At 45.7% G+C, this 142,780-nt stretch overlaps 5 protein-coding genes and 1 long non-coding RNA gene across 37 annotated transcripts in view; 3 read left to right on the forward strand and 3 right to left on the reverse strand.

The window, feature by feature from the left end:
• Nucleotides 1-4,518: 4,518 nt before the first annotated feature.
• LOC128330354 (germ cell-specific gene 1-like protein) lies at nt 4,519-54,715 on the reverse strand. Of its 19 annotated transcripts, XM_053263078.1 has the most exons (9): nt 32,484-32,597; nt 32,081-32,268; nt 22,343-22,482; nt 21,979-22,159; nt 13,427-18,591; nt 9,780-9,827; nt 8,125-8,277; nt 6,596-6,707; nt 4,519-5,736 (listed from the first exon to the last, which is right to left on the reverse strand). In XM_053263078.1, exons 5-9 carry the CDS (start codon nt 13,734-13,736, stop codon nt 5,388-5,390), a joined length of 972 nt encoding a protein of 323 aa, XP_053119053.1. In that variant the 5' UTR covers nt 13,737-18,591; nt 21,979-22,159; nt 22,343-22,482; nt 32,081-32,268; nt 32,484-32,597; the 3' UTR covers nt 4,519-5,387. The 19 variants fall into 19 exon arrangements, with proteins under 19 accessions (XP_053119053.1, XP_053119054.1, XP_053119046.1 ...); XM_053263079.1 differs by lacking the exons at nt 32,081-32,268; nt 32,484-32,597 and adding an exon at nt 54,551-54,715; XM_053263071.1 differs by having other exon boundaries at nt 32,081-32,487.
• On the forward strand, nt 32,619-37,934 carry RPL28 (ribosomal protein L28). Of its 2 annotated transcripts, none has more exons than XM_053263092.1 (5): nt 32,619-32,742; nt 34,322-34,415; nt 34,646-34,769; nt 35,926-36,044; nt 37,806-37,934. In XM_053263092.1, the coding sequence occupies exons 2-5, from the start codon at nt 34,335-34,337 to the stop codon at nt 37,893-37,895; spliced, it is 414 nt and encodes a 137-aa protein (XP_053119067.1). In that variant the 5' UTR covers nt 32,619-32,742; nt 34,322-34,334; the 3' UTR covers nt 37,896-37,934. The 2 variants fall into 2 exon arrangements, with proteins under 2 accessions (XP_053119067.1, XP_053119066.1); XM_053263091.1 differs by lacking the exon at nt 32,619-32,742 and adding an exon at nt 32,952-33,057.
• Nucleotides 54,716-61,899: 7,184 nt separating the features above from the next.
• On the forward strand, nt 61,900-76,093 carry RCVRN (recoverin). 4 transcript variants are annotated; one of them, XM_053258832.1, is made up of 3 exons: nt 61,900-62,280; nt 70,833-70,944; nt 73,318-76,093. In XM_053258832.1, exons 1-3 carry the CDS (start codon nt 61,900-61,902, stop codon nt 73,404-73,406), a joined length of 582 nt encoding a protein of 193 aa, XP_053114807.1. In that variant the 3' UTR covers nt 73,407-76,093. The 4 variants fall into 4 exon arrangements, 1 of the variants encoding a protein (XP_053114807.1); XR_008309383.1 differs by lacking the exon at nt 61,900-62,280 and adding an exon at nt 69,052-69,230; XR_008309384.1 differs by lacking the exon at nt 61,900-62,280 and adding an exon at nt 69,052-69,225.
• A 5,441-nt stretch (nt 76,094-81,534) lies between these two features.
• UBE2S (ubiquitin conjugating enzyme E2 S) lies at nt 81,535-97,872 on the reverse strand. Its single transcript, XM_053266450.1, has 4 exons — nt 97,418-97,872; nt 89,822-89,969; nt 85,284-85,474; nt 81,535-82,052 (listed from the first exon to the last, which is right to left on the reverse strand). Exons 1-4 carry the CDS (start codon nt 97,418-97,420, stop codon nt 81,762-81,764), a joined length of 633 nt encoding a protein of 210 aa, XP_053122425.1. The 5' UTR covers nt 97,421-97,872; the 3' UTR covers nt 81,535-81,761.
• A 146-nt stretch (nt 97,873-98,018) lies between these two features.
• On the forward strand, nt 98,019-116,899 carry LOC128332118 (uncharacterized). Its single transcript, XR_008310559.1, has 3 exons — nt 98,019-98,207; nt 111,039-111,849; nt 116,591-116,899. It is a non-coding gene; the product is annotated as an uncharacterized LOC128332118 (long non-coding RNA).
• SHISA7 (shisa family member 7) overlaps nt 111,536-142,780 on the reverse strand; it is a 110,881-nt gene continuing 79,636 nt past the window's right edge. For 9 of the 10 annotated variants that reach the window (XM_053266444.1, XM_053266440.1, XM_053266443.1 and 6 more), the window contains 5 exons: nt 138,087-138,726; nt 133,745-133,899; nt 126,588-126,653; nt 123,615-123,767; nt 111,536-119,468 (listed from right to left, as the gene is read on the reverse strand). In XM_053266444.1, the coding sequence (XP_053122419.1) occupies nt 118,843-119,468; nt 123,615-123,767; nt 126,588-126,653; nt 133,745-133,899; nt 138,087-138,631 (1,545 nt within the window). In that variant the 5' untranslated portion in view covers nt 138,632-138,726 and the 3' untranslated portion in view covers nt 111,536-118,842. The remainder of the gene's footprint in view (nt 119,469-123,614; nt 123,768-126,587; nt 126,654-133,744; nt 133,900-138,086; nt 138,727-142,780) is intronic. The other variant, XM_053266449.1, reaches the window with a different exon arrangement.

The raw sequence follows: 142,780 nt of genomic DNA on the forward strand, positions 1-142,780 counted from the left end.
CATCAGTTACCCGCTGTGATGTGTTTAAAGAGTTTTTCGCAGATAAAATCTCTTGGATTCGGGCCGACCTAGATGGAGACTCCACAATTAATTTGATGTCTGAGCTGGAGGTGCCCAACGACTCCTCTTGTGTGATTCGACTGGATTGGTTTCAGTTTGTGACTCCTGAGGATGTGGACAAGCTGCTTGGAGCAGTGAGGCCTACTACTTGTTCTCTTGACCCTTGTCCAACATGGCTTGTTCGATCTAGCAGGGAGGCTCTTGTAGACAGCCTGGTGGAAATCATAAATGCTTATCTGAGGGAGGGCAGGATGCCTCCTTGTCTCAAGGAGGCAATTATTAGACCTCTTCTAAAGAAGCCTGCATTAGATCCCTCAGAGTTGAGCAATTATAGGCCTGTTTCCAACCTCCCATGGCTGGGCAAGGTAATTGAGAGGGTAGTGGCATCTCAGCTCCAGGCGGTCTTGGAGGAAACTGATTATCTAGACCCATTTCAAACTGGTTTTCGGGTGGGCTATGGGGTGGAGACTGCTTTGGTCGGCCTGATGGATGATCTCCAATTGGGAATTGACAGAGGAAGTGTGACTCTGTTGGTCCTTTTGGATCTCTCGGCGGCTTTCTATACTATCAACCATAGTATCCTTCTGGAACGTCTGAGGGGATAGTGGGTGGGAGGCACTGTTTTACAGTGGTTCCACTCCTACCTCTCGGATAGATTCCAGATGGTGTTGATTGGAGACTGTTGCTCTTCAAAATCTGAGCTTAACTATGGTGTCCCTCAAGGCTCTGTACTTTCTCCAATGCTTTTTAACATCTACATGAAACCGCTGGGAGAAATCATCAGGGGATTTGGAGCTGGGTGTTACCAGTACGCTGATGACACCGAGATCTACTTCTCCATGTCAACTTCTTCAGGAGCTGGCATATCCTCCCTAAATGCCTGCCTGGAAGCAGTAATGGGCTGGATGAGGGAGAATAAACTGAAGCTGAATCCAGATAAGAGGGAGGTACTTATTGTGCGGGGTCAGAACTCTAGAGATTATTTTGATCTACCTGTTCTAGATGGGGTCACACTTCCCCAAAAGGAACAGGTTTGCGGTCTGGGAGTACTTCTGGATTCATAACTCTCCCTGGTTTCTCAGGTTGAGGTGGTGGCCAGGGGTGCTTTCTATCAGCTCCGGCTGATACGCCAGCTGCGCCCGTTTCTCGAGATCAATGACTTCAAAACTGTGGTACATCTGTTGGTAACCTCCAGACTTGGCTTTTGTAATGCGCTCTATGTGGGGCTGCCTTTGTACATAGTCCGGAAACTTCAGTTGGTTCAGAACATGGCAACCAGGTTGGTCTAGGAACATAGGAACATAGGAAACTGCCATATACTGAGTCAGACCATTGGTCTATCTAGCTCAGTATTGTCTTCACAGACTGGCAGTGGCTTCTCCAAGGTTGCAGGCAGGAATCTCTCTCAGCCCTATCTTGGAGAAGCCAGGGAGGGAACTTGAAACCTTCTGCTCTTCCTAGAGCGGCTTCATCCCCCGAGGGGAATATCTTGCAGTGCTCACACATCAAGTCTCCTATTCAGATGCAACCAGGGCAGACCCTGCTTAACTAAGGGGACAGGTCATCTGAGGAGGTCCGTCTCCAGTTACCACCAACTCATTTGGTGGCTGCACAGAGACGGGCCTTCTCGGTTGCTGCCCCGAGATTATGGAATGCGCTCCCTGCTAAGATACAATCCTCCCCATCTCTGGTAATTTTCAAAAAACACATCTTTTCACCCAAGCTTTCTCAGCTTCCTAAATTTTGAGGGTTTTAATATCTGGTTTATTTTAAAATTCAAAACCTGATTTCAGGGTTTTTAATCACTGTAATTGTTTAATTAGGAACACAGGAAGCTGCCATAACTGAGTCAGACCATTGGTCTATCTCGCTCAGTATTGTCTTCACAGACTGGCAGCAACTTTTCCAAGGTTGCAGGCAGGACTCTCTCTCAGCCCTATCTTGGAGAAGCCAGGGAGGGAACGTTGAAACCTTCTGCTCTTCCCAGAGTGGCTCCATCCCCTGAGGGGAATATCTTGCAGTGCTCACACTTCAAGTCTCCCTTTCATATGCAACCAGGGCGGACCCTGCTTAGCTAAGGGGACAAGTCATGCTTGCTACCACAAGACCAGCTCTCCTCTTGTTGTTGTTTTAAAATGTTTTAAAAATTGTTAATTGTTATATTGTTTTTTAATTTGTTTTAGCTCTTTACTGCTTGAGTGTTTTGTTTTAATTGTAAACCGCCCTGAGTCATTTTGGAAGGGCGGTATTCAAATCAAATCAAATCAAATCAATAAATAATTCAGTCAGGTGACCCTCAAAGGCCAATCCCACTCCATCTGGCACTATAAAGTCCTAGCATCAGGGGTTGCATCTCAGTTTTGGCAATTTGTATCTACCATGAGCTCACTGAAGTGCCTCCTGTCTGGCTTCCGGCCCACCTGCTTCTGGCTCCTCTGAGCCTTGACTGCTCTTCTGGAACTTGAGTCCTGCCAGTTTTGGACGATGCATCTGTTCAGGCCTGGCTCCAGGTTTCAAGACAAATTGCCTGCCATGGGTCCTCTCCCACATGGCTCCTTCTAAGGTTCATGGTGGGGCTAGGGTTGCCATGTTCTGGCTTTCCAAATTGGGGTGCCTAATTTGCATATTATGTCAATTGGCTTGAAAATAATTTTTTAGCAGAATAGTGACTGCACATTTTGCTCCATAACTCCGCTTCTACAAGGGCCAGAATTTAGCTTTTAAAAAGAAAAGAAAGAAAGAAAGAAAGCTGAAATCCAGGCGAATCTGGGTAGGCTATGCAATCTGGGTGAGATGCTTAAAATCTGGGTGAAACCTGGAATTCCAGGGTGCATGATGACTCCAGGTGGATAGGAAATGAGAGGAGAACAGAGTTCATCTCTTGGCCAAAAGAGTCACTTCACCACTGTTGCACAAAAGCTATAGGCACCAAAGTGATGACAGAGATTGGCAGTGGGCCCTCAACAGTTGCTCAACAATGTCAGCCTGTGATCCTGGCCCAGTACCTCCTTCTGGCTGGCTTGAACTGACCGCCACATCCCTGGGTCCCACAGCCTAGCTTCTCAGGACCTGAGCCTTGCTGAGACCTGACAGACACATCTGCACATCTCCTGCTAGAACTAGCTGCTCCAGCCTGCGGTTGAGAAGGCCCTTGTACCTTTGTTTGACTGAAGGGAACATCTTGCCAGCTGTAGCCTTTCCCATCACAGCAAAGCCACACCTGTGTCAATTTCCCCTACTCTGCAACATTTAAAGAGACAGAAGCCCTTTCAGGTTCAGGGTACGGTCACCATCTTGGAATGGGTTTTATGAAAGGCATTATCGAATTTGAACAATAAGTGCATTCTGCTTTGGTTGCCATCATACTGTCCATTCATACATGGTGTTAAAAAAAAATACATGGGCAGCCCTTATTAGCACTATAAGTGACAATATCCAATAGCCAGGTGGCACTCTCATTATAGCTGTTCACGTGCAGTGGCCACCATCTTTTGAGTCTGTGCACTATGAAATCTACCACATTACTTTTCCAGAGAACACCAAACCTGCCTTTTACAGAGTCAGACCACTGGTCTATCTACTGAGTGCTCTATTCTGACCATCAGCCGCTCCCCAGGGCGCCTCAGACCAGGGTCTTTCCCCAGCCATTCAGCACGAGATGCTGGGACTAAATCCTGGGCCCTCCTGCACACAAAGCACATATTCTACCATGCAGTGACAACCTTATCCTTCCCCAGGCCAAACCAGGGTCTCCAATGGGGCAGGCATCTGGGAAGACCATGGTCAGTTCCCAGGGGAAAGGGGTCAGGACCTCAGATAGCTCTGAGAAGGACCCCCCAAAAGAGTCCACAGCTGCTTGGCACAGACTGCCAGTTTTTATGGTCACTGCTCAGGTAGAGTGGATTGGCCCCACCTCTTCCCTGGGGAAGGCTCTTTTGTTTAAAGGGGCCCTGTCCAATTTCCTAGGTGCTGGGGGAACTTCTATCCGGGCTGGCAGGCCCTTGAGAGACTCTTCCAAGTCAAGGCCAAGTCATTGAGTTGTGTTGGAGTGCTGGCTTTTGTTCTCCTGCTGTGAGGAGAGGTCTTGGTGATGTGGGGTTGCCCAGGGTCTGGATTATAGGGTCTTCTTACCCCGTCTCATCCACTAAACTGGCCACCTCGTCCCCCAGTTTGGGGAGGCTTGGTAAAGACAAGCCCTTCAGAAATCCTGGCTCTGTCTCCACTTTCTCTCCTAAGCAATTAGATCCTAAGAAATCCTGGACTGAATTCAATTACAGTTGTCAGTCCCCCCATGGTAAATTAGGAATCTACCATCTGCTTTGGAGTTTAGGCTCCTAGCCTTCCTGTCCACCTTTAGCTCTAGTGGGCCTACAAAACTATAACCAGCTTTTCCTGCCTGTTCAATTACTCTCCCCCACTCCCCTCTCTGCCTTATGCAATGAAGCAGACTGACACTGATTAATTCTTTAATTTCTTTAATCAACCAGAAATTAACAACTCTTGATCTCCTGGTTCCCCACAGATGGGGAAATTATACAAAGCAAAGCAGAACAGATAAATCAGACAGCTGCAGAGGGGATTTGAAGAAGGGAGGAGTGCAAACTGTGAGTGGGAGGCACTGCTGATGGGGCCAGAGCTAAGGGGGCAGAAGTAACTCCCCAAGCCCTGAAAAGGAAAGGAAACAGATAGGGTTGGATGCTTCGATTGCAGCCACACTAGAGCCCTTTAGTGTTGCTGTGGCTGCAATGGACAATGTCACTGCTATGGAAAAACAGGGGAAGGTTATAGCGATGATACTACTCAAACAACCATATATTGTATGCACGACTTGCAAAAAGACACTGGGGCTCACTCACAGGACAGTGGAAAGGGAAATATTGCTAGGATACTTCCACAACAGACAGAAAGCTGAATTTTAACACATGTAACTCTGAGATGTAGGGGCACATGGCCTGCTTGCTGCTTCCTTAGCAAACTCTCTCTCTCTCTCTCTCTCTCTCTCTCTCTCTCACTCACACACACACACACACACAGAGACACACAGACACACACACATGATGTTGTTTGGGGACGGTGGCCCAGATCCATAGATCCAAACTCACCCTTTTATCCAGCCCCAGATCTGCTGAGTTATCAAAGTGTGGTCAAAGAAACATGTTATCTGTGGGTTATGAAATGGCTTTATACTGCCTGAACAGACGAGAAGCGGAGTGTATTTGTGGGGGCAGATGGTGGGGTGGGGTGGATGGAGGAGCAAAGGGAAAGGACAGGAGAGGGATGCAGGGAGGGAGGGAGGTTGGTCTCCTTCCCCACCAAGCATCCTTTCTCTAGCATGGTTCTCCGTCATCCTCATCACCAAAAACCCCACTATGCCCCCCTGCAAGCCCAGCGTAACCCCCTGCATAGGCCTTGCGTCCACTGCCAGGGGCTCTGGGGCCCAGTGGGCCAGGGGAGAAATCTAGAGAGTCACTAACACTGAAGATGTATTTATCCCACAGGAAACGTTCCAGGTCAGGCGCCAGAGCAGGGGAACCAGGGCCTCCACCGCTCACCGCTGACTCTGTGTGCTTCTCAAAAATTCTCCGACGGTACTTGAACTCCAGGATGGTCTTGGTGTAGGTGTTGAGGGTCAGCACTGAGGCTGACATGCAGAGTGTGAAAGAAAGCCAGGCCATGCTGTGAAAGAGAAAACCAGATAAGGGATACAAAGGCAGAGGTGTGTGGGACTCAAGTTCATCCTCCTGTGGCCACATCATTCTTTCATCATGACCAGTACCACCTCCCTTCCTTCTATTTCTCCAGCCACCAGCTAACGCACTTTTCCATTCATTTGTGAACGGACAGGAAGGGTCAGGAATGGACAGGGTCAGTGAAGCCCAAATTGCAAATGATAATATATAGTTTTCAATGCACTCAGTGTTTTTGAAACCTTTCTCTTCTTCATCTTCACAAAATCCTTCATCCTCACAAAAATGGTCACTATTATGCCTTTTTAACAGTTAAGGATGCTGAGGCTGAAAAAATAGTGACTTGTCCCAAAGGCCAGAGCGGAAACAAATTTGCAAGGCTGGGGAGTTCTCAAGCAAATCCTTCTAATTTGTATTTGCTTGCAAAGAGTCAAATCTGATGGATTTAGGGATTTTAGAAAATAAACAATGCATAAATGTATAGAATTTCTCACATCTTTCCAACGATGACTTTAAAATCAAAAGGACATAAACATTCATTTTCCAACCGTACTCCTCAAAGACAAATGTTTAAAATGACATTTGAGGGGAGGAATTTAAATTAAGGAATTAAGATTTGAATAACTGAATTGTTTTCTATGCACAGTCCCTCCCTTATCAACAACTCTTCTCTTATAATTCCCTCATCCATCTTTTCATACCTTTCCTTCGTTCAATCTCTTCCTCCCTCCTTTCCATCTCTCTTCCCCAATCCCTCTTTCCTTGTAGCCCACAGAGCCAGGATACGAGATGGCAAACCCTAAGTAAGACCCACATTCCACTCATCCCCAAGACTCCCACTTACTCACCCAAATGACCACCCATAATACCATGTCTGAGGCCTCCAGTCTTTTGGTCCCAGGTTCACGGCCACCTGAAAGACGGTCATGTACATCATATGTGCTACCATGCCCAGGAGCCCTGTTGGGAAAGTGGAATAACAAAGATACCTGTTTAGCAGACCCAGCTATACTGCTCCTCCTATATCTGGGTCCTTCCATCAAAACCACAATCAGACCATCGATTGGGACCTGAGCTTTGGCAGGATCAGGAACAAAACCTCTGTGGTCCAAAGCACCCAACGTGCTTTGAACTCACAGAATTGGGAGATCTAGATTCAAGAGCATCAACTGTATTTCAAAAAATCTTGCATACTCGGCCAGGGCACAGTATGGCTGGGACCAGGTGGGCAAGCAGACTACAGACCAGTTTATACATTAACCAGAATAAGTAGTACAGGTCTTCCTGGGTATACCACTCCAGGCTGCATGCTTCTTCCTCTTAAACAAAAAAAAGTGGTGTGCATATATAATGAGTCACCTTACAGTAGGTGGCACAGCGGGAAAATGCTTGACTAACAAGCAGAAGGTTGCCAGTTCAAATCCCCGCTGGTATGTTTCCCAGACCATGGGAAAGACCTATATCAGGCAGCAGCCTCACCTACCTAGCCTTCTCCCTGACATGCTGTTTGTCTATGTATAGGGAGTTTTGCCCCAGAGGGAGCATTCAGACTTGTGATCCAATCTGCACCTCCCCCTCATAATCTGAAATTGTACATTCTTGAGCCCTATTTGGACATCATGTACCGTGTGAATAGTACTGTGTGAATAGGATTTAGGATTTTATTTATTTATTTATTTATTTATTTTTACATTTCTATCCCGCTCTTTCTCCAAGGAGCCCAGAGCAGTGTACTACATACTTGAGTTTCTCCTCGCAACAACCCTGTGAAGTAGGTTAGGCTGAGAGAGAAGTGACTGGCCCAGAGTCACCCAGCAAGTATCAAGGCTGAATGGGGATTTGAACTCGGGTCTCCCCGGCCCTAGTCCAGCACTCTAACCACTATACCACGCTGAGCTCAGGCGCCACAGAAGATAAAAGAGAAAGGGGAAAAGGCACCAATTTAAGAATTAAGAGAAAATCCATTAAAAGTGCACTTGAAACAGTTTATCAAAGTCCAACAACATCCAACTAAAAATGCTGAGCCTTAGTAAACTGTTTCAAGTGCACCTTCTGAGGAGTTCTCCTTCTCTTTGTTCCTACCTGGACCAGTTATTTTTTCCTACTCAAAATCTGCTCCCTAGTTGCTTTTCATTTGAAAACAAACAAGCAAACCAGAGGCCATCACTACAATCATTTGCATGAGATGTGCAGTATGAAACTGGAATGGCTGGACAATGAGATCAAAGAAGGTGTGAAGGTTGTGGATGGGGTGGGTGGGTGCATTTATTATTGTTAAATAATTGACCAAACAGATTGGTAGTATCATGCCCATTCAGAGATGCCCACAATAGCTGTTGGGCAGGGTGGAAGGGTGAAGCCGCATACTTTGAGATACCTGAGAGGACGGTGATCACGGCAGCAAAAGCGTTGATCTTGAGTCCGTCAATGAAGTTGGCATAGTAGACGGCATCCAAACACATCAACAAGAATCCCACAGTCAACAGGATGATATAGAGGAATTCTGAGGCAACGGAGAGCCACAGCACTCCTGAAAAAAGAATGGTGAGTTGTGAGCGGGAGGGGGAAAGAGATGGTGAGCCACTGACACACCAGCTATTGCCCCATCAAATACACACACACACACACACACACACACACACACACACCAGGGAGCTGCAGATCTGTAAAGGGAGGGGTGTGTGGGTGTGTGTGTGGTTGTTTTTAACATTAAAAATTCAAGCCTTTGGGAGCATCAGATCAACTCGTAAAACTAAATCATTAGCCATCAGCCTCACTGTTCTAATCTGTAAAATGGGTGTGACTATGACCTGTTTTATAGGGCACATCTATACCACAAATTTTAGCTGGGTTGGAATCATTTTATCTCCACACTCAGCTCTGGGAACGCTGGTTGTTCAAAAGGTGGGGAGATCTCTAACAGAATTCTCAGCATCCTCACCAAACTACAATTTCTTTCTGAGAGGAGCCATGGCAGCTAAAATGGTATGAAACCAATGTAAACTTGGCTGCTAACTTGGCAAAGAGGCACCTTTTAACGTGGTGATTCTCTTTATTTAGCAGGGGGAGAGTAACTGGCCCTCTCCACCCCCAGCACAGTACTTCCAGTGACTGTTGCTGGTGTCTATCTTATGTTTCTTTTTAGATAGTGAGCCTTTGGGGACAGGGAGCCATTTTATTTATCTTATTTATTTGTTGTTTCTCTGTGTAAACCACCCTGAGCCATTTTTGGAAGGGCGGTATAGAAATCAAATAAATAAATAACTAAATAAATAAATTTGTTGCTGAATAAACCAATAGTTAATCTACATAAGATTTCCTTTTGTGTGTGTGTGAGAGAAGCAGCTATAAAATGCAACCCCCTTAAAAGAGAGAGGTTAAATACAGATTATATCTGTATTTATCCAAAAGGAAGAAGACTTTGAATTTACAATTGCTGGTCAATGACCGAATAAACTTATATCTATCTTTACGATGACCCCCACTCCCCGATTTCTAACATCAAAGAACTTGGGAGGGGGACTAGTCTTGGATTCAGGTAAATACAGTATACAGGAAAATAACCTTTTGTGTATGGCAAAGGCAGCACATTTCTATTGAGTGGGGAGCTTTCACTCTATGTGGGTTAACCCAAGCATTCACAAACTTGGATCTCCAGATGTTGCTTGACTACAATTTCCATCATCCTCTGGCCCTAAAGGTCATTGAGGCTGGGGATGATGGGACTTGTAGTCCAACAGCATTTGGGGACCTAAGCCGTAAACCCCTGGGTTAACCCTGTCTGTTTGTGGAGCAGCCACAGCTCAATGACGGTGCAAATGGTTTGCACCCACAAGATCCCAGTTTCGGCCCCAACATCAGTTAAAAATGGACTGTCGGGACAACCTTGGAGCTGCTGCCCGTTGGAGAAGATAATACTGGGCTAGATGGACCAATAGTCTGATTCCATCTAGGACGGCTCTATGTACTCAATAATTTCCCATCTGTTTAGCACAGAAGCAAGTAGGCCTGTTTTGCCCTTCTGAATCTCACCTTTTTCCGACTCCGGAGGCAGCTCAATGAAACTCCGACACTTCTCCTCTGGCAAGGTTGGAACAATGGAAAAATGCAACATGGGTTTAGCCAAAGCTGGTGCTGAATTTGGCAATGACTTAATTCCAACATTTGTCAAGATTCCCCTCCCCTCTCCCGACTAGTGAAGGAGACTGTCCCATTGCTACCACTTGAAAGGCAGTTGTCTCTGGGGTGACAGGTAACTTTGGCTTAATTTGAGCCAGAATGCACCCCCAGGATCTGTGAGATGAGTAGGCCCAGCCCGGTCACATATGGGATGACATATTTTTAAGGGGTGGCCAACCATGAGGGCCTAGGAGAAAGTGGACAAGAGAAACGGTTTCAGAGCATGAGCCCAGAACCTTTTGCAAAGGAAGCTCGTGGCTGTTTTTGTCCTTTGTCCCCTGTAATCGCACATTGTCGGTTGAAAGAGACTTTAAAGCAAGGTCAGCTTCTCCTGATCTCTTATGGGGAGGACACCGTTTATGAACAGCTACACTGGCCCCAGGCTGTTTAAAAGTTTAAGCTCTCTAAGGTAAAGGGTGCAGTTGAGTCAGTGTCGACTCCTGGAGGCTTTACAGACAGGGCTTTTTAATTTGAATCCACTTCAGATTGGAGTGTTCCACTCCACATATTAGTTTTGTTTACCACGGCATCCCTGCGGGCTATCAGGGACGAGTACACACCCGACTCTGCTTTCCCCTGAATCACTGATAAGAATTACTGTGCATTCTTGCTTGGCCCAAATTATGTCCAGGGTAAAAAAAATCCTCTATTTGCAGCAGCTTTTTCCCCCACTGAAAAGCCGAGCTTTCTGGTATTCCCCACCGCTTCTCCTGAGATGTGTGGAGTGGCCATTGGCAGTAATTTGGCTTTTTCCAAAATACAATGAAGAAGGGGAGTTTGACAGCTGTGTTGTCTGCTCTGAGTGATTTGCAATTGTGGGTGCTGGGGGCCGGGAGTGGGGGGAGAGACAGAGTTCAATTCGGGTGCCAGCTATCATTACTTCCCATCTCCCAAGCACCGAGCAAAACGCCATCTGAATCCAACTGAAAGCCAAGTGAGGGGGCTGGAAAGGAGGGGAAACAACCCCTCTCCCTCCTCAGAGGATCTGCTGCCACCGTGGTAGTCTTTGGTAGAATACAGGAGGGGTTTGCCATTGCCTCCTCCCGTGCAGTATGAGATTATGCCTTTCAGCATCTTTCTATATTGCTGCTGCCCGATATAGGTCTTTCCCATCGTCTGGGAAACATACCAGCGGGTATTTGAACCAGCAACACCTGGCTTGCTAGTCAAGTCATTTCCCCACTGCGCCATTAGGTAGCTGCTTAAACTCTCTACTCAGTCTCAAAATATATGACTTGTCACATGTTAGTGTAGTTAGTGCTGGGAAGCAATCCTGAACTGTATAGATGCCAAAGTGGAAGCTGCCATATACTGAGTCAGAGTCAGACCATTGGTCCTTCCAGCTCAGTGTTGTCTACACAGACTGGCAGTGGCTTCTCCAAGGTTACAGGCAGGAATCTTGCACGGAGCGTGAGACGTGCTCCTTGCAGAGTTTGCAGTCTTCAGAATTCTGTAATTCATTACTGGCCTTCAGGAGAGTCCCTCAAAACCTATCTGCTTGGCCTGGCCTTCCAGGGTTTTTAAACTGTTGTAAATGTTTTTAATCTGCTGTAACCTGGTTTTCCAGGGTTTTTAAACTGTGATGAAGGTTTTAATTGTTAATTGTTTTGTGGTGTTTTATAGTCTCTGCTTTTAACTGTTAATTGATTTTAATTGTTTTGTTTCAATGTAAACCACTCTGAGCCATTTTTGGAAGGGTGGTATAGTAATCAAACAAACAAACAAATAATAAGGTGGCATAATAATCAAATAAATAAATAAATAAATAAATAAATAAATAAATAAATAAATAAATAAATAATAAGGTTGCTCCAAGAGCAGTGGCAGGGGGCATCTTGACACCCTGCCCGCACCCCCATAATCTGTTGCCTGAAGTGACTGCATCGTCACCTTGTCTCAAGAAAGGGCCACCTCTGAGTTGGGGATTCTGGGAACAATCATGCCACAGGAATAAAAAGGTAATCAGGCCACCTATGTTTCCTTGTTTCCTTTTTCATGCATCCATCCCTCTGCTCTGCTCTCACCATCCCACACAAACTCCTTTACTCTTGGATCCCCCCCCGCAATTTACTAATTCCATCCTATTATCTGTGCATTCTCTCTCTCCCTCCCTGCAGTCTGTTATCCAGAAAGGACCCTAACATTAGGTGGAGTAGGTAGGCAGCCTCGGGCCATATTTCTGGGTGCTTTTAAGAGTGCCAAACATGCGCAGTGGGGAAATGACTTGACTAGCAAGCCAGAGGTTGCCGGTTCGAATCCCCGCTGGTATGTTTCCCAGACTATGGGAAACACCTATACCAGGCAGCAGCAATATAGGAAGGTGCTGAAAGGCATCATCTCATACTGGGCGGGAGATGGCAACGGTAAACCCCTCCTGTATTCTACCAAAGACAACCACAGGGCTTTGTGGTTGTCAGGAGTCAACACTGACTCCATGGCACACTTTGCCTTTAAACAGGGCAGGGTAAGGTTGGCTCTCCTTTTTTCCTTCACATCTCTTCTCAATCTGGCTTTTTAAAGCAAAACAAAAAACAAAACCCGGATTACCTCAGGGCCAGTTTACACAATATAGCCACCATGTGTGAGTTGCTTGGAAATGGCTCCACATGGGTGCTTGCTACTATCATGCGATAAGGGGTGCGCTGTGAGCAGCACACTTTTCTCTCAGCAAATATAGGAAAAGAAAGGATTGCAGTGGTGTGGAGAAAAATGCTGTATACACTTGGCAACAAGCTCACAAACAGCACACCACGATCAACAGACTCTGGAACACTAACTAACAGCTAGTTAGGCTGGCTTATGTCAAGACCTGCAAGAGGCTGAGACAGACATTTTACTTCAGAAACATGGAAGAGGGAGAAACAGTTGTTATCCAGTAACTTCTAAATAGCAGTTGAAGAATCAAATAGTAAACAGACATTGCCTTATCACAGACATTGCCTTCCCCCAGCCCATTAAAGCAAGGCTTCTAAACTCTGTACTTAAGTAAGCGTCCCTTTTTAAAATAGCCTGAACAGGTCCTCTTAACTGCTTTGAAATGCTCATGTCTGTCCCATGAAGCTCCTCTCCAGCATTTTAAAAGGCCTAGGGCAGGGGTTCTCAAACTGGGGACACAGGAAGCTGCCATATACTGAGTCAGACCATGGGTCTATCTAGCTCAGTATTGTCTACACAGACTGGCAGCGGCTTCTCCAAGGTTGCAGGCAGGAATCTCTCCCAGCCCTATCTTGGAGATGCCAGGGAGGGAACGTGGAACCTTCTGCTCTCCCCAGAGCAGCCCCGTCCCCTACGGGAAGATCTTACAGTGTTCAAACATCAAGTCTCCCATTCATATGCACCCAGGGCAGACCCTGCTTAGTTAAGGGGACAAGTCATGCTGGCTACCACAAGACCAGCTCTCCTCTCCACAACAGGCCATAAGCCTTCTGGCCTGGGACCCAGCATTCAAAATAATAATAGCCACAAAAGCCACTGCTTTATCGTGGACACCAGTTCCATACCTCCATGATGCTCCTCACAGGAGAGCCAGAAGCCTGTGTGGAAATATCGAAAAGCGTACTTGTCTTCGCCCGTCTCCCAGATGTATTGGACCACATGGGGATCCATGGTCACATTCCCGCCCATAGTCTCATTGCTGTTGATGGGCACGCAGTTCCCCTTCTTGACAGCGGAGAGACAAGGGGGCTTCACCACCTTGTGGGTCCCCTCGCACCAGTAGCTGGTGCAGAATGCTGACACCGAAAAGCAAAGTGCGAGAGAGTTGAGGCCCAAGGAGAGCATTGAGCGGGCCCTTCGGCTCAGTTTAATCATCGTCTCCGTTTTCCAAGATGCAAGGATTTGACACTTTTGCTACTGGAAACCACGCCAAATTGGACCCTAGCGTTCTAATGGATAATGATCAGATTTCTGCTTTTTAGCAGATAGAGAGCTATTCTGAACAAGCTTCCATCTACGAACAAGAACACTGCCTCTCCTTTGATCATGATTTTTCTCCTATGGTCCATCCATCAAATATGTCCACAGTTTCTCTAAAGCAATGCCCACAAGACTGCAATTGTATCAGAAATTCAGTTCAGCCTGGGTTCTGTCTTATTAGGGACTAGTTCCTTGTGAGTGCTGGAGGGTGGGAACCAAGAGTTCTCTACAAAAGAAATTAAGTTTAGGACCAGAGGAAAGGGGATGTTGGGGACCAAGACACTTGAGTTCTCTGAGGAAAGAATGAACGTTCGCTAATTAACACAAAGAAAACCAGCTCTTAAACACTTCCAGTTACAACTGAAGGTTTGCAGGGGTCTTTTAAAACACACCCATACACTCTAATTGTTAATCCCCTCCACTTTCACTGTTCCATTAATAACAGCTTGTTTAAAAAGCAATTATAAGCCATTTCTCCAGATTAAACAATCTTTCTAATTACACACTTAAGTTCTTTAAGATCTGAAAAGAGCGACAAGGGTATTTAGTATTTAAAAGTAGATACTAAAAGTCTTTAAAAATCCCCATTTAACCAATCTTTCTGAGTCTTTGCCACATCTTCTCAGCTAACAAAGCCTCTTCTGAATGAGCAGAGCTCCCCCTAACACCCCTGACATGGTGACATATCCCGCCCCGCAACACATGCACCTGTTGTAATCAGAATGCAACACAAATTGCTCTGAAGGGCATTTGTCAGAAACACAAAAGCTGAAATTGTTTCGAAGAGTGGAACACTTTGCTTTAGGGACATGGCATTCACTTAAGAAATGGGTAGCATTCTTCTGGGTTGCCACAAGCATGAGGTGATTTGGGGTTTGCCGGTTCGGTCCTTGTGCTTGTGCGAAGAGGAAGGGTTCAGAGACCCTTCAAAGGACCAAAATCCTACATAGACAGCCCTGGTCAACTGGGTTTGTTTGTTTGTGGAGCAATGATTTGAGAATGGAGGAAAGGGTGGAGGGCCCAGGCTCCATCCAGCCCTTCCTTTCCAAAGCAACTTGCTGCCACACTCACCTCACACCCTACTTTTGCCTCTAGGCAAAAGGAGCCAGTTGCTGGTACCTTTGTAGGCCAAATTTCCACCAAGGGGCTTTCAATTGCTGGTCCTTAATTTACAGCCATCTAACCACCCTCAAAGCTTGTGGCAGACACAGAGTTCTGGGTCAGAATCTAAAAACCACTCCTCCCTCGATCAAATTTCCTCAGTGTGCATTCAAACAACTTTGCCACTCCTGAAAAAGGTTTTTGACTTGAAAGTGCCCTCCCGTTCTATTAGAAAACGTCTTCAGTGTCAGCTCAGCTGCCCTGAACAGGGTTATGCCTTTGCCCCCTACACCCACAGCTGTGTCCCTTTGGGATCAGACAGCTCAGGGAAAGCTGGTTGTTGTCCTCCTTTAAGAATTATATTCTAATCCACTTTCCCTCTGGCACGAAGGAATCCAATCTCGTCCCTTCTGTCCTGAATCCATCACTGTTTCTCTTTGGGGTGTGTGTGTGTATGTGTGAGAAATCGCCTCCAATTCTCTCCCGCAAGTTTGCAGAATTTAAAACATGACACCACAATGACAAGAAGACAGAAGGATGCAGTTTGCCATGGAGAATTTCTTTCGTGGCTTGAGATCTGTTGTGTCAAACAGCTGCCTAGAGAGGAAGGAGAAAACCCAGAGTTCATATACTGTACAGCTAAAGCATAATAGTGCCAAAAGCTTATTTTTAACAAGTAAAAAAGAGTAGAGAAAAAATTCTTACTGGAGGTATGGTTCTTTGCCGGAGTGATTTGAGTGGTGGTCAACCTCAGAAAAAAACAGCAATTAGTATAGATTGGACAGGGCCTTTTGATCTGTTGACTGAGGAAGAGCTAATTCCAAAAGGAGACCAAAAAGCCATTCATTAACAACAGAAGGTGGCAATGTAGCTTTGATGATTTTGCTGAGTGGCAGATAGCTCAACTTGGTCCAAAATTTGACAAACAGAATATGATGTTCACCCAAGAAATTTTAAAGCTCCTTCTTTCCGTGATGAGTTGCTCAGCCAATTAAAAAGAAAGAAGACTTCTCAAACAGATGTTGTTGTCTTGAATCCTTCTGTTGATCTGACGGATGGAGATCACCAATCCCCCAAACATCCAAACTTGGACAATGGCTGGATAGGTGGTGGGCTGGAGGAGTTCTATCCCCAGCAAAGAACTAGTACTTCCAATGTCACCACCAGATGAGTAGGTGCCAGTCCACAGGTTTCAAAGAAGCAGAAAGACCTTTCCGCAGGGTTGCTGCCAAGGGAAGGGCCACTCCCCAAGAGTTAAACGTGTGCACAGTGGAAGTATCCTCCAATTGCTGCTGCACAGTGAGAGGCTCAGGAGGTTCTCTCAAAGCCGGTTGCGCTGAGTGGAGTGGTGGCATAAGCGGCGTGATAAATGAACAGGCAGAGAAGAGCTTCGGCACCCTCCTGAGCAGCACGGTCCCTGGGGGACAGGAATCAGGCAGGAAAGTGCGGTGGCGGCTGATTAAAAAACCTCTTCATTAGTGCCAAGGGGGTACCAGTGCCAAGTGCTGAGGATTAGCATCTAATAAAGGGGACGGGAAGGGGAGGGGGGAGCATCGCAGAGCAAGCTCTGGGCTTCCCTCTGTGCATTCGGCCAGCTCCCAAGAGAGGATGAGAAATTGGATGCTGAGATGAGGGAGCAGCTGGGGTCAGGAGGAGGCAGAGAGAGCGAGAGATGGATGGGCAGAGAGAAAGGCAAATGGTGTGAGATGTATGGATAGATAAACTGGTGGGATAATGGGACATGGATCGATACCTGGTGGGAGGCATGCATGTCAATGGGCGTATTGATCCATGCCTCATATAGATCATTAATTTAGAAGTGAAAGATTTCCTGGAAACCTACATCTTCAGCGTTTAGGGGTCAAAACAATCTTTGCAGACAGGCACGGGAATAGTACCAAAGTAATGCTGGTACGGAAAAACTCTAAGTTGCAAGTGTTTTGCATGTGTTGCTGCTTTCTTTTCTGGGGTCTCCGTTCCCCCACCCTATAATTTCCCCCCAAAAACAAAAATATTTAGTGCTATGAGGGAAGGGGGAAGGCATGAATATAAGGGACAGTAGATTGGCAGCTAGACATACAAATATGGAAATATACTATTTCTTCATGTCTGCCTGCGACATATTTTTCTCCTTGTATGCTTGTCTCTGTGTTTATATGTATTTTACGACTGTACTTGTTATGCTGTCTGGACCCGTTTCCTTTTGGATGCCCCCCACCGCCGCAATCTGGCCCCCCAAGTTCTCAGTCTTCATCTTTGGGGCGTGTGTCTCTTGGGATTAACAACCAGCTGGCAATAAGGAGATTTTTCTGTGTGTCCCTTTCATTAAAATCAACATATCAGAGAATCAAACCACTCTCACTGAAGCCGGCCTCAGCAAAGTAATTAGAACAGAGAGGATCTAGTTGGATGGGCTGGAAGCCAGGACTCCAGGGTTCTCAAAGAAGTATGTTTGCGTGGCTACCACTGGATTACCATAGGCAAATGCGGGGCTACTGGATTCCCGGTGGGAAAGGAGTGGGGTCGAGTCAGAGGATTAAAAGAGTGAGGAGCAGGATGACCAGATACAATGGAGAAAAGGGCTCATTGCCTTCTATACACAATGTATATAAATATTATCCATTTTCATATTAATGCCTTCTATACACAGTGCCTTCCGTGCCTTCTGTACCTTTATCCATGGTATAGAGCAGGGTTTTTTTAAACATTGGGGCCCCAGATGTTGTTGGACTACAATTCCCAGAATCCCCAGCGACAAAGGCCATGTCTGGAGATTCTGGGAGTTGTAGTCCAACAATATCTGGGGGCCCAAGGTTAAGAAACCCTGGTATAGAGTACTTAAAATACCCAACTCCATCCCCCGGCCCATTAATTATTTTAATTTTCAAAATTATCCTTTTGATAATTAAACTCAATCATACTCAGAATCGTTACATATGGAGGTGGAAGCAGCAGAGAACTAGGTGAGGCTAGGCGCTCCCCGCCCCTGCTCTGTGCAGGTGCCTCCTTTCTGAAGAGATGTCATGGAGGAGGGAGGCGACTGATGTGATTCAGGACTCTGAGCAGTTTATTTGGGGCCCATGCCTCATGGCTCACCCCCTAATGATGCCCCTGCCTTTAACAGACTCCTGCCTGCAACCTCGGAGAAGCTGCTGCCAGTCTGGGTAGACAATACTGAGCTAGATGGACCAAGGGTCTGACTCCGTATAAGGCGGCTTCCTATGTTGTGCATTAGAGATACATTCGGCCGATCCAGTCTGGTACATCACAGTGCAGAGATAAGAAAAGCTGCGTTTACAGAATTGCTCCCCTCTGCACAACAGTTAATGGTGCAGTCAATCACCCTCTGATTAGTCTCCCGTTCTGCCTGAGAGTGAGGGCTCCTTGGTTCTTTGGAGAGGGAGGGGCTGACTTCAAAGGGGCTGGGAGCCAGGATGCCTGGATTCTCAGGCAGCTTAATAGCATCTCATGACCACAGAAAAAGGTCACATTATTAACACCAATGCTTGATGTCATGTTTATTGCAACTTCTGGGTTATCATAATTCTTTTTCTCCGTTCTGGCCTTTCTGGGAACAATCAGCCCTGGGGCCTGAGCAGGAAGGAGGCCATGGTGTGGTCAGCAAGGACAAACCGTTCAGGAGCACGTCCTGCGTGATGGAAAAACAAAAAATTGAATGACCCACATTAGCCACACTGTGGTGTTGCCAGCAGCTGGCTTGGCCCCTCCCTTTAGAAGGCACAGTTAGCAATAGTTAGTAATAAATTGTTTCAAGGACAGGGGCAGGGCAGAATGTGGGGGCTACACACACACACACACACACACACCTGTTTATACAGAGAATCAGGGATCTTCTCACTTGCTGCTGAGATGCAGCTGCTTCTGGGGTGAAGCAGCTGTTTATAAAGGGATTCTTCTCTCTCTTTCCCCCCCCCCTTATAAACATCTCTGCATCACTGAGAAGTCAAAAACTCAGCTCCCATACATATAAGAATTGGTTAGGAGCTGTCCTGCAGATCCCCCGTGACTCAGCAGAACTCCCCCTGAAGTATTACCTTTTCATCTCCCATACAAAATGTTTTCCCTCTCCCCAACTGTTAAGCAGTGTTTTTCTCCCCCCCCCACCATGTTAAAGCACTTTGTTGTCCTTCCAACAAAGCGTATTTTCTCAAACATCTTTCCTCTGCCAACCCCACCCACCCAAATTTGTGAGGAGTTGCTCCTCAAGTTTTCCCTTCATCTGCATCCCTGGACTTCTAGCAAGCGCTGCACTGTTTTTGCACTGGCTCTGCTCCTATGCCTACAACGGCAGCCTCATCTGGTAGAAATGTAGCAGGGTGAAGCCTTCCCTCCTGCCACTGCACAATGAGGAAATTGTAGGGGAAAGCTCAAGTTGTTAAACTTAGTTGGGATTCGAGGATCTTGCTCCAAGGATGCCCTACTGACAGGTTTAACAGTTGGCTAATCTGAATGGGGCCTTCTCGGTGGTGGTGCCCATGTACAGAATGTCCTCCGCAGGAAGCCTGCCTAGCATCAACATTGTATGCCTTCCAAAAGCCAAACAAAAACAGACCTCTTCAAGAAGGCCTTTGGAGCTGGTTGGATTTGTGACCTGTTCGTTTTGCCACTTTGAATTGTACTTGTTTATCTTTATCCTTCTTCTGGGCGCTTTCCAGATTAAACCCTACAACAGTCACTGCGGATCTCCTAAGTGTGCTTCCGTACTTCCTGTGATGTGACACTGCAGTCTCTGCTCTGACAGCAAGGTGCCTTTCACATTTCCGATGCTTTCTTTCACATTTTATCTTTGAATTATAGTGCTACAACTTGCAGAAAAATAGCTGTATTTCCATGTCGTAGGAGTTTGAGATTCTGGGGATCGTTTTCAGCACGATCCTGCCAAGCCGAAGCATTTTACCCCTGTTGTAGTGTGTAATCTGGAATGCACCCTGCTGTGGTATTTGTTTGCTGTATTCGATGCTGATGCCGATTTTAAATATTTATGTTGTTAAGAGCTTTGGGTTACTGGGAAGAAAAGCAGAGTATCATTTTTTAAAAAAAAATTCATTGTGAAGCTGCTGTTAAAGACATAAGAGCAGAATGAGGGAAAGTTGGCAACCTTACATTCAAGCAATCTTTGGCATCCCTCCCTCTCTCTTTAAGATCCAGACCAAACTAGACATGACATGGGCTGTGGTGTGGGGAAGGGGGGATCTAGTTCTTTGCCCCAGCATTGATTCTCCAACTGACATGAAACCCCAGATAGCCACAGAGGGGGAAACGCAGAGGTGCAATTTTTTTAAAGTAGTAGCCTTTCCCCCAAATCACCCAGGAATCCTTCCAGAAATGTTGGATTTTTTGTGAAAACCAGAAACAAGCCTACTTTGACTATTCAAGAACATTTTTATATATTCCTTTATGTGCGTTTGTATTATATTGTTGTCTGCACAGGAATGTTTTTATGGTAGGATTTGAAAATGTGTGTAGTTGTTCTATGTAGAACTTGTAAATTATATTAATATACCCATTTTCAGGTACATTCTGAATTTTGGCAGCCTATTAATACATTAGTTTATTGTTCTGGTCTTTTTTTTTTTTTTTTGCATCTATATCCTTTTTTGGATCAGCAATACTGTTTTGTGTTATGTAACACAACACCCTATTTTATGTTGTGTTAGCTTTTTCTCAGCCATATGAGAAGGTACCAAAGTTCCCTCTGCAACACCCAGCTTAAGGAACCAAAACTGGCATCTGTACTGCTTGTTTCGATAGGGTGGAGCTTTTGCAGCATTACCCCCACTTCAATATACATCTTGAGAGTTATCAGAAGCCAGGTGGGTGGTTGACGGAGGGTGGGGAACAGTCTATTAATATGTAATTGTCAATAGCTCTAGCTCTACAGCCCTACTGCCTCCACCAGAACCAGAAATTGCAATAAAGCAAGCAGTGACACTGGATCCCTCTGCTCATTGTGGGGGTCTTCCTCCCCCTTAACAGCATCATTTTTGACAATGTATGGGGATTTGCTTATTCAACCAGCACTCTGAAAAATGCCAAGTATTGTTATTAGTAATGATTTATTGTGAGATAAGATTGCCCAGTATGTCTGTGGGTGTACTGATTTACAAAGATAACCATTCACACTTCACTTTCCAATATCAATACTCTGCAAAGTGCATCCCTGACCAGCATCTATGATTGCTCATGAAAGTCAACATAGACGGTGTATTTGCATATTCAGTTATTCACACGTTGTTGTCCATTGTCTAAAATAAATGGGGGTTTTTAACAAAAAAAATGAATCAGTACCTGAAATGTGGCTGGTTTATAACTGCCCTTAGGACTATACTACTGTCACCCTCGCTTTAGTTTCAGTTCTTTAATGCCTCCTTCTGTGGCTTCTCAGGATATAAACATGCCAAAGTACAGATCTATTCTCCATGAGTTCTTCCAGATGGTTATATATTGCAGCTTGAGGGCAAATTATGACAAAAAATAAAATGGGAAATCCACAAGTTGTACAAGGACATTGCATAATATTTTAAGCGCCATCTGCTGGTGAAACAACTGTGTTTTTTCAAATTCCTTTTATTCTAAGTTGGGGGGGAAACATAGTGGTTTCGCAGATTGCTGCAGATTGCCAGCAGATGGCGCTAAGAATATTACGTAACATCCTTGAAAGTACTGTGGATTTCCCCTTTTATTTTTTGTCTTAATTTGCACTCAAATTGGAATATACCACCATCTGGAAGAGCCCTAAGCTAAAAACAATCCGGAATCAGGAGGCAAGGTGGCATAAGAAGAACTTGAGCATGCAATCCTCTATTGTGAGCGCAAGGGTTGGCGAACTGATCAGAGTCTACTATGTGAGATGAAGAGTAGCAGTGTGTGAGAACGGGAGCCAAATAGGTTTGTATGGATAATTCTGCAGAGGAAGGAAGTTCCTGCCCCTAAAGAGTGGGGCAGGAACTAAAGGAAGCCTCTGAAAACATCAGGGCTCCCTCTGCAGAGGCAGAGGAGTACTACACACAAACACCTGAGTGTCCAATATGCAGGGCTTCAGTCTATGACTTGTGTCAACGTAGCCATCAGGGACATGGCAGCAAGAAGCCATGAGGAAGGTGCAAGGAGATAGGAAGCAGCAGCGTTTCGCTGATGGCCGTCCGGGTGGCAAGACAGGTGCTCACGGAGGAAGTGCTCAGCAGCAGTCTCAGAACCTGAGGGAAAGGACATATTTTGAAAAGAATGGTTATCCGGCCAGATTGGTCTCTGGGGCAACCCGGAGAGACCATATTACGCCTGTTTTAAAACAGATGCACTGGCTGCTGATATGTTTCTAGGCAAAATACAAAGTGCTGGTTATTACTTTTAAAGCCCTGAACAGCTTAGGTCCATGTTACCTTAGAGAGTGCCTTCTTCTGCATGATCTCCACTGCATGTTAAAGTCATCTGAGGAGGTCCATCTCCAGTTACCAACGTCTGGTGGTGATTCAGAGGCGGTCCTTCTCTGTAGCTGCTCCTGGGCTGTGGAATGCATTCCCTGCAGAAATCCGTAATCTGAATTATTACTGGCCAGGAGAGTCCTTAAGACCCATCTGTTTGGCCTGGCCTTCCAGGGTTTTTAAGCTGTTTTTAAATTGTAAATTTTTGGTCTGGTTTTCCAGGGTTTTAAAACAGTTTTAATTGTTAATTGGTTTTATATTGTTTTTATTTTAATGTAAACTGCCCTGAGCCATTTTTGGAAGGGCGGTGTAGAAATCAGATAGATTGGGCATGTGTAAGTAAAGGATTTTGTACTCCATTGCCCCATGTATGAGGGAATATCAGGAATATACCATTCAAAGTGGGCAAGGTTTACTGCCAATTAGAGAGGGCGAAAAACTGCCTGCCATGCAGTCTGCACAAAATGGTAATGAGCCAGGCCAAAGCAGTGGGCTACTTCCATGGATCTATTGGCATTCATGCCCAAAGGATATCTATCTATCTATCTATCTATCTATCTATCTATCTATCTATCTATCTATCTATCTATCGGCATTAATGCCCAAAGGATATCTATCTTTCTCCAGACTTTCCATTCCTCTCTTTTTCAACAACCATGAGTTGCACTTTTTTCTTTAACAAGTTTTAAAATGAAACACACAAAAGTGTCAACTAATCAGACAGTGATCTAATGTAGGGATTTACAACCTTGGGTTTTCAGATGTTGTTGGACTACAATTTCCATCATTCCCACCCACAGTAACTCATTGTGGGTGGGATGATGGGAGTTGTAGTCCAACAACGTCTGGGGATCCAATATTGGGAGCCCCTATCCAATGGATATGAATTTTCAAACATCACTATGGTGATATTATTTCTGGGCACAGATTTTCAAACGAATTGACTTTATTCTAGTAAACAATATAATATTTCCAGTCATCCATTAAAGGCATCACAGTTTTATCACTGACTACCATATTTTATCTCTCTATTGATCTATCATATATGTTATACTGCCCCAAATGTACGTCTCTGGACAGTTTACAAACATAAAACAAAAATTAAAAATTTAATTTAATTAAAACAGTTTAAAACCACAATTCTAATTAAAAAGCTTGGGTGAATACACACATCTTTAAAGACTTTTAAAAAGCTGTCAGAGATGCTGAGGCTCTTATTTCAGCAGGGAGCGCATTCCAAAGTCTCAGGGCAACAAGAGAGAAGTCCCATCCCTGTTGTCACCAGACAGTGACAACTGCAGATGGATGATCTCCCTGGATGATCTCAATGGGTGATATGACAAACGACAACAACAAATATTTATATACCGCTTTTTAAAGTTCCCAAATTGGTTTACAGACATAAATAAATAAATAAAAATGGCTCCCTGTCCCCAAGGGGCTCACAATCTAAACAAGAAACGTAAGATACAACAAGCAGCAACAGCCACTGGAGAGATGCTGTGCTGGGGATCAATAGGGCCAGTTGCTCTCCCCTTCCTAAAAAAAGAAAATCGCCACTTTTAAAAGGTGCTTCTTTGCTCAGTTAGTAGGGGTGATGGGGCTCATAGTGAAGAAGGCACTCTCTTAAATACCCTGGGCCTAAACTGTTTAGGGCTTTATAGGTTACAAGTATTTTTCAGCCCGTTAATTTAACGGGCGCTCGTCTGCGCCCTCAACCGCCGCCTCCTCCCACCCGGGCCCACCGGCTCCTTCAGCCGGGGCCATCCGGGGCCGGCGCCGGCCTCCCCGGCTGGGCCAACCCCCCGGCCACCTCAGGCCTCCCACCTCAAGGCTCCCTTACCCTTTACACGGCTGGTCTGGTTCCGCGGCTGCCGCCTCCGGGCTTCCCGCGGCGGCCGCCACCGCCAGCAGACCCAGTCCTCCCGCCAGTCTCCTTGTGGCCACTGCCGCCACCATCAGGGCCAGTCGCCCCGCGGCGGCGGCTGCCGCCAGCATGGCCCGCCAGCCCGCCACGGCCACCCCCGCCTCACCTGCACTGCTGCCGCCCCGGCCGCCACCATCGGGGTCAGTCGCCCCGCCACGGCCGCCGCCTCTGGCCTTCCTTCCAAAATGGCCGCCTGGTGTCGGCGGTCGTGTCTCCCTCGGACGCAGACCCCAACATTCTAAAGGCACGGACACACACTTAGCCTTTTATTATAGAGGATAACCAACACCTTGTATTTTGCCAAGAAACCTATTAGTAGCAAGTGCAGTTCTTTTAAAACAGGAGTAATATGTTCTCTTTGAGATGACCCGGAGACCAACCTGGCTGCTGCATTTATTTATTTACTTACTTATCATATTTTTATACCACCTGATTTGTACATCTCTAGGTGGTGCACCAATTGCAGTTTCTGGACTATGTACAAAGGCAGCCCCACAGAGAGTGCACTGCAGTAGTCAAGTCTGGAGGTGACCAGCATATGTACTACTGTTTTGAGGTCATTTATCTCACAAAACAGACGCAGCTGGTATCTCAGCTGAAGCTGGTAGAAAACATTTCTGCCATTGCCTCAACCTGAGACACCAGAGAGAGGTTTGGATCAAGAAGCACTTCCAGACTGTGTACCTGTTCCATCTGAGGGAGTGTAACCCCATTCAGAACAGGCAGATCGATGTTGTCTCCCATGTTCCAACTCCACAACTTAATCAGTGCAAACAAAAAAAGCTATATTTTCATATATTTAAATGTGTGCATTTTCATCATCACATACTATGCTGCCCAAATATTACCATGTTCAGCCTCTCCAAACCCTGGTGCCCTCTAGGGATGTGCAGAACATTCCGGCGGTGAAATGTTCCATCTCAAAATGGGCCGTTTCAAGAGTTTCGAGCTCAAAACAAAACACGCTTTAAATAAAGGGCCTGTTTCAAGCTGGGGGCAGAACTCCTATTACAATCAAAACAGTTTCAACATTCCAAGCACCATTTTGGATGCCTGTTTTATACTTGCTGACTGGTTTTCTGGCACTAGCTTCCGATTGGCTTGCAATCTCCTTGCTTCTTGGTTTGCTTGTTATCATACAAATCAAGTCTTGCCATGGGCAACTGTGCCCACATTGGCTGAGGGGAGGGAGGAGGGAGGGGGAACACTTTTGGAGAGAATTTCAAAATGTATTCATATGGGACTGGGAGGCAGAGAGAGCCCTCATAATATCTTGAAGAGGATATATTAGGAGAGGAGGAAGAAATCAAGGAAGGTTTGATTTTGTGGTTTTCTTTTCTCAGCAGTGAGTATAATATGCTGTGCTATTGCTGTTATAACTATCTGGTTTTGCTGGATCTCAGACTGACAAAGACAACTTGGGTGCCAGCCTTCTTGCATTGTGGTTTGTTTTGTTTATGAGAAAGTGTTGTGGTGAGAAATGGACAGTCATGTTATTTCTTGGTGATTGCTGTGATGAGCTCCATGTCTGGCCTTGAGACTAACTTGTGCGTCTTCTCTGCATCTGCATTGCAAGGTGTACCCGTCAAAATGTGGCTGAAGTTGCTCTAGTTGAGCTTATGGCTAAGCTTGCGGCTAAGGCTGCTGCTGTGACAGCTGTTGCAATGATAGGAAGTAAGTGATTGATCGATTGATTGAAGTGCTGTCAATTCGGTGTTGACTCTTAGTGACCAGGACTTAGCTAGGAAGTAAGGAGTCATAACTGTGCATGAGAGAGCAACAACGTTGTTGCTTGTGCCAACGATGTTACTGCAGCACAGGCGCAGTGGATTCTGGTCAGTGGTTCTTTTTTGGCCAGTGTTTGAAATGTGTGTTCTGTGTTGGGAAGGACAGATTCCCTTTCACTGTGTGTGTGCAACAGTGTTTTTCAAGGCAGGGTTGCAAAATGCATGGCACTCTCTAAGTGCAGCTTATTCCAGCCATTGGGAACAATGGGGAAACTTGAAACATCCCATTGTTCCCAGTAGGTAGCTCCTAGGGACACCAAAGTGGGCTGTGTGGTAGGGCATGATGGGTGCTACCTACCACCCAACCCACAAAATAAATGGGCAAACGGGTGATTTTTACAATTTTTTAACCTTTTCCCCAAACCCCATAGGCTCCACAGGACCAGTTGTTTCGACAGAATGTTTTGGCAGTTTTGCATTTCAAGCTTGAAGCAGAATGCAGAATCTGTTTCGTGCATATCCCTAGAGCATTCTATCCTCATTGGCTGTTCTGTTCTCAGTTAGGATGGACAGCCCAAACAGGTAAACATTCTGTACTTCTTACAAAATGACAAAGCATAACAAGAAAATCTGTGTAGCTGCTTAAAGGTAAAGTGTGCCGTTGAGTCAGAGTCGACTCCTGGCGATCACAGAGCCCTGTGGTTGTCTTTGGTAGAATACAGGAGGGGTTTACCATTGCCTCCTCCTGCGCAGTATGAGAGGATGCCTTTCAACATCTTCCGATATTGCTGCTGCCCAATATAGGTGTTTCTCATAATCTGGAAAACATACCAGCCGGAATTCGAACCGGCAACCTCTGGCTTGCTAATCAAGTCATTTCTCTGCTGCGCCATTAGGTGGCTGTGTAGCTGCTTACAGGTACAATAATCAGCAGGACTGTATATAGCCTGTACTAAAATAATGTCCCAAATTCAGCCAAATTCTGCAACACATCTAAAAACATAACAAATATTGATCGCCTTTGTGTGTAGAAAGGAAAGGCTTTTAAAATGATTTTAAAATCATTTTTAAACTATACAATCAATCAGTCAATGTAGTTTTGTTTTTTCTTGCATTTTATTGTAGTTTTAATATGTTTTAACTGTATGTTTTATTTTATTGTTTTATTTTTTGAGCTGTCCAGAAAACAATTGTTATGGGGCAGCCCTACAAATTTATTTTTATTATTATTATTATTATTATTATTACTATGCTATTTACACACAGTCCACCATATGTTACTGGCTGGATTTAATACTTTAATTATCGGGCCCTTTCTAAGGGTCTAGGATAACTAAAGAAGAATTAAAGATATTGTCGTAGTATTCATGCTGTCCCGAGTAGTGTGGCCTTCTGTAGTTGATGTATTGTAATTTTATTGATGCCCAAGGTGTCAAGATGATGGTCAAGTTCTTTTGGTTCTGCACCAAGGGCACCAACAACTATTGGCACCACTATTGTTTTCTTTTTCCAGAGCTGCTCAATTTCAAGGTCCTTGTATTTTGTTATTTTCTGAAGGTCCTTGTATTTTGTTATTTTCTCCAATTGTTTTTCGTTGACCCATCTATCCCCTGGGATTGCAATATCAATTATCAGAACCCGATTCTTCTCGAAGACTGTCAGATCAAGCATATTGTGCACTAAATGCCTATCAGTTGTATTCAAAAATCCCAAAGGATTTTTGCCTCTTCATTTTCTGTGACCTTCTCAGTCGGATGAGTCTACCAATTCTTGCTTGCTGGCAATTTGTAATTCTTGCAAATGTCCCAATGGATCATTGCAGCAACTTTGTTGTGTCTTTCCTTATAATCAGTCTGCACAATTTTCTTACAACATGCAAGGTTGTTGTTGTACATTATTATTATTAATAATAATATTTATTATTATTAAATAATATTATTAAGGCATAAATAAACACACCATTCAGACCACCCCAAAGTGTCAGATTAGTGTGCAGAGTATACATATTGCAAAGTAAGGAGAGAATCTATATCTATACAGCGATGTCCATATCTGTATCTTCTTACTTTGCAAAATTTATTCTTCACCTACTAATCACAGTGCCTGAATAGGGCACAGATCTCCTTTCTTACTACTTGACAATAAACTTTGTCCTGTGTGAAGAAGAACATTTCTGAGTCTTTGCCATGTTTGGGATATTAGAATATAAGAGATTTTTTGCCTATCACTATACGCAATCTGGAAGCCCTGCTCTTTTGGCCACTGGCTGTCATCCTATTCTGCTTTTTCCAGCCCTGCTTCTGATTTTCCATTAGATATCACCCACATATTTGGAAGCGTATGTCCACAGCACATGAGGGCTAGAAACTTGCTTTCCACACCATTCATAGGAGGTTCCTACAAATCTTCTACTAGGAAGGAAAAATGGGGAAATTGGGTCAGGAAGAGGAAGGAGGAATGAGACACAGTGAGGGGTGGAGAGGACACAAGCTGGGATAGAGGAGAGGTTATGATCCAGATTTTGGGATCTCACCCTGCGATCGGTTCCATATGAAGAGCCTGAGTTCACTCAGGGCCTCTGTGAGGTTCTGGACCTTGCCTTGGAGTTGCAAATTCTCACTCTGCAGTTCGTGGATCGCCTCTTGCAGCTCAAACGGGCACCCCCCACCCAAGAGCAGGGACAGGAGCAGCCAAAGCAACAACGCCATCTGCGCCTCACCCCTCTGGCGGCCTCACACTGAGCAGCGGGTGTTTGGTGCAATCTCGTTTCTCTTCCAAATCAATCAGCCCGCCTAGGCAATCAATAGGTTGTTAATTACCTCCACCCTTGCTGACTGACGGTCTCGAAAATACACTTGCTACTCCTGCCCTGAAGTCTCAGCAGCAGCACAGGCTAACAGAAGCTCAAGAGAAAGAGGTTATTATGGGGGGCAAATCCATCAGCTAGCCACTAAAGGCCCCTATTTCAATTTGATTCATCAGTTTCTTGAGGAAGCCTCTTGTCCAGTCTCCCAATCAGATCAGGAGCTCAGAAGAAGCCCATTCATGGGGGGGGGGCATTGCACTCTGTCTGGGCTATAGGGAGGTCCGGCCATCCTCCCAAGGAAGGAGCCAGCACAAGAACTCTCCCTCAAGCCTGGGCTGTGACATCAGTGATGCCTTAGAATACACAAAGCCCACTTGCTAGATAAAGAAGGCAGAAGGCTTTGTTTTAAGAGAGGAAAGAAGGAACAAAGAAACATTTCCTGGCTTCCAAAGTGAAGTCCTTTTCTAGTTTAAGTTAGCAGTTGTTTAACAACTACAGGAAACCGCTGGGCAAGGTCGTTTGGAGATTTAAGCCAACCAAGTGCCATCAATACACTGATGATAGGCAACTCTTTTTCCAGTTTTCATCTGTTCCTGGGGAGGCAAGGGAGGATTTGAACCCAGTACTCAAGGTCAGTGATGGAATGGACGTGGGTGTACACACCAGGCCACAATCCAGACAAGTGGGAGGACTCTTGGTTGTGGGTTCTATTGATTCAAGTTTAGATGTTCAGCCTGCTGTGGGCAAGTTTATGTTCCTTCTTAAGAATCAGGACTGCAGCTTAGAAGCGCTTCTGGATTCAGCTCCGTTCCTGGTTGCCTAGCTGGCAGCGATAGCCAGGAATTACCTTTCAGTGGCTTGGGATTGGATGGTTTGCCAGCTGCACTCCTTTCTGGAGAAACCGGACATCCAGATTATTATTACTGAAAGCCAACACAGTGTAGTTGCCAGACTAAGACTGTGGAAACCCAGGTTCAAATCCCCACTGGGTGATTTTTGGCGCCATTCACAACCTCTCAGCCTAACTTTACAGGGTTGTTGTTAGCGGAAAAGGGAGAGGGGGCAATGAATGCCACCTTGACTTCCTTGGAATAAGGGTGGGATGGAAATTTAGTCAATCAATATTAGCCTTATTCACACATTGAGGCTATTCACACATGCCTGCAAAACCAGGCTAAGGAAGCCCAGCCCGCTTTTGCACACACGTGTGTACACATTTTGATCTGCCAGTTCTGGATGGGGTTACACTTTCCCAGAAGGAAGAGATACAGAGCTTGGGAGTGCTTCTGGATCCAAACTGCTCCCAGGAGGCTTTACACATGGGGCTTCTGCGCCGAATCTCCTTCGGGAGAGAGAGAGAGAGAGAGTGTTTACACGCCAGCCAAACTTACGCCAAACTCCTGAGGAGATTCTTGGAGCCACTCCACATATAATTCGGAATTTGTGATGCGAATTCTAGCTTATCTTGAGGTATTTCCAGATTTTTAAAATGCTGATTTTAAGCTACTTTTTCTGAAAACACCGGAGCAAACAGGGAGAAGCACTGAGGTAGAATCATTAGCACGGTAAGAGGCATGGTCTCTTCAGAAATGCAGATCTATCTCTGCAGGGAACTCCCTCTCCCCCTCACCCCGCATTGGCTAGGAAGGAAAACACTGACGCCTGCCATGTGTACTTGCGAAAATGAAAGCCGAGAGCAGAGGGGAGGGGCTGCTTCCCTCAATGCCACGAGTGTACTTCAAAGTGGCTTCGCTCAGCATTTACCCTGAATCCTGAAGCCAAGTGTGAATAACCTCCCTGGTATCTCAGGTTGAGGCAGTGGCCAGAGATGCTTCCGATCAGCTTCGGCTGATACGCCAGCTGCGTCCATTTCTTGAGATAAACTACCTCAGAACAATGGTAGCGTGTGCTGGTAACCTCCAGATTTAACTACTGCAATATGTTCTATGTGAGGCTGCCTTTGTATATAGTCCAGAAACTGCAGTTGGTTACAGACTGCCTGGGTCATCTCGAAGAGACCATATTACTCCAATATTACAAGGACTGCACTGCCTACTAATATGTTTCTTGGCAAAATATAAGGTGCTGGTTATCACCTACAAAGCCCTAAACAGCTTAGGCCCAGGGTATTTAAGAGAACGTCTTCTTCACTATGACCCCCATTGCCATCATCTGGAGAGGTTTGTCTGCAGTTGCCACCAGCTCATCTGGTAGCTGCACCAGGACGGGCTTTCTCGGTTGCCGCCCTGAGACTCTGGAATGCACTCCCTGCTGAAATAACAGCTTCCCCATCTCTGACAACTTTTAAAAAGTCTCTAAAGACACATTTATTCATGCATGCTTTTGTGGTTTTTAAATTGTTTGGAGGTTTTAGTTTCTGTTTTTATTTATTTTATGTTGCTGTGAACTGCACAGAGATGGGATTTTAGGGCAGTGTACAAAGATAATAAATAAAGTTGTGTGCTTGTTTGTTTTGTTCTGTGTTTTACATTTTATACCCCGCTCTTCCTCCAAGGAGCCCACTACATACTCAAGTTTCTCCTCACAACAACCCTGTGAAGTAGGTTAGGCTGAGAGAGAAGTGACTGGCCCAAAGCCACCCAGCAAGTCTCATGGCTGAATGGGGATTTGAACTTGGATCTCCCCCGTCCTAGTCCAGCACTCTAGCCACTACACCATTCTGGCTCATGGAGTTGCAGAAGGCAGGCAAAAAACTACATTTTCACAGGTGACAATGCTACAGCTAGTCCCAAAATTAGAAGCTTAGAGGAGGGTCGGATCCAGAAATGTCTACCATCAGAGATTCTCAACCTTGGGTTCCCAGATGTTTTTGGATTTCAACTCCCATAATCCCCAACCAAAGGCCACTGGGGCTAGGGATGATGGGAGTTGAAGTCCAATAATATCTGAGGCCCCAACACTGAGAATCCCTAGTCTACATAACTGGCTATCCTGAATAGAGTCCTGTGTCTATAGTCCCCCATGTGCTACCAGTGATCCTTCTAACAGGGATTCCCAGATGTTGTTGACTACAACTCCCAGGATCCCCAAACAAAAGCCACCACAATAAGCCATCACAGCTGGGGATCCTGGGAGTTGTGGTCAACAATATCTGGGAATCTCTACTAGAGGGAAGACTGGTGGGCACAGGCTCTCTTTCCCCCTCCAGTATTTGTGCTGCCTGGCAAGGGAGCAAGGAGATCAGCCAGTCTCCTTGTCCTTACATACCCACACACCTTTGAGCCAGGATCTGCAGACCAACCCAGAGCTGCCGCAGCGAGACATCCAGTAGAGGCCCCTTGGCGACCTTTGCAGCTCTGGTCCTCTGGATGGTTGTCACATCTCCACAGCATTTTTTCTCCAATCAAATGGCTACCATTGTATTCGTTTTATAGTTATGGTGCAAGCGGAGTTTCATATTATTCTGCATGAAATGTATCAAAACTTTGTTAACGTTAGCCTAAGCGGAGAGTTGAAAAATATTGATGAACAGGAACCAAAGCTTTATTTTAAGTCGTCCAACTCTCTGTTTTTAAGGCGCCACATTGCTGGAACGAAATGATCCGGCTATGCCTCTAAATAAGTGGTTCTTTCCTGGCTCGCGCTACTGGAATACGCAAAACCGAAACAGACTCTCACCCCCGGCCACTTGAGGCAGCGACTATAGAGCCAATCCGCACTTTCCATGGGGAAGACAGCGTTCCGAACGCACCCGAGAGCTTCCGAAAGGAACTCCCGGAGTCTTCCGGTTAATCCTAGTGCGCCTGCGTCATACGGAATTTCCTCCCGAAGTGAGACAAGGCCTCTTTCTGCTCAGTCCTTTCCGAATCCGAGTCATCTCCAAGCTCCTCCGAGACAAACCGACCATTCCCGAGAGTTTCCGAAGTCTGCTACCGAAGTAAGACAAGTAGAAAACCGCCCTTGACCATGATTATGGGCGCGGTGGAGTGCCGCTCTAGGCTTTGACATATCTCTGATAAAAACCCTCTCTATATAACTGCGCATTGGAAATGAGAGTGGGGACGAGATCGACTCTAGGACTAGAAACGCCAATGGAGTGCGCGCGTGTAACTCTATGGTTCCCCCAGTATAGCGGAAGAGGCGGGCATCTGGAAGAGAGAGGGCCGGGCTGAGGGCGGGGAGGTCCTATAAAACCCCCTCGCGCCTACCTGGCCCCTCCTTTTCCGTTTCCGGCTGCAGTAGAGACAAGAGGGTGAGGAGGGGGTTCTGGGTCGCGTGTTTGGCCTAGAGGGAGCGCGGGAGAGACTATTCCCGGGGGTGGGTGAAGAAAGAGCATTGGGAGAAGCTGGCGATCGGGAGGACGGGTTAAAAGTGCACCCCCAAACGGATGGGGTAGGGGCCCTCCGGGAGGGAAGCGAACAAAGTGTCACGTGCTAGTGTCTGGCTGCCGTCTTTCACATCCAGGAATGAAATGTCCTTTATGTTTAAAGGGTCTCCCTTTATGTTTTCAATTTATATGCGCGGTCGACGCTGAGTTTAGAAGATACTGGGATTTTAACTGGAAAAGTTGAACAGCGCCATTCTAAACGCGGTTTGTGGCGCCTTAAAAACTGCAGCATAAGCTTTTGTGGACCAGAGTCCACTTCATCAGCCTGTTACTCGGACGTAAGCCCCGGGGTGCAAGGGGGTTAATTCCCAACTAAGAGTGCATAGGCTTGCAGTAAGTCTTCTCAACTGGCTACGGGGGTCAGTATCGCATTTAGATGAGTATCCACCCTGGAGTTCGTGGATAGAATGAAGATTGTCCTTATAGACAGACTGTTAAACAGCATGCATTACATATAATGAATGACTATATCTGGTGGTGAAGGGGTTACTGTTCCTTATGCTGTCCCTCGTTTGAAGATATTTTCTGAATTGTACTCTCTTCCCTGTTCTTGATAGACTGGGAAGAGAGAGTTTGTGTAGTTCAGAAAATAGCTGCAAACTAGAGACAGCAGTGTCTCTGTCTACATACTGGGAAGAAAAGTGCCTTTTAACTCGGTTATCTTTTTTTCCAAGTGTGTATCTCTTTTACTGTCACATAGATTTGGAGGAGGTAAATGTGGTGCATCATAAATGGTAGTATTTTATACTCCTATATTGACAGAGAAGATGGCATACTAATATTTGGATGACTAAACTATAACTTGCTGGTCTATGCATCAGTTGAAAATTCATCTGCTCTCATTTCCCACCGTAAGTGTGACCCACTGTTTAAGGAGGAGAAGCTCTGATTCAAATGTACCAGGATGACAAGATTGACTTTGTAATGAGTGGGGATGTTACATGAGAGGGCAACTGGGTAAAGCAGTGAGGGCATAAAGGAAGTGCAATTGGGACTTAAGAGTCTTTAAAAGTGAAAGGGTGAAAAGGCCATGGTGTTTTTTTTCGCATGTTACTAGTCCTGGGCTTCTTGGATAAGGAAGAATACAAGAAATAGCAATGTCACAAAGAACTTGTCTTCCTCTGTTCAGGTTTTGGCACAAGATGTCTGCCCATCTGCAATGGATGATTGTCCGCAACTGCTCAAGTTTCCTCATCAAAAGGAACAAGCAAACATACAGCACGGTGAGCTACAGAATAGCTCTGGAGTCCTGGCATCTGCTTCTCCTTGTTGTATTTCTTTCCTAAAGGACTCCTCTGTCCTGAGTTCTGTTTTACGGCACACCCTTCCTTTGGAGTTAGAAGTCCTGGTTCTGGTTCTCATTTCCCACAGGCTTCTTCCAAATCTTTTAAGTTCCCCTCCTTTTCTAACAGAACACAGGAGTTCTGGTAACAGCTTTCTTATTTCTTCAAAGGAACCCAACAACCTTAAAGCCCGCAACTCTTTCCGCTACAATGGGCTGATCCATCGCAAGACGGTTGGGGTGGAGCCAGCGGCTGATGGGAAGGGCGTTGTTGTGGTCCTCAAGAAACGTGCTGGTGAGTTAGCCCAGATGGGATTGTTGAAACTGAACAGGAAGATGGCCTTGGCTGGTCTGTGACCTTAATAAAGATTGATTGATTGATTGACTGAACAGGAAGGGTTTCAGGAGAAGGAAGAAAATCTGTTGGGTAGGCTGTAATTATTATACAAAGAGTGGAGAAAGCAGGCTTATCAGAACAGAAGTGGCAGCCCACTAAGTTGTCTAAAGGTGTGTTTTTTTTCTTCTTATGAGGGCCTCATAAACTTGGGGCTGGGATAGAATCAGGTGAAATGTTAAAAGCTAAAAGGCAACAGAAGAAGCTGTCTTATACTGAGTCAGACCATTGGTCCATCTAGCTCAGTGTGGTCTACACAGACTGGCAGAGGCTTTTCCAAGGTTATAGGTGGAAGTCTGTCTCAGCCCTACCTGAGAATGCCAGGGAGTGAACTTGGGACCTTCTGCATGCAAAGCAGATGCTCTTCCACTGAACTATGGTCTCATCCCCTAAAAATAATCTTTTACAGCACTCTTATGTAGTTTCCCATGCAAATAGAAACCAAGGCAGAGTCTGCTTAGCAAAGAGGACAAGTCATGCTTGCTACCACAAGACCAGCTCTCCTCCCCTGAGTAGTAGCCAGAGAATGGGGCTGGAATTCCCTTACCAGCTCCTTGTCTCTGCAGCCCGCCTGGTTTAAATACTCCTTCAAGTCATTGCTAAAATAAAAAATCAAATTATTTAAGATATTGTTTCCTGGGATATCAGTGCTGCACAGCTTTAACCCTCCTGTGGATGTTGGACTGCAACTTCATCATCCCTGACTATTGGTTACTGCGGCTGGGGATTATGGGAGTTGTAGTCCAGAAGCAGCTGGAGGACTGAACTTGTGCAGCTCCGCAATATTTCATCCAAATAAGACATGTCAGTACAAGTGGGATCATAAAATTGCTAGTATAGTATAGTGGCTTAAACCACGTGGGATGCAAAACTCTGGTTAAACTTTAAGCTGTAGTAAGTGGACTTAGGCAGTTGGTTCTCTCTGATATAGCTGTCATTATGTGACATAGGGGTGGTAATACTGGCCTGTCTCACAGGTACTTGGCTAATCATAACTGCTCTATAGCTCCTGGCCACCATCCTGGAACTACTGCTTCCACAATCTCTTCTTTTGCAGGCCAGCGGAAGCCAGCCACCTCCTATGAAAAGATCACCATAAATAAAAATGCACGCGCCACGCTCAGCAGCCTCCGTCACATCATCCGCAAGAATAATTACCGCAAGGACCTGCGTATGGTAAGTTGGCGGCTTCCCTTGTGGTCTTTGCAGTTTTAAGTAATTTAAATCTAAAGCACTGGGGAGGGGAGGGCTGAACCATATTCCCCAAATGCCGAATAATGCATTTTATAATAAGTAGGGGTGTGCACGGAACCGCGGAGCTGTGGTCCGGCACTTGGGTGGGGGGTTCCAATAGGGAATAGGGGGGGTGTTACTCACCCCCTCAAGAATGGCACCGTATATTATAGAGTAAGCGGGCGGCATACCTTCCTGCCGCCCGCTTCATTCCCCCTCCTCTCGGCGCGGCTGCAGTGAGTCATTGCGAATAATCTTCTTCCTCCGTTTTGAACATGCAATCGGGCGGCAGGGTATCACCCAGTCCCTGCCGCCCGGCTCTTCAATTCTCCCGGCTCGGCTGGCGGCCGCCCCCCGCAGCCCGAAGACCCCTGCCGCCCCTTCCCTTCCCATACTCAACGGGTCGGCAGGAGAACTCCCCTGCCGACCCGTCCCCTTCGCCCGCTGAGCTGCAAATGGCTTCTAGGAAGCCTTTTGCGCGCCTGCGCAAAAGGCTTCCTAGAAGCCATTTGCAGCTCAGCGGGCGAAGCGAGCAGACGGCAGGGAGTTCTCCTGCCGCCCGCTCTCCACTTTAGAGCGGAGAGTGGAGAGCGGGCGGCAGGAGAACTCCCTGCCGTCTGCTCGCTTCGCCCGCTGAGCTGCAAATGGCTTCTAGGAAGCCTTTTGCGCAGGCGCGCAAAAGGCTTCCTAGAAGCCATTTGCAGCTCAGCGGGCGAAGGGGACGGGTCGGCAGGGGAGTTCTCCTGCCGACCCGTTGAGTATGGGAAGGGAAGGGGCGGCAGGGGTCTTCGGGCTGCGGGGGGCGGCGGTCAGCCAAGCCGGGAGAATTGAAGAGCCGGGCGGCAGGGACTGGGTGATACCCTGCCGCCCGATTGCATGTTCAAAACGGAGGAAGAAGATTATTCGCAATGACTCACTGCAGCCGCGCCGAGAGGAGGGGGAATGAAGCGGGCGGCAGGAAGGTATGCCGCCCGCTTACTCTATAATATACGGTGCCATTCTTGAGGGGGTGAGTAACACCCCCCCCCGTACTCCTTTAGAACCCCCACCCGAACCAAAACCACCCGTGTCCGGACCGGTCTGGAGGCCTTTAGAATGGCCTCCGAACCGGTCTGTTCACACCCCTAATAATGACTTCGCCTACTTAGCTCTTACTGGATATTCAGGGTATGGCACAATCTCCTTTATTTGTTGTGTTGTGGAGCATTGTATTCATGTATGAAGGGATTTTAAGAGCTTGAGTTATGGCAGTGATTTTCAAAAACGGCAAAAGGCCTTGAGAACCCTTTTACCACCTTGCCTTGGCTCTGCCCAGGGAGTGTAGAAGGGTGTTACGATCTTGTTAAGCTGGGCAAGTTTGAGAGGGAAGGAAGTCTGGGAGGGAGGCAGGTCTGCCATCAGGCAGGGATAAGCAGTGGCGGGATTTGGGTCATCTGCAGTGTTCTCTCTAACAGAGATTCCCAGGTGTTGACTACAACTCCCTGCATCCTCAGCTGCAGTGACTTTTGGCTGGGGATTATGGGAGTTGTAGTCAACCACATTTGGGAGTCCCTGTTACAGCAAACATTGATCATGTGTCACCTCTGCCGACCAGAACTGCTATGGGAAGGTTGACCTTAGTCTTGAAGTGGTCTGTTGGATCAGGAAACTGAGGCTATAGGACCATCTGAGGCTCCCAGTCATTCACTTTTTCCCCTCCTTCAGGCTGCTCTGCGTCGTGCCAGTGCAATTCTTCGTAGCCAGAAGCCGGTGGTAGTGAAGAAGAAGCGGACTCGGGCTACCAAGACCGCATAAAGAGTTCCCAGATTATCCAATAAAGGATTGGAACCAGAACACTGTGTGGCTGAATGGCTTGAACTGCTCAGGTTGTAAATCTTGGGGTTGCTTATCTTCCAGAGAACACAGCAATCCTGGTTTGCAGTTGTCATTCCGTTTTGAGCCCAGACTACGTGATTCAAAATGAGAGGCAAATGTCTGTCATTGGGCTTTTAAAGTTGCTGTTGTGGTTGAGAACATGAACTTCGAGCTGGTTTTGATTCTAATTTGCTAAGATGGTTCCCTATGTTTAAGGAATTAAACATAGGGAACTATGTTTAGGAGAAATTAAGTGATCATTTTTCCAGCCTCACTAAGGATGCTGTCTTTATTTTATTTCTGTCGAGGTTAGTTTAGGTGTGCACTGGCCCAACCTAACCATGTAAGAGGAATTGCTGGACACCTCTGCATTAGTCTCTGCAATAATTGTCGGGTCTAAGTTAGCCAAATACAAGAGATTTTATCCACAAAGGGCTCATTAAAAATGTCACAACAGATAATGGATGGTTCCACATTATGATTCAAGGGAGGAGGGGCATGTGTTTGCCCTCTCACAACTCTAAACAATTCCACTGGACGTGAGCTTGTGGATGCAATACAGGCAGAAAAGAATCACTACTTTTTTCCACATGTCTGAGCATAAATCTTCAAATGTGCTCTGTTCTAATCTGTCAGGTTAGAGTTGAGTCTCCACTTGTGCTCCAGTTATCTTACCTTGCTGCTTCAGCTCCCATAGTTCTTCTGTATACCTAGGGGCCAATTTTGAAGTATGTCAGAGGATGCTTAGGAGCAATCATGTCTACTGCCCTGGTGAGTTGTGGTTCCAGTTCTTTACCAGGGCATCAACAGGATCGCTAGCAGAGCCAACACGAAATCCTTTCAAGGCTTCTCGGAATTCTTTTGGATCCAATAACCTCCTTGGGTGGACCAACCTAAAAGGCCCCTCACGCCTGCGGAGGTGGGATGTGATTGTGAATCCAATCTTAACCTGATGGTGGTCCGTCCATGACAATGGGGAATTCACAGGAGTTCCCACCCACGGAACACCACCCTGATCAGAGTAAAAGACCAGATAAAGTGTGTGTCCAGCAACATGCGTCAGTCCTGACATGGCTTGGAATAGGCCCATGGCCACTATGAATTTGTGAGCAGCCCCAGACAAATTGGTCTCATAGTGAACCTTGAAGTTTCCCACCACCATAAGCTTGGGAGACTCCAATGCAAAACCCAAGACAAAGTTCATCAGCTCAGTTACACCAACAAAAGTCGCAGTCAAACTTTGGTGCCCAAACCGAAGTACACACATTTGATAAGGTCAGGCACTTTGACAGAGATCTTGGTAAGGGAGATGATCTTATATACCACAGCGACTTCACCTCCCTGCCAACATCTCACCTGCTTCTCAACAGAATACCTTGCTGGGACCGGACGGCCACCAGCCTTCCCCAACCAAGTCTCTGTGATACATACTAGGTCGGCCCCTTCATCCATAATCAGATCATGGATTATTTCTGATTTATTCTGGACCAACCTGGCATTACAAAGGAGCAAGGTGAGTCTCTGGCGGTAGTTGGCACTGCTCCCCAAGGTCAAAGAGTGGTAGGCCTGCCAGTGTTAGTTCTTCGTTACCAGGAGCTGACCCTCAACTGCTTGTGCGCAGGGGGTGACTCGTGTGGGGATGGGGGGAGAGATGGGAAACTGGTGCAGCTAAGAGAGCAGCATATAAAAGGCAGAAGAACAGGGAGGCTGGATCTTCAGAACTCCTTAAACCAGAGGAAGCCCTGACCAGAAAGCGTATGGGTGGGAGCCAACTCCCTTCTGCCTTTCTGAACGGTCAGGAAGGCGGGACTTGCAATTGTACCTGGAGATCAAATGCAAGTCAGCCTGTCTTGATTGTTTCGTAACTTTGGTTTCCTGTCTGGCCATGCGTGTGGGATTAAAGGTTACAAATGGGGAGGGGCTATAACTTGGTGGTGGAGCACCGGAAGGCCCCAAATTCAATTTATTTACTATATTTCTGTCTCCATTTTCCTCAGACAGCATACACGATTGTTTATCCACACAACCTGATGAGGTAGGTTAGACTGAGAGATAGGTGACTGGCTTAGAATCACCCAGTGAGTTTCATGGCTGAATGGGTTTGAATGCAGGTCTCCCTGGTTCTAATCCAGAACTCTAGCCACTCTACCACATTGGCTCTCACCAGTCACTGGCATCTCTAGTAGGGCTGAGACCCCCCTGTCTGAAAACCTGTAAGGTTGCTGCCAGTCAGAGTAGACAGTACTAAGTTACGTGGACTGATAACCTGACTTGGTGGCAGCTTCATATGTATAAGCATGTACCACTTCTGCTTAGATTTTAATGTTTTGTCCCACTGTTTGCTGTCTGTAATATGTCTATATGCATACCTGCATATATAGACCATGGCCCTTCATGACTCTGACAGTGTGAATTCTGCTACAAGACCTTGGTTAGCCTTTAAGGTGCCACAAGATCGTGTGTTTGGTACAGCAAGCCAACACAGCCACTGCCCTGGAATTAGATGCCAAAATCAGGAGGAGAAAGCATCAACTGGAAAATATAACTACAATGGCTAACAATTCTGTGTCCAGTTTCGGAGGATCTTTGCAGACTCTTGTTTTAATTGCTTTGGCAACCAATAGATGGCAGTTTTGAGCTGAAGAAAATCTCTAAGGTGACAGTTTACTTACACTGTCTACCCCTTAAAGCAGTTAACTTTATATATTCTCTGCCTTATCCCTGCCACCGCTAGGTTTCTCTGGGTGAAAAACCTCAAATTTGCCCAGCATCTGAATCCCCTCTTGACCTTCCAGGATGAATCCAGAGGAAGTTTAGCTGCAGTTACATTTGGAGCTAGTTTGGCTGCAGAACTAGTATTCCAGCATCCCACTTCCCTTTCGGCATGCCAAAGTTTCTTATAAAGCAAGTAAAGTGTGCCATCAAGTTGATTTTGACTTCTGGCGCCCACAGAGCCCTGTGGTTTTCTTTTGGTAGAATACAGGAAGGGTTTACCATTGCTTCCTCCTGTGCAGTATGAGATGATGCCTTTTAGCATCTTCCTATAGCACTGCTGACTGATATAGTACCAGTGGGGATTCAAACCAGCAACCTTCTGCTTGTTAGTCAAGCATTTCCCCACTGTGCCACGTAAGGTAGGGTTGCCACATTCATCTAAGAGAATTCCTGGATACAGCTGTCAAATGGGTGTTTGTGCACACAAATGTTAAAAACCTACTTTTTAAAAATCAGGATTGGAAAGAGTGTTCAACAGTGGAGCTTGGCAACTGACTTGCACATTTTCCCTTATAATCTTTCCCAAAAGAGGGCTAGAAAGGGGTCACTGAGCCATTTACAGAGAGCCAACCTAGCCAGTCAGCAGCACTAGTGACAGAGAAACGATAAGAATGAGGCTTTTAAACCCTGACACCCTGCAGCTACAATGCCTGGAGAGAAGCACCAGAAAAAAATGGGTAAATTTTTAAAAAGCCATCTTCCTGCTCAAATCCCTGGACATCTTGTATCCAGGATGACACTTTTCCTACATCCTGGACATCTGATTCCTGGACTGTCCAAGCCAAATCAGGACATGTGGCAACCCTAAAAGCAAGGTCTTCAAGCCGTCTGAAACTTGTATTGTTGGGAACCCTGTCTACTGTTCAGAGGTGTGAGAACTGGCTATGGTTACTTGGTGATAAGAGAGGTGTGCTCTGTGCATGGCAACAGGTGTTCCCTTTTCTCTTACATTTTGTTCCAGGTATCCAAAAGTAGGTTACTGAATCTTAAGACTGGAAAGAGGTAGGTAGTTCATGCCTGCAGGATTTGGTAGCAGAGGCAGTAAAGGCACTTTCTGGTCAGATTACTGGGGAGTGTAAAGGGTTAACTTTTCAGCAGCCCCAGATGGGGAATCCAGAATAAAACTTGGAGAGAAGTGTAGTGCTTGGATTTATGTCTAATCAATACTTCACAGAGCTATCTTACTGTCTCTCCGTTCCTGCAATGAACTCAGTGTGGTGAACAGTTTTCTCTCTCTCTTCCCTCTTCTATCTTCATCAGCACTTTCAAGGAGGCGAAAGTGAGAGATACTGTCCCCAGCCTTCATGGCTGAGTGAGGATCTGAACCCAGAACTCCCTTGTTCAAATGCAGTGTTATTCACCAGAGCCATTGCTAGGTACTTACAGGACCTGGGCCCACAATCCAGCTTTTGATCATTAAGCTCAATCATCCCTACCCACCACCACGTATGTTTTAAAAAGTAATATTAAGGCACCTAGGAAGGTGGAAGCAGCAGAGAGCTAGATGTGACTAGGAGTGCCTTCCCATATTCTGTGCAGGTGCCTCCACTGGTGTGCTCTTTCTGGAAGAGATCATGGAGGAGTGGGGTGGCTGATGAGATCTGGGGCTCAGTCTGAGCAAGTCATTGGGAGCCTCTGCCCCATAAGCCAGCCCCTAACGATGTCCCTGCTACCTATTACACTGTGGTTCCAAATGGCCTCAGTCCCCTTGAGAAAAAGCTCTCTCTGGGGTTTACAGAGGCTTTTGTGACCTGCAGGGAATGAATTATTGGTGGGCCTTGCAGGGTCCAGCAACTGGAATGGTAGAACGGAGTGCTCTTGATGGACTTGCCTCGGATCCCTTCCAGAATCTGCAGGCCCCAGAGCTGGGTGTGAGTGCATTTCCCTAAATCCACTCAGGCTTACAGGCTCTCCTCCCTGCTGCTGTTCTGAGTTGCCAGCTGATGCAAGGTGATCTAATGGGCCAGCAGGGAGCTGGCAGGCCTCCTGCTGACCCCAGAGGGTTATTTGCAGCTCCAGGCTGACGTACAGCTCGGACCTCTCTCCTGCCCTGTCCTCTCCTTTCTTCCTGGGCACCGTGACTGGGCTGGAGCGTTCCCCTGCTTTCAAAGGGTCCCAGTTCTGATGTGCTGTCCATTTTGTCCTCTGGGTTCTCATTTGCCTGTTAAGCAGTCTGCTGCTTGTATGCAGAAGGGACAGAACAGTTTCAGCAGAAAGCAAGCCCCACTTATTTAAAGGAACAGGGCCATTATTTAGGATTTAAATGCAGAAAGTCCGTTTACAAGTATGCAGCGTGTAGTGGTTAGAGTGCTGGACTAGGACCGGGCAGACCCGAGTTCAAATCCCCATTCAGTCATGTAACTAGCTGGGTGACTCTGGGCCAGTCACTTCTCTCTCAGCCTAACCTACTTCACAGGGTTGTTGTGAAAGAGAAACTCAAGTACAGTGGGTATTGGAAAGAATCACCCCCTTTGATAGACCTTAAATTCTGGTTCCCTTACATCCTGAAATGAAAACACAAAGAAAATTCCCTTCACCAGCTGTACTTATCCAATGCAACCTATAACATCCAACTGAAAAACATCACAATTACAGTCCAGAAAAAGTGTCAGAAATAAAAAACAAGAATTACTGAGATTGAAAAAGGATCACCCCCCCAATGTCAATATTTTGTTGAACCACCTTTTGCTTTAATAACAGCCTTGAGTCTGTTGGGATACTTCTCTATCAACCTTGCACATCTAGACGGAGCAATATTTGCCCACTCCTCCATACAGAACTGTTCAAGTTCGGTCGCATTGGATGGTAGGTGTTGGTGGACTGCTATCCTCCCTGGATCCGGTCGGCCCTCCAAACTGGATGGAAGAGCAAGGAGGAAACTGGTAAGAGAGGTTACCAAGAGGCCAATGGCCACTCTGAAGGAGTTAAAGGACTTCATGGCAAATCTTCGGAGACCATTCCTGCCAATTTTCATTTCCATTCCTCTGACAGCCTCAATAAAATTTTTAAGTAGTTTTTGTGTGTTTACAATTTGGGGGAGATTGGAGTTCAAAGCCCCATTTAGCCATGGAACTCATTGGGTGACTCTGGACCAGTCGCGTATCTCTCAATCTAACCTACCTCACAGGGTGGTTGTGAGGACAAACATAACCATGTATACCGCTTTGGGCCCCTTGGAGGAAGAGCAGGATATAAATGTAATATATAGAATAATTAGCCTATCCCACCTCACTGGGTTGTTGTGATGAAAGTGGGATACTCTGTATGCTGCCCTGAGCTCTTTGGCGGAAAGGCAGAATATCCTAGCATGTCTTGAACCTGCTATATGGTGGAGGAGGTGCTCAAAGCAATTTTTTTCTCTACCAAGGTGTGGGGGGAGTAATTGAAAGCCCCCAAAGTAACAAATAGCCAATGTAGATGTCAAAACAAAGTGGGGTGGGATATGCCATTTCAAGCCATGTTGATTCCATGTTTTATGATAGCATTTCCTCCCTCTTAATTTGTCCTCTTCCCCTTACCCGCCCATCCTGTTTTCTTATGGTAGTTTTGTTAAGTTGCAAATGCTGAAGGATATAGCAACAGTTTTAATATCAGCACTGGCGACTGAACCAGGTGCAAAACAAAAGAAAAAAGCCTTTAGTCACACCATGACAAGAATATAGATACAGAAAACCACCATAAACCTGTGCTGTACATGATAGCTACTTATTATGCTTTTTTAAAAAGGAAATAATATAGCTGGCCAGTTATCTTCTCCTGCACTTGCTGTTCTTGACTCGATAAAACTCCATTTTTATCCATCTACGTACAATCTCTAAACAACCTTCCAAGTGTACGGTGAAATCCATGACCAGCTTTTTGCAAGCCTGCTTCCTCCCCTTATGAAACAAATTAATATACTGACTGATTAATTTCTGATTGATGAAGGAAATTAAGAATTCACAAGCTGTGATCTCCTCCTGAATCCCATCACTCTTTGGAAAAGAGGGTAGAGGATGAAAAGCAATATTTGCAGCCAAGTAGGAAATAGAATCCTCTGGAAATTTGCATATATCAGTTTAATCTTCATAATGTATTCAGCTTTTGCCAGTCTAGGCTAGAGGAGTGAGGCCAGTCTATTCAGGTCACCAAGGCTCTGGCCACTAGAAAGTCTCTGTGCGTGCGCCCGCACACACACACGGCACCAGGTTATTGCATGTTGTTGCCCCCACTATTTCAAACCTATCTTAAGAACTAGAAACCTGCATTTGTTTTTAAAGCAAAGGCAAGGTTTCAGAGATGCTTGATTCTGTACCGGACACCAGTTTTCACTTCCTGCATTTATGTGTTAGATTTGCAGAATATTCACAATCCTTAAGGAGGGTGAAACTAGACATGGCAGAAGTTATCTCTGTACTATTTTCTCGCTAAAATCCCCCCTTCCATACAATGGCACTTTTGGGGATCCTTAGCAGTTGTAGGGGGCAGGGTTGGTTAGGAAAATGGTGCAGAGGTGAAATGTTAAATGCCCCGACCTCTGCTCCATGGTTGCAATCCAGATTGGGCCCTCAGGCAGCTGCTACAGAATCACATTAAGCTACTAATTAGACAAAAATGCATGTAACGTAATGTCAAGCTTGGCCTTCAGTTATCAAATTAGAATTGCAGCAAGACAATGAAAGGGACAGAGAGGGGACAGTTGCCCACCCCCCACTCCCTGCCCCATGATCTAAATGGCTGTATCAAGCAACCCCTGGTTATTCATTATACATTGTTACCTGGTGGAAACCAGAAATGCATCTGGAACAAATAGTGGGAATACCTTCGGTAAAGGAAGTTTGGGGGAAAGTGCAGGATAGTATTCGATCCTGTGGGTAGCTATGCTTCCAGTTTTTGTATTTATGGGATATTTCAAGGATTTGGGTTCCCTTCCTAATAAGAAGTAGATGAATTGTTCTATTTTATCATGGAGAACCATGGATTGACTTTTAAAAAGAAGGCCCCTTAGCAGAGATGTGACTTTCTAAAACATGGCAACTGCTTGATATCGCTGTGAATATACTACATTTTTTCAGCAGAGGTAATTCCTTCGACGATTGGGACATTTAAACTACATGTGTATGTATTCACAATGGAGATTTCTGGGTCATCCTGCTTGGATAAACATACCGAGTCAGATCACTGGCCTATCTAGCTGGTATACTCTACTTCAGGAGTTCCCAACATCTGGGGACCGTGGTGGCACTAGGGGGGAAACTGAGGGGGGACACAGAATGGGGCATTTCTGGATGAGTGAATTATGCCCCACATGTTAGATTTCTGAAACAGAAATGGAGGGCGGGGTGGGGGGCAAACCACTTGTCTGAGGGGACCCTTGCCCCATTCCCTGGGGCCACCTTTGTCTCAGGACCCAGCGTTAGGAACCCTTCTTCTGTCTGACTGGCAGTGGCACTCCAAGGCCTCAAGTAGGACAGGACCTTTCCCCTCACTTGCTATTTCAGGGGCATAGCCATAACTGAGTGGATGGTTTCAAAGAACCCGGGCCCCCAAGCTCCTGACGACCCCCCAGATCCACCCCTCCTTCATTATCTCCCTCACCAGAGAGGCCACCAGGGAGAGAGAGATGAACACAGGGCCCCTCTCCCCTAGCTATGCCCTGCGTTTGTTCCTTTCAACAGGAGATGTTGGGGATTGAACCTGGGACATTCTGGATGCCAAGTATGTGCTCTGTCCCTGAAGTCTGTGGCACATCCAAAATCTAATTTAGATTTGAGAACCTTACTTCTTGACTGGTTATATGCTTACTCCTATTCCAGTCAGCTAATGTAGCAGAGTGGCTAAGAAACTCAGCTGTGTTCCATCCCTGGTTTGACGTTCACCCTCACTCTGCTGCATTTCTTAGCCACTCTTGCTACGTGGCTTCTCAGCCTCGGTCTTCTCCATCTGCAATATGGGAATAATACTACTCACTTTACCTTGCAGGTTTGTTGTCAGGCTTGCATCAAGATAAAACATGTGGAGCATATTGCACACTCAAAAAAGCACTATGCATTTGCTAGACCTTATTATTCTTTGTCTGAGATGATAGTTTTGAAATTTTCTTTAATTGTACAATGTTTGTTGTCCAGTTATATCTCATAATTTTTTAAATGTAAAAATACATTTTTTTACAGAAAATGGAACAATTAATCAGAAATCATGAGTCTTGTCAATCATCGTCCTATTTGGACATTATGTTGTATGTGCATACAGGTATCTGTACATATGTACATTTTTGCATGTCAATGATGATACATCTATTTGTTTTAAAAGTGAACCTGAGAAAAAGCCCTTTGAAATGCAGAATACATATAGGAACTGTAGTGCTTTACATGTGTTCAACATAATGTGTGAATAACTGTATATGTGTACAGATCTGTGCATGCCTACATGGCACACAGATTGCATCCTGCTGAACGTAACATGTGAAAAAGTCTTAGGAAGAAGCAGTCGAGTTGCCTACTAATGTCCTGGAGATGGGCATATACATTTGCCACAAATACAACATGCCTCTTTAGACTTAGACATGATGGGACACACACACAAAAGTGTGGACTTGGGACAGCAATACAATAATGCCTCTGAGTCTCTGAAAAGCTAGCATTTGTACATGGATTAAGGGCATCTTCTAAAATCTGGGTCTTGCAAATCGAGGCGTCATTGCAGCCTAGGTGACAATCCAGTTAGAATGGCCAGGCTGATGTCTTCAGCAGGCAACACAGACATTGATCGAGGCTAGGGGAAGGTTTTGCCGAGGCTGTACATTGTGTGGGAATGGAATTATATCATCCCACGTTGCTGCAAATTAATGAGCTCTTGGCCTTGCACAGCAGGATGGGGTGGGGGGCTTCAGGGTGTGTGCACTTCTGACTTTCCTTATGTAATTTGAAAGAGCGTGGCTCCTAGACAGAGTCCCAGCGGTGCCAGAGAAGTGACTTTACCAGGAAATTGGGTCTGGCTCCCTAAACAATACCCTGACCTAGGAGTGGCACCATGGATTGGGGTGATAAGGCCCTATGTTTATACATGGGTACCGAGATAGCAGAGATCAAGCCAACTGGCAAGAGTATTGCTGCTTGTTCGTATGGGCATCATCTGAAGAGATCTCCCTGGTATCCTGCTTGCTTGATGTCCTCAGAGTGCTTTTCTTTATTATCATCAGTAAATCTCTCTCCCTCTCCCTCCCCCGCCCTTCCATTGATATTTAGGATGGGAGTTAACAAGTTGTGATTTCTCTTTCAGTCATCTAATGTGTGGGTCACAGGTTACAAAGGAAGTTCCCTTATACAGAGTCAGACTCTTGGTCCATCTAGCTTGGTGTTGTCTACACTGACAGGCAGCAGCTCAGCTGCTGAGTTTCTGATGGGTTTTTCCCAGCCCTACTTGGAGATGAAACTCACTCTCTCAGAAATTCACTTTCCCCTTTCTGTGCCCCTCCTCTCTCTCTCTCCCTATCTGACTATCTGCCTCCTGGTGCACATTGCCCTGAAAAAGAAGATACAGTCATCCCTTGCCTATTGTGGGTTTGCCAATCACAGATTTGAGTAACCGCGATTGGAAAATTGTCACCACCCTCGCCAACCGTGACTTGAGTAGTTGCGGTTTGGTGCCGTTTTGGGGGGCAATTTCTAGGGTCATGGGGTCATTCTGAGAGTTACAGGTGATTGGGGGGTTCAGGTGATTTTTAGGGGTTCAGGGGGGTCATTTCTGTGAGTCAGCAGCTGTCCAAGGCTACAAGCAGGAGTCTCTCCCAGCCCTACCTGGAGATGCCAGGGAATAAACCTGGGACCTAGATACTCTTCCACTGAGCTATGGCCCAATCCCCTAAGGGGAGTATCTTACAAAGCTCACATGTAGTATCTCATCCTAATGCAATCAGTAGCAGACCCTGCTTAGCAAAGGGGACAATCCTTGCTTATACTGCAAGACCAGCTCTCCTCGAAAATCCTGCTCTGCCTTTGAGTCTAGGAACTTGCTTGCTTGAAAGCAAGAAAGCTAGCTAGTTAGCTTATTAGTTAGCTAGTTAGCGGAGGTTCTCAGAATGCTCAGTTGGTTGGTGGGTTCGTTCGTTGTGAACACTTCCTCTTTCATATGAGGTTCAAGAGATAGGCCTGGGGTCATCTGGTACTCTACCAGATGACCAACAAAAATCTAAAGGGAACTCTGCAAGAGGGAAAGCATGCTTCAAGTGGAACTGTCCCCTTTCTGACTATGTAGCCAAACAGGTCCCTTGTTGCCTACCCAGCAAGGCCTTCCCTTCAGACGTTCTATAGGTCTTTCCCCCCCAAGATGCTCACTCATTGGTTGGGAGCCTTGAGTCTAGACCATGCAGTCAGTGACAGGCTCCTTCCCTTGGGGTATGGCACATGGGTAGCCTTGGAAGAAGATTCCTTGAGTGGGCTGCCTGGAAGGCCGCGGATTCTCTTCACCAAGGACTAGCAGCACGTTGCTGCTCATGCTCCACTTGATCTTTGTTGGGGTTAGAATGTCAAGGCCTCCATGACCAAGTATTGACACAGCATCTTAAGAAAAGACAGTGGCTGACCCGGGGTGTAGCTATCATTGAACAGGGGTGGGGGAACGAATGGCAAACTTCCCTGGGCCCACGAGGGAAGGGAAGGGCCAGCCGGCTGTCTGGAAAGTAGCCCACTCTGTGCTCTCCCCTCCTGCCTCCTTGACTCATTGGCAAGCTGCTGTGTGGGAAATGTGTGATGTCGTTTCCACAGGAGCAAGAGAAAGGGCATGCGGAGAGAGTTGTGTTTCTCACCCTGTCCATAGAATTCGTCTGCAGCAAAAACACAGTGTGGGGGAAGGCGGAGGCTGGTGCACCCAGGGCCCATCTTCACTTCTTATCCCAGGGCCCACTTCAGCCTTGCTGAACCCCTGGGCTGGAAGGCAATGCCTAATTTGTCCTTTTAATTCCAAGGGGGACTACTGTGAGTAATGATCATCATCCTATCCGCTGCTGTGCCAAGGCCTTTTCAAACATCTGCTGCCTCATAATAACAGCCCTGTTGGATCAGGCCAAAGGCCTATCTAGTCCAGCATCCTGTTTCACACAGTGGCCCACCAGATGCCTCTGGGGAGACCACTGGCTTCTGCAGCCCAGCCCTGTCCTGCCAAAGAGACAGAGAATTCCAAACGAGATGGCAAAAGCAGTATTGAGTCATTCTAATGGGAGAAGAAGTGCTCCAGCATGAGTCTCTAGGGACGGATATCCTTGAATGGTGCCTGCCATTGGTGTGCAATGAAAACTAGCTGGCCATCAAACCTGGGATGGCTTGGATCAGCTGTAAACCTGGGGATGAGTTCTAGAATCTGGCAGCCATTCAATATGGGGCTTTGCTTGCCCACAGCCTGCTGGGCTGGATCCTCATTTCATGCCCAAATGAATTCCAGCTGGCTGCAAATGCTGGGCCTATCCCTTCACACAACCACCTTCTTCTTGGCTTCCGAGTCCCCCATCAGCATGGACCAGCTGCCACGCCGCTTTTTCTCCCGTCTCTTGTAGTACTTCTGGCACAAGCAGCTGACGGCCACCCCCAGGACCCCAACCCCCAGCACGGTCCACCCCAAAATGGACAACACAGAACCAGGAGAGTCGTTGGCGCAGCCCACGCCGGTGGCTGCCAGCCCAACGATGCTCACGACCAGCCCGAAGGGAAGCAAGCAGTCTCGCCACGAGGCCTCCACACCTCCCGTGGTGGTGCTTATGAGCCGGGGGTCACGGTGGGACATAGTGCGCTCCAGGCAAACCTCTTCCCTTTCCATGTTTACGGTCACACGATCATAAGGCATGGCAGTCAAGAGGGCAATGCCAGCGTTCAATCTGGGAAGAAAGGCAGAGAAAGGGGCAGATGAGGGCAAGTGATGGCGGGGTGATGGTAAAGGATGGCAAGGGATGGCAGGTCCCTTTAGTATGATTTATGGATATTTAAGGATGGAGTCACAACAAAATATTGCAGTGTATCCTTGGTGTGCATGTGTTATGTGAGTCTGGGCACTAGCACGGTGAACATTGTAGGCAATTTGGCCCCTCAGAAGTAGAAGGGGGTTGTGACTGTCTTGAGGGAGTATTCTTTAAGCTGAGAAATGTCCTATTATTTTTGTTCATGCCCCCTCCTCTCTTCCTTATCACTGAGTTCCATTAGCTCTGCCCGCCTGGTTTTCTGTTCACTAAATGCCGGAACATTCTACTCCATAGAGTTATAATGGGGCAATTTTGGGTTGGTTTTTTGGTTTTTTGCCCCTTTAGGTTTTATCCTTCACATTTTTGTGAAACCTACGTATCTGCAGGTTCCCCCAAGTCTAGTGGCAGTAGTGGTAGTAGTAGTAGTAGTACTACTACTACTACGGATACTTATATACTGCTCTTCAACCAAAGTTCTCAAAGCGGTTTACATAGATAGATAGATAGATAGATAGATAGATAGATAGATAGATAGATAGATGGTCACCTGTCCCCAAAGGGCTAACGATCTAAAAAGAAACGTAAGGCAGATAGAAGCAACAGCCACCGAAGGGATGCTGTGCTGGGCTTGGATAGGGCCAGTTGTTCCCTGCCTGCTAACTATAAAAGAATCACCACTTTAAAAGGTGTCTCTGTGCTCAGTTGGCTGTTCTGCATCCATAAGGATCATAACATTTCCAGCTCTTTGGGAAAGAGATATAAGATCTAAAAAGGGGTATGTATATCCAGCCGGCTCTTCTTCTTTTTAAAATATTGTTTTAAGGTTTTAATTTCTTATAGTGTTTTACCTTTTTGTTGTCATTTATTTTAATCAGTGTTTTAATTTGTCATTTATTTGTTTTAACTAATGTTTTAACTTTTTGTTGTTGTAAACCGCCCAGAGACATAAGTTTTGGGCAGTATTAAAATATGTAAAATAAAATAAATAATAAATAATAAAAATAGGGGACTCAAAAGCGGCTAGCACCACACAAATTTAAACAAAATACTAGCAGTAAAACACACATAACATAATCAAATAATATAAGAAATGTGAACAGCAATCGGCAACGGACCCCAATCCTCAAATGTTCCCATGGTCCAGCATCAACTCCCGCTCAGCACTTTGCTTTCCCATAGAGTCTTCTTACGGTGTCATGACTGGGGCAGGCGACAGAATGGATGTGGTTCTGGGGCCAGACAGGCTTTCCTGAGAAGAGCACTCAAGGGCACCTTAGCAGTGGTGGTTCTGCAGAACTCTGATGAAGTCACAAATCATACCAAAAATCTGCACAGCGCCCTAGTTGGGTATCTGTGAGTTGGGTTACCGTATATTATAATTATATTATATTGTATTATATTATATTTAGTCAATTTATACATCATCCTTCCTAAAGTGGTTCAAAGCGGTTTACATTAAAATTAAAAAATATATAATAAAACAATTAAATGTTTAAAAATTAAACCAGATTAAATTTTAAAATTAAAACTAGTTATCATTGAAAGCCAGGCTAAAAAGATGGGTCTTTAAGGCTCTCCTAAAGACTTCTAATGAAGGCAATCCTCTTATATCCATGGGGAGTGTGTTCCACAACCCAGGAGTTAGAACTGAGAATGTCTGAGCCCAGATGAACTGGTGGCACCCAAAGATGGACCCCCTCCTGATTATCTTAGAGAGTGATGGGGATCTTGTAGGGAAAGGAGCTCTTTCAGGTAACCTTGATCTAATAAGCCATTAAGGTCTTTGAAGATAATAACCAATCAAATTTGTAATTTGCCCGGAAACATATTGGCAGTCAGAGCAACTGTTTAAGAACAGGCATAATGTGGTCTCTCCAGGGTACCCCAGAGATGAAGCTGGCTGCTGCATTTGGAACTAACAGAAGTTTCCAAACTTCCAAACAAAGGCAGCCCTACATAGAGCGCACTGCAGTAGTCCAAACTGGAGGTTATCAGCTGGTGTACCACTGTTTTCAGGTCATTCTACTCGAGGAATGGACAGAGTTGTTGAATCAATTACAGCTGGTAAAAAGCACTCCAGGCCACAGCCTCAACCTGAGGCACCAGGGTGAGACCAAGAGCACTCCCAAGCTATGAACCTGTTCTTTCTGGGGGAGTGTAACTTCATCCAGATCAGGAAATTCTATCCAGTCTTGCAGATTAAGACCCCCGACAATGAGCACCTCCATCTTACTTGGATTCAGCTTGTTTATTGTCCCTCATCCAACCCATTACTGTCAATAGGCAGGCATTTAAGGGGCTAATACCATTTCCTGATACTGATGACAAGGAGAAATAGATTTGGGTGTCATCAGCATATTGATAACTCCCAGCACCAAATTCCCTGATGACCTCACCCAGCAGTCTCATATAGATGTTAAAAAGCATTGGTGACAGAATAGAGCCCTGAGGGACTACATTTAGCAGCTCTCATTTTGTAACCCTCCCCGGTTGGGTTGCATGCACTCAAAAGTTTGCCAGTTTAATTCTGGGATTAAGCCTGCCATCTGGGAATGGCCCAAGGGAAGAAATAGCTAGGCATGCCCTTGTGCCATTAACAGCAGCTTGATGTGAACAAATCATCAGGCGAAGCCTTCCAAGACATGAAGCAGATTATCATCTGTTACTGCTGCCAATCAAACAGCAGTGCTAGTAAATGCACCATTACAATGGCTGGTTCAAAAGTTCACAAGCAACAATCCAGTTACTAAGAATTCTCAAGAACTAAAGCATACTGTCTCCTTCTGTCCAAGTACAATCAACTCTGCCTAAAGCACATCTTCCTTCTCTCTGGTTTTATACATGTACTCAAGATGAGCTGGTCTTGTGGTAGCGAGCATGACTTGTCCCCTTAGCTAAGCAGGGTCTGCCCCCTGGTTGCATTTGAATGAGAGATTAGAAGTGAGAGCACTGTAAGAGATTCCCCTCAGGGGATGGAGCCACTCTGGGAAGAGCATCTACGTTGCAAGTTCCCTCCCTGGCTTCTCCACAATAGGGCTGAGAGAGATTCCTGCCTGCAACCTTGGAGAAGCTGCTGCCTGTCTGTGAAAACAATACTGAGCTAAATAGACCAATGGTCTGACTCCGTATATGGGAGCTTGCTATGTAAGAGGCGCACCCTTGCCTTGGAAATGTGTTCTTGTGCTGGACTATTTCCTCCACTCAAAATATTGTTTTAATATGTCACCTAAGGCTCCCTTTTGGGTTAGGCAAAACAATTCCTTTGCCTCTCATTCCACTATCCCACAACAATCTTTGACAAGAAAGGTGTTCCCTCTTCTTATTCAAGCAACCTTCTGTTATACAGAACATCCTTATCTGCATGACTTAGGAAATGTCCAAACATTTAGAAGTCCAGGTAGAAATTAATTAAACAACAACAATTATTACTACTACTACTACTACTACTACTACTACTACTATTAAATAATGGCTGACATGAGGGAAATTACTCAAAATAGTCCCATTGAAATTAAACTATTTCTTTAACTGGGGTAGCCAGCTTGTCCCTTTAATTTATTATTATGTATGTATTTACTACATTAATATCTCACTTTTCCTCCAAGGAGCCCAGAGCAGGAGGGGAGGAGAAGCTGGCCTGATCCACTCCTGTTCTTTTGACAAAGATCTGAATCAGCAGGTGAAAAGCTCGTGTCATGGAGTAAAGATGACCCCTTGCTAGTTGCTTCATGTCCCTGTTAACGGGACAAGGACCTGGCCCAAGGCGAAGGTCGGCAACCCGAATTCCTTTCTTGGTCCCCCAAAGCAGCATCCTGGAAAAAGCCCTTCTAACCCAGACTGGACCATTCATTCTGTCCTCCTTAGGAGGCCACCTCCTTGATTCCTTTCTTACCTTAAAAGAGGTTTTTGAGGGGACGAAAGGGAAGGCGCTCATTTATTTATTTATTTGTCTCCCCATTCCTTCAGGGTCCCGGGTCCTCTCACAGTTCCCTCTTTGGTCCTCGTTCTGCGGCACCCTGCAAGTCTCTGCTTCCTGCTGTTTGTCTGGCTGGGGAGCTCGGCTCTGGTTCCCACCCTGCCACCCGATTTCTGTGTCAATCGCTCCTGGGACACGGATGACGGAATGATAAGGAGGCAGTTAGGGAGTTCCTGCAACTCCGTAAGCACTGGAGAAACTTGGACACAATACATGGGGCATGCCCAGTACATTGTGTACCCCAGGTACACACCCAGCCAAAGAGAAAGTGCCGTAAATAAATAGGTAGAGCCCACTCAATAGCCTACTTGTTTTATTCAAACATCCATATCCTGCCTTTCTGTTGAGAAATGCTCTAATGCTCACAGAATACAGATATTGTTCGCAGATGTGCAGTGCTCACATTGTACACCCCCAGACACAGTGCAACACCCACACATTATCAGTCATCTACATCCCACACATCTACAGCCACTGTGCATGTTATACATGCATTGCACATACATACAATATCAGCACTGGAAGTAACATTGTTACTAGCCCGCCTGTCCACAATTACTGTAGGATCAGAGGAACTATAGGATCATAGTCAGACCATGGATCCATCTAGTGGTTTAATATCAACATGAAACAGCTGGGAGAGGGCATCATCTGGAGATTTGGCCTGAGGTGTCTTCAGTATGCAGATGACACTCAGTTGTATCGCTCTCTTTCATCAGATGCAGGTGAGGCAGTGACTGTCCTGAAGCAGTGCCTGGATGCAGGAATGGACTGGAGGAGGGTGAACCAGTTGAGACTCAATCCAGAGAAGACAGAGAAGATCTGTTGGTCATTGGTGTTCTGCTAGATGGGGTCGCGCTCCCCCTGAAGGACCAGGTTAGCAGTCTGGGGGTGCTCATTGATCCAGCATTGTCACTAGAGGCTCAAGTGACCTCTGTGGCTCGGAGCGCCTTTTATCAGCTTCGGCTGCTACGCCAGCGGCAACCTTACCTGGATAGTGAGAGCTTGGCCACAGTTACTCATGGACGTGGGGCTGCCTTTGAAAACAGTCCAGAAGCTGCAGCTAGTACAAAATAGGACTGCAAGATTATTCACTGGGACTGGACGTGGTGATCATATTACGCCATGCTTCATCAGCTGCACGGGCTCCCAGTCCGTTTCTGGGCCCAATTCAACGTTTTAACCTTTAATAAAGCCCTAAATGGCTTACCCGAGAGAGCACCTTGCCCCATATGTCCCACCTCAGACCGTAAGACCTTCTTTGGAGGCCCTGCTCTGAGTGCCCCTGCCAAATGAGGTGATGTGGGTGGCTACTAGGGAGAGGGCCTTTTCGGTGGTTGCACCCCATTTATAGAATAGCAACTGGCCCTCTCCAACCCCAGAACAGCACCCCTCCAGTGGCTGTTGCTGGTGTCTGCCTCATGTTTCTTTTCAGATTGTGAGCTCTTTGGGGACAGGGGGCCATCTCATTTATGTATTATTTATTTTTCTAACTGCGTTGAGAACTTTGGTTGAAGAGCAGTGTATAAATATTCTTCCTGGTCATCACTGTTAAAGGAAACCGCCCCACCACCACCACCCCCAGCACTGGGCACAGCACTGCACCGCACAGTGAAAAGGTCTCCTCCTGGCGCCAAAGGGACTGTGCAGAGTATGTGGCCCTGGCTGGAGCTTCACAGAGTCCCACTACTAGGGTTGCCATATTCAAGCTTCCCAAATCAGGGTGGCCTAATCTGCATATTATGCAAATAATGCAGCAACTAATTTGCATTTATTTATTTATTTATTTATTTGACAGGTTTGTATACTTTCCCCTCCTTCTCTGCCCTCCCATTTGATCAGATCGAGAGTAAAATCCAGGCAGCGCATTTGAAATCCATGTAAATCCGGGAGGAATTTAGCAGCCGGATGGAGGAGCCAAAATCTGGGGAGCAGCTACCTGAAATTCCGGGGGACATGGCAGTTCTACCCAATAGACAATTAAGAAGTTGCACTTAGGGTTGATGGGGGCTGCCAGTGACCCCCGGGCCTTACAATGGAGAACACTGACTGATGGCATTTCATACAATTTTGTTTATTCCCAAATATACAAGCAGAGCAAAAGTGGAGACCAACAGCAGAGCCCTCCTTCAAAGCAGCAGATCCCACACTTGCTATTCCACACAAATCATAAATAGATGTTATGATTAATAAGGATAATTCAAGCACTAAAAACAGACAAATGTCTCACAGCCCAGTGAGGGCTGGGGAATCTCTTGACCAGAGGTTTCCTTGCATGGGTTTTACAGAAATTAGGTGCATAATAGAGATGTTTGACTGTCATGTGTACTTTAAATGGCAAACTGTAGGATAAATGTATGCTGGTAAAACTGGGCACGATAGTCTTGTCTTCAGTGACTTGGCTTCCCTTTTCAAATTCTTTGGAGCCAAGGAGCAACTCTGCCCCCTATTTTGTCTAGTCCTTGACCTAAGCATTGTTGGTCTCCCATCAGGCATTCGGTGTGTCTCCTGAGTCCGTCATGCCTTCAGAAGGAAATCTCTCCTCTGCGAGATTTGCCACCCTACCCCACGCCACTGCCAGCCTTCATCTCATCCTCAGCTCTCTCTTGTGCAAACTGCAAAATGGCTGTTTCTTCACACAAGCACACTTACATATCAGCCCCTCCTTGGATTGCCAGCGGTGACTATAGCTGTAGAGAGCCAGCGTGGTGTAGTGGTTAGAGTGCTGGACGAGGACCGGGGAGACCCGAGTTCAAATCCCCATTCAGCCGTGATACTAGCTGGGTGACTCTGGGCTACTCACTTCTCTCTCAGCCTAACCTACTTCACAGGGTCGTTGTGAGGAGAAATTTAAGTATGTAGTACACCGCTCTGGGCTCCTTGGAGGAAGAGCAGGATATAAAATGTAAAATAAATTAATAATAATAATAATAATAATAATAATAATAATAATAATAATAAATCCCTCCACCCCCCATACGTGTTACAATATTTTTCACAGTATCAAGCTACTAAAATCTCCAAGACTGCTTCCAATAATTCCCTAGAGGTTTATGCCAGGTCCTGGAGACTCCAGACTAAATTTCCGAGGCAATCCTGAGGCCCCAACAGATCTGGCCAGCCTGTGTTAAATGTATCCCACATTCCAGACTCTTCTAGAATGGGCTCCAGAATCTCTTGGAACACCACAGGGTTTCTCATCACAGATAATGATGTGGACAGTGTTCCTCCAGAGGTGGGAAGTATGAAAGAACATTATTCCAGAGCAGAGGCGTAACTAGGGAAAACGGTGCCCGGGGCAAGCACTGAAATGGTGCCCCCCCCCGCGCCCCCCCCAACATACTACATTATACTTAGGTTTTTCCTCACAAGCGCCCACCGCCAAGCCAGGCCACTGACTGGCTGCCAGGTGCCAGCAAAGCAATGGGGGGGGGGGCGCGGGCGGCACGGAAGGGCGGGCGCGGGCGGCACGGAAGGGACCGTTTGTGGGGGAGGGGGCGCCGACGCGCTCCCTTGACTGCTGCAGCGCTGCTGCACTGAGCAGGAAACATTTGTATTAACAAAAATTTTTAAAAAATTAAAAAAAAATTTTTTTGTCATGGCGGCGCCCCCCACGTGACCAGAAAAGATGGCGCCTGGGGCACGTGCCCCCCTGCCCCCCCATAGTTACGCCTCTGTTCCGGAGTCAGAGGTCTGAACTTCCATCTCTAGCTCCCGCATCACACACAGAGGCCAAAAGGTTTGCAGTCAAGATCGGTCTTGCTGATTCCAGGCTCTGCTTCTTTGCAAGCTAATTCCACCTCTGACTGCCTCTCACCTGTTCAAATGCAGAGAGAGGAGTTTGCATAAGGGGGCGGCCTGGTTAGAGCATGCTGCAGTTCTTTACACTCTTCCTGCTACAAGGGGTAAAAGCAGGGGTGTAGCTAGGGGAGAGGGGGTCCGTGTTCACCCCTCTTTCTGGTGGCCCCCCAGACTGAGGGAGATAATGAAGAAAATAGGGAGGGATGCAGCTCGAGGGCCCTCTGGAGCTGGGGGCCCATGTTCTTTGAACCCTTTCGTTCAATTATAGCTACGCTCCTGGGTAAAAGGTTTGGGGGTGCTGCTCTCCTTCACACATCAACACCCCAACTGAATCCTGATGAATTACTCTTGACACTAATACCGCTTTACTAGCAGATTGGGAAGGAGAAAGAGGATTGAACATATGGCTGAGGGAGGGCAGGAGGGGATAGCCTAATTAGCCGTGGCCTGTTGCAATTAGCTGTCAGAGTGAGGGGTTAAGAGGCGGTCAGGTCCTACGTAACAGCATCAGCACTGGGGAGGGAAGGCTTCCCACTGGTTAGAGAAAGGGGGGAAGGCTGGGAAAAAGAACTCCTAGGTCTTCTGAGGAGAAGTTAATTAGAAGTGTGAGCACAGGTATGAGCCAGGATTCTTCCAGAAAAGGGGACAGAAACAACGGGGCAGAAACCTTTGGAAGCCAGGACTTGTGAGTTTTCCAGGTGGGGCATTTTGCCTGAGCCCTTGAATTCCTCTGAGGACTATATTCTGCCATTAAAAGGAATGTGTATGCATATTGGCTGCTATGCATACTTTAACAAGTCACAAAGAATATGATGAGTATTAACACCAATTTTTCAACCTTGAACATATTATTATTATTATATCACTTTTCAACAAAAAAAAAAGTTATCAAAGTGGTTTACATAGAAAAAAGAATTACAGTACATAGTTTTCTGTCCCCAAACAGCTCACATCCAAAAACAGAGGAACGCCGCCCCCGCCCCACCGGCCAAAACACACATTGCACACCCGCAACAGTCACTGTATGTATGCTGTGCTGTGTTGGATAGGGACAGTTGCTCTCCCCTCCACTAAATATAAGAGAATCGCCTTAGTAAAAGGTGCCTCTTTGCCCTGTTAGCAGGAGCAACATATGGATTTTCTGATCCATGCACTTGAGGATCAGTTGCAGAATGTCAGATTTTGGATCCACCAAAATGTCCCCAGCACTAAAGGGGAAAGAAACTCTGGACCTTCCACAGAATGTTGATCCCAGATGCTCAAGTTATGGATAGTGCACAGCATCTAGCATATGTAATATCTAACTTGCCTTATTGCTTTCAATAAGTCATGCTTAGTCATGATTAACTGGTCTGTATGTTGCCCACGGTGTACAAAATCCCTCCTCACAGATATCATCTGGTAAATGCAGTGATCCTGAGCTGCCACATGCTCTCTCCATTTCCACTGGGGGGAAATTCAAGTCTCTAATTTCATTGGCCATTTTAATTATGTTCCCCACAATTCCAGATAAAATATAGGTTCCTGATAAAATATATTGTATCCTCTTCTCATTTTATCCTGTGACATCCAAGTGAGGTAGATGAGAGAGCCAGTGTGGCAGAGTGTACTGGGGAAGCCAAGGTTCACAGCCCTGCTCAGCCAAGATGCTCACTGGGTGTGTGACCTTGGGCCTAGCCTACCTCACAGGATTGTTGTGAAAGAAAAAAAAGTCATGATAACCCTATGTACAATACCCTGAACTCTGTGTAGGAAGGGCTTACCCCTTACATACAGATTTCAGGCCAGATAAGCAGCTGATCCTCTTCATGGCCTGTTCACTATACTAGTTCATTTACACGTTCAATTTATTTCATTTTTAACCTACACTCCTTTCCAAAGAACTCAGCATCCATGGCTCTCCCTCTCCCCATTTTATCCTCATAACAACCCTGTGAGGCGGGCAAAGCAAAGAGATGGTGACTGACTTTAACTTTGCAGCTGAAGGGGGATTTAATCTGTTTTCTATCTTAGGTTTAGTCTTTTATTCTGTCTGTTTATCCATGTTCTTGCACTGCCTTTGACTACATTTATGATATTAATGCCTTCTTTGTATTTATTTTAAGATGCTTATCCCACCATATTCACAGATGGATTAGTGTCTTGACTACCAAGGAATAACAACCTCCAAAAATATGCAGCTTCCAAAACATAATAACATCAAAGCATATATCATTAATGTTAAGGATATCACGTGTGAAGCATCAAAATAAAACTCTACAAAATCCCAGAAACATTAAAATAATCCCAACCGCAGTAGACCTCAGTTGGTCTGCAAGGAACCCTCCCCACCCATATAAACTCTTTTGATTTTATGTTATTTTATTTATCTGTTATTTACTGTATTTGTACACTGCCCTCAGTTAAAAAAAAACAACGACCTTGAGACAGTTTTACAAGACATTTTAAAATAACAATTTTATTGACAAATCTAAAACCTTAAATCAACTAACTGCATTAATCACAAACATAACATAAAGGACCAATAACTCAACTTCCAAAAACCCGATAGAACAGATAACTTTTCACTTGTCTTCAAAAGGAAGAGGGGGGCCAGGCCATCCAAGACCCCAAAGAAGGGAATTCTATCAACCTAAGGGCCACTGCAAATAAGACCTTGATCCTAATGGGGAACAATCTGGCCTCTGGAAATGATGGTACTGTTACCTGAAGCGGAATCACACGGGAGAAGGCAATGCTTGGGGCAGTGGTTTTTTTCTTTTCTTTTCCCTTTTTTTCCTTTCCCCTCTTTTCTATGGATTCTAATGGATGAGTTAGGTATGCGCTTGTATCACTCCCATTATAATCAAAGTGCGTCATGCTGGCCAGATCATGACCTATGTATGTGTGTGTCTATCTGTTTAGCTATTTATTATTATGTATAAAGCACTAGCAATTTGACATGCTGTTTAACCACATAATAAGATGAATAATTCAAGGTCCAGCATAACAATCATCTTCTCTCCATCCATCCATCCATCCCTACATACATAGGCTGTCTCTACCCAAATGTTCATCCTTTCCATTCTCACTCTCATCTCCCCAGTAACTCTCAGGTCTGGCACATGGCTGGAAAACAGAGCTCAGCTATGGCGTAAGGGGAAGGGAGGGCAACAGAGGGGGAGGGAGGGAGGGAGGTCCACAATGCCCAAATCCGATTTCCCTTGTGCTAAAGAGCTTGGAGCAAATGTGATCATCATAACCAAAATAACTTGTGTGTGTGTGTGTGTGTGTTCATGCACACTTACAGCCTTCAGGTGTAGCAAGAAGAGGACTCCGTGATTCCAACCCTGCTCCCCCGCCCCAGGGAGTCTATATAAGAAGGTGCCTCAGGCACCAGCCATTCCACTGGCTTGGACAAAATAGGACAGGACGGACGAGCTAGGAACATTGGCAAGGCAGCGGGGTGAGCATTCAGCCAAACCATGGGCAATAGTAAAAGTGGGGCCCTGTCCAAGGAGATCCTTGAAGATCTGAAGTTGAACACGAAATACAGTGAAGATGAGCTGTGTAAATGGTACGAGAGCTTCCAGAAGCAGTGCCCCGATGGGCGTATCAGCCGGGCAGAGTTTGAGAAGATCTATGCCCAGTTCTTCCCCAATTCAGACCCCAAGGTGTATGCCCGGCATGTCTTCCGAAGTTTTGACACCAACGATGACGGGACCCTTGACTTCCGGGAGTACATCATTGCCCTCCACCTCACCTCAACAGGCAAGACTGACCTCAAGCTCGAGTGGGCCTTCTCCCTCTTCGATGTTGACCGCAATGGAGAGATCAGCAAGAATGAGGTTCTTGAGATCATCTCGGTGAGTAAGAACATGTGAAAAGTGGCAGTGGGTGGGAGGGGCGCTGCTTTATGGCAGGAACCAAAGGGAACCAGGTTGTGTATTTCCCCACTGCTAGACTCCCTTTCCATTGTGGGATGAAAAGGGGAATTTCCTTTGCAACAGTGCTATAATGTCTTTGGTAGACAACTCTTCACATTTGATCTGGAAGCAAGAACATGGAAGGCCTCCCTGAAGCAGCCAATGCATTCCCATTTTTGATGGATAGTTTCTCCTCCCCTCCCTTGAAATGTCTTGGATCATTTTGGGACTGTCTACCCTTGAATCTGGCCTTCTACCCAACACCCAGACAGGTTCTTTATACCAGTATCCTATTCCCCCATACCTGCTCCAGTTCCACACTTACTCTTGATCTCTGTTCAGAGCTGGGTCTCAGGCCTCCTCTTCCCTGGATCAGATCTACCTTTGTGAAAACAAACATGGGAATCATACTTGGCTTCCATGGAAGGCAGCACCACATATCGAAACTCATGGCAGTACTAATTAAATTGAGAGAAGGGAGGATGTAACAGCTGGACATGTGAGTCACTTGACCCACCTCAAGGTGATGAGATGACAACAGATTATCTTGGTTGAAGGCTTTGCATTGTGCCCAAATGGAATTAGCCTTGCCCAATGGGGGAAATCCTGTTACGCTCATTTAACAGGATGAGCTGGATTGGCAGAGCAGTAAACAGTACTAAATCCCTTCCTAATTTTAGCTCGCTTGCCTCAACTGTCCCCAATCTGGGAGCAAATAGGTTAAGGAAGTCATTTTAATAATCAGGAAAAATCGAAACAAATGTTTAGAAATTGATTTTGAGAGTCCAGAAGTAGATACTCACATTGGTTTGCATCTACATTTCTACTCTAACCTCTCTTCTGAAGCCTGTTTAACCATCATCATCATTATTATGTATTATTATTTATTTGATTTCTATACCGCCCTTCCAAAAATGGCTCAGGGCGGTTTACACAGAGAAATAATAAATAAATAAGATGGATCCCTGTCCCCAAAGGGCTCACAATCTAAAAAGAAACATAAGACAGACACCAGCAACAGCCACTGGAGGTCCTGTGCTAGGGGTGGATAGGGCCAGTTACTCTCCCCCTGCTAAATAAAGAGAATCACCACGTTAAAAGGTGCCACTCTGCCAAGTTAGCAGGGGTATGTCTGCTAACAGGCATGCCCCAGCAGGGTTAGCATGGCTTTCCTCAGATCCTGAGAATTTTAATCTTGACGGTACTTGACTGAAATTCACAGGGAATTACAATTCCCACAATTCTATGCCAGACTTGAAGCTAATTTAAATTAGGAGAGCAGATGGATTTTGACTGATGTTTACCCTCCTCAAAACTAGGAAATTTCTGCTCAGGAGGATTAATTTGATGTGGCTTGAAACATTAAGCTCTTGAGAACTGACTGGAAAATGACAGCATTGGAGTGGAAGATGTTTAGGTGGCCATAAAGGTCTGGTTTTACTTGCATCTTCGTGGATGTAAATGGAGCTGTTACATGTACCCCATCATTCTTTGCTGTCGGCCTTCTGCTGTTCTTGCTTTTAGACTCCCCTCCCAATGTATCTGCCACAAGCCTTGAAAGAAGGACAGAGCAATCTGAGATTAAAGTTGGATTAGGCAGGGTTAAGTCCCTGACCCTCTCAGTAGGCAGCATTTGCCTTGCTTCAACTATGTTGTCCGGAGTAATAGCTTTCCTCGACCTTGGGATGGGATGATGAGAAGCAGAAAATCTTTCTGGGTATAGGTTTAGAGACCTGAGCAAGCCATGGAGAATTCCCCATTCTTGATATGGGTGACAGGAGCAAAGACGACAGTGTTTGGATCCTCCCCACCTGAGAACTCAGGAGCCCTGGCCATTATCCATATTCTAACCATCTACTGTAAATACTCTGGCCAACTCATTTATGGCATTCTGCCCCCGGCCCAGTAATCGAATTCAAATTCAATAGGCTCTTCTCCCATTCTAGAATACCTAGAGAGTCCTGCTTCTTAGAGAGCATCCCCTCCCCTCCACTAAAACTATAGTTGCCACTCCCACCACCCCAGCCAGGCTCCTTTGTCTTTAATGTGACATGTAGAAATCTGACAGGTGAAGCTCTGACAGGCATGCAGTTAGAGGAATGGTGGAAGTAGTAGAAGCTCCTTCCCTAAAGCCATCAAAGCTGTCCTCGTGGAACTTTCCATCTGTTCCCTTGACTCTCAGTACAGTAAATAATTTATGTATTTCTTGGATTTGCACCCCTCAGATTTCATGGCGAGGCAAGACAGGCTCCCATTCTACATTATCTATCATTCCTGCACAAAATCTCACATCAACACCCCCAGAAAACAAATGAGCGGCCAGATCTCCTGTGACAGGTGACCACAAAATAAACCTGGTCACTGAAGAACCGCTATTTTCTTCTTTCCTTATCCTTAAAGAAGAGTAACTTCTCCTCCTTAGCTTTTTCTCACAATTCTGTGAGAGAAGTCACAATCATACCCTTTTTACAGGCAGGGGAGACTGAGGCCAAGAGACAGAGTGTGTTCTGTTCTGTCCCCAAGACCACTCCATGAGCCCACAAGCTGAGCTGGGATTTGAAGTGGAACCAAGGTCTCCTCAGTCCCTGACATTTCTGCCAAAGAGTCTTCAGGGAGAAGCTCTTAAAACTATTTTTGAGAAAGAAGAAGCTCAGCTGCTTGTGCCCCCCTGAAACCAGACCAACAGTTGCAATAGAATGATGCAGTAGAGTCCTCACATGGTACAACTGACTGTACTACTTCAGATGGCAAGTTTGCAATACCATTCTTAAATGTCCCACCACATAAGAAACTGAATCGAACCTGAACCCCAAGCCCTCCACACTGGTCCATAAGTGAACCAGAACAGAGCCTGAACTTAATTCTCTGGTTTGCTCTGAACCTGAATCAGAACTGAGCCTGTAAACACAAGAAGTAGTAAACCAGTTCCGGGGTGGCCCAAAGTCCTGTGGAGCCTGAAGCAAGGCACCACAGTGCAGGGTGTGGGGGGCAACTCCTTCTCAAAACTAGCTTTTGCAAGCTTTGAAAGTGGTGGGGAGCAGGGATGGGCATGTTACCACCTTGCTGGGGCCCCAATAATCTGCAGCCTGAGGTGACTGGCACACCTTGCCCCATGAAAGGGCCGCCCCGGCTGGGTCCAAAATAAGTGGTTGAATAACCAGAAACTTACCTTTCAATTCTTTTTTAAATTTTCCTGTCTTTATCATGTTGTAGTTTTTTTTGTTTGTAAAAAACATTTAGCAAAATTTAAATAAAAGTTAAAAATGAATACACTGAGAGTCGCATTGCGAGCACAAGGATTTGATTGATATTCTTCTTCTTGAGAGGTATGTAGTTCAAAACTAGTTCAAACTGTCTGAATGGGTTAAATTATCAGCACTAAAGAGTGGAACTACAAAATGTTGATAAGCCTGCACTGGAACTGAAGCTAGAGGTATAATGGTTTGACTCCGTGCTGCTGTATTCATTTCCTACTGGCTGGTTTGTTTGTTTGTTGTTGTTGTTGTTTTAAGCAGGCAGTCTTTAAAAGGGTGGTTGACATTCTGCGTGGCTGCTACGCAACTTGAAAGCAGCCCCAACAGTGCAGTGTGAGAGGGCAGCTGGGAAACTGCGTAAAACAGCTTCCAGGCAGTTGCAGGGATGCGGTTGTAGCTCAGCTTCTGCTTGCATGCAGAAGGTTCCGGGTTCAACCCCTGGCAGCATCTCCAGGTAGGGCTGGGAGAGGCCCCTGCCTGAAATCTTGGAGAGCCGCTGCCAGTCAGGGTTGACAGTACTGAGGTAGATGGACCAATGGCCTGACTCAGTCAAAGCCAGCTTCCTATGTTTCTATGTTCAGCACTGTTCTGTTGTTTCCAGTGGAAGTAGTGCGGCACAACTGCCAGGAAATTGTTTTAAGTCATTCCACAAGCATCCTGCTGCGCTATGCCATCAGGACTACTTTTCAAGTTCTGCAGCAGCCCTGGCAGAATGTTAGAGATCACCCGGTGGTGTTCTCCCACCTGTAGTTTGAAATGATGCAGTTCACTTGATGGCTTCAGGACTCTACCATCATATTCTGTTGCAAGTAGACCCAATCTGAGCCTGTAGACATCCAGAAAACAGCAGGCTCCCAGGAAACAATAGTGGGTATAGTTTCTTGCCCTCAAATCTTTGCTGGTTTACATGAAGTTGTAATTGTTTAACCTGACCAATTATGGATGGTCCAGACATTCTGTGTATCAAAGCGTGTAGGTCAGCAGATTTTGACAAGAGCTCGCCGGACAGATGGTCTCAAATTTCCCTCTATTTTATGCTTATTTCCTAGGAATGTTTTCCTTTTTGCTCTCCATAGAAATGTCTTTTTCTCCCTCCATTGTAAACCTCTTTGACAGATGTACTGGCCAGCAAATCAAATGCTGTTTTGCCCTGTCAGGTGGGCTGACCACTTTTTATATTGTGCTGTAGGTAAAGATTGTAAATTACTTTTACATTCTTCCCTCATCAAAGAAAATTAAGTGAAATCATTTTTTAAAAACATTGAATAACGGGTTCAGGAAGGAAAAGAGAAGTGCATTCGTGACGCACTAGGTCCTAGCCAATCAGTGTTGTGCACAAAAGCTTCTGCCACAAACAGAACAAGTGTCCCCTGAGCAAAATCCAGGGTAGAAGATTATACAACTGACGTAAATGCGATGGGAGCTCTTCTACAGGGCGCTTTCAAGATTAGACCCTGCAACGGGGTCACGACGTATCTCTGAAGTGTGCTTCCACACTTCCTTAAAATAAAAAAGGAAGAAGAAAAGAAAAAGAAATAACATGATTATGTTATCATCTCTTGAACTTCCAACAGTTAGATATGACAATCCAGGATTCCACTTCCATCCTTTGCCAACCTTCCCCCTCACACCAGATATTACAGAAAGATATAAGTAATGTGTTAATCAACCCTCAATATTAAAAAAAAAACCCAAATCTTGGGTGTGGATGTTGACCCTGTGCTAAATTGTAATTTATGAAAGGGTCCCAGGTTAACACAAATATTTCATCTGAGATATTCTGTAAATAAGGAGTGATCTTAGCCATCGAGGCATATTCCCATACACTTCCTGTGTTGTGACACCACAGTCTCTACGCTGACAGCAGGGTGCCATTCATATTTCCAATGCCTTCTTTCAAATTTAATCGGTGCAATATAGTGCTATAAAGTCATATATCCAGTGTTTAAACGTTGCTGTTTTGCGGGGGTTGTTAGTTTCCGCAAGACTGCTCCCCCTGCTGTTTACGTTTTGAATGAGATTTGCTAGAACAGAAGCATTTTGCTGCTGTTGAGAGGCTAATCTGGAAAGCACCCAGCAGGCTTACTGCTAAAATAATATGTATCTTCATGCACCCATAAATAGCACTATATCAACATATATTGTACAATGTAATTCAGTCTATCTAAGTGGTGAATTCATAATCTGGGATTTGCAATTCTTGTGAAATTTTATTTTGTCCATTAGATTTTAATTTAATTTAATGTGGACACAACTTATCCATAATAAGTGCTCTCCTTATGGACAAACACAGCCTACACTTCCATTCTGCTATTACCAACACAGACGATGGACCCTCTCTTCAGTTCTCAGTCTATCACCACACTAAAGGACTTGTATATTACAGTCTAGTCACCTTGCCAATTTCTGATTTAATAGAACTCTTTAATGCTGATTCACTCACACAAACAATTAGGATTGTGTAGTAACATCAACCCTAGTTGACATCTTTGTAATATCTCAAGATGCTCACCACTCTCTATAAGACCTTCCGACCTGTGAGTAGAGCCAGAAAGCGATGAGTGTCAATCCTGGCACATTGGAATAATGTTGGCAAATTCACCATGCTCAAACATCAACAGGTACCACATAAAACTGACTTTGTGTGAGTAGCCCTCTACCTTTTTAAAACCTGCGATATCAAATTGCTGTATCTTCCTCTGCTTTCTGGACAACCTAGTTATGACGTCACATGACTTAACACACATAGCTGATTTTTTCTCAGCATGTTGGACAATAGCTATAGCACTGGAACATAGGCCTGGGATATCCTCATGCTAACATGTTAAGTAAATTAAAAAATGCTACTGCCCGGAAAATGAACGTTTGTATTAGTTGTCCAAGGTAAGACACTGATGTAATAGCTACGTCAAACTACTTGCCGTCTACCTTTAGTGGACATTCTCAGCACAATTACAAGTTATCTTAACTTCATAAGGATTAAAATCTTAGTTTTAAAAAGTGAAATTAAAGCAGAGACTCTGCAGAAGTGACTAGTTTCTACATTAGAAGCTATATACTCTCTCCACAGTGTGATGATGATGTCTCATCTCCATCTAGGCCACTGCTTATAACATGTTGATTGGAGAGGAAAGTCACCAGTAAAACCTAGGCATTTAGGGCATATGGCCTTGAATATATGAGATTATAGAAGTGAAAAGAGCCCAGGTAGCATTACAGTTGTGAACATAGCACTTTTGTTTCTCACATACTAGGTTTGGTAAAAACGCTAGTCAAATCAGGGCGGAAACTGATCTTCTGGGTGGGCAACAGAGAAGCAAGAGGAACTGATAAACTAAACTCTGGCCCCCAGGTGGAAGAGGAGAGTGGGTTTGACGTATAATCTAATCAAAGTCATCCCTCTGACATCAGGGTGCAGAGTTTGCAAAACAGGAAGTCCAAAGGGGGGGCAGGACTGAGAATGCAAATGAGACCCCAAAACATGGAAGAACAAAATGACAGCTTCATTTGGAGACTGTTAACAGGGGGAACAGATGAGAGAATTCTTTCTAATCTGTGTAGCCTTCCCTGGGCCAGGCCTCTAATGGGGGCCAGTGACATAGACATCTCAGGAGGCGGCATATTGGAGGAGGTGAGGTGAGGATGCACTACCTGCACCTCACAGGGCCTGGCCTTGCCGTTTCTCATCTTGCCACTTGGGCCTCAGCTGCTCAGGTTCATCTTCTCCGACACTGCCTTCCCAGCTGCTACTAGTTTCCCTGTTTCTTCTGCCTTTTGAAAAGACAGGGGCAGAGAACACAGCAGCAGGAAGTAGGGATGGAGACTGGTGTGGACAGGAGAGATGCACTGGGGGGGAGGGGGAATTTGAATTCAGCATGCAAAAGGGGAGATGGGGGATAAGAAATGGATGGCTCACACACCGAGCAAATGAAAGAGGAGATGGGGGAGAAGTGTTGTGTGCTGAACCTTTGTTATTTGTAGATCTGTCCAATGGATCTGTCGATCTCTGTTTCCTCCCTTCCATATACAAAAGGCTGATACTATAAGCTTGGGAACCTTTATTTCCTCAGCTACTTGTAGGTCGTAGGACTGCTGAGGAGATAAAATGGGGGGAGGGAGTAACTACTGTGTACACACAACCCTGAGTTCATTTAAAGAAGAGTGGGATATAAAAGTGAGAAATACCATCTAAAACCTTTATTTTTCCTGCATAATACTTAAAATGCTGCCAGTGTGGATGTCAACTTCAGAGTAACTGTTCTATCTCCAATGTCCTTCCATCCTACTCAAAGGCAGCAAATATTTACTATTCTCTCACACACACATGCCCTTCCTACTTACCTATCCCACTACGAGAGTTCCTAAGTATATCCTTTTCTACCACTGTGTTTATTTATGTCTCACTTAAAGAGCTCAACCTTAAAAAACAATATTTTGAATCACTAAAAGTAGTGGCGAGAGGCAAGTTGTCTCCTTTGGCACACTGGTGAGGAGGGGAGGTGGTTACAGGTAGTCAAGGGCTCCCCTGCATAAGCCCTTTCCAACCAATCAGGTGTGATGAGGAATTCAGACACTATCCATGAGGACTAATGTGGAAAATATAACCAAGACGTTCTCTGTGAGGCGAGTTGGGTCTCATGGACTGTAATGGAAGGAATTGGGAACTAGGCCTGGCGGACTGGATTGGAGTGGAATCTATAGCAGCTACAGAAATACAGAAGCAAAAGCCCCAGGTGGATATAAATAGCACAAAGAGGGCAGCACCAAAACCAAAAATATCCACTTATGCAAAAATAAATGTTTTATTTCAGTACAATTGTAAGGAACCGTGTGTCATTTCAATCTTTTCCCCTGGTGAAGAGCTTCAGCTCAGAAACATTGGGATCTTCAGATAAAGTATTTATTTTGCACCAGTGGATTGTTTTGTCTTTGCTTTCAGGTCAATATAGCCCTACTCAGACATTACATACTTGCATATAGGCAGACACAAGTATACGTCTTTGTGTGAATGACTGTAAATGCCTCCATTTTAAAAGCAGACCTGGGCATAGGCCCTCTCAAATGCAAGTTACAGACACTACTGTGCATGCGTTGGAAATGTGTAAATAACTGTATACAGATTGTAAATTGAACCTAATGTGAAAATAGGGCTTATATGAACTGAAACCACCTAATATCAAGATATTCTCTTAATCTGTGTGCTGAATTATTGTTATTGTTTTTCTTTCATTCTGCCAGGCCATATTTAAGATGATCCCTCCTGAAGAGCAGAAGACCCTGGCTGATGATGAAAACACCCCCCAGAAACGAGCTGACAAGCTGTGGGCATATTTTAACAAAGGAGACACTGGTAACTGCTCTCCCCACCCCCATTCCTCTGGCCGGTCTTCACATGGGTTGGTCTTTAACGCTGTCTCCCCTGCCGCAAAAGCAAACCCGAAAATGGTATTTGGTCCCTTTAAACTCTTTGGCATTGACCTACCTGGCAGGGAGCTGAGCCAGTCTCCTTTCTGTGGCTGTCCAATCTCAAATGAGGTTTAAAAAGAGTAGGGCTGCTTTTGAGTTATACTACTCTTTTCCACTTGGCAGTATGGAAAGGTGGCTCATTGCCTGGTGAGGAGTTTTGTCTTGCAAGTTTACTAACTACAGCTCTAGGTCCGATAACAATGCACCACACTCACATCTTGCATAGAAACAGTTATCTTATACATTCCACAAATGAAAACAGGGACATGCTTCTAAGGCCCTGTTCCCATACCAAAGGTCACTGCTGCTTGAAGCCTTCTGTCACCCACACAGCCCAGCACGGAAGGCCCTACTCCATCTGTTGCAGGTTGTACTTGTTTACTCTGCAGTCACCTGTCCTCCACCAGCTTAAAATTCAGGAGGGTGTTTGTTCTTTGGATTGAAGATGTTCTAGGGGGAAAAACCCCATAAATGACCTACAACCTGCTAACAAAATGCCTCATGAAGTGCCTTAATCAGAGACAGCCCTTTCATGAGGCAAGATGAGGCAGTTGCCTCAGGTGGTGGATTACTGGGATGCCAACAGGGCAGTGAGATGCTCCCCACTCCCACTGCCATCAAAGCAGCTCTTTGGGACCCATCAAAGGCTCTTTGGGACCCTTGCCACTCCTCATATGTTGCAAAGCTTGCTAGAAAGAAGCATGAGGAGAGAAAAGGAGGCTGCTGGCGGCCTTTTCCTCCTTCCTGCCCCTGGGCCACTTTCAAAACTTGCAAGGGTCAGTTTCAAAAAGGGGCTGGCACCCACCAGGGCAGGGTAGCACTTGTCACCTTGCCTCAGGTGCTGCAATGTCTTGGGCTGCCCCTGGCCTTAATGTCAACGTGTGAGCACATTTACGTGTATGTGTATTAAAGTGAAGAGGCAGTGGCGGCAGCACACACACACCCCGCCCCACCTCTCCAAATCAGAGATTAAACTTTAGGGTAGGAAGCTGAACCCTGGAAAATGGCAAATCTATTATACTATTATCATCATCATCTACTGCTTTTTAACAAGGAAAGTCTACAATACAGTTTGCATAGCAAAAGAAATGAGAGGATTCCTTGTCTCATAATTAGGGGATGCAATCTAACAAGAAGCCCCAAGGAAACACCAGCAACAGTCACAGGGGGGATGCTATGCTGAGACTGAATAAGGATAGTTGCTCTTTTTTCAGCTAAGTATACGACAGCCACCACTTTAAAAAGGGTGTGCTCGCTTTATGCCCAGTTAGCAGTGTTTAAATCAGGGTTTAATAAAATTGAACTCCTCAAAATGTTAACAAGGGTTTAAATGAAGAGTGGTGATTTACCAGGGGCAAGGATCAGAGAAGAAGGCCTGTCCCAGGTAAATAGGATCACTGGAAGAATGTGGTGTCTTATCAGTTTGGATATCACCAAAGTAATGATTTGCTTTGCACTTATTTATTTCTATTTATCTATCAAATTTGTAGCTAAAGAATCTCAGCCAAAAGATATGCAGTTGCCCATAGGACTGACCTGTGTGATGGCTAATAAACAATTGTGAATAGATATAAACATTTTTACTTATAATTTTTATATTGGTTTACACAATGAGGTTATTCAAAGTAGTCCTACTGAAGTTAAACGTTAGGCCATACCTAATTTCTCCTTTCAATTTCAACTGAAATACTCTGAGCAATATTGATTCTCATATCAGCCAGGGAAATTATTCCCCACCACTTAACTTTATTTCCCCAGTCAACTGATGTGGGCTACATCCATGTTTATCCAGATCTTATGAATAGTCATCATGTTTTCTCAGGAACTACCCAAGTTCAGAGTACTTCAAGATGTACTCTCTTGTGCTCACCACATCAAAATGTAATTTTACTTTATTTCGTATGAGAGGCTTTTCTGATATTCTTAGAGCTTACTCCGCCATAAGCTTTTTCCCCCATGGAAGGCTAGCAGGGGTAAAATGTATCAGAATGTAAGAACTGATGAGTACGGACGTTGTCATCAATGCATATTCTGCAGTTGGTTATAATTCAGCTTGCTTAAAATTCTGCCCTCTTTTGCCGAAAGAGGACTTATAATAAAGCTCAAGAGGCGCTATGTTGGTTTCAAGTTGATAGGTCATTTTACCTATTGTTTAATGCTATAATCAGAAGTATCAAATTAATACCACCCCTTGTTGCCTCATCTTGGTTATTCTCTAGATTATTATGCTCTCCCTCACTTTTTTCTTTTTCTGCAGATAAACTTGCTGAAGCGGAATTTATTTCAGGGGTGATGAAGAATGATGCAATAATGAAGCTCATCCAGTATGAACCCAAGAAAAAATAGGAGCATTGGTGTTAATAGGAGAAGAGAGCCTGGATATGGAGAAAATGTGTGCTGAATGCTAAAAAGGAAAAGGAGAAATTGTAACAACCCTACTTGGTGTGTGTGTGTGTGTGTGTGTGTGTGTGTGTGTGTGTTTGCATGACAGTGTACAAGGCACGGAAAAAAAAAAGAATCTGTACAACTATAAAACAAGTGTGCACCCCTCTCTGCAAGTCCCACTGTTTACTCTGTAAGCAGTAGCCTAGTCCGTTCCTATTCTCTGATTTCCCTGTTCTTTGAGAAATCTTCAGTGGGGGTGTAGGATGGCATCTTGGAGCTACAATACCCATCCTGTACTGACATTTGGAAAAAGGACTGGAGATGGCAGAGGAAAGATGGGGGAAAAGGAGAAGAAGTTTAGGGAAAGGAGGTGAAAATTTTAGAGGATAAAATGGGGAAACCTCCATAGAGACTGCACTCTGGGGAAGGATACAACTGGGATTAGTAAAAGAATCAACAAGGACAACAAGCAAGCACCTGAACATCCACAAGCCCTATCCATTAAGAGCCTTCCTGCCTTTTAACATTTTCATTTCATAATTTAGAAGAGCTCTGCCCTCAGAGGACTTGGGTCCCCAACACACTTTTGTCCCATTCCTCTCCCAAGTTATCTAGGAATCCTGCTTTCTCAGTCAGAACACACAGACATCTTAGAAGATTCACAGAGAATTCTCTGCATCTCTCTGAACTACAATTCCCAAAATCCCCTAAGGGAAGCCATGACAATTGAAATGGTAGAATAAAACCAATCCAGCTAGTGTAGATGCACCCTTAGCTGCCAGCTTCCTTCAGTTTAAGTTCACAACACTGCTAAAATATTCCAATGTATTTAAATGAGACTTAGGGGTGACTTGCAGGACCCATTGTTAGAAATAAGGCCCACTGAGATCAGTGGGGTTTGCTTCTTGGTTCAACAGCCTTGGAATTGTAACCTAATGAGATCTGGATTGAAGTGGAAGAGTCCTGAGGTGGTAGAGTGGATAACCCTGCTTTGGACTGCAGGTGTGAAATACAAGGTTGATGCATAGAAAAATCTGAGATTTGCTGTGTGACCTGATGTTATAAGACTGCTAATGAAAAATTGGTGCAGGGGGAGAGCACCTGGTACTGCGGTAGAGACTAGGGTTGCCCTAGGGAGACCAAGGAGTCTCTGGACTAGAGAGACCAGAGAGTATCTGGTACTGGAGTAAAGGGAGCTAGGGTTGCCAACCCTCCGAACTAGCCCAGAATCTCCAGGAATCAGTATCAATCCCCAGGAGCTTTCTCAGACAGCAGGCTTTGCTGTGGGTTTTCTGCAAGTTCGGAGTTGCCGCAAAAATCTGATGCAAAAAGTGGATTGTTTTTACTCCGGATATAAATTGGGCTACGCTCCAACACATAGTGAAAAACCCAAATTGTGTGTGAAGTGTTCCTCGATAGCTCACAGGGACTTCAAGGTAAGTCTGCCCAATATGTGAATGCACCCCTGCATTCCAGAAGAGATGCAAACTGAAAGCCAGGTGCGAAAGTCAGGGTTGGCAACCCTAAAACAAAGCCTGCCCCCACATGGGGGCGAAATGGCATCATCCAGATTAAGTTAGTCATGGCTACGTTCCACTGAAAACAATAGGACTTAAGTTGGTTAAGCTGATTAACAGGTGTCATCGATTTCAATGGTGCCCACAGGGTCATTTTTAGGAAACTGGCAACCCTAGTGAAATCACATTTACTATTTACTCCTCTGGGGAAGCCTAGTCTACACATTCAGCCACGTGTGGTGGTAGAATACTGAAAGGGTAGCAGGGAACTATGCCCCTTCAGCTCACAGGTGGGACCGGGATGGCATGGCCCTTCTGTGCGGTGAGGCCATTGCCTCAGGCAGCAGATTAATGGGGCACTAGTGAGGCAGCAAGATGCCCTCTTGTGCTCCATTTAAAAAAAAGGAAAATAGGGGGAGGAGTGTGTACACGAGGGGGAGGATGGAATTTGGCACCCTGCCTCAGGTGCACAGAGGTCTTGAGCCGCCACTGAGGTGGGGGATTGCATTCTTGAATGCTCCAAGTGAAAAACATCCTATAAACAATTTTTTTTCTTACTTGTAAGGGTTTGTTTTTCATGGAGGGACATTCAAAAACTGCACCCCTCACCTGCAGCCTGAAGTGGTACAGTCCATTTGACCACCTTAGGACTCTAGCGCCTCATTCTACTGCACGTGTACACCAGGCCTAAACTTCTCGAGATCAAGGCCATTGTGGCCTATCCTACTGGCCTGCATTTTCCAGAAGTGAAAGCTTAATGCAATATTTCTCAGTGCGTACATGCCATTGTTTTCTGGTTGTACTTCTCTCTCTCTCTCTCTCTCTCTCCAGTCTTACTTCACCCTCTGCAAAGATCTATGTAAGATTCACCTTGCTGATGCCTCCCTTCAGTTTTGCTTGTTTGAGGAGTGCGGGTGGGTTGGCTAACAAAGATACAGAGCTGACATCATTCACTTCTAGATGTGGGATTTGATGCAATTTTGTTGCTTTCCTTCCTCTCTCACACTAGCAGATTTCTTGTTTCTTTAAGAAAGGGGTTAATTTCTAGAGAGGGATGGCAGAGATTAATTTACTAAAAGGGGATGTGTTTAAAATTTATGTACTGTGTCTGTTTTTCAATAAAGGGCATTGTGTGAAACTGACTTTGCCCTGAGGATTATGTTCAGAATACTCCCAGCCAAGGGATATTGGGAAAAGGTTGGCCTCCCCAAAAGGATCCAGATGTTGCAAAGAGAAGATTGCAGAATGCACAAGCTATCTAAGTAGGGAAAAATGTTTTTAATAAGCTGTTATGCAGGGATTCACACACTTGGGCCCCCAGATGTTGTTGAACTTCAACTTCTATCATCTCCAGCCAAAAAGGTCTTTGAACTGGACCTGTTATGCTAACCGCACAACACCCACCCTGCCCTAGAGGGCGATACAGAGAGAGGTGCACCTAGGTAATTTTGGAGCCTGGACCTAAAGGCCTTTGAAGAACCCCCCGCCCCTGCTGCAAGTTAAGCATCATTTTGAACATGTAGGTTCTTGAGGGTACAAACCACACCACCCGGGACAGACTAAAGAGGATTTTGGCCCCCAAGTCCAGGGGTAAGAACACCTCTGGATACAGATCACAATACCGGAGTGGCACCACAAATTCTTAAGTAGTATGGTGACCACAAACTCACTTTCTTGGGCCTCTTATTATGTCAAGTTCTGATTGGCTCCAGCTTCTGACCACACAGGGAGGTAAGCATTGCTAAACCACATACCCCTTATGCCCCTAGTAAATTCTTAAGCAATTACTATGCTGCAAAATATTCCTCAGAATATAAGTGAGAGAGTGAGTGAGAGCTCTCCCCCTTTTCAAGACTCCTGTGCCTTTAACCAAGTTAACAGAGACGCCTCTGCCTTTAACAGAGCTATGCAACAATTAGTTGTTACCAGTAGTTTCACAGGTGAAACTTTCCCCCACATGCAAATGATAGGAAAAGCTTCCTCTTTGAAATGAATGCTTCACCACTAGGGCATTAAAGGCAGTAGCCCCTAAAGTTGACAATCCTATCCAGGAATCTCAGCCCTCAACTTCTCCAATGCATCTCAATAGATCCCATCAAAAGCCCAGAGGTCTACCTTCCCCTCCTCCATTCGCAGAGAAAACCAGGAGTTAACTGCCACTAGCAATCCAGATAGACCAGGAGTCGTAATTTCTGGAATCCTTTAGGACTGCCAATATAAAGCAAAAAAACACCAAAAGGTGGCTCAGTTCCTGTTCTTTCAACAGCAGCCTAATACACAGAGGAAGTTTTTCTTAGCAAGAAGTAATTGCCGGGAAGTTTCAACTGCTTAAATTGTTGTTCTTCTCCAGCTGCAGTCATGGGGCAGGGGTGGGGGGTTAAAAAGGGGAAAACATTGCTACAACCTTTTTTAAAACTTAAAGGCAGAGAGCTTCTGTCTATAAACAAGATGGCAATCTTGGGCTAGCAGACCCAGGAGTGCTCACTTCCCTCCCCCCCTTCCAGTCTTGTCTTCCAGACGTTGGCTCCTCCAAAGCTTTACGTTGACATATGACCAGAAGGATTTTTGGGGGTGGGGAGGAAAGAGGAGGAGGAGGAGGAGGGGGTGGAGTTATATAACCAGTCTTTCCCTCTTGTTTCATGGAGTTTTAGCCACAAGCCAGTTAGTGTTGATCCTCGGTAATCCCCATGTGGAAAAAGGATGCTGTAAATATGGTTGTAAGGAGCTTGTGATAATCAGCTGGGACACTAGCAAAGGAGGTTGAGGGTGAGATTTGTGCCCACCCACCACCCACTCTCAATTCTCACTCTATGACCACACCAATTATCCCCCTCCCCTCTGCATTCATTTATATCTGGTATAATCTGCAAAATGAACCAAATGGCAGCAAACACATCTTTAAAGGTATTCACACATCTATTTTAAACAAAAACCAAACTCCAGTAAAATGGAAACTGCTCCCATTATTTTGTTTTAAATAAGATGGTGATCAAGCACCACCTGCTGGACAGACAGGGGAAATTCAAGCATGTCTTGAAGTTGCAGGATGCGGAGGAACAGCAAAGATGGCTGCATTTTTTAAATGTGGCAGGCAAGGTGCATCTGTACTTGCAAATCCCACTAATCTACTCTAGAAGCCTGATCCCGCATATGTAAGCTGCTAATGATTACTCTATGTACTCGGAGATAAAGGGCATTCTGTACATGGAGCATTGTTAGCACGGGACTTGGGCCCATGGGAAGGGAGTTTAAATCCTCCTGCAACCACTCTTGCCCAATAGCTGCTGGTGCCAACTGCTCTTTGCCTCAGTTCTCCCTCTGTAAAAAAAAAAGAAACAATGGATTGATGCTAGAGTTGGTTCTGCTATCCATCTCATGCTGCTAACATCATTATTATCTAGCCTTCCTTCACAGCACGGTTCACATGAGAATCCAGACCTATAGCAACTGTCCTTTCAAAGAACCTTCTCAAAGGGGAAGAGAAGAGACTGCCAGCAACCCTTTCTCGGGAGGGAGCCCTCCACCTCTAGGTGGTTGCCTACTTCACCTACACATACTGAGAGCCTGACATCTCCAGAATACTAACAAGGCTTTATACAGCTGAATGTCACAATTACAAGAGCACTTGGCTAGAACAGAAAGGCAGCCTGCCAAATCAGATCAGCAGTTCCCCTCGTCTAGTGTTTCACAAACAGTAGGACGCACTCCGAGTCAGCTCCAAGAGGGGGGAATTCCAGCTCTTCACTTTTGAAGCTGACTCACCCCATAATGCACCAGAAAGAACGCATCCCTCCTCGGTGCGTAAGGAAGCAAGCCAGCTGGAAACATACAGAGTTTCCCCTTTTGGAGCTGACTTGTTCTCTTACAGCTATTTGCGCCCAGCAGCAGTGTGTGTGAAAATAAAGATAGCACGGTGTGTCTACGTTGGAGGGGCAGTGGGCCCCCATTTTTGTCTCAGGCTGAAAAAAGTTGGGAAACACTGATCTGACCTGCCATTCTGCTTCCTGCAGTGGCCAGCTAGAAGCACCTGGGAAGTCCATCAGCAGGGCATAAAGGCTTTAGCTCTCCTTCTGCTATTGTCCCCCAGTGACTGGTATTCAGAGGTATACTGCCTCTGAACATGGAAGTTCTACACATCATGGCTAACAGATCCTTCCTTTTTCACAGATGTGTCTAATCCTTTTTTTTAATACCATCTCTAAGCCAGCAGCCACATCACATCTTGTGACAATCAATTCATGCATTCACTATGCACTATGTGAAGGTGCATTTCCTTTCTTTTGTTTGTTCTGAACCTTCTGCCACTGACTCTTAAGTTCTAGAATTATGGGGAGAAGGAGGGGGGAAAGCTCCCTATCCGCATTCTCTGAAATGTACATATTTTAATGCATTTTAAACATCGCCCCCACCCCACTCCACCTCCACTCACCTTTCCCCCCTAAACCAAAGCAGCCCTCAAGGGCTTTTAACCTTTCCTCATAACACTAAGATATAGTTGTCTGGAGATGTGAAGAGAATGAAGTGCAGTGCTGCCCTCTACTGGCTCTGTACACTCCTAAACTGGGCCTCACACTTCAGCTGGTCCAACATGCATGACAGAGCTGAGCAAAGATAGAGTCCTCTCTTGCACAGTCAGGGCGGTTTTGAGCCTGCATTGAGAAACCTTTTCTCCCTATGCCCTCAAATCAAAGTGAAGTCATAAAGATTACTGAATTGCCATGCAGCCTTATATGCATAACCAATTCTCAGATAAATCAGCCTCATGGCAGGATCATTCTGACAACCATGTTGAATGCGAGAACTCAACCGAGTTTGAATGTGCAGGACCAGAAAGTAATTCTCTGAGGTCTCTGCCACTTGCTCATAGCCCTGCAAGCCTGCAATGAGCTATGCAGAACTCATCCACGATATGGGCTTGTGATCAATTCAAGAGCAACAGTTCACCAAATCCCAGCCACATTGACTTTCGCCCACTAAACTGAGCTTCAAGTCAAGTCCCCAAACAGGCCACATCACTTGATACTGAGAAATGCTTGATAGGTCTGGTTATGTATGCAAGGAAGGACAAATGCAAGGAAGGAAGGAGAGGAGAGCTGGTCTTGTGGTAGCAAGCATGACTTGTCCCCATAGCTAAGCAGGGTCTGCCCTGGTTGCATATGAATGGGAGACTTGATGTGTGAGCACTGGAAGATATTCCCCTCAGGGGATGAAGCCGCTCTGGGAAGAGCAGAAGGTTCCAAGTTCCCTCCCTGGCTTCTCAAAGATAGGGCTGAGAGAGATTCCTGCCTGCAACCTTGGAGAAGCCACTGCCAGTCTGTGAAGACAATACTGAGCTAGATAGACCAATGGTCTGACTCAGTATATGGCAGTTTCCTATGTTCCTATGAATGTGGTACAGCCCATGATAGGCAAGTGTGTCATTAGTACAGGGAACAGTGGATACATCACTATTACATCTGTCAACATCACAGTCCCTGAGCGGCCTGCAATACACTAGCCCCACCAGGTACTTCATACACTTTTTTGCATGCCGAACACTGAGCTACCAGCATGATATGCAGAGCCTGTAAAAACTGCAGGACTGGGCAAGGACGACAGAACAGAGAGCTTCCTGCTGTCCTAAGCTCCCTCTGGTTGATTACATAGAAATGTACCATGCGTGCATAGATGGAGGGCAAGTTCACACATTTCATAATTTAAGAAAGTGCAAATGATCAACTCAACCGAATGTGTGAAACTGCTAGTATGCCACTTGCCATGCCTCCTTCCAGCCCAGAACTTTGCTTCTTCCCAACTCAAGTTGATAACAAATAGCGAAGTAACAAGGAACAGTGTGTTTGTGTGTGTGTGTGTTTCGACTCATCACAGTGGTGACAGACTTCAGCACTTTGAATAGGCAAGCTTATCTGGGACGCAGAGCAAGGTCTCTCCATCCTGCTGAAATCCCCAAGAACCACCTTGACAGATCAGATCAAATGTGTCAAACAGCTCAAAAAAGCCCATCGTCTGTCTTACTGCCTCTGAACAGATCCCATTTTGCCTTCATAGCTAACACAGAGACCTTGTCCTCTTAGCAAATGGCCATAAACAAAGCTAAGGGCAAAGAATGCCTTAACACAAGGATTCTCTAACTTGGGTCCCCAGATGTGCTTGGACCTTGGTAGCTGGGTTCAATGGGAGTTGTAGTCCAACTGCATCTGAGGACCCAAGTTTAAAAACCCCTGGTCATGATGTGTTGTATACAGAAACATTGTCTTGGCCTCGTATTGACCAATTCCATCGAGTAACTGAGTTCAAACAATAAAGAATGGTCTCTCTCTCCACCTTCTCCACAGGGTTCACAATTGTATAACCCTCTATGGAGCGTCAACCATCTTTTTTTCTGAAACCAAGAAGTGGCAACCTCTTTAAACATTTCTTCAGAGGAGAGGAAGATCCTTTCCCACTCCCCAATATCCTCTTAATTCTGCCCCTTCTCCAGCTCTCATCACTTCTTTTCCAAGATGGGGTGCTTTAACATGGGCCCCATCACAGATTTATATAACAGCACAAACATAGGTTAAGAGCCTCCCTTAGAAAAAAAAGCATTTAATAGATTTTTCTGCTTTTATAATTTAAATAACTTAAAGGTCGAAAAGAAAAACCTGACAAGGGCGAGACAGAGTTGGACTGTAGCCTTCAAGTGAAGGTGGGAGAGGAAGAGAGAGGAGAAATGGAAAATGTACTGTGAAGCCCCCCCCCATGCCCACCGCCCACCCGTGTACTGGACCCCCACCCCACCCCGCCCCCGCTCGGTCCCCTAAAGCCGCCGGAGAGCTCGCTTCTTGTCAGTTTTCTTCTTGGAGGCCAGTTTCTTGTCCCTGTCACCTGCGTGTTTCTTGGCCATGGGGCCCTCCCCGGAAGCACCAGCCGAAGAGGAGCAAGGCTCAGCGGGGTCCTTGGTGCGTAGGCTGGATGATGGCTGGGCATGGATCTCTGTCAGGAGGCGGGCCCGCGAGGCATACTCCTCATAGTTCTCCAGCAGGAGGCGCCCTGCTTCCTCGTTCAGGGCCGATTCCGGATTGGGGTGGATGAGCAAACATTTGATGGTCTGCAAAAGAAAGGAGGAGTTAGAACTGGGGAAGGGAGAAGAACATCAGATAGGACTCTGGAAGTCAGGGGAAGGGCACTCCGGCCTCCACTGAGGATGTGCTTGGTGTACTGCACTGAGAGGCTGTACTCCCTCTGTCCCAAGAACATCATGGGAAGGGAGAGACCAGCCTGGCCTCAGCCATGGCCAGAGAATGAGCAGCTGCAGGGAGCTTGCTTCCCACCCCCCACCCCACCGCCACCAGAAACAACTTGGCTCCAACCGTCGTTAGTCGTGGGAAGTGAAAAGGAAGGTCACTCTGGTCTCTACCACTGGCCAAAGGACCAAGGGCTGGTGGGTGGTTTTCTCTGAATTGTTTTAAAGTGCTGCAAACCAAGAGATTTGGTATCAACCTTTTAGACAAACAAGCACACACATCAAGCGTTCTGGATCTCAAAATCAGAGCCAGTCAAAGTCTGGCCTGACAGCAGATTCAGATTCCAAAATACACAGGACTGTATCACCTTAGAAAGTGCAAGTGAGTGGGGAGTATTGCTGATCTGAAAGTGTCTCCATGTCAAAATACTGTTTGTGGTAAGCGAATGCTTCAGGAAGAAGGCTGAGACCAGCAGTTCACACAATCGTTTTAATCTAGGTTTAATGTGGTTTACTGACATTAGCATGATTGTGTGAACCCAAGCCAAGGTAGGTGGCCCACAGTAAACCTTGATTTGAACGACTGTGAACCTGGCCTGAGTAAGCTGCACGTGTTCTCCCCGATGTGCAGGCTTTTCTACCAGTAGGGAGGTTTTAAAACGAGAATGTTCTCAAACAAGCACCAGGACCCACCCTAGAAATTCTGAGGTGATGCAGGCGCCCCCAAACTGTACTACATTGCCTGCCTAAGCATCAAAGCCCATTCTTGATCACCCTGGCTGAGCTGGGACCTGACACCAGGCCAAAGCTCCTGCTGTATCAACAGGGGTGCCAACACTATCCCAAGCTCCTGCTGACGTGTCCAAATCTTATCTCAACGGTTGCTTCATAGTTTATACAAAACTGAAAAAATGGAAAGAAAAAAATCAGAGGGCAAAGTGGGGTAGAACAGTAGCTTCATAGGGAGCTGACTAATTCAAAAATGAGTCACAGAAATAAGAAACTTGTGGGGGTTGCCTTGAGCATAACACCAGCTGCAAAGAAATCCTTTATTTCCCTTTGGTAATGGGAAATAAATACTTCTCTAGTATTTCCTTTTGGCAGTAGAGGAATTAGAGCAGCAGCAAAAATACTGGTATTTTTGTACATGCAAAAGTTACACTGAACAGGTGAGCAGTGTCAGTTTCACATTCAGCACAATTTGGGGGTACAAATGTCCCCAACATGGTGAAATATTCTACAATTATCTCTCTCTCAGGGTGGGGGGGGGCTGGCTGAGGGGGCATTAAATACCTCGCTAAGGACAACTGACCTAATTAAGGTTGAGGAATATGAGCAGTGCAGAGCTGTTGAAGATTGTAATCAGAACAATCAATTCTTTTTCCACTTCTCCAGGTCAATTTGACCCACTATTTGGGTGAAGGTTAAACATGTGCCACATGATAAAAATGAGGCACCTTTTTACATGACAGAACATTTTTAATTAATCTAACCAATTAAATGTTGCAATTCTAGTGGTGACTAATTAAATAACTTTTTGTTGATTATTTGCCTTTTAACTGATCCATCCATCCATTTAAAATACCACCCAATCCACAGACTCAGGAAGGTGTACAAGGCAAGAACATTTAAATTTAAATAATTCGGCATCATTGCCAACACTTCAGTAGAAGGATCTTTTTTGAGATACTGAAGGAAATGTAAGAAACTTGACAACTGAATTAAAGAAGAGAAGTAAAGAAAGGACATATTTTCTTTTCATTCCGTATTACAAAGGACACATCAAACCAGCCTCAAAAATGAACCAGCATGTTACTGACCAATTAAAAATCCTTTTACCTGTTAATCAACTAAAAATGTTGCTTATCAAAATTTCCCCACCTGCCCATGTGATCACATTCTCTCACTTTCTAACTTCTTAAACCTGCTCTGTATTGCTTTCCATTCCATTTTTGTATTAGGGCTAGGGATGTGCACGAATCTGTTCAGCGTTCTATTCTTACAATGCTGAACAGGTTTGGAACCCCGTGTTCAAACCGGTTCAAATGTTGGGGCGGGAGTGGCTTTAAGGTCAGGGGAGGATGCACTTACCCCCCTCCCCAGTGGTGCTCTGTGGATAAATAGTCTAGTGGGGTGGCAGAATACCTCCTTGCTGCCCCGTTGTTTTACTGACCAGAAGTGCAGTGTGCACGGGCATGCATTGTGGGTGAGCACACACACCACACTTCCGGTCAGTAAAACAACGGGATGGCAAGGAGGTACGCTACCAGCCCACTTATCCATAGAGCGCTGGAGGGGAAAGCGCGGGGTGGGGTGGAGGGTAAGTGCACCCTCCCTCATGCTTAAAGCCACCCCCATCCCACCATCGGCTGTAAGGGAGCTGGTTCCGTGCACATCCTAATTAGGGCCAAGCTGCCTCTCTGAGTTTTAGGCATGCCATTTTGTTTGGGTTGCTTATTGTGTATTCTTCTCAGAACAAGTTTTATTGTAAAACTGCATCCAGTCAACTACCGAAAGGCACGTAGGGCTGATCTTGAAGACTCCTTGGAAACTTTTGTTGGTTCAAAATACAGCCACCAGACTAATGAGTGAAACTGGCTGTTGGAAACCTCTCATGCCATATTTATATACAATTTTTGTTACGATCTTGAGCTGCGGCCTTCTTCAGACGTAATGTAAGGTAGTGACCAGAGACAGCATGTTCTTAGTGAGACCAGGGAGCTTATGACATCCATTGCTGAAGGAAGGAATTCAGCTGGAACAGCCCCTTCCTTAGAAACCAGTGTGCCCCAAGGAGAAGACAGAAGAGAAGCAGCCCAGGACAGCTGTTGAAGAAACCTCAAATGCTCTGAGAGAATTTTGCTATTTTAAGGAATTTTGTTTCATGAATCCAAATGGTAAACCATCCTGAATATGTTTAAATGCAATAATAAATCAATTTAATGGGTGACTGTGCCTTCACATTTAAATATTATCCCCTCAAACTGGAGAAACCCATTATGAAGCCCTTCAGGACCAGGGACTAGGAGGACAATATTGTACAACCAGCAAGATTCAGGCCTCAGACATGCTATCTCTAATTAAACTACCACTCACCAGCAGGACATGCCGGATGCCTAGTTCTGCTTTCCAGTCCTTTTTGAGGACGTTGACACAGATCTCGCCGTTGGCGCCCACGTTAGGGTGGAAGATTTTGGTCAGGAAGTAGCCTTTCGGAGGGCTAGCTGGGAAGTCCTTGCCAAGGATCAGCTTCATGCGGAAGAGGCCTCCAGAGTATGGGGTACCTTCTGCAGTAGAAACAAGGGGCACGGGGCATAGCACAACTTCAGTGTGGAATGTCTTATTCCTTGCAGCTACACCGAGAGAACAAAAATGCTTGAATCACAGGCCAAAACATTCAGTTCGGGTAACATTCAATTCACCAATGTGTGTATCCAATTATACTTTAAAAAAAAAAAAAGACTGGATCCTAGGGAACGGCAGGTGTTTCCACCGGTTCAAAGGTGTGTGGGGGGGATGTGCCGCTTTCAGGGCGGGGGAGGGTGCACTTACCCCTCCCACCGCTCTTCCCCTGCCGGCGCTTTGGTTTTCCAAAGTCCATGGGGCGGCAGCCTACCTCCCTGCTGCCCCATTTGCTCTCGTTGTCCGGAACTAAGCGGAAGTATCCGGTGTGCCTGCATGGCGGCCCTCACCATGTGCGCACCAGCGCACGATGTGCACAGACCCATGTCGGCGTGCCAGATACTTCTGCTTAGTTCCGGACAACAGGGGCAAATGAGGCAGAAGGGAGGTACATTGCCGCCCCATGGACTCTGGAAAGCCCGAGTGCCAGTAGGGGAAGAGCGGCGGGAAGGGGTAAAGCGGCACCCCCTCCCCCGCCTTCAAGCCTCCCCTGCCCCGTTCCATGCGCATCCCTACTGGATCCCAAGTATCTCAAAGCATGCCTTCTCCTGCACGACCCCTCTAAGGGTTTAACATGTGCTAACAATCTCCAAATCCTGTCCTCTAGAGGCAAGTTCGTTATTTTTCTGTGGTGGCTCCAGACCCAAGCAAGTCCTTTTCAGAGGCAGGTGAAGACATTTTAATTCCACATTGGTACAGTTGTACTGCTTGACAGTGGCTCTCCAAGTTTTCAGGCAGGAGTTTCCCCCAGCCCTACCTGGAGATGCGCCAAGGAGGAACCTGGGACCTTCTGCACACAAGCAGATTCTCGACCACTGAGTTACAGCCCCATCCCCTAATGCGAATATCTTACAGCAGACAGTACTCACATGTAGTCATTAATCCAAATGCAAACCAGGGCAGAGGCTGATTAGCAAAGCGGACAATTCATGCTTGCTACCACAAGACCAGCTCTCCTCCAAATACTGTTTTAATTGGGTAAGATTTTTTGTAATTGCCCTCCAAGCATTTTTGTTTGAACATAGTCTAGAAGTATAAAAATATATACAAAGAGTCCCATTATTTGGGAGCCAATGTCCCAAGGAGCAGCGTTACCTCAGAAGTATAGCACCTGATTTACATGCAGAAGTTCCCAGGGTCAATACTTGGCATTTCTTGTTACAGGATCTCAGATAGAAGGGCTAGGAAAGCCTCTTCCCTGAGACCTTAAGAACAGCCCTGCTGGATCAGGCCCAAGGCCCATCTAGTCCAGCATCCTGTTTCACACAGTGGCCCACCAGATGTTTCTGCGAAGCCCACAAGCCAGATGCAAGGGCATGCCCTCTCTCCTGCTGTTGCTCCCTTGCAACTGGTATTTAGAGGCATCTTGCCTTTTGGGCTGGAGGTGGTCTATAGCCCTCAGGCTAGTAGCCATTGATAGACCTGTCCTCCGTGAATTTATTTAAACAAGTAGTTCCTCCAGATGTTGCTGAACTACAAATCCCATCATTCCTAGCTACAATTTACTGTGGCTGGGGGTAATGGGAGTTGTAGTTCAGCAACATCTGGAAGAACCCTGGTTGGGAACCACTGATCTAAACCCTTCTTAAAGCCATTCAGGCTGTTGGCTGTCACCACATTGTGGGGCAGAGAATTCCATAAGTTACTTATGCATTGTGTGAAAAACTAATCCCTTTTGTCAGTCCTAAATTTCTTGGTAACCAGTTTCATGTTATGATCCCTGGTTCTAGTGTTACGAGAGAAGGAGAAATATTTATCTCTATCAAATTTCTCCACACCATGCATGATTTCATAGGCCTCTATCCTCAGTGGTCTTTTTTTCTAAACTAAAAAGCTCCAGGTGTGGTAGCCTTGCTTTGTAAGGAAGGTACTCTAGGCCCCTAATCATCTTGGTTGCCTTCTTCTGCACCTTTTCCAGTTCTATAATGTCTTTTCTGAGGCATGGTGGCCAGAACTATACACAGTACTTCAAAGGTGACCACACCATAGTTTTGTATAGGGCATTATGATATAAGCAGTTTTATTTTCAATCCGGCCTTTTTCACAGCTGCCACACATTGAGTCAACATTTTCAACAAGTTGTCAACCATGACCCCAAGAGCCCTCCCCTGATCAGTCACTGAAAGCTCAGACCCCCATCAGTGTATCTATGAAGTGGGGGGGGATTGCCCCCAAATGCATCACTTTACATTTGCTAACATTGAACTGCACTTGGCATTGTGTTGCCTAATCCCCCAGTTTGGAGAGATCCTTTTGGAGCTCCTCACAATCTGTTGTGGATTTCAATACCCTAAATAGTTTGGTGTCACCTGCAAATGTGGCCACCTCACTGCTTAGCCCAACTTCTAGATCATTTATGAATAAATTAAAAAGCACTGGTCCCAGGAAAGGTCCCTTAGAGACCTCACTCCTTACTTCATGTAGAGAACCATCCATTTATACCTCCCCTCTGTTTCCTGTCCTTCAACCAGTTACCAATCCACACATGAACCTGTTACCTCATCTCATTAGTACTAAGGTAATGGCTCTATGACCTTGCAGAGCTGCTGCCATTTGGAGTAGACCTAAAAGCCAAAGTCAAAATTCTAGGTCTAGTATACATTATTTTAGTTTCAAATACTGCAGCATGAATTATTCTCTCTGCTAACCATAGAGAAGGACAGGGGGCTGCAGGACTCACAAGCCCTGCTTGTCATGAAGGCGTGATAAGAAACCACACAGAGCACCAAAGTCCAGTCCCCTGACCACTCAAAGTTCTGTTCTGCCAGTCTCTGCACACCTTTGGAGATGCATCTCCAAGGCCATGAAGGCTAGGAAATTTTTTTTACCTCAGTGAAATTTGGAATTCTTAGGATACTAAATTCTCCGACTACCATATTCATGTTGCTGGGGCTGTCCCGATACCTGTGTTCCAGGCCTTGACAAATTTTCTTTGTATCTAGGAGCCAGCCCCCAAAATTGGGAGTCAGAATTAACAAAATTAATAATTCGCAACAGACACTGGATGGGGGAGTAATGGGCTTCTCTTTATCCCCTTTACAAGCAACATGCTTAGAACAGAAACAGCACTGCCTGGGACAAATACAGATTTGTTAAGTAACTCTACCCCTGAATAGCCTAGTCTAGGTGCCACAGTTAAATGTCTAGGCACAATGGCTCCCTGGAGCTGGGATCTGTCAAGCCCTGCTCATGTGCTATACAAAGAGCAGTAAAAATGGCTCTGTGAAGACACGTTTCCTGACCTCTCACATTCAACTTGAATGTACTAGGCCAGAAACTGGGCTACCAACAGGTAGGATTCATGCAAGCTATCTGATTCTGGAACATTCATCCCTTAGGAAACCAATCCCTGCTGCCCAATCTAGTCACAAGGAACCCACAAACACCTCTGTGCGTCTCACAGTGAGAGAGTATCTCGTTGTCTCACAGGAAGGGGTGGAGCAATAAACACAGCAAATCTCTCCTGAACCCAATTTAAAGGATCAAATCCCTCAGATTTCAAGGGTTTTGGTCATAAGCTAGGTTTATTTTCCTTGTGGAAGACAGCCCCATACACACACAACCTACACGTTCAAAGCTTTCCCCCCCACAGCTCATCCTACTGAGCCATTTGTCTCTTCCTACTAGTATTGTTTCTCATGCTTTTTCTTTTGAAGATTTTGTAGTCCTTACTATAAATGCTTATCTTATGTTCACTGCTTTTTCAAATTGTACTTTAAATGTGGTATATCAATAAATTTACAACCATGTCACGTGACCCCCCGTCCACTTTTCAAATCAACCCAAAAGTGAAGCCTCTCCTCCAGTAGCTAGAGCCAGCCACTGGAAGTAGAAACCTCTGGCTCCTTGGCATCTTTAAATTTTTGTTTTCAGAAGAAGAGATTCAGACAACAACTACATATATAGTAGGGAGTAGTACAATCCTCAGGTGATATCTTCACCTGATTCTTCACTTCAGACTGTAAAGGCAGCATTTTTAATGCTCCTCCATATAAAAATTAGCACAGCAAGGAAAAAAATTCCAGTTCAGCCTGTTCTCTTCTGCACTAGTACTGTGTGTGTATGCATGCTTTTTAAATGCAGGGGATTTTTTTTAAAAAAAAAGTGATTCCCCTGCCTGTAGTAGTACAATCTAGTCTACCAGCTTAGGAGTCTTCCACAACAATTCCAGCTCACCCTGTTGTATGTGTAAATTAGGCCTCGGAGAAGAAATCTCACAAGCTCCTTCTTACCGGGTCCCTCGATGGTGACCTGCACATCTGTGATATCCTCCTCATTGGGGAACACCTTGATGCCCTCAGGGGGATCCGATGTTAGAGTTGAAACTTCCTTGTAGACCAATCGGATCACGTGGGGAGGCAGATTTTCTACATTGGAATTCTGAAAGAGAAAGATTTGAGAGCGTGGGAAGAAATGTGGCTGAGCCAATACTTGCCTGGGTCTGCCAAGAACCTGGCTTTGCAGCTCTTGAAGATAGGGTGGAGCTGACCCATGCACAAATGACATCAACAGAGACTGAAATGGGAGCTGGCAAGAGCCTTTAGCAACAGGTGAGAAGAGGAACCCATTCCAAGTACAAGTGATGCTAATTTGCTTTTGCATAGAGAACATGACATTGTTTGGCCAGAGTTACTGAAGGCGGAAAAGGGCAGGACCGTGCATGAGCAACATGCTACTTTGTGTTAAATAAGTGTGTGCCAAGGAACATACCTCACAACTGGGTGTGTGTGTGTGCAGTAGCACCCCCTATTTGGACTCCACTTCTAGTTTTGGCCCAGGAAAATTAGTGCTTCATTAAAGTGGTACTAACTTTCCCAAACATCTCAAAAAGAACATGGTTCCCTGAAAGCTGGAGCACTTACTTCATGCAGCCCCCAGTTGGCCATTTCAAGCCTCAAACTGGAATATCTACCCTTAAGTAAATTTATAGGATCCCTGAACCTGCTGCTTCAAACAGCACAGTTAAAATAAAACACAGACACCTTGTTCCAAAGTGGGTGCATTTCAAAATATTCTCTTTCCTGTTAACTCTCACCCACCAACCCATCTCATATGAGAGCCAGCGTGGTGTAGTGGTTAGAGTGCTGGACTAGGACCAGGGAGACCCGAGTTCAAATCCCCATTCAGCCATGAGACTTGCTGGGTGACTCTGGGCCAGTCACTTCTCTCTCAGCCTAACCTACTTCACAGGGTTGTTGTGAGGAGAAACTTAAGTATGTAGTACACTGCTCTGGGCTCCTTAGAGGAAGAGTGGGATAGAAAATGTAAATAAATAAATAATATGCAGAAGCCAAAAGCAATGAACGAACATCTTATTTAGAACTAACTTAGTTGCTTCTGACCCAAATTGTGAGGTTTTATGCATTATTTATTTTTCTTTGTAAACCGCTTTGTGAACTTTGGTTGAAGAGCAGTATATAAATATTCACAGTAGTAGTAGTCTCCTTCCCTAGGTCCCAAAGTCCATTAGAGCACACAGTCTGCAAGAAACATACACACACAAACAGATATCCAGGAAGTGAAAAGTATGAAAAACTGAGTCGCTTCTAAATAAAAACTCAGCCATTCAGCTGTGGCAAGCAAAAGTTTTGTGAACTGGGAGAGGTCTTTTCTGATTCCCTGAAACAAATGATTATCAAAAAGACATGAGGATTTCTGAGTGAATTTCTTTGCAAGGCTGAAACGTAAGTGAAGATGGGGAAAGTGACACAGTGTGGGGTTTGCTGGCCATTCTAAACAGCAGCGAAGCACCAAACTGTACCCCCTAATGGAATTCACTTGCAGATGCCCAAGAATAAAGTATTAAGGCTGCAATGCTTGAATGCAGAGGTTCTCAACCTTGGGTCTCCAGATGTTGATGGACTTCAACTCCCATAATCCCCAACCCAAGGCTATTGAGGCTGGGGATTATTTATGGGAGTTGAAGTCCAATAACATCTGGGGACCCAAGGTTGAGAATCCCTGCTTAAACAGATTAAGTAACTTTTCTGATGGACTAACAATGGTACCCTGATTAATCAGGCAACACCTTTTCATGTTTAATGTTATTTTAAACCGAAGTACTTCTTAAAAAACAACCGCAAATTGCAAGTGCCATCCTAGAAGAGGCATTACTCCCTCCTGTGCAGGAGAGAAGGGAGAATATTGCTTCCAAGATTATGTTTATCGTGGCATATGTGCATAGTCTAACAAAGGATGATTTTCTCCCTCTTTATAATGTTTTCCTCTTATGTAAATTTATAAAGATGTAGTCAATCAGCCAGGAAATGGATGAGCTTGTACACATCCACCCACCTCTTCACATCCCTCATAGCTGCAGAGGTAAACCTAAGCAGAGATGCAATTTCTGCTCAAGACTTTGAAACGGGATGTAAGTGCAACCTTTAGGGATGAGGGAACGACAGCTGCTTTTTGTGGCTCAGAACCAGTATTCCACTGCCTGTGTATGTGCACTAATTCAGTAGCCAACATCTGGCATTAACAAGTCAAAGTTGGATTTATACAGGTGAAGAGCAAATCATGTTGTTTCAACACTGCCAGCATGCTAAAGTACTAATTTTGAGCTCCAACCCCTACAAAATGGGGTTACTGCCAAAACAACTCTTTACACCTCTGGAAGGTTCCGATGTGGATCTCTGTGCAGGTGCAAATACTATACTCATCAGTTTGATGCAAAAGACCATATGGAAGAACAAGTTACATATTCTCAACACCGCCAGCATTCTAAGGTATTAATTGCAAAGGATAGCTCCAAACTCTACAAAATAGGCCTTTCCCCATGTTGTTGTTGAGGGCGAAATGCCATATCTAAGCCCGTGGTTTGTGCCCCACTGTTGCAATGCAGCCTCCAAATGTATTATTTGAAAAGCAATTCTAGATGAGTTGAGATGTTTCTGCCTTGCTACCAACCATATTCATATATTTTCTCTTGGATGAAAAACCAGTCACTTTTTTCAGAAAACCAGAAACTGTTTTCTGAACAAGTAGAGATGCATGAGAATTAAGCTGACAGCTGAAGGATGATTATCTTTGGGGCTGCCTGGACATTACCCCCACTCTTTGTGCATGGTACTGAGGAAAGGTTTAGAAGCAGGCCTCAGGCTTCTAAATGTTCTACATTCTGTTCTCCTTGCCACCAAGTCCAAGGCTCAAACCAGGAGATTCCATTTTTATTTGAGCACACGGCCCCCTCAGACTCCAAGAGAAGATTTCATCTTGCAGGGCCACAGAAAATTACACAAACACATACCGAATCTCTCAATTTAGTTGTCAACTTCTCCCCACCATGAGAGGAGCAGGTGAGGCCTGCTCCCACTCTTTTCCCAGGGATAACCCTGAAGAAAACACAACATCTGAACAGCCACAACCCACAATGGCTACTTACTGAGCCTGGGACACCTTTGACGCTCACCTGCAGCTTTAGGAGGAATTTGCTGACCTGCATTACTAACAAACATTGCCAGGCAAGCAGAACCACCGCCACCAAGGTAACAATTGTGTTCTTTTGCAGACCCAGCTACAAAGGCCTCGTACAACATGATTCTTCCTTTGACATGCTGTACATCTGCGGGTGTACATTTTTACCACTTAGCTGTCACATCCATGACCTGCATCCTCAATTAAATAATTGTAAGTGGCTACTGCCAGGACAATTCTGTGGAAATCGAACTACAGAGTGGAACGTTAGGCCCTTCACAGCTTTATTTGCTGCCCACACAAATCTTTCAAAGAGTTGAAAAGGCTGCCCACCTCCATGTCAAAAGCAGCAAGTTCTCCTTAGCAGACACAGCCTCACTTTGCAGTTCCCTTCCCACATCCTTTGAAGAGGTAAACATGTCCATCTTTTGCAACACACACACAACTAAGACCCCTGTGGCACCTTAAAAACTAACCAATATATTATAGCATAAGCTTTCATGGACTTTAGCCCACTTTATCAGATCCTTATCAAGTGGACTGTAGTCCACAAAAGCTCATGTTATATTAGTCTTTAAGGTGCCACAAGACTCCTAGTAGTTTTTGCTGCAACAAATATCAGATGCTGATTAAATGGGCTCTAATCCATGAAAACTTGTTATCATAGAAGCCTGAGGTGCCATAGGCCTCTGTCATCTTCTTACATTTGTCTTCCACTCTGGTATTGACCAATTCACTTCTATAAGAGATTTAAAACAATCTTGGAAATACAGTCACAAAAACTTCTAGCCCACAAAACAGACACTAGGATGGGAGAAACAACTTGGGAGTATTGCTGGACCTGGCTCTGCTTTTGGATGCTCAGGGGGATCTGGTGGCCAGCCGTGCCTTTTCACAGCTTTGGCTAGTGTGCCAGCTTTCTCAAGAAGGCAGATCTAGCCACAGTTACCCCTGCCTTTGTCAGGTCACAACTGGATTACTGTAATGCACTCTACACATGCATGCTGTCCTTGAAGAATATTTGGAAACTGCAGTTGATGCAAAATGCAGCAGTTAGGATTTTATTCCAAACTGTCCACTGGGACCATTACACCTCAATTCTGAAAGAGCTACATTGGCTGCCAATTTGTTTCCGGATCCAATTAAAGGTGCTGGTTCTAACCTTTGGAGTCCTTAATGGTTTGGGCCCTGGATATCTGAAGGAACACCTGCTCCCAAGGGTTTCTGTCCGCTTGACATGGTCATCGGAGGGGGCTCTGCTCCGTGTGCCCATGATGAGGGAGACTCTACTGTTGTGCACGTGGAACAGGGCCTTCTCAGTTATTACCCCTAGGCTTTGGAATATGTTCTGTATTTTAACTTTTAAAATAGATTTATATTTTTTTCTTAGAATCCAATTTAATATTTGTATTGTTCTAACTGCTTAATAGTTTTGTATCGTTTTTCAAACCTATTGTCACCCGCCTTGAGATTATTTTAATGAAAGGCAATATAGAAATCTAATCAGACTCTTTTCGGTTTAGATCAACTTCTTTACTTGGGTCAGTGCTTACTTACCTCAACTAAATGGGTGAATGGCTATTTACAAGCCTAGTTTAAACCACTCCCTTTTTGTCTGCAGTGTACATCTTGTGTTGCGTAAAATATCATTACCATCTCAGGCTTCTCTACAAATGAGATGTGTTCAAAAGGGACACAAAGATCCCACAGCAATGCACATTCTCCCTTTATCACTTGCTTTCTGGGGATCCTACATCACTAATCAATTCAGATCCCGTGCCGGGGGTTATATGACTAACAAACTTAAAACACAACCCAAAACATCCCAGTAGTGGTAAGACTGCTTCTGATGCACTCCAATAGCAATTCAATAGCATAACATGGCTATTAAGCTTTTGATCAGAGTATTCAGATCTATTTTGAATCTGTTTGGACTGGAGTCCTTCAAGTCCATCCACAAGCCAGCTGATAAAAGGATCTAAAGAGGAAACTAGCAATACAGCACTTCATAGAAATGTGTGCAGCTTTCTATGCAGACCATTCCCAGTCAGTTTACAAAGGCAATCAATCCTGATTCAGTAACAGTGATAAATTCCACCACCACTCCCGCTTTTCTTCCCAAACACCCACTCCCCAAATTAAAAAGCTAAGAGGCATCCAGTGGATTCTGAATGTTTGAGAAATGAAGTTATCATGGAAGCTCTTTTTCCCCCTTACATACACACTGCTGCCTGCCTGGGAAACCATCTGCTGTAAAATCATCCTCACCCTCCTTCTGCCGATCATGGGGATTTGTCCCATGAGAAAGTGTTTACAATTAAACACATCTAAAACCATGCAGAGGTCAAAGATTGGGCAGGTCTCAAAATGGCAAGGAAGGTTTGAAAAAGATTTGCAAAAATGTATGCACACATATACTCGAGGCAGTCCAAGGCCTAAAATAGATTAAATCAGGACAAAGGAGTTTTTAAAAGACTAGCTGGATTTACACTCTTATGAAAAAACTTTTTCTGAAATCGGTCAACTTCAAAACGCCCCCCCCAAATCTACACCAACAAGAAAATGTAGATTTCATAATCATTTTTTTAAAAAAACTATCTTAGCAGTATTAAGAGAACGTCTGAGCGGAATAGTTCACAAGAAGAGGATTTTGCTTTGAGGAAGAAAAAACTTTTCAAAAGCTGCAGTCCTAAGCACACTTACCATGGAGTAAGCCAAACTGAAGCTTACTCCTTTCAATGAGACTTACTTCTCACTAATCATGCATAAGATTGCACTAAAATCTTCATCTTCCCAAATCCTGGCACCAAGAAATTGCAAAGCTGTCAGATACAATAGTAGTCTGAAACGTCCCTTATTTAGAAAATGTGTAACTAAGTTTCCTCATATTAGCCTTTATATATGAAATTAATTATATGATTATATGAAATTAATATTACTTTGGAAAGTGGAGGCTTTTTGTTTCGTGTGGAGAAGTTAAAACAGAAAGAGGCCTACAGAAAATGCCTTGCCTCAGGAAACTGAGTATGATTTGGCAAGGGGGTGAAATGAGAACGCAAGGCAAAAAGAAGAAAATATGCTCTAATCTTTACATTCAGGCATGCAGATGATACAAAATACCTTTCAGATAACATGCCGCCAGTAAAGCATTTAAGATAGAGAAATATATTTTAGAAAAGCCAATTTGGCCATTACTTAAACCAACTACTCACTTTGTTTGTGATAAAGAAGAGACTCTTCCACAACTTGTATCTGACCTTTTCAGAAAGCCCTTTCTAGTCTCATCAAGTGTCTTCTAAACGAGTGTACTAAGTAAGGTATGTCACATGTCATGCACCAAAGGGTTGGGAAAGGGGGGAAAGGAGTAACAAAGTTGTAACAAAGAAATGATAGGGCACTGGGGAAAATGGGGTAACGTGTGGCAAAGGGGGCAGGGAAGAGTTAAACATGATGATACATTTTGTGGATGACCCCCACATTTCCCAAACTACACCCCATGCTCCCCTGTACCCTTCTTAAAACCCAAATGACAGTCAACATTTTAAACAGAGGCTGGCCTCTGCACATCTCAACGTGGAATCATGCTAGTCCCACCTTCCCCACACCACAGATTAAGATTAATTTACAACCATTCCTCCATTTTTAAATGCTTCCCCAATATAGCTTATTCCATGCCACATTTTGTAAAGTGATCCTTTGGGGGTGTTGAGCTCCTCTTGAAAAAGAGTGCAATGTTTCCCTTCCTTGCCTGCCTAAGAAGCCTATACATCATATCTTATCTCCAGAACCCCATTAAGCTTCTGCTACAATAAATTGGTTAGCCTTTAAGGTGCAACAAGATTCTTTGTTGTTGCTTTTTTTTGCAACAGAGTAGCACATCTGGAAGATGTTTAGAGCTTTATCCTCAGATCCTTGCTCAGCTTGACAAATCAGATCCTACCCAATACTGGATCACAAGATCACACTCCATCCCAACGTGAGGTCCTAAGAATATTCCACCAACCAGCCCATAAATCCTAAAATAAAGCAGCCATGCCAGCCCCTGGGGTCTTACCACAAAGACATCCTACATGAGGCCAAATGCAGCACAGATACAAACATCCTAACCAGGAGATCTTATGCCCACAAACAGGAAAGTAATTGCTCCCCTTCCTACTCAACTTAAACCATAAAAACTGGATTTTATGTACCCATGTGCAAGTGCACAAGCATGAAGAAACCCTAATCTTTGTACAGAGGGACACACACAATTTCAAGCTATCTACCCTTTGAACCTTTACTCTTATATGGTGTGCAGAACTTACCAGCAACAATATTACAACCCACCAGCCCTTCCAAGTTCTTGTAGGCTCCACAAAGAAAGTGAAATTCAAACAGGTGGATAGGGACACCAAGCGCCAAAAACCACTCACCATTGTGTTGGGTCTGCACGAAGGGTTGTAGAGTAACACAATCTAACCCTAACCTTTAAAGGGATCACACATGCCCCTTAATTCACTTCTGATTAATGCCTCTTCCTCCCTCCACAGCCTAGGAGGCTGGCCTCTAAACTTGGGGTTACACAGCCCCTACCACTATTAGGAGAACACCAGACCTTTTCGTTTAAGAAGTTCTTTCTTTCGTAAGTATGGGAGGGGGAGTAGATTCTCCCCAACTCCTACTTCTACCCCTCCAAACTCGCTTCTGCCACCCTCACTTTAATGAGGGTGGCCGGTCCCCCACAAACGTTTTTATAACCTTCGACCAAGGCCAGCCACACCCCTTTCGAACCCCGGTCGCCCAATCAGGCCCGTTAGAACGGAGGGGGTCCGTTCCTCCCCCCTCCCTTCTTGTGTCCTCTCCTCGCGGAGAGCCGTTGACAACCAATATCCGCGACGGCCGACAGCCAATGGGGAGAGGCGTAGTGGAGGGGCGGAGCCATCGAACCTGATTGGAGAGATTTGAATATGAACGTTTGGGGAAAGCGGCGTTTAAAGGGAGGTTGGTTGGTTTATCTGCTAACGGTTGCGGGAAGAAACTGGGCGGGGGCGAGTTTCAAAATATTAGATTGACGCGATAGGTTGCCAATAGGATGTGAGCGTGACATACCGCTGCTGATTTGAGCGATTACTAAATGACGTAGCCTAGTAATCGATAGGCGATATAAAGGTGGTTGGCCGGGAAATCCTATTTCTCCTGTTTTCCTTTATTCAAACAAAGCGGGTAGGTTCCTAATTGGCTAGATAAGAAAAGTAAACCCGCCGAACTGACAGATGAGGCAACTAATTAAAGCAGAGGGGGAATGAAAAATAAATGTACTAGGAGAGGGGTGGGACTTAGCAAGGAAAATGACTGTTCAGGCAGCCAATCAGAGATGTCCCAGGGCCTCGTCGTCCTCAATAATATTCATGTGTTAATGACAAACTTTAGTCAGTCTCTGCCCAAGTGCCCATATGTGTTGAACTCAAAATTTGCTGGAAGGTCACCTTTGCCACCCAAAAGATTTCCAGGATGACAGCACCCATAATTTTTCACTAAAATATTCATTCCTTCTTCTGCTACTTTACCTATTGTGGTCTCTCCCCCCGCCGCAACACTTCTGTACAAAATAAACAATATAAAGTATATATTAAACTAAATCAAAAGTACAAGAGGAAGAAGGATGGCATCAATCATTCTTTATTCATTAGGACTAATGAAGATACTCATTAAATGACCATATTCATTATCATGTAAATAATCAACATTGACGACAACAACAAAACCCATAAATATGATCAATATTTGTGTGACCACTCACAGAAAGCTCCTGTGCTGTCATGGAGGTTGGGTTCTAGGAGAATCCTAGGTTGGGATCCAGGGGTGATTCGGGAAATTACAGGCCGGTTAGCTTAACATCTGTTCCAGGCAAATTGATGGAAAGCTTCCTCAAGGACAAAATTGTAAAGCACATAGAAGAACAGGCCCTGCTGGGAGTGAACCAGCATAGCTTGTGCAAAGGTAAATCTTGCCTGACCAACCTTTTGGAGTTCTTTGAGAGTGTCAACAAGTGTGTGGATCAAGGTGATCCAGTTGACATAATATACCTGGACTTCCAAAAAGCTTTTGACAAACTTCCTCATCAACGACTCCAGAGGAAACTTAGCGGTCATGGGATAAGGGGACAAGTACATGTGCGGATTGCTAACTGGTTGAAAGACAGGAAACAGAGGGTAGGTATAAATGGAGAGTTTTCGCAAAGGATGGAAGTAAGAAGTGGGGTCCCCCAGGGATCTGTACTGGGACCAGTGCTTTTAAAGTTATTCATAAATGATCTAGAAGCAAGGGTAGGCAGCGAGGTGGCCAAATTTGCAGATGATACCAAACTCTTTCGGGTAGTGAAATCCATAACTGATTGTGAAGAACTCTAAAAGGATATCTCCAAACTGGGTGAGTGGGCGACAAAGTGGCAAATGCGGTTCAATGTTGGCAAGTGTAAAGTGATGCACATTGGGACGAAGAACACCAACTTCAAGTATATGCTGATGGGATCTGAGCTGTCGGTGACTGACCAGGAAAGGGATCGTGGTGGACAGCTCGTTGAAAGTGTCAACTCAATGTGGGGCAGCTGTGAAAAAGGCCAATTCCATGCTAGGGATCATTAGGAAGGGGATTGAAAATAAAACGGCTAATATTATAATGCCCTTATACAAAACTATGGTGCGGCCACATCTGGAGTACTGCATACAATTCTGGTCACCACATCTAAAAAAGGACATTGTAGAACTGGAAAAGGTGCAGAAGAGGGCAACCAAGATGATCAAGGGCCTAGAACACCTTTCTTATGAGGCTAGGCTACAACACCTGGGGCTATTTAGTTTAGAAAAAAGACGACTGCGAGGAGACATGATAGAGGTCTATAAAATCATGCATGGTGTGGAGAAAGTGGATAGAGAGAAATTCTTCTCCCTCTCCCATAACACTAGAACCAGGGGTCATCCCATGAAATTGATTGCCGGGAAATCTAGGACCAGCAAACGGAAGTACTTTTTCACACAACGCATAATCCACTTGTGGAATTCTCTGCCACGAGATGTGCTGACAGCCAACAACCTGGATGGCTTTAAGAGGGGTTTGGATAACTTCATGGAGGAGAGGTCTATTGACGGCTACTAGTCGGAGGGCTGCAGGCCACCTCCAGCCTCGGGGGCTGGGTGCCTCTGGGTACCAGTTGCGGGGGAGTAACAGCAGGAGAGAGGGCATGCTCTCAACTCCTGCTTGTGGCTTCCAGCAGCATCTGGTGGGCCACTGTGTGAAACAGGATTCTGGACTAGTTTGGCCTTGGGCCTGATCCAGCAGGGCTGTTCTTATGAGAAGGAGAGTGTCAATCCAAGGAAGGAAGAGGGAAATTGTCCTTTAGAAAGGACTGGCTCCTTGGATGATGAACTCATATCCTCTTACATCAACGATGCTCCTCCTGCAGGGTTAGAATTGCCAGTGGTGACTGAAGCTATTACTGGGAGTTCCCCCCGCCAAAAAAATTGTTCACATTATCAAGCCATTTAAATATCCAGGCTTGCTTTTGATAGCAAGTTGGAGACTGAAGTGAAGTCCTAGAGACTCCAAGACAGCGCCAAAGGATTGGCAACCCTGCCAGGGGTGGGGACAGCTCTGCCTTCTGAAGAAAGCTGGTGCATGTGCCAGCGTGTGCATTTTGTCTACTTCATTATGGGATCAAAGTGCAGCACACAAGTTTGTGGGTGGAAGACACATAAGAGTGAGCAAATGAGAGATCTAGTAGTTGGAGCTGATGAAACAGTGATGTCAAGGAGAGGCATGCAAGATGCTTCATCCTCATTGCTGACCTGCAATTTAAAGCACTGACCTAGAAGGTGAGGCAGCCCAGCAAGGGGGGAAAGGGCAGCAGGTGAGGCAACACCTGGGGAGGGGGGTGGAAGGGTGCCTGCATGCACCACACCATGGCACAGTCATTGCTTGACCTGGTCATCTTGCCTCATTGGGGAGCCATCCTTGGTGGTGGGACTCCTAACAGGAGGCGATTTAGTCATTAACACACAGAGAGAGGTTTGTGATAATTGTGTAAACCAGATAATGACTTAATTGCTTGGTGCAAAGATTGGAGTTATCATACATCAGTTGTCTAGATCAGATATTAGGAACATAGGAAGCTGCCATATACTGAGTCAGACCATTGGTCTATCTAGCTCAGTGTTGTCTTCACAGACTGGCAGTGGCTTCTCCAAGGTTGCAGGCAGGAATCTCTCTCAACCCTATCTTGGAGAAGTCAGGGAGGGAACTTGGAACCAAGATGCTCTTCCCAGAGCGGCTCCATCCCCTGAAGGGAATATCTTACAGTGCTCACACTTCTAGTCTCCCTTTCATATGCAACCAGGGTGGATCCTGCTTAGCTAAGGGGACAAGTCATGCTTGCTACCACAAGACCAGCTCTCCTCTCCAGCCCCAGTGGCCTTTGTTTGGGGATTATGGGAATTTAAGTCCAATAACATCTGGGGACCCAACGTTGAGAATCCCTGGTCTAGATAGACTAATAGATAGTGCTGGAGAGGAGTCAGCTGTCATAGTGAACACTGTCCCTATTTATATTGGAAAATGTATTTATTTATATATTTATTTGTCAATTTTTTATACTCCCCAATCTAGTAGCCCTGGACAATTTACAAGTAAACAAAAATGTTAACATTAATCAAAATAACAAAACAGTTAAAAACTAAAACAATTTAAAACACTTTAAAACACAATTGAAGTCCAGACTAAAAAAAAAAAAAGGCTTAAAAGCTCTCTTGAAAGCCATTAATGTTGTTAGCCTTGAATTTCATAGGTTATCCTGGAAGCCAGATTTAGGTTGCTGCTAGGTAAGATGTTAAAGTCCAGGACCATCAAGGTAGCATTCTCAAAAATGCTACTAGTTCCATGAGCAGGACGGGCAAAGCTGAGTGGTCACAAGGTATGGTTGAGACAATGGGGTCAGGATGAAGGGTTTGGATTTGTTAGACACCGGATAACATTTTGGAGCAAGCCAAGCCTGTATAAAGGGACAGGCTGCACTCTAACTGAAATGGAACCAGACTATGGATGCTTAACATCAAAAAGGCGGAAGAGCAGCTTTTAAGCTAACTCCTGGGGGAAAGCTGGCAGGAGCCTGGCATCTTCCAGTTCAGGAAAAAGACAGAGCAAGTACTGTGTATTGATTTTTAGATCAGTGAATGGGCAATTGCAGAATAAATGAATACAGCATACAGCAGGTGGAACAGAGCAGGTAACAGTGAGGTGAGGGTGCTTAGCAGTGGTCCTTGATATGAGAAGTCTAGGTGTTACAAACATACCCCTATTCAGAGTTTGTGAAAAGCTGAAAGAGATGTTAGGCTTAGTTATAGGTTTCACTCTACACTCAGGTTGTGACAGTCTTCCAATGCACATAGGAGAGGAGCAATTGTCCTGGGGTACAATAACAGTCATAGCCAAATCAGTCCCTTTGCTCTTCTAAGAGCATTTGCTTCTTGGCTTTGAAAATGCTTGCATTGGGTCGAATGTGGTAAGGGTGCTGTGAGCTATATAGGAGATCCCAAAAGCCTAATAAGGCCCCTGGGCCTTAAATTTGACAGCCTTGCTATAAAAAACCTAAATATTAATGGAGAGGAGAAGATTTAAAGTGCAGTCTCAACTGAGATTAGCTGCTGAAGAATACTAATGAGGTGATATATGCAAATCGTTCATTAAGGGAGATAATCTTGAATGTTAATGAGGTGTGGAGACAGAAATGAGCTCAACTAGAAGTATTTGAAAGAAAAGATAATCTCAAATATTAAAGATGTTTAATACAGGATAGGTAGTGTGCTTCTGCCAAGGATAAATGCATTGGCAGTGGCTTCTTTATATATTACTTGTTTTCCTCTCAGCTATCACAGGCAGGCAGTGCTGCATCCAATCCCATCTCCTTGGTTTCATGAGATACATACGTTTTCTTTCTTGTGATAGTACTCCACAGCCACTGCCACCTGAAGTAACTGCCTGTAGGAAGGGTACCTGAAAGACTGCCAGATGAGATCCCCAACAAGCTGCCCAGTCTTAAAGGTCTTCTTCGGTTGCCCTGCTCAGAGTGCCCTCACCTTTTGAAGTGAAGTGCATGACAAAATGGGGCAGGGCCTGCTCATTTTTGGCATTCTGGAGGTTTTTCCAACACATGGCTCTATGCCTCACTTTGCAGCAGATTCGAGGCATTTTAATTGGAGAGATTAAATGGACCATTAACATAGCCATCAGCACCTCCTTCACATAGTCATCAGCACCTCCATCAACATGATCAGAGAAAGCAGAAGCCCCGGAGTTTTTTTCAAAAGCTGCTGGAAATAAGAGGATTTTTTTTACCCCGGACATGACTCTGGCTAAGCCAGAATTCGCAGCCTCCCTTCGGAGAAAAACAAAGCCCTGTCTGTCCTGGTCTCTGATAGCTGGCAGGGAGGTCGGGTTAAATCCAGCGAATATGTGGACTGGCACACTCCAATCAGCAGTGGATTCGGGGGGGAAAGCCCTGTCTGTAAAACTTCCTGGCTTTGGATAGTCCCTCAAGTACTCTTTTTGATGCCCACTAGAAATAACTTGTACAATGGCAATAATAACAAGCCACAACAAAATCCATAAGGAGTAGCTGGAAACATTAGTTTATTGAAAAAACAAAATTACAGCAATTATAGAGAAACTTCATAACAAATGGACCTGTCCCTTAAACAACATCAACTATTGGGCCTGGGGGAATTAAGCCCAGATACAATAGTACTTGCCTTACAACATCTATTGGATGAAACCTGATTCACTTCAATTTTGTATTCATTTGTAAAGGTTTTTTAGGGTTGTTGTCTTTTGCTTTAATTTAATTTTACCTGATTAAGTGTGGCACCAAGAAAGCTGTGTGCAATATGATTTCTTAACATGATGGACAGGACAAGACATCTACTCTTTTTGTGTCCATGTGTGTGTGAGGGCCAAATTACATGTGATTGAAGTTCCATGATTCTCCATCCAGAGGTCTGTCTCATGCAAAGCAGCCTCAGAGGCTGTAATGGAAAGCAGGAAGAATGGTGGGAGGAGTTATTTAACTCTTTCCTTTCTTGCTGTTTGCTCAAAAACCATCTCCCTCGCCAACTGCTTTCCCATTTGTTGGGGAAATTATACAGAAAACCTATATGTTTTTTCACTTAGGGAGAAAAGTGGCTTGGGGGAAGCATTCTGAATTTTCAGATGACAGGAAGGGAAAGGGCAAAGCAAGCCTTCCTCTCTTCATCATTCCTCCACTCCTGATTTCAGCCTCTCATGTCTGTTTTTCACTAAAAAATATCAAGAGGAAAAACCAAAGAACTGCCTGGTGTGTACTTTGGCCTGAGAAAGTTTGTCCTCACTATAATTTAACTTTTGTCTTTACAAGTAGAGTGCTAAAGGCCATGGTGACATTCTAAAGCATTTCCAAAAACAGAGTGTTTCAATCCACACAGCAACAGGTTTGCTGCTGCATCATGGGAAATGGTCTCCAGTGATAAAGCAGACAAGTGAACTTAGTGCATTAGGATAGGGGGAAAAGGTAATGGAGAAAATAGCTGTAAATATTAATCAGAAATGAAGCCGTTATTACAGAAGAAAATCCTCAAATTTTACAACTCTGGAAACAGATTAACAAGCTGAAAGAGAGAACAGACTGAATGCTAATCTGCTATGAGCAGGTACAAGGAGACCTCTTAGTCATGGGGGTAATATTGCAAAACATTCTTTACGTCAAAACCCACAATCAAGGTGGGTGATCAACCCACAAACACACCGTAAGTTCTACCTCCTTAGTCCATGCAGGCTTATGTCACCATAAGTCACGTGCATCCTACTGCCACAGGAAATGGTCAGAGGTGGACCTACATCAGTGGAAATGGTCAGAACCAGGCCTATGCCCTCAACCTGAATGTTCTGCTTCCACCACCACCCCATCCACAGAACATGCCTGGGCATGCCTTGTGGACCAATAGGAACAGGTTTCAGAGCTCAGAAAGGCTCGACAGCGCAGGCATGATAATGAAGCGGCAGCTATTTTGTGTAACTTTATTGGTCGAGACAGGGTCAAGTGACCCCTTTATACACCCTGTGACAGAGTGCTTAGAGGAGGACATATTACAGTTCTGCAGAGACCATAAAGGACGCTAGGTCTCTGCTGCATCCTGTGGGCCTATCATTGCCACCGAAGAGCTTGTCCTTCCCTCCATCAGACCTGAAAACTGACCAGATAGTTGTTGTTTTTTTACTGCGGGTCAGATTCCAGATCTAGAAACAAACTTCCCAGCAAAGCAGTATGATTATTGGGGGAGCTGTAATACCACCTCTGCTCCTGAACCCAGAGAGCCTCTAGAACAATCCACACAACCAAAGGTTTGCTGCTGCATCATGGGAAATAGTCCCCAGAAACAGAAGCGTGAGTTCAACAGATTCTGAAACAGAATCTCCTGTAAAATGAAGGCTGCATAGGAAAAAATTGGTGAAGAGAAGGCCACGTTTTTATTGGTGTGATGACTCCTGTTGCCAAAATCCAGATGGGGACTTTATTGATGATGAGGAGGAGTGCGGCCACCGTTTTTTGTCAAGCATGCCCCTGGGTATTAGATATGTGGAAAAGTGTTGCCTGTCTAGTGAAGATTGGTCATCATTGTGTTATTGCCTGACACCAATCTCAAGCAGCCCGAGATCCTCTTACTATGGGGTTGCATGCTTTATTTCATCATCTGAAAGTGGGGAGGAAGCCATGGATGGCTGCATATTTACAAAACCTGAAGACCAAAATATAAATGAGGAGATGCACAAGTTGGTAAGCCTGATGTGTTTCAATTTGTTTGCTTAGCTTGCTTGTTTTTTTCACCCTGCATTCTTTACATATTGCCCTCTTTTGTGCAGGCTTATGCCTTTGAGAACATGCACCTCGAGGATGTCAACTTATCCTGCATCTCATATGTTTGTACCGATTGTGACCAACAACAGAATTTTGTTTTTTAAAAGCATATTCATACCTGTGTTAAGCAGCATCACGGCAGAGCATGAGAAAATCCTAACAAAAACATATTATATCCTGGGGAGAGTGGGGAGCGTCAGGGTGCAAATCTGCTATTTCAAGAGGCCAAGCGGCACAGTAAAGTGCTGAGTAAAAGACAAGTTGAGGCCTCGCTTTCAGAGCAGGACGCTTACACTCTGCACAAGGCTGTGAGGATTAATTTTAAAATAAACAAGACTGTTGTTTCGGGGTGGATGCACAATGGCAGGCAGATTTAGTGGACATGATACAGCAGTTTTCTAAATACAACAAAGGCTACAAGTACATTTTGGCCGTGGTGGATATTCTATCTAAATATGCTTGGGGTGTACCTCTAAAAGACAAAACAAGCAGGGAAGTGGCCACGGCTTTTAAAGCTATTTTCAGAGAAGGCTGAAAGCCTGGCAAGCTCCAGATTAGGGATTCTCAGCGTTGGGCCCCCAGATGTTATTGGACTTCAACTCCCATAATCCCCAGCCCCAGTGGCCTTTAATTGGGGATTATGGGAGTTGAAGTCCAATAACATCTGGAGACCCAACATTGAGAATCCTGTTCCAGACTGACAGAGGGAGTGAGTTTTTAAATAAGCCAGTAGGTGGACTGTTAAAGGAGCACAGGATTCACCACTTTATCTCGAACAATGATGTCAAAGCAGGGGTGATGGAATGTTTTAATTGAACGCTAAAAACAAGAATGTAGAAGTATTTTACAGCTCACAACACTTTCAGGTATATCAATGTCTTGCCTGAGCTCCTAAATAGCTATAACCATGGCTTTCACAGAACCATTCAATCGATCCCGATGGACGTTAACCCCACCAATGATGTGACTGTGTGGAAAACAGCTTACGGTAGCACTATCCACAAAAAGGCCAAGCCTCCTGTGCTAAGAAAAGGAGATCATGTTAGAATTTCAAAAATTAAAGGAGTTTTTGGGAAAGGTTATGAACAGAACACCACCACCGAGTTGTTTATAGTGGACCAAATCATCAGAAGACCCGAAAGGCCTGTCTGTTAAAAGATTAAATGGGTGATGCAGTTCTTGGCAGCTTCTATCCTGAAGAATTACAGAAAGTTATAGTGGAAGAGGACAAGATGTACAGGGTTGAAAAACTTCTAGCTACAGAAGGTAATGGCAAAGTAAAACAACATTTAGTCAAGTGGCTAGGCAGGCTTGGGTACCTGCTTCAGAACGGTTGATGGGATTTTACGTTACTCTCCCAAGTAATACTTTCAAGAAGGCTTTCCCACAAAGCACTAGTTGAGCCTTCACTATCCAATTAGCAAGGCCCGTGGATCTTCCTGAGAATTGGATGAGATACAGTACTAGGGGTGTGCCCGAACCGGTTCGGAGGCCATTCTGGAGGCCTCCGAGCCGGTCCGGTTCTGAGCCGGTCCGGCGGCTCAGCACAGAGGGGGCTTGTAGCTTTAAGGGCGGGGGGGTAGTACTTACCCCCCCGCCGCTCTTGCCCCTCTGGCGCTGTGATATTTGCAAAAGTTTCTGGGGCGGCAGCGTTCCTCCCTGCTGCCCCTGGCCCCGTCATTAGCCGGCTAGAGCTCAAATACGCTCCACGCATGCACCCGTTGTGGCGCGTGTGTGCACTTGCTGACGCCGCGCGCACAGACATCACACGTTGATGAATGGGCGCATGCGTGGAGCATATTTGAGCTCTAGCCCGCTAACGACGGGGCCAGGGGTGGCAGGGAGGAATGCTGCCGCCCCAGAAACTTTTGCACATATCACAGCGCCGGAGGGGGAAGAGCGGCGTGGGGGGGGAGTACTACCCCCCCGCTCTTAAAGCTACCCCCCGTGCCCATCCGGACCGGTTCGGGGGCATGCATATCACTATACAGTACCATCACGGCTGGGACACTATTACAGAGGTTACCTCCTTTGAATATATTAAAGGGCTAAAAAAGTGGTCCTTCAGCTTATGAAAGGCATATACAGATAAGGCAATTATTCCACCATTACAGAATTGGTGGGTGATATTGATGATATTACAAGCACCCAGAGTGACCTAGTGGGAACAGCCTTATTTTATGACCCTGTGACTAGAAATATCAATGAGTCTTGACAATGCCTTCACCTTATCTGTGGGGGCTGAACTAGCCCGCATATTAGGACTCCTTCCTGACACACCCAACAAAGTATTCCCTTGCCTTGCAGACATAACCGGTGGGTTCAACACTCTGTTTGTTTATACGGACGTTGTAGAGCATCAGATAGTGGGAGACTTTTATGTCTGTCTTTTGTGATGCATTCCAGTTCAAGGGCAGATCAGTGAGCATGTTAACATTGTTTATGACAAGCCACACTACATTCCTGTGAGCAAGCACCATACAGACATCATCACTGTGGAGATAAAGATGGACCAGAACAAAAATGTGCCGTTCTGTTTTGGCAAGGTGATTGTGAAGCGGCACTTTCACCCCTAGAGGGGTGTGCAGCTTTAAAAATGTCAATTCTGAAAAGTTATGGAGACCTCACCCTTTACAAGAACTATTACAGGGCACAGGCAGGAAGTGCCCTTCCTGGTTATGTGGGTGCAGGAAGTGCCCTTACTGGTCATATATGAGACAGGAATTGGGGGCATAGTCCAAAGCCTTTTCTGGAATTCAGTCCCTCTTTTGAGATGCGTATTGGAGATCCTTAAGCCACATGTTAATACAGCAGCTCAGGGATCTTCTAAAGATGTGGTGGGCCACATCTCTCAAGCTGTTGTAAATAAGATGGACCAGGCCTCATCCTCACAAGGAGAATCTGGTCTGATGTATATAAAAAGAAAATGAAAAACATCACATGTGCAACTAACAGGTCCTCCTCATCCTCTTAAAAGAAAAGGTGTGAGCCAGCAGAAGCCTCAGAAGCAACAGATAAGGTCTAAGGGGAAGCACTCTGCCAGCAATATCTTTTAAACCACAATGGCTTTTATACACTGCAGCTCCAAAGAGTGCACCAAATTCGAACTGGATCTGTTCCAAATCGCCCCTATGTAGACCAGTATTGAGTGAAGCATGTATGTTGAGATGCCGTCCCTGACCGCTCTGACAGGCACTGCACCCCTGGATTTCTTCATTGCCGGGACTGGGGATTTTTACCTGGATTTGAATAACATCCTTTTATACGCATGCTATAAAATTTCCAAGGACAAAACCAATCTTGTACAGGGTGCCCACAGTGGGCCTGGTGGGTTATTTGATTGTGGTCATGTTTAATCAAGTTGGTGTGACCCTGGGAGACTGGCTTGTCAGCCACAGCAGTAGCACCTATACCTACAGGGCATTCATTGAAGCGATGATGAATTACAGGAGAGAGCACCCAATTCTTAGTAGGCTTCTTTTATAAAGAAACTGCAGGTCATCATGGAGTAACAGCCCTGGAAGGCAATAAACTTGGCCTTGTTAGCAGAGCCACCTTTATGGCCGGTAGACCTGCTGGGGCATCTTCACACAGACCTTTTTTTCAAGAAGAACTGCTTTTAAACAGCATAGATGTGGAAATTAAGTTAACATGCAACAAGGAAGCATTCTGTTTTATGGCTACTGGAATTAACCAGTTTTCAGATCTTGTCAGCCTCCCTCTTTATCAAGAAGTGTTCCTTGAACCCTGCTGTGCAGTTAGCACATGCCAAGGCTTTGCTCACAGCCAACATAAAATACCCAGTGAACCATGTGAGTATGAAAGTGTTTAGCATTCTGGCTGGAAGTCATGTCAGCAATAAGGAAAATTTATATTTAAGGGTCACTTGATCCCATCTTGACCAATAAAGTTAAACAAAAGGGCTGCCACTCCATTATCATGCCAGCACCGTCAAGCCTTTCTGAGCTCCAAAATCTGTTCCTATTAGTCCAGGGTGGCAGGGCATGTTCCTAAAGGGGTCACATATCTACCTTCAGGGCATGCCCGGGCATATTCTGGGGGGGTGGGGTGGCGGCAGAACATTTGGGGTAAGGGCATAGACCTGGTTCTGACCATTTTTGCTAACATAGGTCTACCTCCTACCATTTCCTGTGACATTAGCATGCACTTGACTTCTGGTACATTAGTGCAAGTCTTGATGCTGGGTTTTGACGTAAAATATGAAAGTCATGGGTTGACCTCCTAGTACTTCATACTATTTCTCAGGGGTTCCCAACCCAGCATGTAGTCAGCCACCCAGGAGCACAGAAGGAGGGTCTTCACTCTCTTCCCACCCCTTCAGTGGCAGACACAGCACCGAGGATCCACCAACTTCAAGTTGGTGATCCTCAGATGGGGACAAATAGCACAACTGTAGAGTAGGGAGGCAGGAGGGCTCTGAGTACCCCCTAGGCACCCCTAGGGGTAATAGTACCCCTTGATGGAACCTCTGTTATATCTCAAGTAAATACCTTGTTGAATGCTATCCACCAAGGGTCACAGTGGACTGATTAACATATGACTGTTTTCCTTCACTAAAATAATCGGTATTGTTAAAAGCATGACTCAATGTTCAGTATTTGCACAGGGATGGCACCAGTTAAGCAGCTATTGCAAATACAACCACACTGGTTCATACATCATTATATAGAGATTATCTCCATGAAGGAAACTAGTAAATTTGAGAAAGGTCTTGTCCCACGTATTGATATTTGGGAGTTTAAAAGTGTGTTAAAAGACGATCCAGGACATCAACACTCATATACTGAACTGCACACAACTTTGTTGGGTTCACCAACATACCTCCTAGACCACCCATTACTAAGTCTACTTCATCCCACTGATGAAATGGGATGAGCACATGATGTTTCCAGGCCTGGGCTTGCTGGTATGATCGTGTATGGCTTATTTGAATCGTTTTCACATGATGTATGAGAGAAAGAGATATAAGTGGCTCCTGCAATTGCTTTCTCTGTGTGTGTGTGTGTGTGTGTGTGTGTGTGTGTGTATGAGTGACACACACACACTGCTCTTCTTTCTTTATATTAAAAGTATTTCTTTTTTCTTTATATTAAAAGGCAAACAAAACAGAACAAAAAAACCTAACCAAAATCACAGCTGTTGAAGAATATGTATGCCAGTAGGTAATGGAAGTTATCCAGAACTGTATCAGGCAGTGAGGGCTACTCAGCCTGCTATTGGAAGTAGCTGGAACATATGGTTTGACCCAACCCTGAAAGGAAGGGAAATCAACCCAACCAGAAGGAGGGAATATAACAAACCAACTGACAAAAACACTATTCCAACCCAATTCAAACAGGAGAGGCCTGTTGGCAACTTTAGGAGAAGCTATCCAGGCTCATGTTAGAAAGAAGGATTCTAGATATCTCTAGGAGGCAGATACCATCCCAATTCTAAAATGATGGAGTCACTTCCAGAACAAGAAAGAGTTCTACCTAACAGTGATTGATGAGGAACTGGTCAATGGTACAAAACTGAAGAAGACATCACTTCATCTCTAGAAATATGGCATTTCCAACACAACTCCCAAAGGAAGAAGTCTCCAAACTGGCTCTAGAGGGAGGGAAATGACAACTCAGCTTTAAAATTAAAAAAAAAAATTCCAAAGCAGTCTCAGGAAGAGGATAGATTATACAACAGGTGTCATCCCAAAACAGTACTGGGCATTCTCCAGATTTTTACCACATCACAAAAAGAGCAATGAAAATAACAACAGCAGGACCCAGGATGGTGGAGGAGAAGCCCAGTTTGACAAGTTGGTTTTAGGAATGCAGTAGTCAGTGCTAGCTGGAATCAGCAGTAAAAGAGCAGAAGAAATCTTCGCTCATTAGTCACTCTTCTCTCAATATTTCAGTAACAAAAAGAAAAGTTAGTATTCTGTTATACACATTCCCCTCACTCAATCCTGTAACAGAAATTCAGCCATGAATCTCTTCTCATTCATTTCCACAATAAAAATATTTGCACACACCTAACACACTTTGAACAGTCCCTTCTCTCATATACAAACACATTTTTAAAAAGTGCTAACTCAACATACACACTTGAACTAAAATAATAGCCAGCACACACCACATTTCACACACATTCCAATGACATAATACATTCTTCTGAGCCCCTGGTTCTCAAAAGATCTTCCCAGGTTGCCCCAGACACTTGCTATGGGAGGCATTAGCTCCATCATGACTTCCTTCCATATAACTCTGGGAACTGTAGTTCTGTGAGGGGTCCCTCTCACAAAGATTTTAGCACCCTCAAAAAGATTTTAGCACCCTCAAAAAACTACTTTCTTTTACAGAAAGTCATGAGAGTTAAACTGACTAAAATATGGTTACCTCAGTAGTTCAGATGTGGCCTTGGTGACATGTAGGGGACTGAGAGTTCAACTTTGACAAAAGTCTTAAGAACTGTGAGAAAAGGTTAAATAAGAATATACTAGCTGGGCCGGGCGCAGAGCTTCTGCACCTCTAGTTTGGAGCCGCCGCCGCCATCGTCTTCTTCTCCCCACCTCCCTCGCTGCCATCATTCTCCCCTTTCCACTGCCAGCCGCCCACCAGCCAGTCAGCTGGCCGTTCACCACCTTCCAGGCTGCCCGCCCAGCCTTCTTCCTTCCTTCCCTCCCCCAGCCAGCCGGCCGTTCGCCACGCCACTTTCTCCCCCCCCCACTGTTTTGCCCACCTGCCTGCCCGTTTTCTTCTTACCTGCCAGCTGGTTGGCCATCTTCTTACCCACCCATCCCGCTCACCGGTTGTCTTCTTACCCTCCCCCCGCTGGCCATCTTCTTCCCTGTGCCACCTCTGCCACTGATTTCTTTGGTGGCCGCCCACCCACCGCCATTTGCCGCTGTTTTCATTGCCCGCTGGCTGGCCGGCTGCCACCATTTTCTTTCTCCCACCTGTCCCATGGCTATCCGGCAGCTCTCTGAACTCTCGCGAGAGCTACCATGCATGGCATTAGCCACGGGTATTGCCTTAGAGAAATATATATAAAGAAGATGGGGTACTATAATTAATTCATAAACACTTTACCTCAAAAGCATTTATCTTTCCCCACAACCAGTTATCACTCTCTTTTTCAAATGCATGTACACACAATGTCCCTCTTATTACTGACACTCATCTCTATTCTCTCTTTGATGGGCCATGTAAGCTTGTCCTTAAAAACCTCTCCAGCATTTTTTAGGGACGCATGGAATATGGCTTGTTAGTATAAAGCTGAGGGATGGGGTGGCCATTACTCCCTCTTATGCACTTAGGAGGTGATGAAAGGAAGTTTCATTTGCAAGCCCTCCAGGCATGGCTGCCATTCATTATATTCACTCTCCTGGACCTTAGCATCAGCTACCCAACAGGGTGCCTCACAGCTGCTGCCCCATTCCTCTTGGAGGAGTACAATCTTGAAGTCAAATTGTGCCTAGCCATTTGTAAGAATGCAACATTGGGATTCTGTATGTTTTGTCGAAAAAACTTGAGGAAATGGCTCTGAACCTCAGGAAATGGCTCCGAACATGTCTTTTCTTCAAGATGGACATGTTCTATTGTGTTCTTGTCACGTTATGTTTTCATGGATCTTTAAATATTGATGCAACTTCTAAAAAGCTATCCTGTTATTTGGAACATACAGTAATGTGAAAGCTAGATACTGGCACTTATGGGGCTAGGGTCCAGATCTTTCAAAAGCTGTGTCTCTGCTCCTTTCTTTGAACTATCCAGGTTCATATATAAGAAAGCCTGAAAGCCTTCCAGATATGGCATCTTTTCCCTGTTGTTTTCAGTGGCCTTCATCCAGGCCTTATGATTGGCTGTAAATCTTACATAAAGGTCCACTGTCAGGTTATACCTCTGGTTCAGCTACTTCAGCTCTGCTTCAGCTGCCCAACTCAGCCCGATTTAAGAAACAGGAGCCAAGGTAGTACTGAACCAGTCTGATTCTTCCTCTTGTATTCCTGACCTGCTCCATAGTCTGTCTGCCTTCCTAAATACTGACCTCAGCTTGACTACTTCTCCATGGTAACTGCTAGAGTCCTACTGCACTGCGGATTTAAACTGGAATAAAAACAGTTTAACTGCTAAGGCTTCTTCCAAAGAGTCCAAGATATTATAGTTTTGTAAGGGTGCTGAGAATTCTGTTATTTTTTATATTTTTACTCTACCCTTCCTCCAAGGAGGTAGTGTTGTAGGTTAGGCTGAGAGATAGTAGGGCTGTTCTCACAATTATTACTAGGATAGGCTCCTCCTATCCTAGTTCCAGAGCTGTGCAGCACACTCTGGATATTTGATTGTGTGTTAGATAAAAGCAAGGTCGGAGGCAGGGAGCTTGCTCGTTTGCCAAGCCCCAGCTGGGTAGGATGGGTTTTCCTCTTACCTCTTTCCAAAGCTGAGGATGGAATCTGGGTAGGGTGCTCGTCTTACCCAGCTGGGCTTGACAGACAAGCAAGCTCTCCGCCTCCAACCTAGCTTTTATCTAACACACAATCACATATTGGAAGCGTGCACAGCTCCCAAACTAGAGTAGGAGGCTTCTCCTACCCTAGTTCTGATCATGAGGACAGCCCTGCTGGACTGGCTCAGGATCATCCACAAAAATTCAGACTGTGGATTTGAATTAGGGTCTCTCCAGTCATAGTCTGACACTCTTAACCACTGCACTGGTGAGCCCTCGCCTTTCATATATCTACTGTTCCTTGGGAGCCTTGATAGATAAATTGGTTCAAATGTGTACTGAAGATATCTGAAAACCTATAAAAGTGGTTTAGAAGCTGATAAGGGGTTTTCAGTTAGAAGGTCTCAGTGAGAACAGCAGACAAGCTTCTATAAAAGGCAGTTCTTTCCCCTGTAACATGCCGATGACCACTGAATGTGTTCTAGGTTGCTCTGTCAGTACACCTAGAAGGCCCAGACAATGCCTTACATTAACCCAATGTGAAACTAAAACATGCCACATAATCCTTTACAACATGCAGGGCTTCCACAGCAAATGGGTTAATGTGGAAGACATTCCCAGAAGGAAGTAAGTTTTAAAACCACTGACCTATGTTAGTGGGCAACTGAATGGGCTGCTAGGAGAGCCATGCTAGAAGGCTTCTTAAGGGTACCCATTCATTTTCCCTAATGAAGAAAAACTAGGTGTGTGTGTGTGTGTGTGATAGAGGAGATTTACATTAGGAAAACAGCCTGGTGAAAGGGTTAATCTCTTGTCCCCCAGAGCTGTGGGCCTGACCTGAATTGGCTACCTGCCCCCTAGCAGCTGCTTTTGAAAAAGGTTAAAAAAAGACAAAAGATACAACCACAGAACTCCCAACCTCTCATCTAGTGTGACACCTAATTCAGCCAGATTGTAATTCTTAAGATACACCTGGTGCAAGTTTTCAAATAATCTCCCTGCCACACAAGGGCAGTCTAAGACATTTTGCTGCCCGAGGTGAATATGATGCCCCTATCTGTGGGCAGATGTACCTGAGAAGGCGTTGCCCTCCTCCCACCCACTCCTGAGGTGACTGCCTTGCCCTGCCTCATGGAAGGGTCACCCCTGCTGTACCCCCTTTCCAAAATCCTGTCCACCCCTCAGCCGCTTCTCTCTCTCTCTTTCTCGGGAGAGTGCCCCCTCCATTGCCTTCATCAAGGTTTTGCATTGTGACATTCAAAAATGAAAAATATAACCAGTCTGCCCCGAAAAAAGAAAGGGGTAGGGTGGGGGTCATTAGCCCTTAGTCTGAGTTTGATGGAGGAGGAGGAAGAGGAGGAGAAAGGGTATCATGGTACTGAGGAATAAGGCAGGGATGTGCACAAGATGGCTTTGGGCTGCAACAGGATCATTATTTGCCCCATTTCAGGGTCTGCTGGGGATAAACTGCAGCCTGACTTGTTCTATGTACAGTTATCTAGGACCCATCAGAAATGGCTTAATAGCGATATAGGGAGGGTGCTTAGCTGTAGCTTTTTTCAAACTGGAGAATGATCTCTAACCCCTAAAAGTTATGCAGAAGCAAGACAGAAAAGTAAAATAATCTCAAAGAGCACGGGCATTTTGATATGAAAATGAAGTGATTAAAAATTAAGAGCTATCAAAAGGATCCAGATGGATTTGGAAATCTATAAAATTTGAAATGGTGATACATATCTGAAGCCTTCAGCATTGCATAAATTTCAGACCTTGGCAGTAACGGTTTTGGATTGTTTTCTAGAATAATTTCAGTGAAATTTGAAGGTTTCCACTGAAATTCCACAGGCAAACTTCAGCTTTTGTAATTGCAGCATTTGAAGTGTTGCAGATAAAAAAATTCAGTATTTCAAATCTGGTTTCTTTCTAGGCAGATTTGGTCTCCTCTCCCCTCTGCAATCTGAAATAACAGACTGAGTGAATATTTCACTGACAAAAAGTAAATCAAAAACTAAACAATTTCCATGTCAAACTTGGCCTTAAAAAAAAAATCTAACACATTTTCAAATTAAAAATGAAACCATATTGTTTCCCTTGCACAAATCCACCTATTGAAGACATCAACAAATTGATTAAATATTTGGGGGAGGGGGGATGGACTCTTGATTTATCATTAATAGCAATGAAATTTGCCAAACCCACATATTTTTGTGATTTTTTTCTTCTGCAGATCTGATCAGAAATACGAATATGTACTACCTCAAAATGGCAACACTGATGAAACTGTTGCTTAGAGAATAAGCTCTCAGTATCTTCAGCACTATGCAAAGACAAAACTCGAATTTTAAGCCAATATTAGTAAAAGTAGCAGATGGAAATAAAATTTCAACCCAAGTCTACTTCTTTCAGCTAAAATAGTCCAAGATGGAAATTTAAGACTCAAGAGTGGAGGATATTATTTTAAAAATCCTTCATTTCCATGAAAAATATTTGTATCTTACTTTCAAATGTTATTTCTTAAAGAAACTCTTTGACTGTTGGCCATACTCTTCATGTATCTCTTTTGTAAATCAAAAAGGGCAGAACATTTCTGAGGAAAAAGACATGGAATTAAAGGTTTAAGAGTCCTGAGCATCACTGGGATGTGTATTAGGGGGAGGTTTGTTTGTCATAATAATGTTTGAAAGAGCTAAGATTTTTTTTTTAATACACCCACATGAACCAAAGAGGAGGGATTGTTGTACATCCCTAGAAACAGGAAGGTAAATAAAAAGCACTAGAAAAAGTGAAAGCGAGTGTTAGCAATATATAAAGATATGTACAGTAGAAGGGGGTGGACCTGGACCTGCCCTACATCCCTGGTAGGCAAAGTCATGGCAAGATTTCCAAACAAGGAAGGGATGAGAGTGGCAGAGGGCAGTAGGGTGTGAAACCCCACTTCCCTGAACCATTTGCACTGGCCAAACTCATTATTGGATGCAACTAGATAAGATGGCCACTGTTCTCCACCATCCCGTCCTATATAAGGAAGGGGCAGGGAGCGGGGTTCTCATCTGTTCTTTTTGCCACTGCACGGGCAGTATGTGGTCATGTAATCAGAAGATAATGATGACCTCATTGTGCACCAGTAGGGCCGAGTGCCCTTGATCTCCTACAATGATACTGGTGCAGACCAGGTTCAAGGTGGTGACCCCAACTATAAAACAGATGAAGGCCCAGAGGGGTGACTTCATCCAGAATGGATGAGCTATAAGCAGTCAGTGATGTCAACAATGCTGAAGGAAGCCCACAATGATGAAGTTACCAAAAGTCAACATCATTGCCAAACTGGGCTACTTTGACATCTGTAGCTACAGGATGAGTCCATTGTGCTGACATCATCAATGGCTGACAGGCATAGGAACCTTGACACCATTCTTAGTCATCAAGATTGGCAGTACTACCATAAATGTTGACAAAGCCTTTTCAAACATCCACACAACTGAATATTGACAATACCTACAGAGCTGATATCATCAGTCCATGTGATGGCCTGTAGGGTTGTATCACAATCAATATACTGACAAACCCTTCTCTCCATTGACATCATCTATAATTGACAAGTCACAAAATGTTGATGTCATCAGAGGTCCACAGTGTTGACACCATCAAATGTTGATGGTGAGGGCATCGGAGGTCAACAAGACCCACAGCGCTTACTTCATCTGCAGCTGACAGAGTCCACAGTGTTGACACCACTGATGATGTCGACGGTGTCAGTTGGTCAATGGAGCGTCCACAAGGACTGGCAATGCTCACAGCGCTTAGAATCAGAGGCAAAGGGTGCCAACCTCATAATTCACAGGTATTGTCATCAGTCTTGAAAAGTCTGAGACTAAGCCCACAGCAACGATGCCATCAAATGTTGATGAACAACACTAGTATTGTTGCTATTAAAGACTGACGAGGCCTGGCAAGTGTGACATTATCCAAAACTATCACCAGCACTAGTTATTGATGGCCTGAAGGATCCACAGGCTAGTCACTGAACAATCAATTCAGCCTTGATGTCATCAGATCTTGATAGCAGTGATGTCAACAGGCATGGAAATAAATAGTATCAAAGACTTATGACATCTTCAGAAGCTGACTGTGTAGTAGGTGCCCTATGAGATACCATACAGGCTTTGACATCATCACCTCTTGACATGAATCATAGCACTGATGTCAATCATATACAGGGAGCCAACATCATCATCCAAGATTGTCAAGACCTGGCAGGTTGAACGGACATCATCAAAGCCAGTGAAGACAGTGATGGTAACGTTATCAAAGACCAGGCTAGGTCTTGACATTAACCAAGATGGAGGCCATAGAGCTAATAAAATAAAATAAGCCCCAACAAAAGATGAGCACCAAAGAAAGGGTGGAGTGGAGCAGAAAAGCATAGAGAAATATGGCCTTGGAAAATCGAATCAACCTGAGTTGGGGAGCTGGGACACCTCACACGGTGACCTCATTCTTGCTGCCAGTAGGGAGGTGTTGAGTTGGGTGGTGCCCAGGGATGAACTGGACTTGATCGATGGTGCTTTGCCGCTTGGCTGCAAAGCCTTGGCGCCGGCTGGCAGCCTGGCTACTAGCCTGGCTACTAGCTTCCCAAGGAGCAGAAGCCTTGGGGGAATTGTTGGAGTTGGGGTGAGAGTTCTTCATCATTCCATGATGGTGGTCATGCATGGGGGTACTGCTAGCACAGACGTTGGTCTGAGAGAGGGCCTTCTGATGGCCAAGATGCATCTCCTGGAAGGGACCTGTGCGCTGATGGAGACGCTCAGGTGAGAGCAAACGCTCTTGAGAATGCAAGTTTTCACGGGAGAGGAGTCGCTCGTGAGAGATGACACGCTCTCGTGGAATAGTATAGTCATAGTGTGACGGGCGATAGCTTCCGCCTCCACCACCACCATCTGAAAGGATGTGTTCTTGGGACATGACACGCCGTGGGTTGTGTGACTTCTCGGAGTAGGCATCTCTGTCATAGTTCATCTTCATGGCATGTAAGGGTAGAGTCCCTCGTGTCAGTTCGGCAAGATGCCGCCGCTTGGCATAGAACTCATCCAAGTCCTTCTCAGCTGCTGGGAGACAAAGAAATAAGCAAGATGTCACTGGATGAAGGAGAGGTGAGCTCAAGGGTGGAGCTACAATTGAGCGGACACATCCAAGGACCATGCACCATTTACCACCATGGGCTGCTTGCCTGCTGCCTCTCCCACCTGCTGCCTCTCCCTCCCTTGTCCCCTGGTTTTCTGCCATCTTGCCACCTCCATGGCAGCTCCTAAACCTCAAAGAGCTGCAACAACAGTTCCTAAACTTTGGCCGGCTGCTAGAGCTATAAAGACAGTCACAGCCCAGCTGGCCAGTGAATTTTTTTTGCACACAGTGGATGGGCAAATCTTAGGAGCTGTCCCTGCAGCTCCTCGAGATTAAGGAGCTGCTACAGAGGCAGCAAGATGGCAGGGAACCAGATGATGGGGTGGGGAGAGGCAGCAGGCAAGCAGCCTCCACAGTTGAGGATGTGGAGGCTGGCAGCGGAAGAGGTGATCCACCACAGAGGTAGCCACAGGGCCAGAGCCCAGACCCGCTGGGGAGAAATGGGGGCGTGGCTGTGGCTCTGGCTGTCTTTAGAATACAGGCCACTGCCAACTCACTACACCATGGGCTGGGCTAGTAAATGTGGGGAGAGGGAGAGAGAAGGGAATTTTAGGGAAATGGGGCATTAGGGCTGCAAATTTTAATTTACTGATCAGATTGATTATGAAGCCTTTTGATTGACTAAAATGATGCTCTGATTAATCAGGATGGTTCTCATGATGGTAAACTGGGTAGGATAAGCATCCTACCCAGCTTCCGTGCTCCTGGTTTTTGATAATCTGTCAGCAAAAACCTAGGTAGGAGGAGTGGCAAGTGACTGTGCGAGAGGAGGGTGCAGGCTCTGATGGCGTCATCCTACCCAACACTTTTACCCACCACATTATTGAGGGTGGAGGAAATGTCAGAGTCTGTGTCTGCCTCACACAATCATTTCCCCCTCCTCCTGCCTAGTTTTTTGCTGACAGACTAGTAAAAATCAGGAGAGTACACGGCTCCCAAAGCTGTGTAGGATGCTTGTCCTATTCAGTTCACCATTGTGAGGCCCAGCCATAGATATTTATTTTTAAAACAAGTACCTGGAAAACTTGCAGATGGCAAGCACCATCTTAAAAGATGCAAACCCCCCACCCCTTTTCTCTTACACAGGAGGGAATGCCTTCTTTAAAATCATGACACATGAATGCGCAATCTAAAAACAAACAAAGCTTGCCTTTTGCTTCAGAACTACTGACTTTACCTATATGCAAATTTATGCAAACTGAATTGATCTATTGATTGACTGAAGTTGCTTCTACACTAGCCGTTTAGTTCGGAATGTCCGCCATCATTTGTTAACTCTCTGTGTCTGGAGCAGACAGATGATGTCAGCTTGCTACATTCTTTGTTAACGTTTTGTCCCCTCATGTTTTCTCAGACTTGACTTATTGCAGTGCCAACATGTCCACAGTGGATGGGCAAAGCACAACTGAGGCTTGTTGGGATACAAGCTAATTAAATGAGTCCTTTCCCACCCTTCCCATTGCATTACTGAATTGCTTTAATTACCCGTTTCCTGGAGATGGGACTCCTTACTCATTCAGTTCCTCTTTGCAGCCCAAAGAACTACTTGCTCTTGATTGTCATTATTTGTTTGTTTGTTACTAATGGCAAGTGTGTCCTTGAAAATAATAATGCCTCAGCAACAAGAAAAAATAAATCATTAAAAAAAAAACCTATTGCCATTTTTGTATGGAACACATGCCCTGCCATGACTGAGACTCTGTGAGTATCCTGCCTGCACCACCCACCTTGGTGGAGGACGAGGACCCTGTGTGCTTGCCTCCAGGGATCCTTCATGCTGCATTTGCCTGTGGGCAATCAAGCTGGCCACTGTGGCACTCAGCTTGCAAATAAAACCCCAAAGTCCATGCCTTCTGCTACTGCTCTCCAGAGCCTGCCTTCACTTTTCTATCCTCCCTCAACTTGGCTTGGTGGAAGAGAGCAAGTTTTCCTGTTGCAGGGAGCAGTTCCTTTTTCTCAGGAAGCATCAGCTGAGGATTTGTTGCGGACATCACTTTTGCTTTCGATCTTCACACCCCCACCCAGCCTCCATTCTCTTGATCTCTGCATTCGAAAAGCTAACAAACAGGTGTAAATGGGCTTCCAGCCCACCAGGGCCCTTTCTAGATTACCCACTACAACTGCAGTAAAAGGCAGGATCGTATTGAAAATGATCCCCAGAATCTACAACGGGAAAATTCAACTACTTTTTTGAAATGGACATACAATGTTATAGCACTAAACTGCAGTGATAAAATCCGAAACAAGGCATCCAAAATGTGAACGGCACCCTGCTGACAGCATAGGGACTGTGGTGTCACCACACAGAAAGGACAGAAGCACACTTAGCAGAAATGTTGTGACGCTGTTGTAGGGGTTAATCTGGAAAGTGCCCTCAAGAATGTAGAAACAAGGGGTGGTAGTGTGGTGATGGTAGTGGAGGAGGGATTTATTGCAGGCCAGAAGGTGATATCCTGGGCTTGTATTCAGCATGAATGGATTTCAGAAAGCTGTAAACGGATGGAAGGGGGGAGGATGTGGGTCAGAGGTTGAAACAGGCATTGGGGGACAAATGTTCCTGGGCCCCTGAGGGAAAGGGGGCCCTCCAACTGAGTGACAGCTTGCTCTCTGCTCTCCCCCTCCCGCCTCTCCAAAGAAGAAGCGATCTAGCCCAACAAGAACTTTGTTAAGAAAAAGGGGAAAGAAAGAGGGGGGGGGAACCACCTTTGCTATTTCCTGTTAATGCCTTCAGTCCCCGACAAGCATTACTGATATCACCACTTAAACAAGGCATTTCCTGTTCCCTGGTGGAAGGCTTTTTAATTACTTGTTCATTTATTTTACTGTAATTGCATAGCTGTATGATTGTGCGATATATTTTAAATGAACGAATAACTAAACAGTCTGCTGCCAGGGAACATGGAACACTAAGGCTGCAGTCCTGTGCACACTATCCCGACAGGCAAAAAGCCCCATTGAGCACCGTGGGACTTACTTCTGAGTAAACATGCGTAGGACTGGGCTGCACAGGGCTGATTTCTGGGTGGGGTAAAGTGGCTCCCAGTAAACCTGATTAAGTCACACTTGGCAAACAGGAGAAGCAGGAGATGCTACAGAACAAGGAGGTTTGGGGATGAGGAAGCCTCCTTAGCTAAGCCCTGTGCAGATTCACTTTTTTAACCCAAGATATAACAACTTCTGGGGTCAAGGATTGTCCCGAGATGAAAGCCACACTGCCTATGGTGTGGGGCAGTGCAAGATCCTCTTCCCTTCCCTTCTACTCCTCCCAGGGGTGGATCCCTCATGAGGCCAAGTGAGGTCATGGTCTCAGGCAGTGAGTGTGCCTCGGGGCACACTCACTGCCCGAGACCATCACAGGAACATAGGCAAGCTGCCTTATACGGAGTCAGACCCTTGGTCCATCTAGCTCAGTACTGCCAACACAGACTGGCAGTGGCTTCTCCAAGGTTCCCGGCAGAAGTCTCTCTCAGCCCTCTCTTGGAGATGCCAGGGAGGGAATTAGGAACCTTCTGCATACAAGCAGGCAGGTGCTCTTCCCAAAGCGGCCCCATCCCCTAAGAGGAATATCTTACAATGCTCACACCTGTCTCCCATTCAAATGCAAACCAGGGCAGACCCTGCCTAGCAAAGGGAACAATTCATCCTTGCTAACACAAGACCAGCTCTTCTCCCTCACTTGGCCTCATGAGGGGGTTGCAAATGCAGCAAGTTCCTGTCCCCTCCTGTCCCCACGGCAAGCATCACTCCCTCTGCTTGCTGCTGCCGCTGCCTCCCCCGCCTCATCCTCACCTTCCTTCTCTTGGCTTTTTTGCCCTTGCTTTCCCCTGCCTGGCCCCAACCCCAGCAACCTGATTCATTGTTCCACCCCACCCCCCCGACCCGAGCTGGAATCCAAGAATTGATCACCAGCCCTCTTCCCCTCACTGGTCTTCTCAGAGGTGCACATGGGTGGAGATAGAGCCTTGTCTCACTGACTCGAAACTGCCAACTCCAGTGAATAACCACATGCTAGATCAGGTGTCCCCTAGAATGAATGCCCTTCTATTTCCAATCTCGAAGCTCCAACTTACCCAGACGTTTCAGTGAGGAATACCGGTTGAGCTCCGACTTGACGGCCGTCTCGTAGGAGGGGGGCAGATGGGAGAGGTTGTGGAAGGAGCGAGAGCAGCTGAGAGTGTTGTACTTGGTGGAGGAGTGGCTAGGGGTATGATTCACATGCCAGTCTTGGGGGGCAGAAAAGGAGAAAAAACATACTAGTTCAATTCAAATTGACTTCCAGTGCATTTTGGGTTTTACTGAGAAGTCTAAAATGGGACTTACTACCTCTAAAGCAGGGCTGCACAACTTCAGCCCTCCTGCGGATGCTGGACTACAACTCCCATCATCCCAGACTATAGGCCACTGTAGCTGGGGATGATGGGAGTTGTAGTCCAGAAACAGCTGGAGGGGAATTACACAAATGCAATTACAATGTCCTTCCAGTAATGTTTACTTGGAAACAAGTTAAATGACCTTTGTTTCTGAATATCATCAAGAAATCAACTGGAGTAGATCCCATGGCCCTTTATCAGCCATAACCACCAACCTTTACTGTTTTCCCGGTAAACATCAGGGCTACATCCAAGGAACTAGAGGAAGCGGAAGACACTTCAGGAAATCTCATTGATTCAATCTATCTGATCCAGAATCCAGAAAGGTTCACTCTTTACTGAGTGAGATCATTCACACATCCAAGAACTGGGTAGGACAAGCATTCTACCCAGGTTTGGAAGCTGTGTGTGCTCCAAATTTTCAGTTGTGTGGGTGCAAACAACTAGGTAGGAGGAGGGAGAAGTGACTGTGTGGAAGCAAGGTAGGAGGAAAAGTTGGGTAGGACAGTGCTGTCCTACCTAGCTTCCATACTCAGCATTTGACCAAGGTAAGTGGTAAACCTGTCCTACCCAGCTTTTCCAGCTACCTTGGTAACACACAATCACTTTTCCCTCCTCCTACCTAGTTGTTTGCTCCCACACAACTGAAAATTGTGTGGGAGCAAATTGATATATAAATGTATTAAAGATAGATAGATAGAAAGATAGATAGATAGATAGATAGATAGATAGATAGATAGATAGATAGATAGATAGATAGATAGAAAGAATAATAATAGAGAGCTCACACAGTTCTAAACACTTGTCCTACCCAGTTCTCAGTTGTATGAACAACCCCAATGTCTCTTTCATTGTCTCAATGTCTCTTTCAATGTCTCTTTCCTATAACTCTGTCCCATAGTTTGCCAGAAAAGCAATAAAGCTGGTAGGTAGGTATGCATAGTATAATCTGACAGGCTTCAACAGGGATCCATCTTAATTTAGCGAGTTTAACTGTGACCTTTAACCATGTCAAAGCAGAGTTTAACTGTGTCAGAGTAGTTCATGTTTCCTTCAAGAAACATATGAAGTATGATGAAGCATGCAGTTCATGCATCTTTAAACTAGGCTGCACTGTTTAATCAACTGATTGGTTAGATGAACTGATCTATAAAACCCTTTGGTTGACTAGATGTTTTCTCCATTAATCAGGCACAGTAGATTAATATACAGGGCAGTTCATACAATTGACATTAAGGTAAGAGAAGCCTCCTATGCTAATTTGGGAGCTGGACACACTCCCAATGTTTGATTGTGCGTGTGCGTTAGATAAAAACAAGGTCAGAAGAGGGAAGCTTGATTGTCAGTCATGCCGCATCTGCATAGATTGAGCGTGCCCTACCCAGATACTGGCCCCAGCTTCTGAATGAGGCAAGTAGGGAAATCATCCTACCCAGTTGGGGCTCGATCAAACGTCACGCCTCCAATCTTTAAAAAAATCTAACACATGATTGAAAATCAGGAGTGCACACGGCCCCCAAATTGTAGGTAGGCTTCTCCTACCCTAATGTTGATTGTGTGAACTGCCCTTCTGATTTTTAATCCAAGTACTAATTAAGACATATTTTAAAAAGAGGCATTCCTCTTGAAGAAAGAAGGGCATGCCTCATCTAAGATGATGTCTGCTACGAGGGCTAAGCTAGACATGATGTGGAAGTTCTGTGACTGGAACAACTCCCGGTGTCTTTTTCTTCTTTCAAACAACAATCATAAGAGTGGTGTGTGTGTGTGTGTGTGTGTGTGTGTGTGTGTGTGTGTGTGTGTGTGTGTGAGAGAGAGAGAGTGAGAGAGAGAGAGAGAGAGAGAGAGAGATTTTGGATTGGGGCCACTGCATAGATGGAAAGGTGCTCCTCCCTGCCAATTCCTCCCTTTCCTCTATGCCAATTAAATTGTCATCCCCTGCTAAGTGGCTATTACCCTGGAGAGAAAAACTTACACCCACAAAATTATGCCTGTAAAATGTTCCCCTTTGCAGAATGGGACTGTTAAGTCAGGGGATCTGTGTAGGGCAACGGCTTAACCCACCCCACTTCTCCTTACACTTCATTTAAATCCAAACGTCATGATTCCCATTTTTTGAAGAAGAAATACATCAGGAGTTTTAATCACATAATTCTCACATACCATGTCATGGGGCTTAGACACAAACATACCTAATCAAAAAATAAATAAAGCATGCTTTTTTCTGTGCTTCAGAACTAATTCATATGCATGCAACTCTAACTCATTAGTCAATATTTTGACTACAACTCAAATGATTCCTTGATGAGATTTCGTTAACTGAGGGACTGCCTTACTTTAGACCCCTGTGTAAATGTACCTTAAAACCCCAAATTTGGGCCAGGGTCCCCAGAAACATGCCCACATGCTTATGCAATCCACACTTTATCTGTTTGCTGCAGGAAACACTGCTGTAAACATAGCAAATATGTTTGCTTTGAAAAATGTGGAGTTGCCCTGCATCCCATAAAGTAAGCTTTTGCCTGCAAAAGTTAATACAATAAATTGGCTAGCATTTAAGGTCAGACTTTTTGTCTGTCTGCTGCTGTAAATTTTACACCGTTGTTCTTCTGTTATCTAAAATACCTGTCACTCCACATACTACCTAGAGAGCAGACAGCTCCTGACACTTACCCAAAGTGGCTGTGTGGTGCTTGGGGCTGTTGACGTTCAAATGGATGTAATTGTGATGCATGTTATCTGCAAGGCAAAAGTAGTGAGGGGGAGTTAACTTTCTCTGTTAGGTGGAGATAATCCTCCTATATTTGTCAAGCAGCCACTAGGGGTCACCCGATTCAGTTAAAAGAGAAGTCGACTCCAGAATGTGTGACCCAACTGCTGCCTGCGCTGCTTCATAGTCATGGAGCAAAACCATGGCCCACATCCTGACTAATGCTGCATTTGTGCAATGAACAAAGTTGCACAAGCAGAAGACGATGACATAGCTGTGCTAAATCACAGGGATTTTTGGAGCACTGCGTTCCTTGCTGTACAAGCCCAAACATGACTTAGTCCAACTAGCTAGCATGTCTTGCACGAAAGCAACATCATTGTGCAAGTGCAGCATGGGTCAAGACGTCAGCCATTGTGAACCAGGACAGCTGATCTGATGGTAGCGAGCATGAATGGCCCCCTTTGCTAAGCAGGGGCCACCCTGGCTGGCATTTGAATGGGTGACTACGTCTTAATTTTTTAATTTATTTTTACATGTTATATCCCGCTCTTTCTCCAAGGAGCCCAGAGCGGTGTACTACATACTTAAGTTTCTCCTCACAACAACCCTGTGAAGCAGGTTAGGCTGAGAGAGAAGTGACTGGCCCAGAGTCACCCAGCAAGTATCATGGCTGAATGGGGATCTGAACTCGGGTCTCCCCGGTCCTAGTCCAGCACTCTAACCACTACACCACACTGGCTCTCACTGTGTGAACACAGTAAGATGTACATGTGTGAACGTGGTAAGATGTTCCCCTTAGGGGATGAGGCCATAGCTCAGTAGAAGAGCATCTACATGCCTGCATGCAAAAGGCCTCAGGTCCACACCCTGGCATCCCCAGGTAGGGTTGAGAGAGACTCCTGCCTGTAACACTGGAGACCTCTTGCCAGTCAGTGTAGACCAGGGCTGCACAACTTCGGCCCTCCTGCAGATATCGGACTACAACTCCCATCATCCCTGACTATTGGCCATTGTCACTGGGGATGATGGGATTTGAAGTCCAAAGACAGCTGTTGGGAGGGGGGCAAAGTTGTGCAGCCCTGGTGTAGACAATACTGAGCTAGATGGACCAAGGGTCTGATCTGGTGTAAGGTAGCTTCCTATGATCCTATGTTCCTAGCTCATCCTCTCCCTTTGCCAGGCCCGGCTTGAGGTTTGAGGGGCCCTTGGCAAGGTGGCCTCAAGGCCCTTCTACCTTGGTGGACCCGTCTCTCTTTACCATGGTGGCAGACACAAGTTTGTTTCATTCTCAGAAGACCAGCAGCAGCTACGGCAGCATTCTCGGCAGCTACTGCTGCTCACCATGATTTCTCCCTCCAACAATACCCAAATAGCATTCCAAGTTAGCATTCCAAATAGAATTCCAAGTTTCCAACACTACACGGGGCACGGTGGTGGTGGTGGTGGTGGGACGGGGGGAACTTGGTGCGCAAATACAGCCAGCTAGAACTCTTGCTGCTGCTGCTGGCCTACCAATAATGAAAGAAGTCCACATTTGCCACCACAGCAGGGGGAGGGCGATATCCCCTTACTTAGGGAGATCCTCCACCCCTTGATGGCCACTGATTGTATCTGGCCACACTCTTCCCCACCCAGCCAGGGCAGGTGTCAACAGTGGGCCTGCTGGGAGTGCTGGACCCCTATCTCTTTACCATGGTGTTGGGCCCTCAGTAGCTGCCCAAAGGTGCCTTATGCTGAAGCCAGCTGTTTGCACCAAGCAAGGGATTGTAGGCTAAGGCCATCAGAAGTAGTAAGAAGAGCCAAACTAGCATTCAAGCCTGGCATGAAAGTCTTGGAACACATGAACCGAGGAAGCTGCCTTATACCGAGTCAGATCATCTAGCTCTGCATTGTCTACACCACCAGGCCTGCTCAACTTAGGCTCCCCAGCTATCTTTGGACTACAACTCCCATAATCCCCAGCCACAGTGGCCAATAGCCAGATTATGGGAATTGTAGGCCAACATCTGCAGGAGGGCCGAAGTTGAGCAGCCCTGGTCTACACCAACCGGTAGCGGCTCTCCAAAGAATCAGGCAGGAGTCTCTCCCAGCCCTGCCTGGAGATGAATGCATTCATACAGATATTCTACCACTGAGCTATGGCCCTATTCCCTAAGGGGAATAACTTACAGCACTCACATGTAGCCACCCATCCAAATGCAAACCAAGGTGGACTTGGCTTAGCAAATTGATGCTCACTACCACAAGACCAGCAATCCTCCTACTAAATATGGTTGGTTCCTAAACATGTCTAAGAGTCTGCTACTAGCTACCATGCCCAGCTGGGGTCTCCACCAAGTCAGAGAGACACAGACCTCAGGCAGTGCCTAAGGGAAAGGGGTCAGGAACTTGGATAGCTCTGAGCAGGACCATAAGGGAGTTGGGTACAGCAACATGAAAGGGATGTTGCTCCAGCAGGTGCTTGGAGCAGAATGCTGGATTTCATGCCTGATGACCAGGTACAGTGGACTGACACTGTCTCTTCCATGGAGCAGGCTCTGTTGTTTAGAAGGACTGTGCCTAATTTTCTAAGTGCTGATTCCAGCAGCACTGAGGAACTTCTACTCAGACTGGCAAGTCCTCAAGGGCCTCTTCTGAGCCAGGAGTCCTCAGGTCATGCAGGGGGTGATGGCTCTGGTTCTCCTGGTGTTGGGGGTCCTGGCAGGGTAGGACTGCCAGGGTCTGGGCCATAGGGTCTTCCCAACCTATCTCAACCTCTGTAGAGGCTCTCTTACCCCTGGATTTCAGGGCCAATGTTCAGGGCCTCCACAGCCCCTGGGGCCCCCCAAATCCTCTTCAGTCTGTCCTGGGTGGTGTGGTCATCCGGCAGATCATCTATATATTTAATTCTCCTGGGTGAGCCTTGGAATGTGTGTCCTGGCGCCCAGCTGATTGGCTGGGCGGCAGAGGCGCCTGATTGGCTGAGGCGCACCCAAGATAATTGGTCACCGTGGCGGGTCCAGCCATGGAGGCGAAGCAGCAGCGGGCCCAGCCACAGTGGCAAGCCCAGCCGCAGAGGCGAGGCGGAGGTGGTGGTGGTGGGCCTGGCCACAGCAGCAGGCCCGGCCCAGACGCGGAGGTGAGGTGGCGGCGGGCCTGGCCGTGGAGGCGAGGCGGCAGGCCCGGCCCCGACAGCAGCACTCAGCCCGGCCGTGGAGGTGGCACTCAGCCCAGCAGCCTGGGCCCGGCACGGGCCAGCCGGAGACTTGGGCAGAAGATGGATGGGAAGAGGTAGCTGGCCCCAAAGAACGCACAAATGCTCTGTGTGGGGTCGGCTAGTTATGATTAATTGGGGGGGGGGGGCGGCCCTGGAAAGGCCTTTAGGTGCACGCTCCAAAATTACCTACGTGCACCTCTGATCCCCTGAACTGTCTGCCTTGCCCCACAACTGGGGAGTGGGGGGAGGCTGGATCCAGGGTCATGACACTAATGGCCTGTTGGTTCAGTCTCTCTCATTTAATCAATTAATTAATTTAAAATATGTATATTCTACCTTCTAGGACAAGTTATCTCAGGCAGTGAATGACAGCTAATAAGCCAATAACAATAAAATCAGTAATAAGGCAAAACAATAAAAACAAAATAGTAAAGCAGCAGTCAGTGAAATCATCAGCTAAAAACAGCAATTAAAGGCTTTGTGAATAGCAGAGTTCTCTTGCTGTTTACTTTAAGGACTCTCAACCTCTGGTCCCCAGATATTGTTGGACCATAACTCCCATCATCCCCAGCCACAATGGCTCAGCCAGTGGATGAAACATTGAAAACCCCAATTCATTTGAAGGTAGTGAGGGAAGGGGCTTGTCAGGTATCCCCAGGGAGCATGTTCCAAAGATGAAGTACCAGAACCAAGAAAGTCAACCAGCTGGTGCAGAAAACAGCAACCACACATTTAATCCACAAGTTATGGACAGCTAAGGACACAGGGATGCCAATGGGAATTTCCTTGCCCTACTTCACATCATTGGTTTCTACTGACTGGGGCAGGGAAACACAGAATGTTGTGACACCAGACACGGATAAGTTTCCCAAGATGTTACAGAGAAGGAGGGTGACTATGTAGTTGCCATTTTTAAAAAATAAGAATTTTTTAAATAATAATAAGTTTTTATTGAACAGTGGATACTTTTTATACAAACACAATATTTACAAAATGGCAACAACTTGTAATAAATCAGTCATTAAAACTGGAATCATATGGAGAGTTCTGCTGTTCTACTAGATGAATACAAGAAATTAAGTTAGCCTATGCATTGAGGAAATGGTTGCAGAATGTTTCATGGAGGAGAGGTGACTGTGTGTCTGTTCACTATTGAATCACTATGGGGGTGGGGGTGGGGCAATAAAGAAACACCACATGGAGTTAAATTGACCCAGCTTGGTCAAGCTGGTGGATGGTCATATTTGATGTGTAAATTTTTCTGACAAGGCAAGTGACCAGATATGGCGATCTCAGGACTGTATACAATAAGACTTCAGGGGCTTTCACACCAGAGCCCCCGAGGAATACTGAGGCACCACTGAGGCACGATATAATCCAGCAATGCCCTTCCCTATGGCAAAGTTCCTTCCATAATGTTAACTCTCCTGTTCTGTACAGCAAAAGCCCTTTCCAAGGTTAATGAAAAGTTCCCTGTTTGCAGGTCCTGCCTATTTTCTTGCATCTTTTCTGTCTCTTTCCTTTGTTTATAGCAAAATATTACTCTAATAAAGTGACATAGAGGGTCGGTTCTCAAAACCACATTCAGGGTAGGAGGAACGTCCAGCCAAGCCCAAAGCCCCATGTGCACCCCCAAGAAATGGTCACACGTCAGCAAAAATTAAGGTAGGAGGAGGTGGGGAGTGTTCATCTCTTAGCCCCTATCTGGGTACGGCGGTAATGGCCAGCCCACATCATGTAACCAGCACTCTATCGAGGGTGGAGGGAAAGCACTTCCCATGCTATCCTACACAGATTGGGGCTAGCAGATTATCACTTCCCCCTCCTCCTATTTCGGTTTTTGCTGGCACGACCATTTCTTGGGCGCACACATGGACCTGGACACTCCTCCTACCCAGCTGCTGACCATGAGAAGGAGTCCAGTGACTGGCCTGGAGGAGGAGGAGGAGGAGAGGGTCAAGTATGCCTGGCTCTTGGGAGAGAAGGGGAATTTTAGAGAGGAAGAGAGAAACCCTATAATCTAGCATTCCTGAGCACTCAGACTTTTAGTTCTACCTGGAAGGGAAAGAGTTTATAACTGAATTAGACCCGCCCGCCCCCCAACCCTAATATTAATGTTTGAGTCAACACAAAGACAGCCAGACAGCTAGAACTGGTTGTCATGGCAAACAGGCTGTTTCTCCACAAGCTTTGCAGCTGAATTCCTGCTGCCGATATATACATAAAAAAAGCTGCAACCTCCAAAGAGCAAGAGTCAGCGAGAGATATTTCTGCAAGAAAACAGCAGGGATGTGAAGGAAGGGGCGGGAGTTAGGGCAGAGTGAAAAAATGGGGCAGAACGCATCCTCCAGGGGACACCACCTGCCGTGGATGGGGGTGGCTGCCCCAGGGAGGCCATCAGGGAAGGAGATGTGTGCCATCCGATCCTCCAACAGGTGGCTAGCTAGGTGCTAGCTGTAACTGAGACTCCAAACTATAGTTCCAGATGTACAGTCAAACCATATATTGTGCATTTCCCCCATCTTCCCTGAGAATCCCTAAATGTTTATGCCACTGAAAGAAGAGCACTATCCCAAGCCATGGTTTGTTGGTTGAATGTAACATCAGACCACAATTTGTCCAAGCCGTGGTTTGCAAATCAGCTTCAGACCATAGTTTCGTGGCCACTTGCAAACCCACACAGCCAATCATAGCCAGAAAGAGGGAGGAGCTTCCTCCCTCAACTCCGATTTCAGACAGCCCAGCCTGCAGTTCCACATGCAGATGTACTGCAGGTGGCTGTAAACCTTGGATAGGAGTGGCAAAACTCACTACAACACAAAGGTTCAAACTGGAGTTTGGAGAGCAAAACCTCAGGTGGGTCGCTTTCTGTGTGGGACTGGAGTTTCACATATTTGGACGTACAGGTTTGGCAACCTATGGCCCCTTCAACTCCAGTTTCAACTGGGGCCAATATGATAAAGCATGGGTTGGCTTTGGATACTATTAGGGATGTACATGAAATGCGATTTGGAAACCGAATTGTGGCAAATTCCTTTAAAATGGAGGGATTATACATCCCCTTTAACACGGAGGAGAGCAGGTCCATACCTGCTCCTCCCCCGCTTGCCACCACTTCCACAATCATGGTGCCACTGCCCCCCCCCAGCTATGCTCATGCACCAGCGGGGCATCTCCCAGCTGCCCCTGCACAACACCTGCACACACATGACCTCCGCACACACGCAGCAGCCATGTGCATGCCACTGTCATGCGGGGACAGCTGGGAGATGCCCCGCCGGCTCGCAAGCATAGCTGGGGAGAGCACCACGATTGCGGAAGTGGCAGTGAGTGGAGGAGGAGCAGGTATGGACCTGCTCTCCTCCATGTTAAGGGGGATGTGCAATCCTTCAATTTTAAAGCGATGTGCCATGATTTGGTTTTCGAATCGCATTTTGTGGACATCCCTAGAAACTATGGTTTGGTGTTACATCCGAACTATCTCACCGACATACTGGCCAGGGAACAGAGCTGCTCAGTTTTAGAGAGGAAGCTATAATAGACACCCTCCCTCTGTTCCTCAAACCAGGATGCTGGGATCTCAGCAGAATAAGTATCTGGGTATGATTTCCTGGTTATAAACGTCAATGAACTCTCCGCTACTGCTCCCCAGAGCAAACCACCCCCTATAGAGACCGTTTTCCTTTCTCCCTTTAGCACAGCACTCTTGCCTATTCCCATGATCAATGACTAGAAAACAAACATAGCCTGTTCTGCTCTTGTGAAGCTTGATCTACAGAAACCCAAAGGTTAGTTTTTTTCACAACATGCAGGTCCACAATATCACTTATCCAATGTCTGCAGATCAAGTTGCTGCTGAAGGCACAGCTACAGAGGTTGGTTCAGAAGCTAGCAACACCAGCTCCCCTCCCCATCACTTACCGTGGCTGCTTTTGGAAGGTTTCACTGTGTTGTATAAATTCTTTGGGGGACGAGCTGAACCATTGTCTTGGAAGTTCGAGTTAATGACAAGGCTGTTGTTACGTTCAGAGCATGAGCTGGTCCCTGCTTGATGTCTGAGAATGTCCACCAGGGCCCTGGCCAGGAAGAGAAGCTGGAGGTCAGTGCAAGGGGTGCTGAGGCATATGTGCAAGTAGCTGTCGGGGCCGGGCAGTGCCATTGAGAACATGCATTTAAACAGTCATCCCCATGGGAAACAGTGAAGCATAGTCAAGGGCGTAGCTAGGGGAGAGGGGGCCCATGTTCACCCCTCTCCATTGCGGCCCCTCAGATAATGAAGAAAATAGGGAGGGGTAGAGCTGGGGGGCCCTCAGGAGCTGGGGGGCCAGGGTTCTTCGAACCCATCTGCTCAATTATAGCTACATCCCTGAGCATAGTGATGCTATGTGAAAAGACTTCTGCATGTTCTAAACAAGACTCTACTCTAGGTCACGACAACAAGTTCAAGATTGAGTCCTCATTACAGGCCATACAAATTGTCAGTCCCAAAACCTGCTATCAAGAGCTCATGGTTTTCAAATGTTCTTCCACGCCATTTTTGTCTGTCAAGAGATTCCTGAGTGCAGGGGCGGCCCTTTCATGAGGCAAGGTGAGACAGTTGCCTCAGGCAGATTACTGGAGTGCCAGCAGGGCGGCAAGATACCGCTCGCTGCTGTCATCGGAGCAGCTCTTGGGACTCATCTGACCTTTGCAAGGAATGACTCTCCTCACATTCCTTGCAAAGCTTTCAAGGAACACAAAGGGAGAAGAGGAGGCTGCTGGCAACCTTCTCTCCTCCACGTCACTTTCAAAACTTGCGGGGGTTGGCTTTGAATGGGAGCTGGCCCCACCAGGAGCATGGGGCAAGGCAGCATTTGGCCCCGCAATACCTTGGGTCACCACTTCCTGAATGCATGCCAAGGAACCTCTGTTCATTGTAGAGAATTCTTTCTAATGCACACACTCAGTTCACACAGAGCACTGGTCAAGCCTCACCATCAACTACTGTTGAGTGAAAGAACAGTCAGGACACACCCAGTATTCTTTTTCGTGATCTTCATATAGGCATACACATGAGATCTGCACCTGCACAGGGCAATGTTCAATTTTTTTAGGACCAAAGCCCACCATTTTTTCAGGTGCAAATAAGAGGATAACCTAAAACATAACCAATACTCCATCTCCATATTTCAGGAAGACTCGTCATCATGCACAAGCTATCTTGCAGGGAAGTTTATTTGCCATTAACCCATCTCATTGAGGAGCCTCTGATCGGTTTCCCCAAAAAACCTCCCAAGGGCTCTTGAAAACTACTGCTCTAGAAAATAAGATATAATTACAAAGTGTATCTCTGAGTATATACAGAATGCATTTCCCTTATCTTTGAGTGGCCACTGGCTTCTTCCACATATCTGCGGAGTTAGTGGAAAGGATTACTAGCTTCCAGTTATGCCTGAGTTCCATGTTCCACTTTTCATAAATCATGCCCTGCCTCCAGTTCCTTTACTACACTTCTGCTTCTCCCAAAGTAATCCCCGAGGCCACAACCTTAGCCCTTACAAATCAAAATTCAACTAGGAATATGTCCCTCAAGCGGCATTATGTAATTTCCCCCATTTGTATCTGGATTTAGCAGCTCAGAAGGAGACCTGCATCTGGATGCTCCCGGTTTCAGTCTGGAGTAAATCCAGAGAATCCTAGATAAACTAGAAGGCTAAACAATCTGAGCTGGCTTGAATAATCACTGGCAACAGAGAACACAGCCAGGTCTCCATCAGAACTGAGTCTCACCCTGAAATCAAATCCATAAAGAGTTGTGCGAAACCTTAAAGATTAGCCAATAACACAGTTCACACAATCAATAACTGGGTAGGACACATTTTTGGGAGCTGTGTTGCTCCCATTTTTTGATCATCTACAAGGGAAAAACAAGGTAGGAGGCAGTGGCAGATGCTGGGACTGGGGGCGGGGGGAGGGGCTAGGTAGTGCAGGTGATGGGCAGAGCCAGGAATAGTAAAAGGCGGAGCCAATTGTGGCCCCCCCTCTCCAAACCTTGACATGCACCCCACTCAAGCGTGTGCTCTCTCTCTCACACACACACCTCAAGCCTGTCTCTCTCTCAGTCACTCACTCTTTCACACACACCTAAGCCCCATCTCTCACCAAGCCTCTCTCACCAACCCTTGCCATACCTCATTTCTCTCTCACAAACCAATTCCCCCTTCACCAAGTCTTCTCCGCTCTCACCAAGTTCCCCCTCACCAAGCCTCTTTTTTCTCTTTTTCACCAAGCTCCCCTTCACCAAGCCTCTCTCTCTCCCCAAGCCTTGCCATCCAACTTCCCCTTCTCTCTTTCTCTTTCTCTCTCTCACACTCCCTCTCACCCCTTCCCCATCCTCCAAAAAACCAAACACAGGAAGATCAGACTTTCAACAGCTAATGAACTCTCCCAGAGAGCTTCCTCCAACCCCTCCTCTTCCTAACTTCCTGATTTGTGCTTACTGGCTGGAAGAGCCTGTTCATCAAACTGCTCCAGCCAGCCAGATTGCTAGGGGGTCCCGCCCTGGTCCCACCCCCAAAGGACAGTAAAAATGGGTGAAAAAATACAGTTCCCTTGGTTTCAGGGGCTGTATTTTCAACCCAATTTTTACTTCCTTGAGTGGGCGAAGCCAGGAGCCGCCCACTAAGGATCAGAAGCTGGAGGAGCATGATTAGCAGCTGTTCCAGCTAAGAAGTTACAGGCATGAGGAGGAGGGTCTGGAGAAACCTTCCTGCTTGAGAGAGTTATCTGGCTGCTGGTAAGTCCAATATTCTGGGGGACCCTGTGTTTGTTTTTATTTTTGAGGGGAGGGGGCATAGCCTGCCCACTCCCCTTACTGGCTAGCTGCCCTTTGGTGGGAGAGAGAGAACATGACTGTGTGTGAGGCACTTGCTGGGTATGAGGTCTCCCTCATACTCCAAAGAAGAAATGCCCTCATACCCAGCATGAGTGTCACACACGATCACTTCCTCCTACCTTGTTTTCCCCTCACTAGCAAAATTGAGAGTGTGCACAGCTCCAAGACTGGATAGGACACTTGTCCTACCCAGTTACTGATTGTGTGAACTGCCTTAATGTATTGTGGCATAAACATTAATGGACTAGAGCTCACTTCATTAGATGCATGAAGTTTATGCTTAATATTTTGTACACACACACACACACACACACACACACACACACGTGGAAGGCGCACACACCAGTATTAAAAACCCATATAAACAGTGGGACCAAATGTCCATGAAATTCAAGAGGTATAGCTTTTGCCTGTATGAGGTTATAGGCATCACCTAATACAACTGTTAGGAGCATCAGAACATAGGAAGCTGCCTTCTACCGAGTCAGACCATTGCTCCATCTAGCTCAGTATTGTCTACAGACTGGCAGCGGCTTCTCCAGGGTTGCAGGCAGGAGCCTCTCTCAGCCCTATCTGGAGATGCCAGGGACCTTCCCAGAGCAGCCCCATCGCCTAAGGGGAATATCTTACATCTCACAACTGCAGTTCCCATTCAAATACAAATCAGGGTGGACCCTGCTTAGCAAAGAGGACAATTCATGCTTGCTGCCACAAGACCAGCTCTCGTGAATGGTCACTGTGCTTACATACATTTGAGCTTTACTCAGAATTGCTACAGACAAACCTCTTGCATGTCATAGTTATTTGCTCGCTCACCCGTTTACAGTTGCACTCTCTCTTGCTCTCGCTCTTCAAATGAGGATACACTTCATGCATCTGATCACCCACAAAACCTCTGTCACAACAAGGGACTATTCTCATGATCTTCTTCAGGGTAGGAGGAATGGCCAGGCTGGATTTGGGAGCCAAGCATACTCCTAATTGGCCATCATGAGAACTCTGCATTCAGGGTAGGAGGAGGGGGAAATGCTCATTGGTGAGCTGCATACAGAGGCGGGCGATAGTGGCGAGCCCAGACCTTGTACCCAGCTCCAGAGTGAGAGTGGGGGGGAAGAGCTCCCTGTGCCTCCCACTTCTGTATCCAGTTCACGGACAAGCATTTCCCCCTCCTCCTACCTTGATTGCAGAATTATCACGATGGCCCATCAGGAGTGTGCATGGCCCCTGAACCTAGTCTGGCTGCTCCTCCTCCTCCCCTGAAGAGTGATCATGAGAAAAGTCCCTACATCTCTTCCTTCTTAAAGTGCCACAAGATTCCTTGCTGTATTTGCTGCCATAGAACACCACAGCTCCTTCTCCGGGAGTTGGGGCCCTGTGGTCCGTATTTACCTGGGCACATTGAGCTCCCTTCCATGCGGTCTCCTCGAGGCTTTGCTAAAGAAGAATTTTATCCCGACTCCCACGGCTAAGGTGAAGCTGATGACACCACAGATGACGTACACGGTGCTGTTGGCGGGTTGCTTGCTCCCGTTGGTCATACCGGGCCCGCTGGTGACCGGGGTAGTGGTTGAGGCCGGGAGCCAGGGTGGGTTGTCGCGGCACTTCCCCTGCTCCAGCCGCCTGGACCGATCGTTGCAGCAGAAACGATACTGACACGTGCCGCAGCAGAACCGGTAGCCGCCAGTGGTGCAGTTGAAGGCAGCATCGTACTGACCCATGACGTCGAAGTAGCCTTGGCATGTATCCGAGGGTGGGCCCTTATTGTGAGTGGTCACGTTTGTGCTCGAGGAGGTCAAGCGCTTCAGGTGGGCCAAGAAGGTGGGCAGTCCCCAACTCTGGTTTGTGTGATGTGGCGCTTGAATGACAGCCAACGCCGGCCGGCCGGCCAGGGCTTCAAGGGCTGCGTAAATCATGACCGTCAGCAGCTGGTACATGGTGGGTAGGCTCAGTCTAGAAGGTCACGCCGAGTGGGCCAGCGTTGTGGTTCAGGTATAAAAAACACTTATAAAAGAGACCCGGGAAGAAAACGCTGCAAAGATATGGAAGACAGAAACGTAAGAAGAGCCCTGCTGCTGGATCAGTCCAAACACCCATCTAAGGTAACCACCCGTTTCCCACAGTGGCCAACAGGTGCCTCCAGCAAAGTCACAAGCAGAACATGAAGGCAATAGCTCTCATCCACTGTTGCTCCCCAGCGACTGGTGTTCAGTGATATACTGCCTCTGAACATGGAAGTTCCATATAGCCACCGTGGCTATAGGCCCACTGATAGGCCTATTCTCCTCCAAATTAATTTGCCTAATTCAGGGGTTCTCAAGATTAGGTCCCCAGATATTGTTGGGCTCCATAATCAAGTGCAGAATCTGGTGATTAGTTTTTAGGAGATTAGTCTTTAGTGATTAGTTTTTAGGAGAGTCTAAACTAGGAGTTCTCAAACTTGAGTTGTTGTTCAAGTACAACTCCCTTTGGCCACTGTGGCTGGGGGTAATGGGAGTTGTAGTCCAATAACATCTGGGGAGCCAAGTTTGAGGATCCCTGGCCTAAACTAAGCTATCCAAACCAATGGCCATCACCACATCCTGTGGTAGTAAATTCTGTAAATTAATCATGTGTTGTGCTGTGGAACTCAGTGAGCCTTCATTATCAATGAACCATGCTAATTTGTTGAGGCAGTCCAAAGAAAATACAAATCCCCAACCCGCTTCCCCTGCTGGTGGTAAAAATATAACAACAAACAAAATAAATGTTTCCTGTTCTTTTTCAGAGGCCCTCCTTTGGGTTCCTCCACAGGCCGAGATATGGCGGATGGGTACTCATGATGGGACTTTTTCAGCAGTGGTACTCAACACTTGAAACAAAATCTGTAGGGAGGTGTTACACCCCTCATCACTGCCTGCTTTTAGGCAATGAAGACAGGAGGCTTGTTCACACGACTGTTAATCTGCAGTTGTCCGAGAGTCAAAAGCAAAGTCAGAGGAGAGGAGAGAGATCACTCACATGGGAGGCAGGCACAGGTTCCGACACTGTTTCCTCCTACCTTGGTAATCCGCTGGGTAAAAGTGCTGGGTGGGACAGCACTGTCAGAGCCTGTGCCCGCCTCTCACTCCATCACTTTCCCCTCTTCCAACCTAGCTTTTAACCCACAAACGGCCAAAAATCGGGAGCACACACAGTTCCTGAAGCTGAGTAGGACACTTGTCTTACCCACTTAACGGTTGTATGAACAAGCCTTCAGAAGCCTTTTGCCTTCAGCGGCAGAGTTTGGGGTACCATTAAATGATTTACTGTTTATTATTTATTTATCACATTTGTACACTACCCCAAACTTTCATCTCTGGGTGGTTCACAATAGCATAAAACAAGTTAAAATATATGCAAAAACTTAAGACAATTTAACAATTTAAAAATCATCCACAAATTAAAACATTAAAATTTTAAAGAACTGGAAAAGCTTAGGTGAAGAGGTGGGTTTTCAAATGCTTTCTAAAAATTGTCAGAGATGGGGAGGATCGTATCTCAGTAGGGAGCGCATTCCACAGTCTCGGGGCAGCAACTGAGAAAGCCTCTCCCTGTGTGGCCACCAGCTGAGCTGAGCTGGCGGCAAATGGAGATGGATCTCTCTGGACGACTTCAATGGGCGGTGGGGCTCATAATGGAGAAGACGTGCTCTTAGATACCCAGGGCCTAAGCCATTTCAATGTAAATCCTGCTTTAAAAAACAACAACACACAAACCAAAGTACAGAAGGTGGTTTGCAACATGATTAAAAGAATGTGTTACAAAAACAAAACTGTGACACCAACATTGTGATTTAGGCAGCTTTTCCCACAATGATGGGGTGTGAAACCAGGTATCTCTTGCTGGTCAACATCCAGACTAATGCTGTGCTTGCACAGCAAACAAAGTTGAACTAGTGTAAGGCAGCTGCATAGCAACATAAAATCATGGAGATGTTTGAATCCACTCTTGCGCTCTTGTGCAAAAGTTCCCTGCAAAACATATGGGGAAGAGAGGTTTCACAACAAGAGAGGTTTCACCACCTTTTGACACCAGCGCAAACACGTTTGTGGAAGTATAGCACTAATCTGGAGGCAAGGTCTAATACAGTGCATCTGGATATAGTACTTCCTTGCACTAGCACATGTTTGCGCACAGGCAGCATTCGCTTGGATGTCAGCCAGGCACTGTTTTTAGAACTGATTGCTGAAGTGTCACCGTTTCTGGGTTGTTGTTGTTTTTGTTGTTTTTTTGGTAATACATTCTTTTAATCATGTTGCAAACCAGCCTCTGTACTTTGGTTAAAAAAGCAGGATCGACATTAATGAGCAGTAAATAATTTAATGGTACCCCCAGCTCTGCCACTGAAGACAAAAGGCTTCAGCCCAGCCAACCCTGACAGCTTGGTTTCCATATTCAATTGCACAGGGTTGTTTTTTTAACGCCTTTTATTTCCTCTTTCCCCCATATTCAGCTATTGCCCAAGTGAAAGCTAGCCGTAAGGCTTCTGCTCTCCTACACAGGAATCTGTTTTCTCATTTGAGCAGAGAACAAGGAGTCCCACTCTCCCCTAGCAATGAGCAGGATAACCTTCTCCGCTGGCTTTTAGGCAGAGAACATTTTTCTGTGGCTAAATTCTGCCAGTGCTATTGCAGATATCTCTTTTGCCACAAATCCAGCCCAAATCAACGGTCAGTTCTCGGAAGATACCAGCAGGCAACAAGTTACAGATGGTGCGGCAGAGAAGAGAAATCAAAGTTCTGTCCCAAAGTGAGAAGAAATATGAGGAAGACGAAGCAAGCTGTGCATCTGCCACTTGGCAAAAAGAAGTAATAGAAAAACCACAAAGAAAGTGGAATTGCTCATATGCCTTATTTCAAAAAAGGGATACAAATCATACCTGCACACATACTGCTTACTTCACATACTTCATGGGATGCTCACTTTACAAATTACATTATGTATTTGTATGTATGGAGTGGAGATACGGTGTGCTCACCCACTCTCTGTGAGCTTTCCCAGACAGCAGGCTTTACAGTGGGTTTACTGGGAGACTTTATTGTGAGTCTGAAGTTGCACCAAAAAACGGAAGCAAAAAATGGACTTTTTAACACCAGATATATATCGAGCTACACTCTAACGTGCAATAAAAAACCCAAATCGTGTGTTAAGTGCTCCCTGATAGCTCTGCAGGGGCTTTGGGGTAAACTTGGCCAATATGTTAACGCATCTGCTCCATTCCGGAGAAGACGCAAACTAAAAGTCGGGTGTGAAAAACCTCTGTGGCATGCAGAGGATCCTTAGCCCAAGACATGGATGAATAGAGCCTAGAGCCAGGAATAGCCCTCTCATGAGGTAAAATGAGGCGGTTGCCTGAGGCAGCTTGCCTCATGAGGTGGTTGCCTGAGGCAGCTTGCCTCATGAGGTGGTTGCCTGAGGCAGCTTGCCTCATGAGGCAGTTGCCTGAGACAGTTTACCTCATGCAGCAGATTACTGAGACACTAGCAGGGCGGCGAGATATTCCCTCCACTGCTGCCATCAGAGCAGCTCTTTGGGGCTGATATGACTCTTGCAAGCTTTGCAAGGAGCACCTCGCCTCACCTGGCAATGCTTGCGAGAAGCATGAGGAGATTAAAAGAGGATGCTAGGAACCTCCCTTGCCTGCTGTCTGCACTGCTTTCAAAGTTTGCAAGGGTCAATTCTGAAAGAGGGCTGGCCTCAACCAGGGACGTCAGGCCAGGCAGCACTTGGTGCCTTACCTCAGGCACCACAGTACCTTGGGACATTCCTACCTAGAGCCTTACTAACAGGTTCAGTGTTCCCTCTAACAGGGATTCCCAGATGTTGTTGACTACAACTCCCAGAAACCCCAGCTACAGTGGCTTTTGCTTGGGGATTATGGGAGTTGTAGTCAACAACTTCTGGGAATCCCTGCTAGAGGGAATGCTGAACAGGTTAGGCTCAGCACTTGTACAATCTGTGTACAGTGGACACATATACAGATCTGTATGCAGGTATAGTTATTCACATGTTATGCAGAACACAGGTCCAGCAGTACAATTCCTATCTGTATCTTGCATTTCAGG

The sequence above is a fragment of the Hemicordylus capensis genome, chromosome 6 (genome assembly GCF_027244095.1).
Source record: "Hemicordylus capensis ecotype Gifberg chromosome 6, rHemCap1.1.pri, whole genome shotgun sequence".
In the NCBI taxonomy this organism is placed as follows: domain Eukaryota; kingdom Metazoa; phylum Chordata; class Lepidosauria; order Squamata; family Cordylidae; genus Hemicordylus; species Hemicordylus capensis.

Bases quoted from the DNA above. Each gene is read 5' to 3' on its own strand.
- RPL28 (XM_053263092.1), top strand. From the start codon at position 34,335: ATGTCTGCCCATCTGCAATGGATGATTGTCCGCAACTGCTCAAGTTTC. The intron at 34,416-34,645 runs GTGAGCTACAGA...ATTTCTTCAAAG, and splicing joins ACAAGCAAACATACAGCACG to GAACCCAACAACCTTAAAGC. The intron at 36,045-37,805 runs GTAAGTTGGCGG...CCCCTCCTTCAG, and splicing joins ACCGCAAGGACCTGCGTATG to GCTGCTCTGCGTCGTGCCAG.
- LOC128330354 (XM_053263090.1), bottom strand. From the start codon at position 13,736: ATGATTAAACTGAGCCGAAGGGCCCGCTCAATGCTCTCCTTGGGCCTC. The intron at 9,828-13,426 runs GTATGGAACTGG...CAACCTTGCCAG, and splicing joins CTGTGAGGAGCATCATGGAG to AGGAGAAGTGTCGGAGTTTC. The intron at 8,278-9,779 runs GTGAGATTCAGA...TTCTTTTTTCAG, and splicing joins GCCTCCGGAGTCGGAAAAAG to GAGTGCTGTGGCTCTCCGTT.
- RCVRN (XM_053258832.1), top strand. From the start codon at position 61,900: ATGGGCAATAGTAAAAGTGGGGCCCTGTCCAAGGAGATCCTTGAAGAT. The intron at 62,281-70,832 runs GTGAGTAAGAAC...TCATTCTGCCAG, and splicing joins AGGTTCTTGAGATCATCTCG to GCCATATTTAAGATGATCCC. The intron at 70,945-73,317 runs GTAACTGCTCTC...CTTTTTCTGCAG, and splicing joins TTTTAACAAAGGAGACACTG to ATAAACTTGCTGAAGCGGAA.
- UBE2S (XM_053266450.1), bottom strand. The intron at 85,475-89,821 runs GTAAGAAGGAGC...TTTCTACTGCAG, and splicing joins GGTCACCATCGAGGGACCCG to AAGGTACCCCATACTCTGGA. The intron at 82,053-85,283 runs GTGAGTGGTAGT...TTTCTTTTGCAG, and splicing joins GCATCCGGCATGTCCTGCTG to ACCATCAAATGTTTGCTCAT.